Genomic DNA, 130253 nt, shown 5'->3' with positions numbered 1-130253 from the left:
TAAATAAAGAGAGGGAGAGAGAGAGAGAGAGAGAGAGAGAGAGAAATAAAGAGAGAAAAGTGAGACACAGAAAGTGTAAGTAAGATACCTAAGAGAGACGAAAAGAAAAAAAATAGAGAAAAAGAGAAATAAAAAGGAAAAACGTAAGAGAGAATATTAGATAGTAAGTAAGAGAAAGAAAAGGAAAATAATATAGATAAAAGAAAGAAAGAGGAGAAAGTTAGATATATAGAATGATGGAGATATAGATAGATATATAAACAGAAAGAGAGACAGCGAGTCGGAGAAATAATAGATAGATAGAAAAAAGAGAAATCAGAGAGAGAGAGAGAGAGAGAGAGAGAGAGAGGAATAAAAAGAGAAAGCAAGAGGGATAAAAGAGATGGAAAGAGAAGAGAAAGAAAGATAAAAGTGCGAAAGTTCGAAACACAAAGTACAAAAAAATAGCGAGAGAGAAAAAAAGAAAACGTGATACAAAGGAGAAAAGTCAGAGAAAATATTAGATAAAAAGTAAGAGAGAGAGAGAGAGAGAGAGAGATTAAGTGAGGGTTAGAAAGAGAGGTAGGGTGATTGAGTGAGTGATTGAGTGAGTGAGTGAGTGAGTGAGTGAGAGAGTGAGAGAGAGAGAGAGAGAGAGAGAGAGAGAATGTCGAGTGTGTTATTGTTAAATAATAATAACAGGATTATTTAACATCGCAGATCCACCAAGGATCACTCTATGTCCTGTGAACCACCTCCCCCATAAGTAGATCTTGTAATGAGCCGGTCACCACAAGACATTTTCCATTGACTAGCTACAAGTATGTTAAATCAAGAAAGAAATATGTCTTACCTAATACCTAGTAAGAAATTTTTAACGATACCGAGTACACCCAGCTCAAATTGTTATGTAAGGTCAGCTGACTTAAGTGAAAAGTAGTCGACAGTTAGACGAAGTAATGTGCAGGGAAGTGATAGAGATTCAAAAATAACTCATGCAGGTTATGCAACGAGGAGGAAGAAACTGCCCCCACATTATTTTCACCACTCAATTGAAATATGACCTAGGTTAACAAGATGACCCAGGAAAAAGAATTGCAAATAAATTGTCACTCTATTTCTTAAAAGAAGACCCGAATCAATTGAACCGAACTAAGGAAGTAGAAAAAGTGCAGAAAGCTGCAATGATTGGGAAATACCAAAACCCCCCGATTTCCTATATCATCATCATCAGGCAATTTAAATTAATATGCGTTGATCTGAAAGAACTATAAAATGGAAAATTTGCGATCTTGGAATCTGGACATTTTTACTTATTTCAAATGTTTCTGTCCTAAACATCACTTTCGTGAAAAAAGTTTTACTTTTTAAATTGATTTATTTGCTTCCAAATTTGGCAGTAGCTTTTATAAATATGAATATTGTTATTTACATACTTTTATGTCTTGATGAACACACCCCATGGCGGAAATGTCAGGAGTGATTCATTGACTCCTATTTACGACAAACTCATCACTGCCTTTATCCGTAATCGACGACTTCATTAAAGATTTTGTTTTCCTAATATCCTCCGTATTTAGCCAATTTAAATTGACCATTGTTTGCTAAATATTATAACACAGAGGGTGTTTTGCACATCCTCTATGCTAATTGGTCTCTTTGAATATATACACAATTTTACTGTTGTCGTTTTGTTGTATTTCGTATAATTTATTCAATTAAAACTGTTGTGAAATAAAACTTTATCTCGATGACGATAAAACCTGGTCACGCCCAACGGAATAAAAATATCCCCCAAGGACGAATTTATACGCTTCTCAAAATATCAAAAAAGCCTAAAACTTTCGAAAAAAATTAATTAGAAAAAGTAAGAAAGATATTTCTAACAACCGTTCAGTAGTATAATATTAAACTAAGATATGACTCTGATGGGCTCGAATCAGTACCTATATCGGCACGAGCTTAGTAGACCATTATAAGTTATAATTTCAATTAATTATTAGTTTTATCTAAGGCCTTGGTTGTGATGAAATAGCTAGTGTCACGAGCGGGATTCGAACCCACGACCTTCATCTCAATACGCCGCTACTCTAACTACTTGAGCTATCGTGACAATAAGTGGTTAGAGCAGCGGCTTATTGAGCCGAAGGACGTGGGTTCGAATCCCGCTCGTGACACTAACTTTTTCATCTCAACCAAGGCCTTAGCATTAATAATTAATTGAAATAATTAATATGTGGTCAATTATTACCACTAAATAAATATTGATTAATATACTATATAAGTTCATTAGAGTTCGTAGTCCGATTGACCGAATTACGTTTTTCAATTAATTAATCTTTATGTAAGGTACAAGTTGAGATAAAAAAAGTCAGTGCCACGAGCGGGATTCGAACCTACGACCCTCGGCTCAATACGCCGCTGCTCTACCACTTGAGCTATCGTGACTTCGATCCACTCGGACATCAACTTCCCACCTCAACCCCACCTTTTCAATTTTCCCACCTTTTTGCCAATTTTATCTCAACCAGTACCTTATTAATTAATTGAAAAACGTAATTCGGTCAATCGGACCACAAACTCAGACTTTTTTCAGAGCTATTAACGGTGATTTACCTGTAATTATTTCACATATTGCTTTAATTAAGTGAAACTTCTTGTGATCTCCTGTGATATTAGATAACCATCAATACAATTTTAAAAGTATTTACTTTATCTAGGTTTTATAAATTAACTTCCCCGAACAACTGTCAAAAAAGTCTTCCGTCACTATCAAGATACTGGAGATCTTGAACAAGAAGGCATGGATCAAGGATTTCACATCTGACTGGTGGTTTTATTGTTTGGAATGTACTCCGAAATCGATATTCTACGATTGTTGAGATCAAGAAACGACTTAGAGTTAGAAATGTTAATTTCAGTTGACGCACTGCAAGGGGAAGACTTTAAGAAGCTGGATTACGTGCGAGAAGGACTGCCACATGGTCCAGAACTTCTGACAATGCGTTTGGAAAGAAATCATATCAATTGGTCTGAGCAGGATTGCACTAAAACCTTGTTTTCGGATGAGTCAAAGTTTTGTATGAGGTGTTCTGACGGCCGATAGACGGTTTGGAGAAGAACAGGGGAGCGATATATCGTTGATATGGTGGTGATATGGTTTGGGCAAGAATTTTTATGGAAGGTGGCACAAACTTTATCTTCGTCGAGGGTTTCCTAAAAGCTGTACGAGTATTGAAGATGTGTCATCAAAAAAAATGTATTGCTTATATGCCCCTAACGACGGTTTTTATGCATGATAATGCAAGTCCCCACACTAGTTTGTTGATTATTTAGGACGGGCTTAAACAATAACAACTTTTTTTTGCTTCTCAGGGTATTTCTACACTTTCTACTTTTGCTTTTTAAATTAATTTCATATAAATTGTTATATAGATTTTTTCCCCTACAACTACTAATACTAGTTCACTTGTAATATTTAATGTAAGTCACTTTTCATGTCTGTCTAGCAAAAAAATATTGTATAACTAATAATATTTTTTCCTTTGGTTCTGTGTAATGTTGACTTTTGTGTAAAATATAATGTTTACTTTTCTAAAGAAAAAATCCAAATCCTCTACGTTAAATTCACGTTCAACATTTATGTAATGGTCATTTTATGCAACGAGTATTATAATACATCTGATCCGATAATATTCCTTTTTATTAACTGGCGTTCGTCATTATCGCTATCATAGAATAATTCCGATGACATGAAAATTGAAGTGATTTAGAAATAAAGTCAGCATTCATCGGTAAAACATGTTGAGCGGTTAGGGATGTAATGGCAATCAATCTTAAGTTTGTTGGATGGTCGAGGGACTTTTACGGCGGTCATGACATCCCCTGGTCAAACAGGATAAAACACCGTCTTCCTTTCCAAAAACAAAGTTATATGCAAGGATGCAATTAGTAAATCCTTCCTGGTTGCGCTACGTGCTATACGGACGAGTAAGACACCTTTCGAATGCGTATGTAATATTTACACTTTCTTCCTATATGGCATATGATGTTAAATCAATGCATGGACGTAGCGGCGCCGTTCGTTAGCCAGGTTGAATTCATCAGTACAATTTGATCGCACTCCATGACTTTACCATTATATTCAGTTATTTTCAGTTGTGCGATTTAAAACGTATACTGTGTAAAACAATAATTTTATAAAACAAATAGTATATTTTAAACCCATTTCGCTCTGTCTCTCTCACTCTCTCTCTCTCTCTCTCTCTCTCTCTCTCTCTCTCTCTCTCTCTCTCTCTCTATCTTTCTATTTATCTCCATATGTGTCGATTTTTCAATCTCTTCTCGTTTTCTATCTAATCTATTTATCTATGTTGGTTCTTTTTCCCTCACATNTAAAACAATAATTTTATAAAACAAATAGTATATTTTAAATCTCTCTCTCTCTCTCTCTCTCTCTCTCTCTCTCACTCTTTCTCTCTATCTATCTATCTATCTATCTTTATCTATCTATCTTTCTATTTATCTCCATATGTGTCGATTTTTCAATCTCTTCTCGTTTTCTATCTAATCTATTTATCTATGTTGGTTCTTTTTCCCTCACATTCCCTCTTTCTCCCCCCCCCCTCTCTCTCTCTCTCTCTCCCTGTCCATCTCTCTCTCTCTTTCTTTTTCTCTTTCTCTCTCTATCTCTCTTTCTCTCAAACATTTTTACCTTGCCATTTTTCTCTTGTTTGTACAGCCAATTGTGCTGTTTTTTCATAAAAATATTCTGCTTATCGTGTAATTTGTCTTATAATTAGTCTGACATATTTCATGTTTTCATTTTTCTTTTAAGTTTTTTAAGCTTTTTTTTAGTTTTAAGTTTTTTAAGTTTTTCCTTTCATATGTTTTCCCTTTTTTATTTTATTTTAAGAACCAAATTCAATTGTATGCACAGTGACCCCAGGGCAATACCTTTATTCATCACGCTTAGCTGGCTATATATTGCTATTTATCCATCGATCTCTCTGTTCACTATATCTTTATCTCTTCCCCTCTTTCCTTCAAAATACCTATCACTGTATTAACTGTAGTTTGATATTACTATTTACACATCTTGCTTTTCATATATCTGTCTATCACGTAATCTAATTTCTCTCTCACACACTCTCCCTTTCTATCCCTCTCTCATTCCCTCCATCTATCTATCTAGTCAGCTAGCTGTATCTAGCTGTCTATCCATCCTGTTTCTATAGCTATCTATCCATCGATCCCTCTCTCTCTTCACTTTATCTTTATCCCTCCATCCCCTTTCGTACAAAATACCTCTTGCGTTTGATATTTGTCTATTCTACCCACATCATATTCTCTCTCTCTCTCTCTCTCTCTCTCTCTCTCTCTCTCTCTCTCTCTCTTTCTCTCTTTCTCATGTTTAGGTAGAAGAAATTCAAGAAATCAAAGTTGTTTACATCCTCTGTCAAAGATTCAGTAGTTTCCGTTGTAGAAACTCCAATGTTTTGAATTATCCATTGGTCAGAGCCTTTTTTTCCCGTTCAGGTTAGGAGCATGCGTAAAGTGTGTTTGTGTATTTGTGAGCGAGACAGAAAAAGAGGTAGAACACGAATAGCTGAGTATGCTGATTAGAAGAGAAAAATAGAAACGAAGGTTTGTCCTCTTTTGTGACCAACATTAAACATTAGTATTTAATTTATTTAGAAATCGTGAGATGCGGTCTGGTGTGATGTAGGATTAAGAAAAACATTTTCTTTATCGTGCCAACGTTTCGATCTTTACTGAGATCATTAACGGTCACTAATCACCACACATTAGTATTTAAAATAAAAACAGTTGAATAAACGGCTAAATGTTCTCAACTATATAAATTACTCAAAAATGAATAGGGATATTTGTAACATATTCTTATCCTATTAATTTTCTTTAATATTTGATTCGTTATTTATTTTATATCTTATTCGTGTGACCTCGATGGCTCATTCTCACAATAATATTGGGAACTTCTGGTTCATGATGTCTTTCCATGGTTAAAGGGAATACAACTGGATTAAAATGGAGAAAAGGCGTTTGTTTACAAGCTGAGTAATCTTCATGTTTACTATTCTAAAGTAAACCCCTTATTAAAATTGAGGATTAACATTTGTTCGTTTTTGGTTTGTATTTTCTATTCTGTTTTATCCAACTAACAAGAATATATCGGCTAAGTTAATTAAAATTAATAGAATAAGAATAAATTACAAATATCCCTATTCACTTTTGAGATTTTATTTTATGAAAAGTTTTTGAGAATTATATCCTTCTAGTTGTATCAACGTTTTTTATGTTAAAATCAAACTGTTCGGTTTTGAATTATTCTTGCCCTGGCGAGACAAGGTGTAGGTTGAACATCTGGTTTTCTACCTATTTATGACATTGATAGAGCGGTTATAAGATGTCAACTAAATGAAATATAAATATATTTTTATTATATTTCTAATACCTCGATAATAAATTGTTTTTAAATGTACGTGTTAGTTTTAAACCATGTATTATTCCTTGAAGGCTGCTTGATTTCTGATGTATGAATGTAAAGAAAATATATATAAAACCAATTTATTTTAGTTCACTCCGTACGAGTAAGAGAGGCGAATGTATGAATTATAAATTTTAATTTATTTCAATATTTTACGAAAAGTTTTCAAGTTGTTCAATTGTAAGTTTTTGTTTTGAGACACGATTTATTTTGCTGGATGCCAATTTTTCTCATGTTGTTATATTTAAAATGCATTGACAAGATTACGAAAAGCCAATTATTTTGGTCCATATTTGTGTTAAACAAATATAATTTGTTTTTTATTAATAATGTCAAAAATATTGGACTTTATACTTGGATCTTTCTTATAAACTTCGAGTATTATTATTATAAGTGGGAAGTTTATGGGCGTCGAACAGCTGAGGTCATCGCCGGCCCTTTGCGTGTTTTCCTTCTTTTCTTTTTTTTCGCGCATTTTTTGTTTTAAACTGCAGCCATTTGAGCGTCTCGATCTGGTTACTGACTCTCTGATTTCAAATATATACTACGTTGATATTCTAGAATGCTAGTGTCTCGTTTGTACCTCAGGTTGTCAAATAAAAATAGAAACAAAACATACAATACATATATATACATCACCACAAACATAGATGTCTGGTTACATTCACTCCCCCAGAGTACTCGATATTCCTCGGGGCGGGGTTATAACCCGTTCCTTTCACGCTAATAAATTACATCTACTCTCCAGACGTCATACATTCACCCAAGAATACTCGATATTCCTCGGGGCGGGGTTATAAGTAAACTGTTCCTTTCACGCTAATAAATTACATTTACTCTCCAGACGTCATACACTCACCCAAGAATACTTGATATTCTTCGGGGCGGGATTATAAGCAACCCGTTCCTTTCACGCTAATAAATTACATTCATTACAATAAATTAACACAAACACAACACTTGATAGAAACATAGAGGTCTGGTCACATTCACTCCCCCAGAGTACTCGATATTCCTCGGGGCGGGGTTGGACCCTCTCCACTCTCTCTAATAACTTACTTTAACTCTCCAGACGTCACACACTCACCCCAGAGTACTCGATATTCCTCAGGGCGGGGTTAAATCACCCCTTCCTTTCATACTAATAAATTACATTCATTCCAATAAATTAACATAAAGTCAAACACAGACACAACACAAACACATAAAACTATATGCAATTAAAAATCCCTATAGCCCTGAGGTACCGGAACAGCGATCTGTGCTCGCTGCCGTGCCTCAAGACTACGCGCAGGTCCTATGATATGCTATATATGATATGATATGATATGATATGATATGCTATGTATATTGTATATATACATCAAGCCTTCTGCACTTGAAGAGGCCATACTCGCACTCAACAGCCTATTATAAAGGTACATTAAAACAGAGCCCAGCGTGGAAGAAGTCGCGGGTAAAAGTAGTATCTTATATGGTTAGAAAGGGTGCAAATTTTGAATCTAGTTTTTATGACCTGACAATCATTTTTAGCAATGAATATAATTTCAATTAATTAATCTTTATCTAAGGTATTGGTTGAGATAAAAAAGTCAGTGTCACGAGCGGGATTCGAACCCACGACCTTCGGCTAAATACGCCGCTGCTCTACACATGAACTATCGTGACTTCACGATCGTGAAATAAGTGATTTGATCAAACGGCCGACGAAATCTAATGTATGGAATGAATATAATCTGTAACGATTTAAATGAATACTTCATTAAGTGTTCATTTGAGGTTTATTTTGTATGATTAAACCTTCACGGTCAGATATAATATGACATTGTCCTTCATCATGGCAACACTTAAAGCTTTTAAAACTGTTATAGAAAAAAGAAAATGATTGCGACAATAACTATCCCGAACAATGCTACTATTTTAAGAGGGGGTCGTTTATGCTAGGAAGTAGAAGGGTTTGCATAAATTACATCCAGGGAATACATTAAGAACGCTCTTGCTTGCGTGTTCAAAGAGCTCGTTATTTGCAGTGCAAATATTTACGCCGACTCGAAATTCAAATGATTAAAAATGGCTAATTTAGTTGAAAAAAAGAGGCGATGCAGTCTAGCCCAAGGTAGCGAAGTGGCCGCTTGGATAATATATGCCTCCGATTTGTATTCAAGAGGACGGTCGCTTCGGAAGACGGGGAAGCTGTGAGGAAAAGTCCTCTCGCCTGATGGTGAATGTGGAAGACCCCTGCCTCCGGTAGTACGCATCCAAGGAATAGCAAAACAGAACGCGTCATCTCTGTAGATGAAGATTTGCATATACGATTATTGGCGAAATCTCGCCCGAGTCGTCCTTGTCGTGAAGATTGCCGAAAATCCGCGGATGTTATACCAAGACCCTAGGTGAAGGTTCTAAAGTAACGATTTTGCTCATACCTCTCAAGGACGAGAAGCTCAATCAACTATAAATAAACATTTTTTTCACAAACCAAAATTTATTTATTTTTTTAATTGACTCCAGTAATTTAAATTACGTGCTAAATATTATATGTTTAAACCTGATTTCCAATTAAGTAATCAAATCAGGTTTACACTAATAACTCATTAGCCCGTAATTTGTTATTTCATAAAACAAATAGGATTCTTGAACACCATATAAAAATACTTTATTTCCCAAAAGTTCTTTAAGGATTTTGGCTTAATTTAAAACTTACAGATGATCAGATTGGCAAAAAATAAGCAAGTACATAGTTGAGACTGATTGTTTCTGCATTCTGTGATGAACCCAACGTTTATCATGTTTAAAAAAAAAACATTTTGCTTGAAAGGTCATGTTTTGTTGAAAAATGTCAAATGTGTGACTTGTGCATTTCCTGAGCAATCCAGAAAAGAAAAAATAAGAGAAAGGGTGGGAGAGAGTTGGTGTCCGAGTGGATCGAAGTCACGATAGCTCAAGTGGTAGAGGAGCGGCGTATTAGCCGAAGGTCGTGGGTTCGAATCCCGCTCGTGACACTGGCTTTTTTATCTCAACCAATACCTTACATAAAAATTAATTAATTGAAAAAAGTTATTTGGTCAATCTGACGACGAACTGGATTTAACTAGAAAAGAAACTTGGGTCAAATATACACAGCATGGGTTACTTTTCGCTTCAGTGGAAACATTTAGGCAATCGCCAACTCAGTTACGAATCACATCTTTATTTGATACCTAGCTAATTAAAAATGAATCTTGTGAACGAATTTTGTACTGATTTTCTTATTTTTTCATTAAATTTTCAGCAATTCCAAAAGAGCAAAGAATATATTCTGTGTATTTTACGTTAACGCGGAGGGTTTTTGTTTTTCTTTCTTTTTTATTTGGACTTAATACTCAAAAGACCCGAATATGCTGAGAAATAGATGGACAGTGTCAACCCTAAAAGGCAGTAAAATGCGAGCCTTCATGTTCCAAGAAAAAGTGGAAGAAGAGGTGTCCGCAAGGTGGAATACTTTCGCCTCTGCAGTGAAATGTGCTGTGGAGGACCTCATAAAAGCAAACTAAATGAATCCGGAATCTATGCACAACTCTATGCAGATGACATTGTTATACTAGCCAGGAGAAAATTCGCCTCAACATTAAAAGAGCTCTAAACATATGGATCCAAAAATCACAAAAGAAAGAAAATTGGATAAACTCTAGAAACGCTAGACGAAGTAAACTTATGCTAAAACAAACCTTACCAAGACTGGCAAACTCACTGCTACATTGAGAGGGCTAAACTCAGAGGAGTGATAGGACTATTTAGCGGCCACTGGCAAACAAAACGTCTACAAAACATAGGTATATTCGATGATGAACCCATTTGTAGATTGGAAGAGGAACTGCGGACAGGAGGATTAGGAAGAAACTGCCACCTATATGATCTTCGAATGTGAAGCAACCGCTCAATGGAGACAACCCGGGATACGAAGCATACTCAGAGAAAAAATTGTAGCAAGGACAGTCAATGACTTAGTTCAACCAAGAAGGCTGCAGTGCGTGGAGAACATAAACTCCATTTCCTAGTTCATCATCAACATCCTACCTACATTTCATATTATTATTTTAGTTTATTATAAATTTATCTTAATAAAATGAAAGCTCATTAAACAACTATTATGCACAAACTTCATAGAGACATTAATATTCAGAACAGCTTGAGTTTTTAATCGTTCATTAGCAGGCATTAACAAATTTTTCCAATATCACTTATCAGATTTGGATCCGATGTTAACTATCTAAGAAAGTTAGAAGAGAAACAATTTTGGATTGAAAATCACAAACGTAGATTCTAGAATATCGTACATATGTTCTTAAGCATAAGACACTATTTTTGACGTCATTTTCCCCAGAGCCAAAAGAATTTTTGAACAGGTTCCCTGAGTGGTTTGAATCGTTTAAAAGACAGGTAAAATAAACAAAAACCTTTTTTTCAGGAGTCAGTTAACAGGACTCTGCCGAGCAATGCAAACTATGCGAAATAGATGGCTTTCCATTACAAAGGGTAAGAAGCCCCTCCGACTTAAAGAATCTTCAAAAAATGACAATAAAATACTTTTAAATGTTGGGTATTTTTAAATCAAACTTTCTTATTTTTATAGTAATATAATGACTGTTTAATCGCATTGAATCAGAAATAAACATAAAATGTGTACATTTATATATATAAATAATTAAATTCACTAATTTAGTGGTCCGCTTGACCAATAATATTATATTAATTAAGGTTTTTAGTTGAGATAAAAAAGTCAATGGCACGAGCGGGATTCGAACCCACGATCTTCGACTTGATACGCCGCTGCTCTACCACTTGAGCTTTCATGACCTCGATCCACTCGGACACCAACTTCCCATCTCAACCGCACCTTTTGAATTTTCCCTCCTTTTTGCCATTTTTCAAATGTCGTGTAATCGGATTGGATTCTCGACGACAAATGAAATGGCCACGGAGAGCTTTAGTGAAGTATACTTCATTCCAAATCATTAAATTCACTAATGTGTAGAGATTAGTGACCGTTAATCGATAATTATTCAGATATCGTGAGATGCTGTCGGATGTGATGTAGGTTTCAGAAAAACATTTTCTTTATCGTGCCAACGTTTCGATCTTTTATTGAGCCCTGAAGATGATCTCAATAAAAGATCGAAACGTTGGCACGATAAAGAAATGTTTTTCTGAAACCTACATGACACCCGACCGCATCTCACGATATCTGAATAACTAAATTCACTAATTTCGTGGTCCGCTTGACCAATTAATATATTATAATTAATTAGGGTTTTTGGCAAAAACCTTTAAAAAATGGCAAAAAGGAGGGAAAACTCAAAAGGTGCGGTTGAGATGGGAAGTTGGTGTCCAAGTGAAACGAGGTCACGATAGCTCAAGTGGTAGAGCAGCGGCGTATCAAGCCGAAGATCGTGGGTTCGAATCCCGCTCGTGCCATTGACTTATTTATCTCAACTAAAAACCTTAATTAATTATAATATATAAATAACATAAAACGTAACGGATGGTTAGTGGCCGAGTGGATCGAAGTCACGATAGCTCAAGTGGTAGAGCAGCGGCGTATCCAGTCGAAGGTCGTGGGTTCGAATCCCGCTCATGAAACTGTCTTTTTTATCTCAACTAAAAACCTTAATTAATTGAAAGATATTAATTGGTTAAGCGGATCACGAAAGCGAGTGAATAAAACGTAATTTTTCATTTATTTTTTATTTAGGCCAAATTATTTAATTGAAATTAGTTAGTTTAATTGACACCTACACTGTAATTTCCTTAAAGTAAAAATTCCTCCTCCTTGTTCATGTGAATATTGTAATTATTTTTAATCTGATGACAGAATTTCTAGCTTCCTAAGTGTTCAATGATAAGCATTTCCTACCGACATTATTTAAATATGACGTCAGGAAAGTAGTAAAAGTCCTTCGTTAAATTTTCCGCAAATTACATCACTATTGACAGAAAGATATCCAAAATAGTTAAGCATTATAAATTACAGTATTACACAACTTAAAATTAACACCTTGAGTGTGCATGCTATTCAAACTCGTACCATCATGGATGCTGTTCCAGAAAGCACAGAAGTTAAGTTTACCTAATGATTTAAGTTCAAATTTTTTTTACCTAATGATTTAAGTTCAAATTTTTAAAAGTTATTACAAGAGACGATTTTTCCCTATTTTGAATATTTGCACAGTTTATAAAACCTGGATGTTTATCAGGATGAAAAAATCTTTGCGTTTCCGCGATTCTAATTTATCCGATAAATTAGACCATGTTATCTTATTGAAGTTGTTGCCATGATTTTAGCCTTTTTATTATAGTGCCTTAACACTTTATGCCTTACAAGGCGATGCAATTTTCCTTTTACAAAGGACGATTTTAAACAACCCTAAAGGATTGCAGAGATGGGTGGACGCACGTGGGAGGTACGGCGTCGGGGTTCACCAAATCCGGCAAACCGGTCGTATCCGAGTCTCCATTTTAAACTATTCCGGGCTATCTACGGTGAGTTCAACACGGATTTATAGTAGGCATAACAAATTCAAAAGAATCCAACACCGGCAAGTCTACGTTTTAATACATTGCGGGGAGGGTGAAAGGAAAACAACCAATGCGATCGAAGTTCGAAAGGGCTTCGCAAGCTTGTTAAGTCCCGATTGACTCCTGAGGTCAATTATTGAACTAGAACAAAATAAATTGACTCCGAACAATAATGACGAAACGATGTTTCAAGGGTGCTCATTACAGCTTTCACTTGTAGATTTTTTATCTTTTTTCCGCTCACGAACTTATCGTATAAATCATTAATAATTACGACATTTTGTAGCGATTTTGTCTAGTAGCTTAGGTTTTTATTATGCGATTGCCTATTTAAACAAAAACGTCAACCATCTTTGATATTTAAGTATACACTATTTGCAGACATTCACAAAAGTGCGGAATTTTGGTCAGTATACGTCTTGTCGTGTATACATTTTGATCCGCCCACTTTTTGTAGTTTCTGTATAGATAGATCTTAAATAGATGAGAGAAATAAACAAATTGATAGGTTGCATATAAATAGAACTCAAGCACTGTCGATAGGTAGCCCACGGAGGATCTGACTCGTAAGAGGGGTTCATCCTCACTAGATTAAAAATAGACCAACCGAGTCTGCTCAGGAGACACCGCTAGCGATGCCTTGCCCCTCGGCTGACGTACCAGGACATAGGAACCCCGCAATGCCTCGGTGAAGAACCGGCAACCAACGCCCCCGAAAACACCCGCGGCCAAGAGGTTGCCGGAAGCGCACATCCGGAGTCGTGGTAGTGGATATTCTGATGGCACCAATATTGCCTTGTCCCATTCACTCCCCAGAGTACTCCGTATCCCTCGGGGCGGGGTTAAATCTCCCATTCACGCTAATAAATTACTGAAAGTCTCCAGACAACACTACCTCTCTAGACATAATCACATTTAAAAACTCTTATAGCCCTAAGACAGTGAAACTATGATCCGAACCCAGTGCCGTGGAAGTCAGCATGAACTCCGTGGCTCATCCTCCAGGCTTGCTGCATTGTTACATAGGCCCAATGATTAATCTTTCGGTACATAATGGGCAGCGATGCGATCAGTTTCACGCCAGCAAGTTCCCCATGTGTAAGCCTAGTATGACCTATGCGTAACCTGGTAAGTATGAACCTTTCTTTTCCGACCCGATCTTGTGGACAACGGACTTTATCTGCTGTAATTTGAGAAAGGTCTGTGCCCAATGATTTGACCATTTATCTTTTACGTTATTATTCATTAATCTTACCTGCTGGGTTAGCAGAACGAGGTGGTCTGTGCGCTGATGCGGTATGCTTCTCCATACCCGGCTAACTCCATAAAATTATAATAGTTTCTACTTCTTTCAGATTACATAAAGAGAAAATTTTGGGGGCTTCAATCAAATGGTTTAAGTTTAATTGAAGTGATTCTAATCTAGGTGTTACAATCAGTTTTACGTTGTTTTTTTTTTTGTTGTTTTTTTGCGTGCATAATAGTTTGTAATTTTGTGAGGTAAGTTATGAGTTTCTTAACTCATAATTTATCTCACAAAATCACCAATAATTTAAAACACTTTTAAAAGGACCAAGACTCCTCAAAGTGCGTTTGTCAGCCAAGATAAGACAGACTTACGCACACGCATTAGCCCGAACATGTCGAAAAGCGTCTGAGCGAGGATAGGCCAAATTTTCATTCATTACCACACATACTACAAATCAGACAATATTCTTATTTAGATTCAACACTTTCTGTCAACATTAAACAATAAAAGTTCTAAGTTTTAATCGTATAACCACCATGACAAAAAAGGTTTCCAGACTGTTTTCTGTTCTTCCAAAGATAATTCACAGAGGATTGCAAACAGCGAGAAAAGGAAGAACTGGTCATTGTCAATTCCATTGCTACCTACATAATTCTCTAACTAGAAAATAGATTCTGAAGGTCTGGCAACAACATCAGGGAGAATAGGCAGATGACCATGGATTAGCATACTACTAAAATTATAGATTATCCTTTGGATAGAAGAAAAACTAATTTGCATTGGATGACTTGTCTCACAAATCGAAAAACAAAAATGTTTTAAACTTTTCAGTTAAAAAAAAGGTCTTGCTTTTATGTTAAGTTCACACTATTTTAATTTTACTTTCTTTTTAACACTTTTCACCCGTAACAAAAATATTTGGTCATAATCAATAAACCTAGGTCAACATTAGACCTTAATTGCTAGGAAATAAAATCAGAAAGTAATAAAAACTAAATTGGATGACTTATTACTTAATTACTCATATACTATTGAGTATATGAGTAATTAAGAATAACTTGATCAAAAATCATAAAAATTGGTTTCATCCAATTTAGTTTTTATTACTTCCTGATTTTATTTTATAGCAATTAAGGTCTAATGTTTAATGTCAAATTATACAAAATTTGGGTCACAGGCGAGATTCGAACCCACGACCTTCTGCTAAATCGGATGACTTAAGTGTTATTTTTATGTATATGATGTCTTCGTGTCATGAATAATTATGGTTTATAACAAATTACTTATTCTTTATAAAGGTCTTACAGTTTTATAATTAAGTGTATCTCAACATGAAATCGCATGGTTGGAGTTCTATAAATTGAGAGCTACAATAAATTTTACAATTTTCAAAAGCAAAAACAAGGCGAGGCTAAGGGCGTTAAACCACTGATTTTAATTAAACCACTTTTGGTGATACTAGAGTGAAACATATTAGACAAGTGTCCGAGCGTTCTTGCCAATTGTCCCTAGGGGACGAGAGGAAAAATATTTTAACTAATTTACATATATTTACATATAAGGTCACAAACTAGGTCTTTTAAAATCTACGATACCCATAACTATGGCTAGCTGCCAAGTACAATTTCAAATAGTGACCGAGCGACTTAGAAAAGTAAGTTAAAATATTATTATTTATCAAGAAACAAGTTTATATTCGTTTTCTACACCCCAGAAAGTTTCAATACTAATCTTTGGCCAAAACAAAACAGAATTAAAGAATTTAAGTACTGAGTTTTGATATTGACCAGGTACCATGGTAACCAACGCTCTCTTTGTCCTATTGCTAGCCTCTCTGTACCTTAGGGCCTGGCCAAATGTGGAAAAGATAAAACAAATAACAAACACAAATACACAGAAGCAAGATAAAAGCATAGTCTCATAATAGCATTCACACTACTCTGGGGTAATTGGTAATTCACATATTCCTGAAGTAAATGGGTTTAAACCCTACCATTCAAGCTAATAAATTACATTCGCACATTCATTCGCTCTACCCCCAGTCTTCGATATCCCTCGGGGTAATTGGGGATAAACCCTACCATTCACGCTAATAAATTACATTCGCATTCACTCTATTCCTAGAGTCCTCGATATTCCTCAGGTAAAACCAGTATGCAAATGAAACTTTTTTGGACAATGATTTCATCATATCAGGTGTTTCTGAATAGTTTTTCAGGAGTTTTCACAAGTCGAATTCGTTATAATAGCAAATTTTATTACCGGAATCAACGAGGACCCTAATTTAGATTAATTTATTGAGAGATGAAACACTTTATAAACTTTATATTACTATGTAAGTAAATTTTTACACTCATGTATAAAGTAACCAACTTCATTTCTAGGTTAGTTTTTGAATTTTCTTTTCTTGGTTCTCCGTGTTGGCCCATCATCCTTGCAGACTCGCTTCAGCATCCAACAGTTGTCTGCCATCATGCTCGAATTCCAGTTTCCCTGGTATCTCCTTTCCATTTCTCTTATATCCTGGTGGATTCTTTCACCATGCTCCTCGCTGAAGTCACCAAGATTCTCGGGGAAATAGTCTACGTGTGAGTGTAGAAAATATACTTTCAAGCTCATATTGCATCCTAGTTCTTGAAAGCCCTTCAGCATATTGCTCACCATAATTTTGAAATCTGGATGTTTAAAATTGGCCAAAAAGTTTTCAACGACTAGTTCAAATCCATTTCATGCGATTTTTTTTCATAGACATAGTTTTTATAAAGCCTTAGTCCCGGTTCATCTTCATATTTTCGTCTCTTTGTGATGCACCGAGTGGGCCAGAGGTATGGATGCATATTTATTTCCATTGTGGAGTAACATTGCTTTGAGACTTCTCTTGGAGCTATCAATGAAAAGTCTCCAGTCAGAGGGATCATGTTTGGCTTCAAAAAACCGCAGTAAATCATTGACATTATTACAAAAGACGAAATTTTTCTCCTGTGAAAATAAGGGTTTCAGTTCTTTTTCTCTATGCCTGTACCATTCCAAGCTAACACCAGTTTCCAACAGATTTTTATTTTTGAGTCTGGACCCAAGAAGTTCAGCTGACTGTTTTGGTAAATATAAATCCCGTAAGGTCATTCAGTTCACTTTGAGTAAAACGCTGAGGAGCTCGATCATCTTCAGGAACGAATTCTGGGTCATGAAAGTGGCTGGTTGTAGGGGCACCAAATTCTTCAGATGTTACCTCCTCAAGAACCAAATGAGGACGAGGAACTGGCAATTCCTCACTATCTGTAACTGGTCTTATGGTATGTTTGGGTACTCAAGCCCTTTTGCTTTTGGCGGAGTGTCTCTCAACGCGAGTCAAGCAAAAATAGCAGTCGCCTAAGTGATTGGTTGGTTCTCTCCAAACCGTAGGTATCGTAAAAGGCAATGATTTTTTCTTACCTTTCAGCCACAGTCGGAGTGCCTCCACACAAGTCCTGCATACGGTATGAGGGGGCCCAGTATGATTTGTGAGAAAACTGTACGTCCTATCAAAGAACTGAGTTCATTTCTGAAATCAGCGTGTAAAATTGATGGAAAAAACATCCCTCTTTCTAGTAATAGAAAATCATGTAAACCTGTGTAATTGGGGATAAACCCTACCATTCACGCTAATAAATTACATTCGCACATTCACTCACTCTACCCCCAGAGTCTTCGATATTCCTCGGGGAATTGGGGTAATTCCTACCGCTCACGCTAATAAATTACATTCGCACATTCATTTTCTGTAATCCCAGAGTATTTTTTTGTTCCTCGGGGTATCCCTTGACAATGCATTGAAACAAACAAGTTTACATTAAAAGCTAAGCTTAAAAGTAAAATGTAATGTGAAAATAATTGCAGATATAGGATTAATATTAGTTAATCTATCCTGATTAATTAGTTATATTTATATGAGGAGGGCTTTCCCTCTTTCCCAATTTATTTTGGTGGGTACCTAGATCAGTCCGAAAATTTACAATTGAATTATTCTTAGTCCGAATTTTTCTATATCGATTATCTCAACTTTTTAAAATACTCGGAGTGTGTTTTATTGTAGTTTCCCTTTCATGTTCATTCTAAATTAGAAACTTATACCAATAATAGAGGATCAGTGACAGATACAATATTAAATATTTGCATTTTTCTATGTCTCACGTCCATTGTCATGATAACAGATGCTAAAAAATGTCTTACGTCTGTAAGCAGTAAAAAGATGTATGCAGAGTTGAAAGGCAAACTAAAAAAAGGGATAATGGGACCAACATGATATACTCAATAAAAAAATTGTTTTTTGTTAAGAATTCCATACAGACGAACTATGAGAGTTGCGGTTGGGCATAATAACTGCTAATCTGTAGAAGTGGCCTTTGCCCCCTTAGAAATAAATCGACTGCATTTTGTACGTGCAGCAAATTATTTTAAAAAAATTCTAATTCATAAAGTACAGAATAAAATATTTAACATTTTACTTTCTAACCAGATTTTACAAGTAATTAGGTATATTTATAATCACAAAATTTTATGTTGAAACAGGCCATTTTGACAGATTCCAGCAAGGGAATTTTTATTCTTCCTATTTAGTAAATTTGATATAGACAAAGGCGATAAAGAATCTCCCTAAGAGGGTGTAGGTGTTCTTGGAACGATGACCTCACCGGCAGGGGTCTGCAAACGTAACAAAACCAAAAACGGACCTTTTGATTGCGACACGATCTGTCCGAAACGTGGGCTTTTTCAAACGACATAACGGAAACTTCTAAACGTCTTGTAAATATCTTCTGGTTTCACAATTCACGTAATTACAAAGATTTTAAACATATTCGTTCATTTTTCGAAACCTGGGGGGGGCTTTTTTTTAACTGTCATCGTCTAGATTATTCTTCCATTATGCCACACCTTCCGTCATGCTCACTCTGATTGTGTTTTATATTAAGCGGTCTAACGTATCATTTGCAATAAATAAATGGCTGGTTTTAATCGGTTTCAACTATTACTCCAAGAGAAATATTCAACTAGGAGATTATAGCTAAATATAGAATAGAAAAAGAAAATGTTCAAAAAAACCTTCTGAGGCAGATTAAAAACTACTTAGTTTGCATAATAATTTTTATTATTAAATTAATACATATTTGTTTAGTGGTCATATTAATCATTCCAATTAATTATTCTTTCATCTAAGGTTTTTGATTGAGATGAAATATTAGTGTCACGAAAGGGATTCGAACCATGACCTTCGGCTCAATAGGCCGTTACTCTAACCACTTGAGCTATCGTGATTTCGACCCCTTGGACACCAACTTCCCATTTCATCCTACAACCGTCCGAATTTTCCCTTTTTTTGTCATTTTTCAAATGTCGTGTAATCAGGATTCCATTCTCAGCGACTTATTAAGTGGCAACGAGGAGCTATTAGTGAAATAATTACTTATTTTAATTATTATTAATTAATCCATATTTGTTTAGTAGTCACAATTGACCATATTAATTATTCCGATTAATTATTCTTTACATCGAAGGTTTTTGGTTGAGATGAAAAATTAGTATCGCGAGCGGGATTCGAACCCACGATCTTAGACTAAATAATTACTCTTTAAAAATGGCCAAAAAGAGGGAAAATTCGAACTGTTCTAGGTTGAGATGGGAGGTTGGTGTCCGAGGGGATAGAAGTCACTATAGCTCAAGTGATAAGAGCAGCTGCTTATTGAGCCGAAGGTCTCGGTTCGAATCCCGCTCGTGACACTAATTTTTCATCTCAACCAAAACCTTAGATGAAAAGAATAATTTATTGGAATAAATAATTTTTATGTCAATTTTAAAAGGAAAACATAGGCCATTTTATTTTCAAATTTATTTACCTATAAACTAGCTGATAAACTAAGTTAGTTAAGTACGTAACAAATAAATTATAAAATCTTACATACAATAAATAAAATATTGGAAACATACAAAATTTATATACAAACGTAGTATTACGTAAAATATATAAAGTGGGACATTAATTTACAATATTATCAAACTTTTTTAAATGTTTTAAACGTTTTACCTTTACTTATTTTTTAAACTTATTTTTCAATTTGCAAGACTAGCGTTTCAATAAATCTATATTCAGTATAATGGCAAATTATGAGTTTTGTATTTCGGGACATTGATACTTATATAGAAAAGTAGTTCAGGACTTGAAATCAAGTTATTTATATTTATATTTAGCCGTCTATTGACCAAATTGCTTCTTTCTATTAATTAATCTTTTTATGTAAGGTTTTTTGATTGAAATGAAAAAGTTAGCGTCACGAGGGGGATTCGAACCCACGACTTCGTTAGCGTCACGATAGCTCAAATGGCGTATTGAGTCAAAGGTCGTGAGTTCGAATCCCGCTCGTGACGCTAACTTTTTCATTTCAACCAAAAAACTTTACATAAAAATATTATTGAATAATTTGTTAGAAAACACCGTCAAACCGAGTACTTTTTGCCTCTAGAGTGTCAACGTTCAGAACAGATATAATGAGATTATAGTTGTAATCAAAATTGTGGTTCAAAAACCAGTTACAGTATATTAAAAAAACGGTGTCGGACCGTTTTGATAGTGTTGATTTGAGAGGAGCAGTGAGAAGACCAGACACAACAAGAAAATTCAAGTATTTTTCGAACGAAACCTGTAAAGTATAGTTTCTATATTTTTACAATTGAAATTGAAAATTTTGAATAGCGAATTAATAACCCAAGTGTTTTTAGTGCTTTAGAATAAATTTTATCTGAAAGATAATTCATTGTCGGAGTGAATTCCTAAATCTTTAATTAAATCAACTTCAGTAAAAGTTTCATTATTTATACGGTAAAAGTTAAGTTATTAAGTCAGTAGATCTGGTAATTCTAGAAAAGGAAATATGACTGCATTTAAAGATATTAAGAGAAAGATTATTCAAAAGCAGCATGTGTGAAGGAAAGTAATGTTTTCTTGAAGTATGAATATATCAGATCTAACTCTAGTGAAAGTAAACAAAAATGTTTAATTATTAGCAAAATCTTCGCAGCAGCCTCAAGATGAAAATTTCACTTTCAAATCCCTTAAAAACGTTAATATCCCATTTAAACTCGGTTCAGGGATTAGGTTAGAGTTAAATATAGAAGGAAAACAAAGTCGGAAGGTCGTCTGTATTTCTGTATATTCTCTAATTTATTCTTTATCTTGCACAATCTGACCCTGGCATCATCACCGGACTGTATTCAATCTATAATTGATTGCGCCATCACTTTTTACCTCTTTTATTCGTTCCGGAACCCACTTCGGCAAGTCGTGTACATTTAATGTTTTTAATGTTAAAACACATCGTAATGGCTTAAACGCGCCGTGACACGCTGTTTATCTCTTTAACGCGCCGTAACATACAATGACTTTCAATTTCTTATTATGACACTTATTTACTTTTATGGCACATTAGATTTCTTGTGTAATAAATATTAATCCACATCATTTATTATTGGTAGTATTTTTCACAAGACATAATTTGTAACAGATCAGTATCGGTTAAACTACATAAATTAAATTCAAATCTTTGAACCACTCATGAAGAACTATGCCCCGAGATTTTAACGATTGATGGGAATTTTTAATTTTATTGTTGACTGTTTCCGCATTTCTTTGTATAATATTCCTGGTTTTTTCTCCAATTAACGTTATTCCTACTTAAGAGACTATTTACAACAAGTCAGACTAGTTTATATTAAATGGAATGATTCTGCTTTTTCTGAGTTTGTTGAACTCACCACATTTTTAAACAGTAATTGTTCAGTTGTCAACGTTGAATTTTTGTCTTGTATAATTTTTAATTTCAAAATTTTAGTGGAAAAAACTTTTGACGGGTCTTTTTATAATACGGTTGACAATAAAGTTAAACTATTCTACAATCTTACAACAATAAAACAATTTATTAATCAAAGTTTTACGGTTTGCAACAGCAGAGTTCATATCAACTCCGGCCCTCTGCGCGTTTTTAATACTTTTTCTTATCTTACACCATATTTTTCAGCCTTCAGCCATTTCAGCGTCTCGATCTGTTCTGAAGTTAGTCCTCGCTCCTTTTGTAAGAAAATTAAGTCGTTATCCTAAAATGCTAGCCTCTCAGTACGGTAGTGCTTCAGGTTGGTGGTACAATTCTGGTGTGGGTACAATTCAGGTGGGTGGTACAATGTGGTTAAGGCTGGGGGACAAAGAAAGGTGTACCTCGTGTCCTCGTCCACGTCGCTCTCTTACTCCAGGTTCCTTCATTGTTCCCTGTGACCCCCCACCCTTGGCTACAAGGGGGGTGTCCGGGCTAATATGGTGTAACCTGAGGGCGTGCTGCTCTCTAAAGCACAAAGAGTACTCGTGTCGGCCTCTGGTCGGAATGGGGCGGCGGGTGCCTTACCAGAGGCACAGGAGGGTTAGGGTACCAGATCCTGTCTGCATAGACGGGGAGGGTGCATAACCAACTGTATTACGGGGTAACAGAAATGTTCCAAGGTTCAGCCCTGTTACACAGGGAGTGGACTCGTAGTGGTTCGTGGTGACGCCCCTGGCGGGAACTTAGAGAAGAGGCTGTCTTCTGTCTGTGACCTTCGCACGAAACTTGCGTATGACCATCGTTATACACCCGGCCTCACGGGATACGGCGGATCGGACGGCAGCGTATAAGCGTTGAGAACGCTATGATTACGCTGAAAAGTCCCTCTAATAAATATATAAAGCACTAGTGAGTAGTGGCGGATGGGAATGGGTAGTGAATCGGTTGCTCCTATTCGAGTATGCTTTGCACGTAGGTGTAGGCTGAGCTCGATTGGAGGCTTTTACAGTAGAAGGCCTCCTCTAGGGGGTGGTTAGCAATTCCACTTTAAACAAAACCGCGGCCGGAGCGGATCCGGTAGTTTGTACTCTGGGGGAAGCCCCAATACTCTGGGAGATAGACTGGCCTTCTCCATCTAGGGATCGCGCGGGAGACCAGGGTGATGTATTTCGGCTTAGGTAGCCCTTTGCGCACGGCATACGGTTCGATGCTTAATTAATGCGGACTCAACTAGTCGGAATGGGCAAGCGGGGAGCGAGGTTCTCTTGGCCCCTCGGGGCTGAGCTGCCTCTACACCAACGCTGCGGCAGTAACACACTTCTGTCGTATGCGGAGGAGCGTCAGCTCTCATCTTGAGCATCAAAACGTCCGATAAGTCCGAATAGGCTAGGTGCAGACGTTAAAGATTCTCATTTTCCTTTTTAAGACAACCGAGTGTACGGGAAAGCTAAATAAAGTACTACAGGTTGTCAACTGCAGAATATATTAGACATACAATACATCACCACAACATACAAGTCTGGTCATATTCACTCCCCCAGAGCACGCGATATTCCTCGAGGCGGGGTCGAAATCACTCCATTCTCGCTAATAATTTACGTTTTCCTCTCCTGACGTCACCCACTCATCTCAGAGTACTCTATATTCCTCGGAGCGGAATTAAACAACCCCCTCACTTTCACGTTAATAAATTACATCCATTATATTTAGTGGTCTATTGACCAAATTACTTCTTTCAATGAATTTTTTACGTCAAGTTTTGGTTGAAATGAAAAAGTTAGTGTCACGAGCGGGATTCGAACGCACGACCTTCGGCTCAAGACGCCGCTACTATAACCACTTGAGCTATCGAGACTTCGATCCACTCGGACACAAAAAATAACAATAATAATAATAATAATGGCAAAAAGGAGGGAAAATTCGAAAGGCTGTAGGTTGAGATGGGGAGTTGGTGTCCGATTGGATGGAAGTCACGATATCTCATGTGGTTAGAGCAGCGGCGTATTGAGCCGAAGGGGTGGGTTCGAATCCCGCTCTTGGCACTAACTTTTTCATTTCAACCAAAACCATACGTAAAAAAATTAATTGATAAATTACATTCAGTGCTATAAATTAACATAAACGCATTATCCGATACAAAGAAGTTTGGTCACATTCACTCCCTAAAAAAATAAAAATAAACCAAACGAAAAGGTATGAATATTTTTCGTGCTTTATGCAATGTTTATTAAAAGGTCTTTTTCCTTTCTAAGTTCTTTCAAATTACAAAAGGGAATGGAATCATCAATTTTAAAGAAACTATCTGAATGATACTTCGTCGAAAAATATAAAACTCGTGCCCAAATGCATTAGCCAAATATGCCCTAGGAGCCGATAAAAAGGTTTTTTAGGTAATTTACATATACGGTCACGCATTAAATATTTCAAAATCAACGATACTATGGCTAGCTGCGTAATAAAATTTTTACGTTGTGACCAAATGACGTAGAAAAGTAGGTTAAAAGCTAGAAACAAAGCTGATATTCGTTTTCTGTATTAAAAATACAAATGTTTCTGGAAATAAAAAATCAAGATTTTTTTCAAATCTTTCCACACAGTTCTTATGTTTCTTTCAAAGATACAAAAGTTTTATTGTGTTAAGTAAACAAAATACAAGTTTTATCATTACATTCGTCACGAATAGTACAAATTAATTCATTTTTATCCCGTTGTTAATCATGAAAAAAAAAATCCTCAAAGACATAAAAAGCATTAACAGTGAGGAATTTTGTTACTTTCAGTTTAAATCTTTTCAGTTAACAGTTTGACATCTGGTAGATTATTAAAAAATTGTATAGCCCGATATTTACAAGAGTTTTCACATCTTTCAAGATTCAGCCATTCAGGAACTATTTTAATACAGTTTCTCGTATAGTGTTTATGTACAGAATTTTTTTTTAAAGAGTCACTTTCTTTATAATAATGCACTACACATTGTAATATATATAAGCAGGGCAAAGTCATAATGTTTAATTTAGTAAAAGTTTCTCTGCAACATCCCCCATACTTTAAATCCCCAAAAATTCTTAAAGCTTTACGTTGTTTTTTGAAGATTAGTTTGGCATGACTAGAGTGACCCCAGAACATTAAGGCATAGTCAATTTACGATTGGAAACAAGAAGAATAAACATTAATTAAAACCCTTTGAGATTCATTACATTTGAGACTTTTCAGTAAAAATAATGTGTGGTGTTTAGTAACCGGTAGTCAATGATTATTCGGAGATCGTGAGATGCGGTCTGGTGTGAAGTGGGTTTTGGAAAAACATTTTCTTTATCGTGCCAACGTTTAGATCTTTATTGAGATCATCTTCAGAGCACTCTCAACACGACAGGCAAGAATGACTCATCTACACGGAAAACAAACACTTTGAGCACTGAAGATGATCTCAATAAAGATCGAAACGTTGGCACGATAAAGAAAATGTTTTTCTAAAACTTACGTCACACCAGACCGCATCTCACGATCTCCAAATAGTAAAAATGATTTACTAAGTTATTTGCTACAAATTGACAATGTGCATCCCAAGTGGGATGTAAATGTATAACAACACCCAAGTGTTTTATCGGTTGATTGTTTAGACTGTTTCTTTTATTAGCAGTGTTTAGAATCACAACCAAATATAATCAACCGATTAAAATGAAGAAAAGGCTGACCTGATCATTGTCAATTCGATCGTTATCTGAACAATTATCTAACTAGAAAATGGATTCTGAAGGTTGGCAAAAACATCAGTGAGAACAGGCAGATGAGATTGGATTATCATACTGCGCAAAATTATAGATTATCCTTTGGATAGAAGAAAAACTAATTTGCATTGGATGACTTGTCTCACAAATCGAAAAACAAAAATGTTTTAAACTTTTCAGTTAAAAAAAAGGTCTTGCTTTTATGTTAAGTTCACACTATTTTAATTTTACTTTCTTTTTAACACTTTTCACCCGTAACAAAAATATTTGGTCATAATCAATAAACCTAGGTCAACATTAGACCTTAATTGCTAGGAAATAAAATCAGAAAGTAATAAAAACTAAATTGGATGACTTATTACTTAATTACTCATATACTATTGAGTATATGAGTAATTAAGAATAACTTGATCAAAAATCATAAAAATTGGTGTCATCCAATTTAGTTTTTATTACTTCCTGATTTTATTTTATAGCAATTAAGGTCTAATGTTTAATGTCTAATTATACAAAATTTGGGTCACAGGCGAGATTCGAACCCACGACCTTCTGCTAAATCGGATGACTTAAATGTTATTTTTATGTATATGATGTCTTCGTGTCATGAATAATTATGGTTTATAACAAATTACTTATTCTTTATAGATAGGAGAAAAAACGAATTTGCATTGGATGACTTCTCTTACAAATCGATTTTTTTTTTAAATCTACGTAGAAAAGTAGTATAAAATATTATTTTTTCAGGTATAAAAGAAGTTGATATTCGTTTTCTGTACTAAGAATAATTTTTAGAAAAATGAAATAATCATAAATTTTCGCAGATTGTGCGGGGCCCTGTACTTCGCCTCCTCTTGTGAAATAAGGATAAATATGAAATCAATAAAAAGAGAAACAAATATACATAGATATGAAATCCATCATATTCCGTGGCCTGATTGATCAAATAACTTCTTTTAATTAATTAAGTAAGTTATTATGAGAAGTTGTTTGGTCAATCGGACCACGAAATATAATGGATTTAATAAGTAAAACGAAGTTTATCTTCATTAAGAGCTCTCCGTGGCCATTTCATTTGTCGCCGAGAATCGAATAGATTACACATTTGAAAATTGGCAAAAACGAGGGAAAAGGTTGAGGTAGGTTAAGATGGGAACTTAGTGTCCGAATGGATCGAAGTCATGATAGCTCAAGTGGTAAAGCAGCGGCGTATTGAGCCGAAAGTCGTGGGTTCGAATCCCGCTCGTGGCACTAATTTTTCATCTCAACCAAAAATCTTAGATGGTAAGAATAACTAATTGGAATAATTGATATGGTCAATTGTGACTACTAAACAAATGTGGATTAATCTAATAATAATAATTAAAATAAGCAATTTTCTCACTAAGTGAAGTTTATCTTCACTAAGAGCTCCTCGTGGCCACTTCATAAGTCACTGAAAATGGAATCCTGATTACACGACATTTGAAAAATGGCAAAAAAGAGGGAAAATTCGAACGATTGTAGGTTGAGATGGGAGTCGGTGCCCGAGTGGATCGAAGTCATGACAGCTCAAGTGGTTAGAGCAGTGGCGTATTGAGCCGAAGGTCGTGGGTTCGAATCCCGCTCGCTACACCAGCTTTTTCATTTCCACTAATACCTTACATAAAGATTAATTAAGAAGATATTTGGTCAATCGTACCACGAAATACAAGGATTTAATAAGTAAAACCAAGTATATCAGGGATAAGATAGAGCGGTACGGATGGAAAAATTAGTAAAAAGATCATTAAGGATCGAAATAATACTGATTAGATCGGTAAATCTTAAGAATAAAAGAGCAAGAGGGAAATGTAGCATGAGCACTTCCTAATCATTTGCAATAATGTTCTCTCAAATATAATAATTAATAATAAAATCATTCCCACAAGACTGGTGATTGTTAATCAATGATATTATGATTTAATTTTTATTTCTTTTTGTTAAAGTTAAAATTTAAACCATTTCTTTAACTACAATATGTGATCATTTTTTGGAGGGAAATATTTTCTTGTATTACTGGGTTTTCTAAGGGCAAGCAGTGCTGTAGTTGAGCCAGTTATTTATGATTAATAACTCGTCAGAAAATTTACTGCAGCAAAACGAAAGTGAAAATATTACTTTGTATCCTTATGAATAGAAACCGTCGGGGCCTTTTGACCCACACGGGTAGATAAAAGTTCCATTTTGATATGATAGACAAACTCTATGAAATTCCTGCTATTTTGTACGTTGTGAAAGTTTATTAACTAAATATTTAATTACAATGCCTTATTAACTAATAATATTTTAACTAAACTAATTTTGTTTTTAAAATAGACTTTATGATTTTTACCGATAAATATCAGCCTTAATTCTATATCAATTTGTTGGTTACATCATTGATTACAAAACTTAGCTGTACTTAGCTTTAGTACGAAAAGGAATTGCATTTTTCCAGGAATATCATCAGGATATTTTGTGCAATGTGAAAAAAAGGAAAGGCCAAGAAAGTTATGAGATTTTTTATTTCATTTAACAAGTTGTTAAAGTTTATTACCATAAAGATGATAAAATTTTAATGATAAACATTCAGCAGAATATGCGTGAAGCATAATCAAACTGTGCAACAGGTGGTGACCTAGCCTCGGATAAAACGCTACGAGGCTTGCAATAATTTGACAATTTCCGATATTGATATTGGACAAATGAGGAAAAATTTATTCACCCTAGTGCATAATGTCGCCTAATAAAAAAACAATGTGAAAAACACGCAGTTTGGTCTGCCTTTCTTTATTCTTTTGGTCTGGCACATTTCGGATTCTCGATGTCTTCAGTTGATAAAAATGTTTGCAAAGGAGTTTGGGAATACTATATCGATCGTAACAAGTTAGGAAAGATATTTTGACATCCCATCCCAAAAACCAAACAGCAAGAACTGGCAGACGATCAAAATGGCCAAATAACAGGTTGATCACGTAGCTGAATTCAAGTGGAAATCTCAAAATGTTGAAATGTCAATGTCTTTGAGCAAAAGTTCTGTAAGTCATAAAAAATTAATGCCCAATTAAATATGATCGATAATAAAACCAAACAACCATTGCTAATTATTATCCTTTCCAAATATCAACTCTAGTTGAACAATAAAAAAAAAGTATATTTAAAAAATACGATTGGTCAAATCATTTTTATCTTAATTACTGAAGATGGCGGGAAACCGAAAGTGTGACATACCAGAACAGCGAAAAATGGTAGGCAATAATTTCAGATTCATTACTCCGCAGACCTCAAAAAAAATCTCAAATGTGTAAAAGAACACTTTTTTTAGAATATATTTTGAACAAAAGTTTTGGAGTCATAAAAAACTGATAACTATTAAAATGATAAACAACAAACAACCAATATTGATTGTTTTCCTTTCAGAATTTTCATAGCGAATGGAAGTTAGACCAAATAACAAATTAAATGATAAAATAAACCTAACAGAAGAAATCAAGAAAAGAAATTTGTGGTCTGAACCACTGACACTTCTGGCATACAAAAATAGCTAAAAATAGTGTCATACTTTTCATCAATCTATAGAACTCAAAGGGAAACCACACATTGTGGGGAAACAATGTTTTTTTAACGTATTCCTTGGCCATTTTCCGGCCATAAATATAGCCAACAACAAATGATAGTGAAATTATCAATGATAAACAAACACCCAGAATTAATTTGTGTGCTAATACTAATGGAATTATATCTGGAACAACTAAAATTATAAAAAACACGACTAACCAGTTTTGCTACTTAAACATTTAGTTGTTTCAAATTTCATGGCAATACTAGTACGAGACCTTTCTCTATTTTTCGAATGAAATCGAGTTTTGCTTTTCAAAATGAAAAATCTTAAATAAAGCGTTAAAGTCTAATGTGAAGTTTAATCATTTTACAAAGGAGTGGCGGAAAGTGTGTTGAATGTTGAGAATTTATTTTTCGCTGGTGAACCGGCATTGGTCACTTGTTGGGTCCGTCTTCCCACGCGGGATTGTTGAACTGGGCCATCTTCAGAGAGGGAACGTTCATCATTATTACTACGACAATTATTTATACGTATCTATCTATTTATTTACCTAATATATCTATTTGTGAATCTATCCATCTATGTATATAGGGTGTCAGGCTTCTCACGTTACAAACTTTGCCCGTGAATTTCACATCTCAAAGAATTTTCGTATGAACGATGGTCTGATTCTCGACACTTTCGCAGATATTCAAGATTTTATTTGGTTTCTTGTTTTATTTTCTCAACTATCTACGGTTTTCGTAATAATTCTACTCGTATCTGTTGAACTATTCATTTTTTGGGAAATAAATTTTGCCAAAGACAAAAAATTGAATTACTAGATTAACCCCATTCCCCCTTTTCACAGCGTCACCACTTTCTCCCATTTAGCATAATTTCTGCCTTTTGGTTCGGTGTAATTAATGAAAAGGATATACCGGTAGAAAGGTTAAACGAAGAAGTGTTTTTTTTTTTTTTTTTTTTTTTTTTTTTAGATAAGATTAAGATTTAGTGTTCGGTTTTTAACAAAAATTAAACTGAAAGTTCTAGAAGGGTGTTTTATTTAAAAAAATTTAATGCTCTTTTCATTTTTTTTTTCCACGAAAATCGTGGATAGTTGAAAAGATATAAAACTTCGAATATATGCGAAAGGGCTGAGAATTGGACCGTCGTTCATACGAACTTTTTTGTCACCCTGAAGGTGAGAAATTCACGAGCAAAGTTTGTGTCGTGAGCAGCCTGATATCCCGTATATTTACTGTGTGTATATGTGTATATTGTGCGTTTTATATATATATATATATATATATATAACTTATATATATAACTACAAGTTATATATATATAACTTATGATTTTTCCTTCTTGAAGGTGGGATAATAGGTTATCTCAAAAAAACCACAACCAGTTTTTATTCACAACGTTCGGATTTATTTTAATCCTTCCTCAGATGAGTTAACGCCTATACACAGAACAAATATTTCTTACATTTTTAAATTAACTATGATAATCATGTTGATCTAAAAATGTAAGAAATATCTGTTCTGTGTATAGGCATTAACGCACCTGAGGAAGGATTAAAATAAATCCGAAACGTGTGGATAAAAACTGTTTATGGTTTTTTTGCGATGACCTATTATCCCACTTTCAAGAAGGAAAATCATAAGTTAAACTGTTGAGGTCGAAATATAATAAAACACAAATAAATATATATATATACATTAATTCAATAAACCCGGGAGAGAAGACGAACCCAATAAGTCACCCAATGCCGGTTCAGCAAGTGTTCACCGACTCGCAGACCAACACCTATCATCAACTCAATTTATTTTTGTTATTTAGTTAGTTTATTTATTTGTGAAATCTCAAACCCCTGGACTAACGAGTTGTATTTATTTCCAGAGCGAAGTTAAGATATCAAGAGATAACTTTCATAGATGCAGATTACAGTTCTTAAACAATCTTCTGCCGATTCGTAGGTTAACATCCGGGTATTATTTGTTACACGTCGGTTATCCCAAACTTTTAAAATTGCCCCATTGTGCGTTTTAATTGAAGACAGTTGTAACGATTTATTGAATGCTGGAGATGCAGGATCGATCGTGGAAGTGGCCTTGTGGGACCTTGGAGCCCCTCCCACCCAGGGTAACCGGCCTAGGATCAACAACCGAGAGGTCTTCTTCGGCCGGCGAGAAACAATTTGCCACGATCGGCTCTTCCTTATCAGCCTGGGCCACTTACAACAACGGTACCGAAATCGAACCACAATAGCCATCATGCCGCTCGAATGTCCACGGACGGAGCACAACCCCTGGGGCAATGAACCGGTAACAAACCGATTTTCATAGGAAAATAAGCGCCCTGCCTTCCCGGAGTTCATTATTTCTGACTGAATCCAACCTTGGGCGATATTTCATCTCCGTCTATGCGAATGCTTAATTTAGCCGTGATTGCAGGGTGACGTCCTCATTGTGCTATATTGGCACAAGGGTCAAAGATGACCCTTCAATCGATATTCTACTTGAAGTTTCAACTTGTTTTATTCTCATTTTATAACTTACTATAATTAGCACATGAGGTTTGAATCCAAGTACCTGACAATTTGCAATAAAAACCCCACTTTTTGTTTCCGAACCAAATACTTCGTTAAATAAGCGTAAGTAATAAATCAAACCCTTCCAAATAACGTTACATCAAAGCATCAAAACCTGCTGTGCATCCTTAACATAAATTAAAGAACCGAGGCAGTACATTGGACGGTAGAAAAATCATATAAATATTAAAATCTTCAATCACATTTTGGAAGTATTTGTATCTGGTAACTCAAACGCGTTGGGTGAATTTATAATTTAAAATGAAAAGTATAAGTACACTTGGGTTAAAAACTAACTCATGGGAAATAACTACAATCGATGTATGATCTCAATTCAATCCTTCATTCTAGGTTATTCGGAGATCGTGAGATGCGGTCTGGTGTGACGTAGGTTTTAGAAAAACATTTTCTTTATCGTGCCAACGTTGCGATCTTTATTGAGATCATCTTCAGAGCTCAAAATATTTGTTTTCCGTGTAGATGTGCCATTCTTGTGTGTCGTGTTGAGAGTAACAGAGAGTGTGTGACCTTCATTCTAGGCCAAAAAACAAATTTCACTGCGTTGAATCATTTTTGCTTTTAATGTCTTCCTAAGCCAAGTCTTAAATCTAAGTATCAGGGATCAATGTTTACCATTCAATTTCAAATGGTAATAAAGAAATGGAAAATGAAAAATAACAAAATAATAGTTAAGAAGAGAGAGAGAGAGACAGACAGAGAGCGAGAGAGAGAGAGAGAGAGAGAGAGAGAGAGAGAGGCAGATTGATGGATACATGAATACATTAGACTGATGGATAAATGGATAGCTAGAAGGATAGATAAAGAGATAAATAAAAGAATAGATAAATAAAATAAATAAACAGATAGGCTGAGAGAGAAAGAAGAGAGTGCTGAGGAAGAGATAGTTATGGAGGTAAGGACTATTGATAGATAGAAAAATAGATTGAGAGAGTGAGAGAGAGCGAGGCAGAGAGAGAAAGAGAGAGCGAGTGAGAGGGGTGGGTAGATAGATACATTAGACTGATGGATAACTAGATAGCTTGAAGGATAGATATATAGATAGATAGGTAAATAGGTAAATAAATAAATAGATAGAGATAGAGAGAAAGGAGAGAGTAGTGAGGAAGAGATAATTATGGGCATAGAGACTATGAAGGGTATTGATTAGTATATGGTTTATTGGACTGGAGTAGCGGAGAAAGAATAGGAGGAAAAGAGAAGAGAAGTGAAGAGCAGAAAGGTACCATAATTTCCATTATTATCTATTTTTATGGTATTTAATGTATAATTAAAAAGCCATATTAATCCATGTCGCAATTTTCAGGATATATGAGTTCAGGAATACAATATAAAATTTTCAAAATGTAAACTCCTTATGAATTGGCTAATAGGATTTTTTTTTTACTTTTTATTTATTGCTGTTATCTGTTTTGACTTGACAATTGCTAGTGAACAAAGCAAAACCACCTTCAATAGAAAAAAGACTTTTTCTCGTCTCATCTCTGCTGATGAAGAATCTGTCATCTAACATGCTAATAAAATGTTTAATGATTTTTAATTATAATTTCAATCAGAGGGCTATGGTAGAAAGGCTGGACGTTAACATAGAGCAAAAACAATAGCGCCCCTAGTATGCTCCCTTGTGGCACAACATTCTTCGTGGGAACTGACTAGGCGGACCATTGTCAAGTTTATTATCCACTGTAGGCTGTTTGCCCTGCAGATATGAGCCAGACGACATTCTGAAGCTTGATCATCGTCAATTATCCTGGTTTGTTCTCTCGAAAGATTTTCGGAATTTTACTATCTTAAGTGGAGGTCTGTCTGCCCGTTTCTCTGTCTTTATCTGTTTCTTTCCCCCTCTCTCGCTCTCGCTCTCTCATCTTTATTCTTCCGTGCTGCTGATGAATTTTGCCTTTGGTTTATCGATTGTTTGTCTCAATCTATTATAATGATTAGTTCGCTTTCATTTAATGTTATGTAGTGTTCCTAATGGACTAACCCTGTGTGTGTGTAAATTGTTTTTCTAAACGGAGGAAGTGGAATAAAAAAATCACTGAATTGTTAACAAGGCACTCTCAACACGACACGCAAGAATGGCACAATTACACAGACGACAAACACTTTGAGCCCTGAAGATGATCTCGATAAAGATCGAAACGTTGGCACGATAAAGAAAATGTTTTTCTGAAACCTACATCACACCAGACCGCATCTCACGATTTCTGAATAATTGTTAACAAGATTAAAAAACATTTATCTAAAACAAAACTCCAGTATGTCAGTTACCATGAATAATAATGGGAATGTCTCAAGGGAGCATACTAGGCCCACAATTGTTTCTGTTATACCTACGTTAGTGCTCCCGATTGTTTTATAACTAACTAATATGACATAATTTTGTATTTTTAATTGGTTCGAGCTCTCCCTATACTGTTTTACGTGCTAAAATATGATAGAGCAAGACAGTTCTTTGCTATTAACAAACTTAACTTGGACAATTGTTAATTGTGGACCACCTCTCTTTGAGAGTTTTGGGTGTTAGTAGAACTTATTGTTAGCCTTCGTTTTGGCAATATCTTCTCTAGTGCTTGAAAAGAATAATGCGTGTTTTAGGCCTAAAAGACTGAAACCAGTTACCAAAATCCTAGATTATTAGATATTATGTCCTTTTTTTGTGGCACCTGCTTCATATATGGCATTGGATTCTAGGGCAGTGATGTTAATTTTGTTTCATTTTTTTTTTTTTTCAGAGCATTCAGAAATTCCAGGGTCAACTGTGGGAATCGAACCGGAAGAGTCTAACACGCTACCCACTCGGCTACCACGGTACTAGTACACCCAACTACTTTAAACTTTGGCGGTTTTTCAAAAGGTTCAAAAGGCAAACCCAAATTTATAGTTATATTCAATTAATCCAAGACGGAATAACGGGGCGGGGCTAAATGAGAACACAGTTCATTAACGACGAAAATCACCACATCAGTCAGACCTTGCCTAGACAGGGTTGACCAAGATTTAAAAAATTTTAACGATTATGTGAAATGATGAGTGAGAATTAGCTGAACGAGTTGTGACATATGGCTTTCTGCACTTTACATGGCCTGTAATTAATCATTTATTTAATTAAAACTAGAAGGAATTACAAATTAATGTTAATCTTATGTTTTCACTATTTTATTGAAATTAGTTGGATCAATCAGCAGAATATAAGGGCATAGGATAAATTATATCAATCTATTTATTAACAATTTCTAAAAAGAGTAATTCTTTCAAGCAAAACAAGCTAGAAACTTTGAAAGTTTTTTGGATCTTTAATGACGTAAATAACACCATCGTAGTGTTAATTTTACATAAAAACTGCTGTAATGAAACATAGCGTTATCTCAACGGTAGTGAAGTAGTTCTGTAATACCTAGTGAAAAAGAAATAACTGTTACTGATCTGTTTGATTCATGGCCAAGTAACTCGTCTTTGCTGACAGTCCATTCCCTCACAATAGGCATGCTGTGCAGTTGTGCATTTCCAAGGAATAATGAGCCGGTCCGAGCTAACTGCCGGCCTTTGTTCTTCTCTCGACGTCAGATAAGGCCAATTGCGAAAACAATGGGTATGAAAATCAACTAACTGTAGGCAGTGTAAATCATGTTGTGTAATTTGTTTATCATCGTTCCGACCCCGGAGCACTCCCCATTACTGTTTCCGTTAATCCAGAATCAATCAAACCATGAGAAAGAAGGGACTTTGCTGCGAGGTCGTTTTTCAAATTTGTCCTTTCCAATTTGTAAACAGTTGTCAGTGCTTCAATCGCCCTTCATCATCTTCTTTCTTCTATTCGCGATATGTCGATTTTACGAAGGTGATTGTGGTACTTCCCTGGGTGGTCTGGGTGTCGATGATCCCTGGCACCTGTAACCGCGAGAAAAGGCGGACCATTGGGAATAAACCACTTCAAAAGATACTCATTGATAAAACTTTAATACACACACACTCTCTCACCTTCTCTCACTCTCCCTCACACCCTCTCTCTCTCTCACTCCCCATCACCACCTCTATTATAAAATATTAACAAAATATTGTAATTCCAAAAAGTAAAACTAATAAGTGTAAAAATTTAAGTTGTAAAAGGATATCTACCATACTTTATGTAAAACAGACAATATAAAGTTGTTGTTTTTTTGTTGTTTTTTTTGTGTTGTAAATTTTTGTCCACGTTGGATGCAAGAAATGTCCAGGTGATCTAATTCTGCGTGGTTAAATAAAGCCAGATCAATCTCCCTCTCCTCTCTCTCTCTCTCTCTCTCTCTCTCTCTCTCTCTCTCTCTCTCTCTCTCTCTCTCNCTCTCTCGCTCTCTCTCTCTCTTCCACTCTCTCTCAATCAATCAAGTTTTGCTTTCTTAGGTCAATTTAATTTTAGAATAATTAAACTACTTGCACATGTAAGAAATCAATAAAATTAATGAAACGTCTAGTAATTTTTAAGTTGAGTGTTGCCATTCTATTTAATGGCATATATTGATAAATGATATGTTAATAAAGGTAGCCAATAAAAAAAAAGTTTTTAAACCAGAACCATTTATTAAATGCAAGCGCATGTTCGTATTTTAAGATCAGAGCAGCTTTATTCGATAATTAGCAACAACAAAAAAAATCCTGACGTGGCTTAACTGTATAATCCACGTCGTCCTTTTTATCCTTTTAAGCCTGCAGGACGGCCCCTCGCAAGAGCATAACGGAGCGTAATGAATCGGCAAGAATGGGGAAAAAACTCAATACAGTAAAGTTTGTTCGAAAAATAATTTGTAGACGTGTGGATGGTTGAAAAGTTTCCTCGTTGTCAGAGTTTCTATTGTAATGTTTTGATAAAATGTAACATCGTCATTAAAGAAGAACTGCAGTGAAAATCTCAAAGATGCCTCTCAGAATGCGGAACACGTATTTCTTATGGTCGCTGACATGCTCGAGGACGACCTTCCTGTCGGGTACCGCGCCCCTTCCAACGGAATCAGGGTGTGAATTGTTCTTTTGAAGTTATTGTTATTATAATAGCGATAGAATAAATATCCACGGATTGTATTGGCGATAATAACTGTTTAAGATTTATATATAAATTAAAGTATGGCAATCGATTAATAAATATTATTTTTAAGTTTGGAACTCCGCAAACTCCCCAAAATAACAAATTTTGCCCATCGAATGGCGAATTATGAAAGCAAGTGTGTTTTTAGAGGGGCTTTCGCTTATCGGAGGCAAACGTCCTCTCCTGTCCGACGTAACCCTTCCGGGCCAACATCTATATAAAATTCTACATAATTGGTTCAATCATCTGCTGTTTGTTTCGGTCCTTTTTATGTGGATACTGGGACATAGTGGTATTCGTAGTGAAGGCATTACAGCCAAATTAACCTTCACGGAAGGCATTCGGATTCCTGAGGAATGCTTGATGATGATTAGGGATGGTTAGGGAATGTTAGGAAGCGAGGGTTTTGTATTCCCCGAGGACTGCAGCCTTCTGGTTTATTGTACATTTTCTATTCCTTTAGTTCAGTTCTATTGACTCGATCTTTCTCTTAAGACTCAAGTCATTGACATTGCTGAAATTCTTTTCCCGGATTTTCTTGATACCCTAGATGTCTCCATTGAGCGGTTGATTCTCATTCGACATTATGGGTAGCAGGTCCTTCCTTCTCATAGCATAACCTACAAATGTGGCCATCATTGAATATATCTATGTTGTGTAGGTGTTTTCTCAGTTGCTAATGACCGGTTTATATCCCTAACACTCCCCTGAGTTTTATCCTGTCTAACTATAGCAATGAGTTTTATAGTTTTGGTTATGGTTCTTTAATCATGAATCTGATACATTTTCCCGGATTTTCTTGGTAACCTAGATAATGTTTCCATTGAGCGGTTGATTCGCATTCGACATTATGGGTTGCAGGTCCTTCCTTCTCATTGCATAACCTACAAATGTGGCCTTCATTGAATATATCTATGTTGTGTAGGTGTTTTCTCAGTTGCTAATGACCGGTTTATATCCCTAACACTCCCCCTGAGGTTTATCCTTTCTAACTATAGCAATGTGTTTTATAGTTTTGGTTATGGTTCTTTAATCATGAGTCTGACACATTTGTAGTTCTCCCACTTCCTTAGACTTCATCTCATATGTCAAAAATAAGATCTGGGGAAACTGGAAACATGGCGTAACAGCAATAAATTAAGAGAGAAGTTAAACAATGGACCTTAACTGTTTGAACGTTTCATAAAAAGAAAATTTCTTGGCACGTCTAAGAATAGGACATTGTAGGCTTGGAATTCATCGTTCATCAGGAGCAATATCACTTATTTTTTATATTAAATTGCAATCCTAAAGACTGTTTGGTTTTAAATGCTAAATGTTCTTCACTTCTGATGAACACAGTATTTCCATGAGCAGTATTTGTAGGAGGAATTTCTTTTACAGATGATTATGAAATACTGAATATTTTCTGAATTATCATTGATATTTTATTAACATCTTATAAGTGATTTCAGCACCTATGAAACTTTTCATTTCAATCTGTTGCTCAACTGACAGAATGTATAAATTCAAATCTTACTAAATTGCCGGTAATTAACCGGCTTAAAACTCATGAGGGGGCAAGATCATTAAAGTAATTGTAAGGACGTGTCTATACTTTTTTTTCGACTAAATAGACGTGATGGTGTTGAAAAAATAGGATACTAGGAAGGACGTGTTATTTTTCGAGCTCAAACCCGTCCAGGGGGACAAAAATCCCCTAGGAGCCTTATTAAGGATGTGAGGACGAAGGATTGTATGACGTGATTTGTAAATTAATTATTCCTCTTGAACACGTCATTCATTGTTCATCATGAAGTCATCCAAACGGGCGTTTGCCGTATTTAGCAAAGCTGTTTCCACCCGCTTATCGGTGATTGTTTTAATAAATAAAAAAATCAGAAATGTTTAAAAAAAGGTTAAGACTATCAGCTTTGTTCATTAAGATCATTTCTTACATAAAACAACAACTCATGCAATTTCATTTCACGTTAATATACGAATGTGTCGAAATAATATTAGTACCATGCACACGATGCTATCAAGGTTGATGAAATGACCCATGAAATACCAACAGCACAAGGTTCGGCACGAAGATGATTGCTCCTTCGAAAAAATTCGGCGTGTGAACAATTATTGAAATGATTTAATCCTAAGTGTTGATAATCTACACAGTGATTGGCAATTGATCATTTGGGATTTTGAAAGGGTTATTTGACTTCGATCCACTTACACTCATGGACAAAATTAACGCACCGTCCTTACATTTCGATGTATTTAGGTTCATTCATATTTTTCATAACAAAAAAATAGGTTTGATTGTAAAAAGAAGACGTTTAAAACTCAATTATCCACAATTTTTTCGAAATGAAAAATTTGTGTCTCAGGCGGGATTCGAACCCACGACTTTCGGGGATAGTACTCAGTCCCGCTAATATAGTAAATCGTTAATAAAAAGTGTGTCTATACGAAGCCGCGATTTGCTTACAATTGGAATAAAAATCGGGGAATCGAAATGAGATGTTTGTGGGTAATCGCAGTCACGGTAACTCGAGTGGTAGAGCAGCGGCGTATTTAGCCGAAAGTCGTTGGTTCGAATCCCGCCTGTGACACAAATTTTTCATTACGAAAAAATTGTACATAATTAATTGACTATTTATATAATTAAGTAAAAGCTGATGAAATAATTAAAAATTAACATTCAAAACGACAATTTAATTTTAAAGAGAAAGAAAAAACAGTTATTGAGTAAATAAAAAAAAATAGAAAATAGAACCTCCAATGAAATTGTCTCGCCACCATGTAAAATTGCTGCTGGAGTCCCACAAGGTTCGGTTCTATGGCCAACCTTGTTCAATATGTGTAGAGATTAGTGACCGTTAATCGATAATTATTCAGATATCGTGAGATGCGGTCTGATGTGATGTAGGTTTCAGAAAGACATTTTCTTTACCGTGCCACGTTTCGATCTTTATTGGGATCATCTTCAGGGCCTGGGATTTACAAGCATTGTTTACATTTAACAAATACATTTAGGCTGTGGAAAAGTGAATTTATACAATGCAAAATATAGAAAGAAATATAGAGATACAAAATATAGAGTAGAAATACTTTGATTGAATATAGAATATATTTTGCATTGTATAAATTCTCTTTTACACATCCTAAATGTATTTGTTAAATGTAAACAATGTTTGTAAATACCAGGCCCTGAAGATGATCTCAATAAAGATCGAAACATTGGCACGATAAAGAAAATGTCTTTCTGAAACCTACATCACACCAGACCGCATCTCACGATATCTGAATAATTTTTCTTGTTCAATATATTTATGCACTTCCTAGGCTAGACTGGGAAACAGCTATGCATGTTGATGGCATAGCAATACACTGTTTATCGTGGAGGTTAAGTGCTAGTACTAACAAATTGAACCGAAACCTCCATAGGATCGTTAGGAAACTCAGGTTAAACACAACAAAAACTGAGACAATTCTATTCACAAAAAGACATCCTATACATAGGGAATTTATAAGAATCGGTGACTCAAATGTTCCTTGGCGCAATAGTGTTCAATACCTTGCTTTACACCTCGAAAACAAACTTTACTTTGGTATCAACTCTCGTATAAAGTCATTATTTCGTGGTCCTATTGATCAAATGACATTTTTCAATTAATAAATCTGTATGTAAGGCATTGGTTGAGATAAAAAGTCAGTGTCACGAGCGGGACGCTAAATACGCCGCTGCTCTACCACTTGAGCTATCGTGACTTCGATCCACTCGGACTCTAACCTCCCATCCCAACCCAACCTTCGAATTTTCCCTCCTTTTTGCCATTTTTTCAAATGCCGTGTAATCTGTTTGATTCTCGGTGACAAATGAAATGGCCACGGAGAGCTTTAGCGAAGATATACTTCATTAAACATTAAATTCATCAGATTTCGTGGTCAGATTGACCAAATAACATTCTTCAATTTATTAATCTTTATGTAAGGTCTTGGTTGAGATAAAAAAAAGTCTGTGTCACGAGCGGGAATGATAATTATGTATTAAATAAATAAGCAAATAAACAATAAAATAGAAAATTCAAAAACGTACAAAATATTTTTTGTCCGCTTTAATACTGAGTAATTTCCACATGGCACGAATCACGACCGTTAACCGCCCTTGGAAAAGTTTTCTGGTAAAATCCTGAAGAATTCTTTACTATTCATCAAATACAGCCGTTTCCAACTCTTCTAGGGTTTGCCAACGTACTCGTCGCTTAAGTTGGTCCCAAATGTGTTCGATTCGAATCTGGACTTCGAACTGGCCACACCAAGCAATCAATTCCAACCACATTCAAGTAGTCATCCACAATACGTGCTCTAAGGGGCCTGGCATTATCCTATAGTAGCAAGAATCTTTCACCAATGTGGGTGAACTTCCTGGATTGTTATTCATCTAGTGAATTCACCCAGCGTGTGGTCATTTCTCTAACCAGTTGTTAGTGCTGCTTTGGAGCTAGGCGATGTGCGGTTCCGGTTCAAAGGGTATAAGGGCTGGTCCTGCTTTTGCCAGTTCGTCAGCCGGTTCGTCGCCTTCAATCCCCTCGTATCCGGGTACTCACGTCAGAGATACCTGGCTACCTTTTCCCAGAAGCTAGAGATATGTTAGATTTTCCCAGACCAACTTTCAATTCAATTTAAAGGTGGAAGAACTTAAAACCTTCAGAGCTGTAAGGATGACTGAGAATAAGTATATATCGCAACTTTTAATCCTTTTAAGTATTTCTTGTGCCCAGAGTAGTATTACATGAATCTAGCTTGGAAAATTTATCGTGTGGATAATCGTATAATGGTTAATCGCAGGACAACTACATACCAATGTAGATTAAATATTATATCGTGAAAATCTCAAGTATCATTGGTCATTCTCAATTTTAAAAATTGGCGTCATTTAAGGAAGAAATTTTTCTTTAAACTTGGCTCAACTGTTTTTTGTTTAAACGCGTTTTTTTAATCTTTTTAGCATTATCTGGGCATTTTCTTGAATAATTTGGATGTTACCATGTTTTAGTCTGTCTATCCAAACTGGGTTGGCCTGTCAGGCGCGTTTCGGCGTTTTGCCATCTTCGGTGTTGTTTCTATGCCCCACAAAGACAAAACGCGTCCGATAGTCCAACGCAGCGAAGGCCAATTTGTTCCTAGACGACCAAATTACAGGCACCGCAGATTCTTGAGTTTAAAATCCAGTAAACATCTAAATCTTATAATTTTCACTAAAATTCACGCATTTTTTTATTTAAAACAAATTTGCCAGGATTTACTTAAACATTTCCATTGTCTCTTTTGTTATAATAATTTTACTAGATTTAATAATCAGAAATGGTAGCACTTTACCTCGACATCAATTCTTGGTAGTAGCGGCATGTTCCAACAATTAAGTATTCAAATACATACAATACTTTGTCCTAATTGCTAATTTATTTAAATAACACCATTAATTTGTCTCGATTATAATAGAAAATTAGATTCTTAAAAGGCTGTTAGATTATTTAAAATATCACCACAGTCGTTTTCTAAACATTGGAAGCTATCTGTTGGTGTTATTGTAAATCAACTTTCAGACCTTACGTGAAGAAAAATAAATACAAAATCTCATATCATTTACACAAATACATTGATTTTATATACTCCAACTGGCTGTTTTATGTTCAACATTGTAATTATGTTTTTAATTAATTTAATAAACATCGTTAATTGGCTTAGAAGGTTTAAAGTTTAGGATTGTGTTACATGAGAGAAATTTATTTTCATATTGTATGGTCTACATTTTTTTTTATTTAGACGTCTGATTGAAAGAAACCCAAGAAGTGCTATGTGACTTAATATGTGATTTATTTTGGATGTTTTGAGCACATAGTCCTGTCCTCAGCAGTCCTAACACATTAATACATTAAAAAAAGTAGATAATTTAATCACTTTATATAATTGTGTATATGTAACAACATTTATCCCTGCAATTAAAATAATTCAACTGACTGGCTTTAGTCACTTTTCTTAAATTTAACAAACCCAATGGGTCATCCCCAGACACGAACCTCTGTTCGACAGATAATTTGATATAAATTTTAACTGGGGTTATGAACCTGTAATTTTGATCTATCATTTTAGACAGGCCCAACACTGAAGATTACATTTGAAGAGAGTCTTCGGTGCAGTTTGGAGGAGGTGGTATAAATGGAGGATGAAATGGACTCTATATTGTTGAAGGGAACCTCACAGAAGTACATTATGTTCAAGAAATTATCAAGGAATACTTCCCTCAATCCCTCAAACCAGGGATCAAATTGACAGGAATTTTCGATTTTAGGATGACAATGCTCTCATATTGGCTGAACGCCCCATTGCCCATTGTCTCCAGGCCTCAATCTCATTGAGCATGTGAGATGCTTTGCAAAGAAAGCTTTTTGATCACCATCCGCAGCCAGTTGACCTGCAACAACAGCGTGCAGCTTTGCAAGATCTAAGGAGTGAAATTCCTTATGATTTAGTGAAAACCTTATTAACAGTTTGTCAAACAGGTGCAAAGTGGTTTTAGCTAACAGAGGACATCATAATGATTGTTTTGCTTCTGCTCAGTAGTTGATCTTTGGACAAAAAACAGCAAGGTGGTCGTACAAGGATGACCCTCAAACTTCATCAAAATTACAATTAATTAAGGTTTTTAGTTGAGATAAAAAAGTCAATGGCACGAGCGGGATTCGAACCCACGATCTTCAGCTAGATACACCGCTATTAATTGGTCAAACGGACCACGAAATTAGTGAATTTAATGATTTAAAATGAAATATACTTCACTACAGCTCTCCGTGGCCATTTCATTTGTCATCGAGAATCCAATCCGATTACACGACATTTGAAAAATGGCAAAAATGAGGGAAAATTTAAAGGTGGGGTTGAGATGGGAAGTTGGTGTCCGAGTGGATCGAGGTCACGATAGCTCAAGTGGTAGAGCAGCGGCGTATCTAGCCGAAGATCGTGGGTTCGAATCCCGCTCATGCCATTGACTTTTTTATCTCAACTAAAAACCTTAATTAATTGTAATATATTAATTGGTCAAGTGGACCACAAAATTAGTGAACTTCATCAGAATGTTACACAAAACTGTTTGCGATGCAAGTTTTATCATACGGTAGCTCTCAAGTTGTTTTCTATAATCTGAAATGAATATAAATGCTGATGATCAGTAAAAAGGATTTTTTTTTTATAAGCGCAAGTAATGTTGTAGACCAATGATGCTGTTTTAGGTTATTTTCATGTTAAACTAACTTTCTGGTAAAATCAATTCATCAATTAAGAAAAAAAAAAGTGTCAATGGCCATTTTTCCATTTGTTTAAATGTAGCAGTTATTATTGCAAATTTTGCTGTCCAGTAAAAGTTCTACAGCGCAAGAATAATTCCATACTAAAGAAATTTGCACTACAAAAAAGTGATAGAATAAACACTATGTGAAAATTTATCTGAATTGGCTTTAAAATAGAAGATGTTTGAACCTTAATTGCTTATTACAATTACAATATTACTACTGAAGGCTCTTATTGTAGTATTACATTGAAACTTTTTTTTTTTCAAAAGAAGAAGTTTTATTAAGTTCCAACAACAGGACAAAGCTCTTTTAATTATTGAATGAGAAAACTTTTAAAATTTGATTGTCACGAGGTTTCACTAGAAAATCTGACAACATTGTACAGGATAAGTGTAAATTATGTTGAATATATATTTATATTCAATAAATTATTTTATAATATGTACTTCAAATATGAACAAAGTGTTTTATTATTATTCGTAAAATCTATTCAGGCCTTCTCAATATCCAGAATTATACCTACCTGGAAATTTATAAACATTACGATGAAGACTGTGAGATGATGAACTTGGTCTACCAATACTCACTGATTTTGTCTATCAAACCTGGAGAAGTTCAAACTATATTATTGTATATTTATGAAAACTTCCATGAAAGGATTTGAACTTAAATGTAATCTATCAATTAAGTAAGGTTTTTAGTTGAGATAAAAAAAGTCAGTGTCACGAGCGGGATTCGAACCCACGACCTTTGGCTAGATATGCCGCTGCTCTACCACTTGAGCTATCGTGACTTCCACACAGACACAAAATTCCCATCTCAACCCCACCTTTTTGAATTTTCCCTCCTTTTTGCCATTTTTCAATCGATGTGTGGATCAAAGTCACAATAGCTCAAGTGGTAGAGTAGCGGCGTATCTAGCCAAAGGTCGTGGGTTCGAATCCCACTCGTGACACTGACTTTTTTATTTCAACTAAAAACCTTAATTAATTGAAAGATATTAATTGGTCAAGCGGACCACGAAACTAGTGAACTTAAATGTAACGCTGAGTAGAAGAAAAATAGAACAATTTTCCAAATTTGATTCTTATATTTGTTTATTTTATTGATAATAATAATAAATGAGTAGGAGATAAAGCCAGGAGTAAATTTAAATAAAATATCAAATAGGTCATTTTTCCTTCCATATTTTGTGAGCAAACAATTTTTGTTCCATGTTTAATTATTTTGTTAATTACCAAAAAACATGTAGAATTTGATCGTTACTTAACATTTTGGTCTGCCTATCCATGCTGTTTTGGTTTTCCCACCCAGCAAAGATAGACAGCCAAAATGTTAAGTAACAACCAAAAGGTTCATCGGCAGACCTCAGGAAAAAATTGCAAGAAAGACCATATTATTATTACATTTTAAGAATGTATATTTTTAATTTGTTGTTGTATGAAACTGTTCCTTTAGTTATAATTGCTCACATTATATTTTACAAGTTTATTTATTCACATACAGTTTGTTTAGGTTAACCGATAAAATGTACATTTGGACAAAATGTTACATTTCTTGTCTCAATTAATGATTTTCCTTCTTCCTTGATCCTTCCATTCACATATTACCTCATCCTAAAAGATTTTTTTTTAAATATTGATTTTAGCCTTCATTTCATTTTATTACAGCACTGCTCAATCATAAAACAGCCCAATGTAGACTCATGTTAGGTGAAAACATTAAATCTATTTAGTTTTTTATGAAGTGAAAAATAAATGACAACGTGAGATGCCACGCATTTGTTTATTTAAAAATTCCAAGTTTTTTTAAATTATTTTGTTTAATTCTTAATAAATTTAGGTAATTATTAAGTTTTATAAATTTAAGTATATATTTTGGACAATAAATTTTACATCTTTATAAAAATGCTTTATCATGCCTTGAAATTGTATAAGCAGAGTAAATGGTTCAATGTAGGAGATCCATAAGTACATTTTTATGTAAGAACATGAATAAAATTTATTGTCAGTACAAAATAAAATACTATATTGAATGAAATATGTTCATATATTATATTTAATAGTTACACATTCATACTTTCCATTCATAAGCTTCTTCTGTTTTTTCCCTTTTTTTATTAATCAAATTTCCAAAGTTATGATGAGAATATGTCACATAATTTTTTTTAAACTAAAAATACTTATTACATTGTAATACTTTCTTTTGGAAACTTCCATTTACAAACTAAAGGTGTCATTTTGCCATTTTTGCAACATGTAGCATAATTGATTAATACTAGATAAATTAAAATACTTCATTCATAAATAAAATAATTTGTAAATATTTAATACATAAATTGGTTTGCTTAAAAATTAAATTACAAGTTGCATAGAACATCATTTTTTTCTTTTAGCAACGTTGTATTACACTAATATCATAAATGTATAATTTTGATTAATACTGCCTTTTTAATAACTAAATATTAAACATTGATTTATTATCACATTACTTTGTATACCCTTTTTTTGCTAATAATTTTCTTATTAATTGATTTTTAGTTTTATTTTCTATTTCTTCCTAATACCAATTAAAAATATTTGCGTTCATTTAAAATAATTTAATTCCACAAAGTATTTACAAATAACCATTATATTTTTGGTATAAATATTTTTTTTTTAAAATTTAAGTACATTAATTAAGACCTATGGTTTGATTTCCAATATGATGTAATTCATTCTTTTTGTAATTATCAGTTGGTTAATTTTAAAAAGACAACGAAGACAGTCAAGATCGTAAAGTAGGGTGATGACCTGCTTGCTGAATTTTCCAGCTTATCAGTTCCAGGATCTCTGAAACAAAACAAAAAAGACAACGGTGCACTCTGTTATCTTGAACCACCCAAACGTATAATATTTCAAAACAATTGGCAAAGACGACACAAAGCGGTTGAAGAGTGAATTTAGCAAAAGAAGGATAAGGCTTTAGAAGAGGTCAAAGGAAAAAAGCGATAGCACAAACAGTGACATAGACAAAACTAATTTATTTACGTAAATAAATAGTACATGAAAGAATGAAGAAAAACGTATACTATGAGAGAGAAAAAATTACAGTGTGCCAATGACGCCGCATGCGATTCTTGATCCCGCATGTCCTGTTGTTAGACTGTCAGGATGTTGTCCTTTGCCAAGATCATCAGGATCAGAATGAAGAACAACTCCACGTCCAATGATGCAGTTCGGGCCTACAAGGCTTGCAACATGGTCCGAAAGTGTGAAGGCAGCAACTCCATGTTCGTTCGCATCAATGTTACCCAAATCTCCAACATGCCTCTCTTCATCGGTGGGTCCACCATGATGTTTCTAAACAAAAAAATTCAATAACAACACAAAAAACTAAAATAGTTTTATTTACTCTAATTTAGTTTCAATTTAATTACTTGCACTATTAATAGAAACTAAACTAAATAATTAGTTATGTTTTATTAAACAGAACAAGATTTTACATCCATTATATTTAGTGGTCTATTGACCAAATTACTTCTTTCAATTAATTAATCTTTTTACATAAGGTTTTGGTGGAAATAAAAATGTTAGTGCCTCGAGCAGGATTCGAACCCATGACCTTCAGCTAAATACACCGCTGCTCTACCACTTGAGCTATCATGACAACAATTTTATTTTATTTTTTAAATTGTAAAGTCCCGCTATTGACACACACAATTTTTAAGTCACATTAGCTCAAGTGGTTAGAACGACGGGGCAAAGGCCAGGAGGTTGTGGGTTTGAGTGACACTAATTTTCCTTCTCTACCACACTTTACATAAAAATTATAAATCCATTTAAATATTTACTCTGGTACGACCAGTCGCATACTAGGACCAACTGCAACATATAGATTTTTTTTTTAAATATACATGCTGGCATTGCTTGATTCTTTTACCACTATATTTTCATTTAGCACAAGCTTTAGATTAATTATGTTTTAATGAGATGATTTTGAATTTATTTTCTTTTTAAGTGGTAAATATGATTTATTAATTATTATTAGCCAGAAGAGTTCATGTAACAAAGTTTTTTGTTTAAAAAAAAAATTATATATACATTTCTCTGTTTATGTGTGGATAAATTTTATATAGTTACATTGTAAGGGTTGAAGTGTCCACCAGTTGAGGCACAGCCACTGCTTAGGTCTCCCTTTTCATGGATGTGGAATCCATGGGTGCTTTTTGGTTTCAGCCCTTCGACAACGCCGGAGATAAGCAGGATACTGCCAGATTGCGTGAAGGTGATGTTTCCAGACACATTCGGCCCCACAAGCTTGGCAACTGCCCTGTGCTCCTGAAAAAGCGAATAATTCAATGTTTAAAAATTGTTAAGAAAGAGAATATCATTAAACACAATCCAATTATCCTAATATTTTTAGAGCTGATGGAAAAATTCTTTGGACAATGTTGGTATAAAATATGATGAACAAAACAAACAGTTTATAGTCTGATGGTGTGTTATGTTAACTGTCAAAAATTACAGCATCCTCTGTTTTTGTTTTTTGTTTGGTTTCACCAAGTTTCAAAAATTACCAGTAACACTGAAGCTGTTCTTATATATGAATTTTTTTTTTAAAGATTTTTGATTTGATAGTGATATTTGTTGAACCTCCCAGTGATTGAAGTTGTTATTACATCAACACGATGAGTGTGATCGGCTCCAACCTAGGAGGCCGATATCAAGTAGTGAGGTTGACACTGGGCCACCCGATGCTTTAGTCTTCTGTAAGGTGATGATTCGGAATGAATTATTTTCTAGCATGATTGGGCTAGATGAGTAACAAGAGGAACATTTAGATCCATACGGACGGTGTGACTGGAAATATAGAAACATGTGTTGTTCATGTCAAGTAAATTTTTCTTTTGTTTGTCCATGTAAGTTTAGATCATCTGCCACAGAGTCTTTTTAATATGCTACACCTTATGATACAGTCTACACACTTGTGTTCTATATGGGTATTTCACATCAATTGTTTCTCCAGGAAGAGTAAGAGGTATTGTACATGCTTCACAACAGGGATGGGAACATTGTTCAAGTACGCTGGTGGGAGCATTTTCTTGTAATATATGTGAATATTATGTAAATATGTTGATTTAGTTTTATTAACATTGATTCCATACTGTCGGAGTTGGGATTTGAGGATATGCAAGTGATTTTGGAGATTAAAAGAAGCTGCCATGTAATCTGAGAAATGATAGTGTTAGGTTGTGTAGGTAGGTTGTAGGTATATATAAAGCAGAGGAGTTAGGACGCTGCCCTGTGAGATACCTGATAGAATTGAATAGAAAGGAGATAATGAAGTTTTGTGGGACATGTGTCATGACCATTAAGATGGGATCTTAGTATAGATATATATACAGATTCTTTTAGGTTAATTACATGGTTGGTAGTCTGTGTTTGTTTTCTGAAAAAAATTGACAAGCGTGAAAGGTATGTAGTACAAGAGTATCAATGGCAGAATATCAAGAACCCCAAAAATTGTTGTAGGTGTGATTGTAAGTGTAAAGGGTGATAGAGGAACATTTGGGGGGCTGAAATCACTCAATAGCATAACTTTAGTGGTGGTACATATGAGACCAATGTCTGACAACGTACAAGAACAGGAAAGTACAATAAGCCATAAGGCTGCGGTGCTTGGAGAACAGAAATTCCCACTTCCTAGTGTCCAACAGCATCAGAACCACCAAATCACCAATCGGGTGTTTGTTGCAGGAAGCCTTGAGAAGTCAAATCAGAGACATAATAATAATAATCTTTATTCGTGGCTTTAGCCATTTTACATCACATACACATAACATGCAATACATTGTTTATGTTGGAGCAACACTCAAAGCGGGTGTAATTTTATTTTTAAAGTTTTGTAATTTATTACAGAATAGATTAACCTCTACTGAATTCATGAGCCTACATGCTATAAGGATAATAGGTGCTGAGAGTAGATAGTATTACAGAAAGGGATAGAAAATAGATTTTTCTAGTTAATTTCAAAGGAACATTTTAATAAACTCGTTGCAGAAGCTCAGGGCTTTCTATAATAAAATTTAACAATTTATATAAAAGTATAACATCATAAATATCTCTTCTTATTTTAAGGGGGGGAGGGTAATTTCCAACACAGCTCTTAGTTCATCATAATTTATATGGTCTAAGTTTAAGTGTAATTTATAGGCTAAAAATCTTAAAAACCTATTTTGAACTTTTTCAAGTTTATTGATGTAAGACAACTTGGGGACCAAACTGGAGAATTGAACTCAAGAATAGAGCGAATAATTGAAAAGTATAGAGTTTTTTTACAATTTGTATTAAATTCACGAGTTTCGTGGTATAGTGACCAATTAATATCTTACAATTAATTAAGGTTTTTAGTCAAGATAAAAAAGTCAGTGTCACGAGCGGGATTCGAACCCACGACCTTCGGCTAAATATGCCGCTGCTCTACCACTTGAGCTATCGTGACCTCCATCCACTTGGACACTAACTTCCCATCTCAACCCCACTTTTTTATCCCAACTAAAAACCTTAATTAATTCTAACAATTTGTATTGTTGAAATCCTTGGACTTTCTTTTTATAAATCCTAGCAGTTTTACAGCTTTATTTACAATAGCATTTATATGATCAATAAAAGATAGAGTTACATGTAAGGAATTGAGCTTAGAAAAATCGAAATCAATAAAATTACTTTTAAAAAACTCTCTTAGACTGTCAGTTTTCATCTGTTTATAAATAATGGGCTGATATCCAGGCTAAATTGCCAATACAAGATTATAATTATTTGTTGTTGATTAATGCAATGTTCCGATTTTCGTCATTTTTAATACTGACAGAATTTCAACATCAAGTAGATTAGAGTGTATTTATTGCCTCCAATTAAGGCTCAAACAATTACTTAACAAACCAAATATATTATTCAAAAAATAAATAAAGATTATAATTGATCTAGAGCAATTGGGGAACTTTGAATGATAATAATTAAATTTAATTTATTCTTAGTTTATGCAGATGTAAAAAAAATATGATTTCATGATTGTATAATGAGTGGTGATTAGTGACCGTTAATCGATAATTATTCAGAAATCGTGAGATGCGGTCTGGTGAGATGTAGGTTTCAGAAAAACATTTTCTTTTTCGTGCCAACGTTTCGATCTTTAATGAGATCATCTTCAGGACCTGGGATTTACAAACATTGTTTACATTTAACAAATACTTCTTCTTGCCATTCTTGCGAATCCAACGCATATAAACATAAAACAGCAATATCTCACTGGCACTCTCAACACGACACGCAAGAATGGCACAATTACACAGAAGACAAACATTTTGAGTGAGTAGAAATACTTTGATTGAATATAAAAAATATATTTTGCATTGTATAAATTCACTTTTCCACATCCTAAATGTATTTGTTAAATGTAAACAATGTTTGTAAATCCTAGGCCCTGAAGATGATCTCAATAAAGATCGAAACGTTGGCACGATTAAGAAAATGTTTTTCTGAAACCTACATCACACCAGACCGCATCTCACGATTTCTGAATAATTGTATAATGAGTTAAAATTAAGTTGGATTGTTAGACGGTGGTTTATTTATTTTTAATTTTTACTTGTGCAAGAGTGAACACAAAGTGGCATCTAGGGCGTTCGTAGCTCTTCAGCAAAGAGTAATTACTAAACGTAGTAAAACGTGGATGGGATTCCACAAAGAGCTTGTAACTTTCTGAGGTCATAGCTCTGCAAGGAGCTTCTTTGGGTGGAGAGGTGATCACAATAAAAAAAAGGAGAAGAATAAAAAAAGGAAAAAAGCCGCCGGGCCTCGGCATGGTAAATGAGAGGGCGCGATCTGTTACAAGGCTCAGGTTGGCGCTTGTTAATAGTTTATTAACTAGGCAGCCCGGCCTTGGCTCCTTTTCCCGGCTCGTTTCTAATTTTAATTACATCGGTTAAAAGTACGTCAATCACGGGATTTGTCAGCGACAATTATCAACAACAGGATTTGAAATATAAAACGATGGAAACTCGTCTAGGCATGCAAATGAAATCCGCTGCTAATGATGAGACGATAATGATTCCGGCCCACTATAATTTAGCCCTTTTCCTACCACTTAAACACCAACTGGTATAGGGGAAACAGAAATTATTAAAGAAGCAAGGAAGGTGTTAATATTTGGATGTATTCGCTTTCGGATTCACAGCTGCTTAAAAACCCATCATCGACAAAAAGAGTATAGTAGATAACTATGCAAACAGGTTGTTGACTTTTCCATATTTTTAAAAGATAAATATATTTTATTTCCATCATACATATGTCTAGAATCTATACTAGAATGTAGAATTTCTGAATTTTAATTTCGATTAATTTTATTAGTCGTATATCGCTGAGTTGAACAGGCAGTTTCGCCAGAAGGTTGATTTTTTCCTCCAATAAAAGGTGGACGACTTTTTTAATATTACACTCTAGCTAATAAGTAATCTTTCCATGATGAAATAATATAATAAAATATAAGGTGCGTGGGTAGCCGCAACGGTTTTGGCGTTGAAACGGCGCTCGTCAATGTAAGGTAAAGGTCCCGGGTTCGAAACCAGCGGCCCTGCATTCGAACCTGCTATACTTACAAATGGGCGTTTTAATAGAAATGATAAATGATGGAGTGAGTGTGGTGTTCAATCCTTTTCAAAAAGATAGTTCCTACTCACAGTAAGTTGCTTTGCAACGATCAGGATTTCGAGCCTTTTAGCTCATCATCAGGTTGAAGGACTTCTACAACCTGATGATGAGCTAAAAGGCTCGAAATCCGGATCATTGCAAAGCAACTTACTGTGAGTAGGAACTATCTTTTTGAAAAGGAATGGGCTTTTTTTCAAAAACACCGGCATCCTGAGGGTTTATATGACCTCTGCTGTTGCGAACTCTCGTAAAATATATAATAAAATAAAACATTTACGCATAAAATAATTGTTTTGTCGTTTAGTTCTTCATTTTTTGTAACGTCACCTTAATAAATCATATAGTTTGACACGTTTGAGTCGTCTTGCTCGGTGTTCAATGTCTAACAGGTTTCTTCTACATTGACTTGACCATGGTGGGCTTTACAGAACTTAAAATATTGTCCACTTCTGTTTCCATCGAAAGTCTTCATTTCCGACATACCTAGTGCATTTTCTGTGCATTTCAGTTCGCTAAGCTCAAGCCGTTGTATGACGGTATGTTTTGTACGGTTGATCTTACAAGCACAGAACTAGAGCCGGATGCCATAAGTCCCTATGGTCTTGAGGACATATTGATAAAGTAAGATCTTACTTTCGAAGGGTATTGGGTAGTTCTTTCCCATCAATCACATGTTTCGGAATTTGATGTTGACCACTTGACTCTTTTTTTGACGTGCGTTTTCAATCGTAACTTCGCATGTACCTCGATGGCGTACGGGATTTCAAGATTGTAGTGGTGGTCTGGTATATACTGAAATTTCCGGTTGGTGATATTCATGTACCGTTTTTTCTTCTTTCCTCTTTTCGTTTTCAGCATTGGTGCCGACCGCCTTAATTTCCGACCATTAGCAAATGTTACCGTGGTATTTTATTTGTTCTCTGGTATGTCGCTAGTGAAGAGCACGAATAGGCTAGGCCCAAATAAACTGCCCTGTGCGAAAGGGTCTTTTTGCTTAATTTGGAAATACTAGCAAGTACCAAGGCTTGAGTGGAAATCAGTAGTGTAGTGGAGAACAAGACTAGTTTTTTTTCTTGTCCTCCACTTTTCGCACCAGTCTTCATCAATCTCAAAGTTTTCTTCGGTGTTGGAGGTCACTTGAATAGGATTCGGTTTAGAAGAAAGAAATGTGAGAAAGTGCTAATGAATTGCATTGTAACAATGGAAAACTTAGGAGTATAATTAGTATAAAGAATGGGGTAAAGAACGTCCCCTTGAGAGACGTCGGCCTGTACAGGTTTCTACCTGGATACACTTACTCTGAAGCAGTAAGATAGGATTCAAGGATAGTTTAACTGGTGGGTAAAAATCGTTTAGGTGTATAGAAGGTGCCTGAGTGCCAGGCCCTGAAAACCTCGGCACCGTCCAGGAATGCACCCAAGTTCTTTGATCTCTATAGCGGGGAAAAGTGTCAACTACTCTTAAAATTTTTGGATCGTGGAATGATAGGGCATAAGCTAGATTGGTGAGGAGAAATGATTTTAAGTGATTTTTTGATGGGCTATCTTATTAAAGGGAGTGTTTTGAGGAGCACAAGAAAAAAAGTAACTTGCTCTCAAAAGTGTTTAATTTTTTAATTTTTTTTTAATTTACCACGCCCGTAGGAATAACCCAATTTTTTAAAACGATGACTAAGAATCAATTGTGCAATTTGGCGAAAATACATGTCAATGACCATAAATGGTGTTTTTCTCAACGTACTGTTTTATATTTTGGCATTTTACGTCTTGTTCTCCTCAGCTTATGTAATAGACATTCAGAAAAAATTAGAATTTGCATGCAGCTAAGTGTAAAAGTAAGTCCATAATGTTTAAAACTTATTTGAGATGAATTGCCTTTTATGCGTGCACGGTTCGGCCACAATTTACACAAGTTTACCCTCATAAATCGTTCAGGAGACTTGGGGTGGCGGAAAAAAGTTGAGCACGACTTTCGCCAAAGTTTCACGTTTCAACATTTCACGTGGCATGTTTGCCGTAAAAAAAATATTGTCTGGAAATCGAAAAAATTAACCACGTTAACTCGTAAAACCGGTCCAGCTTCTTTCAAAAGCTGATTATACTTCAGCTCTTAGTCTAATGAATCAGTTAAGAAATGCATCGCCCCGATTAAAACACAAAAATAAACTACTTTTAGGCCTTAAAAAAATATTATAGACTGAATGTTGGCGAATAAAATCGAAAGTAGACTATACTAAAGTTATTCCTGATGGCTGAAAAATCATTAATTACAATCTGAAACTGTTAGGGCCAAATTGTTTTAACCTATTGTTTTGTTGTTTTTTTTTTAAACTGAATTATGGCAATAAATTATTAAAAGATTAAACGAATTGACAGTATGTGGTGACAAAAATATTAAATTGCAGGAGATTATATCATACATGTGTGACAGAGTGTGTTTACAACACACCAATACGGTGGTGAAAGGAGGTTTTAATAAATTCATTCAAAAATAATGTAAGTGAATTTTGGCTTTTATTCATACTTTAATGCTTGATGATCCGTTGGGGTGAATTTCTATCCTAAGTCAAATTTTCATCCTGTCCGGGTAGGAGTCCCCGAGGGAGTGTTCTGGGTCCGATCCTTTTCTTAATTAACTGATGACATCCTTAATGCCTCAATACTTTGCTGTTCACATTTACAGGTGACACTACAATCCTGTCCTCTCACAAAGATCCTGTCATTGCCTTCCTTGAGCCTTAGCTAAAGAAGTGTAGTGTAATGCCTAAATTCCAGTAGTTTAACTTTACATTCCTCTACCCAGAACAAACTACTTTCTGTGACTGACGAAATGGATCAAATTTTTGCAGTACTTTCACTAAGGTGCGGTACCTCGGACTGTACATCGACAAACGCCTGACGTGGAAACCACGCACAGTCTGAAACGTCAGGAGGTTATGACACTATATTCAGTTCTTGCACGACTTCTTGACAAACGTTCTAATTTATCTCTCAAAAATAAACGGCTGCTTTACAACACCATAGTTAAGCCGATATGTACTTACGGACAGGAAGTGTGGGGTTCAGCCAAACATTCCAACATCCACCGCATTCAAACTGCCCAGTCCTTAATACTACAAAAATACTAGATGCTACATTTTATGTATCGAATCTATCTACACATACAGACTTACATATCCCTAGTTCAAGATAAAATCCGTTCCAATTACCGCAAAGCCCACAAAACCCTCCCAACTACCCTAAATCAGCGCATTAGAAACCTCCTATACCGACGAATCCCCTCTCAAACCCACCCCGCCGAATCCGAGACAATGGCCGCGAGATTCCCTCGATGATGCTGACGATAGTGAAAGTGATAATGACATATATATATCCCGTTTCCGCAAATTTCATAAAAACATCCAAAATCAGCGTAGAAAATATTTTTGTTAATTCTACTCCTAAGTAATATCTTAGCAACAATGAAGTTGCAATTGAACTGAAATAAAATTATAAAAGCGTGTGATCTATCGTTAAGCATAGGGGATTTGATCAATTTCGTGAATATGTCTATACATCGACAAACGTCTCATGTCGAATTCAGTCCATTGCACTTAAACGACAAGGACGATACAAAATATTCTCTCGACTATTAGACAGACGATCCCTTAACAATAAAAGTCCGATGTGCAACATTCGTTGCCAATCTTGCTCAAGGTCCTGAGAAGGACATGAAGATCTTTTAAGACCGCACTAGCCCTAGAGCCATATCGGTCCCCCGTGCGAGCACGGGATCGTTTTTCAAGGAGGGAGGCAACACGCTTCCGTCTACGGTGGGGTGTGCAATACGTAACGAAAAAGGCTCTTCCCCGCTTGGCCCTTCTGCAGGGCTGGGTCTGAAGACCGCCCGGCCAGCGTAGCTGCCGAAGCTACTCCCGATCGATAGAGAAGGCAGCTCTATCGAAACCCCGAGTTGAGGAGCGCCCCTAGCGTAGGGACTTCCGACAGACAGGCCGGCACAGGTTTTTATTGAAGTGAAATGCTAACCACCGTCCAGGAGGGACTGCGCACCTCTTGGGCTTCTCTCAAGGAGCCTCACCACGAACCACTACGAGTCCGACCTCAATTGCAAGCAGTACGCCCGTAGTTCAGTAATTCTCGCTTGTAGGACTCGCATGCTGCTGTCCGCGAAGTGTAACTGATCTCACACCCAACGGTTAATTGTAGCAAATCACTCTGCAGAAATTCGCCAAACCGTCTACTGATGTGCTACAGCAGAGGTTATATCAACCCTCGGGGTGCCTGTGTTTTTTAAAAAAAAGCCCATTTGTAGGTATGTCGGGTTCAAATTCATGGTCACTGGATTCGAACCCGGGACCCTTACCTTACAGTGATGAGCGCCGTGTCAACGTCTAAACCGTTAGGCCATGACTTACTGTATGGGAATGTATAGGAGGTCAGTCAAAGCATTCAAATCCATTACTTTGTCAAATTTTGCATGTTCACGTCAATATAAGTTTTAATCTATCTTGGACTTGGAACAAGCAAAAACCTAGACATTTGAACTGTTATAAAATCGGCAAATCAGAACAAATCCTACCTTTTTGCTTTGCAATCTCAACATGAGACCTATGATAAATATAAACATTTACGACAAAATAGCACGTTTACTGAGATGAGAGGATAAAATTACCAATCCGTCGTGAGAGAAATGATACGTTTTCCCCGGATGAAATATGCATGAGTAGGAGCGGTGGATCCTCGTCAAAGGGCAGTGCATGACTCAAACGGTTATGAAACGAAATAGGAAAATTGCCGGCGAACCCAGATTCTCACCTTTTATCGTCCAGTTGAACGTTGACGAGCTCTATTCTGACCGTCTTCGCTCAGCCGATTCATTTGACCTTATAATACAATTTGACATTGATAAAAATTGCCAATAAAAAAACTATAAATAAATACGTAACGTCAAATTATCGTTAAACGGAGGGGAAAATTCCTGTATACGATCGTCAAAAAATCGTTAAACACTGCTCAAATATTTTCAGAAATTCTGCAGAACTAAATCTAGTTTGAAGATAAAGTTGAGGTTATTAAAAACTTAATTGTTTGCCCGGTATGCAATCAAAACTATTTCCTTTGATAATCATTTTATTTTTCAAATAAGGCCATGTTTGACTGTCGAGGCATTTTATTTTTCAAATAAGGCCGGCACCACGAGTATATCTTTCTCACATTTGGAAAAATCTGCACTTTCTACTGATAAAGTCATTCTAATTGGCTACTCATCGGACCTTACGGTTTTTGTTGCATTTCTCTTTGTATCCCTCCACATGTGGTAAACTGAAGTATTTGACCATTTACATACACATTTATACTAATAAACCCAGTTTCCTAATATTACAGCTGAAGTGGTGGTCGGTAAGATGGTTCTAACCTTGCCGACCTCCTTCCATTCTCGCGAATAAATACATTCGAACGGTATGTACAAATTCCACTCGTCCATAAAACTAATCCTAATGTTTTTTTGACGGGCCTGTGGAGTACTCGATATTCCTCGACAGCCACGTCCATTCACACATAACCTCTCACGCTAATAAATACGATCATACTAGAAAGGACGGAGCATCTCGGTAGTATTACTACAACCAAGACGCTGTCGACCCTTCCCACAATCATACTACAAATGTATTATCACTAACCTAACTCGGTGGGCCTGTGAGTTACTCGATATTCAGTCACAGCCGCACCCATGCATGGTAAACCACTCACGCTAATAAATACGTTCGTACAATACAATGGGGGGTGAACCACATGTGGGGGTTATATGCGGCTGTAAGCATTTAGTGATTTTAAATATGTCATAAATCGATTATGGTCGCTGTTATGCCTTAGAATTTTTGAGATATCGGAAGGTAGGTCGCACCGCTCTCTGTGTAGCATTCTTCTAGGATATTCTTCACTATCACAACTGCACCACACAGAGGACATACTCAGGGTCTCTTTCTAATTAAGAGGTGGCCATGTGCCAGCCTCGTGTGGCCTATCCTTAATCGTGTGAGGTGTGATGATAATCCTGTCTCTCTTTGCCATTTTTTCCGGGACCCAGGGTTTTGTTTTCGGTTTCACTGCTTTCAACTTTTCGGTCATATTATCCCAGCGGATTTGCCATTCACTCCAACTTAACGTTTTCTTTGCGTTTTTGATGTCTGCTGGGCTGATCGGAAAATCCGGGTCATGCGGCATTTTAGTGGTTTCTTTTGCCGCTCTGTCGGCCTCTTCGTTTCCTTTTAGGCCGACATGACCCGGGATCCAAAGATCCAAAGAAAAACGACCTCACGTTCCGCCTCGTATAATTCCCTTATGAGCTGATAGATGTTTTTTACTAAAGGGTCCGTGGAGAATTTGTTCCGTGTAGCCGAGATTGCGCTGAGTGAGTCTGTGCATATTAAATTTTGATCTTGGCAGTTTAACAATCTGACTCAGGGCCAACGATATTGCGGTTAGTTCTGCGGTGAAGATGCTGGCCGTGCTCGGGAGGGGAGTTTTTTTTGCAATTATCTCCCATAAATATAGCACAGCCAACACCCTTTTCAGTTTTGGATACATCAGTATATATGAATTTGCCTTCATTGTATTCCTCCCTTAAGGAGAGGAATGATATTTTGTAGATAGAGAGAGTACGAAGGAGTATCTTCTTTTTTCCACACCGCCAGACGATCTGAACTGTTATTATTTCGAACGGTATCGTTATCCTACATGCTCCATACTAAATATATAATTAATCGAATAATTACAAAAAGCATTCTTTTTTACGATTAATTAATCTTTATGTAAGGTATTGGTTAAAATGAAAAGCCAGTGTCACGAGCGGGATTCGAACCCACGACCTTCGGATAAATGCACCGCTGCTCTACCACTTGACCTATCGTGACTTCGATCCACTCGGACACCAACTTCCCTCTCAATGTACAACCGTTCGAATTTTCGAGTTGGTGTCCGAGTGGATCGAAGTCACTATAGCTCAAGTGGTAGAGCAGCGGCGTATTTAGCCTAAGGCCGTGGGTTCGAATCCCGCTCGTGGCATTTTCATTTCGACCAATCCCTTACATAAAGTTTAATTAATTGAAAGAAGTTATTTGGTCAATCGGACCACGAAATATAATTGATTCTTTTTTATTGTTACAAATATATATAGCATAGCAGATGAGCTTTAAATAACAAGTATTTGAGAGAAAACTGTGAACAAATTTTATCCACTTATCTATCTTATTACAAAATATGTTAAAACCAATCGAATATACAAACATATTGCTGAACACTCTAGGTCTACTATGTTTCCCACAAATAAATCCTCCAAAAGAATAGAATTTTATAGTTCACCGATTCTGTCTTCAGGCCTGTTTGATGTACGAAATGTCTGCTTCAGTTAATTTGCCCTCATCTTCCAAGCCACTAATGAGCCGTCGTTTTTAAGCTCGTTTGGAATTCTACGACGAGGCAGGCCTTTGATTCGTCTCATTCCATTATGAAAATGTTGAAACCGTGCGTTCAATTATTACGTTCTCACCGTAAATTCTATGCCTGAAATCGAACTTGTTTAGCAAGCAATTACTCAAATGAATTTTATCTTTTTCCATGTCATACGCGTCGAGGTTTTTTCTACACTGACTTTTGTGATTTGCGATCATCTTAACAATCTCATTCAATATAGTTCTCTCCACTCAAGAGCCAACTCGCCTAGCAGATAACAAAGGATCGTCTTTATAACAGTGTAAGTTGAAATTTGAAAAACCTGTACACACATCCAATAAAATAACATGATTTTTCCTTCTTGAAGGTAGGATAATAGATCATCTCTTGTCCTTTTTTATTATTAGATGTTACGTTACACGTTATTAAGATAATTAGGAAAAACATTGTTTCTTCTACATTTTATCAAGAATTCTTTCTTGAGTTGGGCGTTTAATAACTTATTATTTAGTGAAGATCATTTCTTAAAACTTGACATTACTTGTGTTCTGTGTTCCTCAGCGATATGTCTGTAGAACATACCTCCTCCCCGATGGGCAGTACTGGCATGTCCGTTTATATCGCCCATGATTAGAGTAACGATGTTTTCTTACATTTCGACCTCAACAGTTTTGATTTTTCTTCTTGAAGGTGGGTCATCTCTGATGAATCACTATTGAAACCGGAAGCAATAAACTGTTTAGTTTTCATCTTTGTTTTGTTAATTTCAATTTTTAAACATAAAAATGCCATTTAGTGCTGAGGATGTTGTGCGTGGTGTGGCATTTATTGATGATGGACGTTCCATCAGGTATGCGGCTATTGCCATCAGAATTCCCTACGAAACATTGCAAGACGTCAGATGTTTTCGCAAAACTGGGTCTTACCATAGAAGGCCCGGTACTGGACGCCTAGGGTAACAGAACCACAAGATGACCGTTTTTTGACTTTGAGAATTTTGCAAAACTGGCATCTTAGTGTTGTTCAAGCGATTCATGAGCTCCGGGAAGTTCGAAACATCCAAATTTCTGAAAACACTGCTCGAAGAAGATTAAGTCAGTATGTACTATGGCTTTTCGCTCCGTAAGAGGACCAGAATTTACTAGAAAACACAGAGTTGCATAGCTCTCATTTGCTCGAGAACACAGCCATTGATCTTTAGACTGTTGGTCTGCTGTACTTTTTACAGAAGAGTGTAGATTTGTTATACGATCTCCTGATGGGCGTGAAAGAGTGTGTAGAAGGAGAAATGAAAGGTACAAAGCCTGTAATTTTTCCCAGAGAAAACCTATTCAACGTAGCTCAGTGATGGTGTGGGCGGGAATTTCAATGGGAAGTCGCCCAGAGTGGTTTGTTGTTCGTGGAGGGTCTTCGACGGCCACTCGCTTTGTGGGTGAAATTTTGGAACATCATGCATTGCCTATCCTCGATGAAATCAGCGACAATTCGATTCCAATGCACGATAATGCCTGTCCACATGTTGCTCTATTACATTTTGTTCCCTTCTTCTCGGGAAAAAATTAATAAAGCTTAAATAGTGGCGGGACGAACCGAGAAGAGAAGCGCGAGAAGCAGGAAGCAATTCGCGGCCTGCAAGATCCTGATCGGGAGGGCACTGGGTCCGAGATTGGAACAAAAAAGCAACGAGGGTCAGTTCGATATAGACGTTCCGAGGAAGAGGTGGTCTCCGCGAGGAAAGAAAATATTCTTTAAAAAAGTGTATGTGTTTGTGTGGCTTGTGATCCTAGTCGTGCTGATCGGAGAGTTCCTACGAAGAGAAAGGGGCTGATCCCGGCAAGTGAAGAGTGTTCCCGTGAGTTGGTTCATTTCCAATTTCTTATCAGGCCTGATAATTCCGGACTAGAGACATTAGCTATATGTTTCGACCGTAAAACTACTTCGACCGCTCGCATCACAAACTACATTCAACAGCATACATCAGGTAAGACCCTGGCCAGCCCGTTCTCCAGACTTGAACCCCATCGAACATTTATGGAACCCCAAGGGACGAATAAGAGCACGTCCATCTCTTCCTGATGCACTCCACGATCTTGAAAGGTCTCTTCGTGAAGAATTGGCTAACCTCCAAGTCTCCAGCAAAGAGACATTTCCAGTCTGGTAGAAAGTATGTCGAGGCGCCTTCGAAATGTAATTAAGGCAAGAGGAGGAAATAGGCGATATTGAAATGTTAATTACAAATTTAAAACAAATTTTATCTGTCAGTCTTTTTTCCTTAGCAATTTACATTTTTATGTATTTTTTAGACAAGGACTCAGTTATTAAACGTTAAAAAACGTGAAACTTCGATTAATATATAAAAATATATATAATGAAGTTGTATTACAAGTGGCAGAATTTATTGAAGCAACGACAAAGGCGTACAGAAAATGCTGATTCCATTGGATTTACTCAAAACTGTATTTATGGGGAAAACGATTTAAAATACCAATTTCTCTTGGGAAACCACTGGTTTCATCTAAGCTGACGTGCCTGGCATTGGAAAGACGAGTGTTATTAGGATCAAATTGAAACTGGAGATTTGAGGGACACCAGGGGCCGATTGAATAGCCAGCCTCTCGTCTCTTCGCAGTTCATGAGGCCATCGAATATAATTTAAATTAGCCCCTGGAATTTCTCATCCATCCCATTCTGGATATCGAATAAGCATATGAAAATAATGAAAGTTGCAGAAGATAAGCGAGTGCTCTGTAAATTAGTGGAGAAAAGAGTGTAAGTTATTTTATATGTATTATTGTGAAATTTATGTTTGTTGGTTAACTATGCTCACCCGCCTGTTGTTTAGCTAACACATAATGGATATAAACATATACGATGAAATTATTACAATTTAACCTTGATTGATTCTTGTTTGGATGCCTTTAGTTACCTTCCCATACTGACCCTTTACAATTTACTAATTTTGTCAAAACTTTACTGCAGGTTTTTACTTCTATCTATCGGCGTAGACATTTTCCTAACAGTGCAATTTTTTTTTCGGACAATTGGCTTTGGGGATACCATCTACACTACTGACATACCCACACATCCAAACACACAAATCACAATCTACGCGGACGATACCGCAATCTTATCAACACACTCAAATCCTATCCTAGCAACAGAAGCACTCCAACAACACCTGAACCTTATTAACTTAATTATTGTTAACTGGTGCAATCTGTGGCGGATCAGGATAAACGGACAAAAAAGCCAACAAGTTACATTTACGCGCAAACGACAAACCTGTCAACCAGTGCACATTTTCAACAAAATAATACCACCATCGAACCAAGTTCGCTATCTTGGGCTTTATTTAGATAGTAGACTTACTGAAACCCACATACTCGATTAAAACGGCAAGAACTTAACAAAAGATATGGACTACTCCGACACCTTCTTGGACCAAAATCAAAACTAAGCATACATAACAAACTAACCGCCTACAAAACAAATCAGACCTGTTTGGACCTACGGAGTCGAGCTTCGGGGCTCGGCCAAATCATCAAATATCCAACAAATTCAGTCTTTTCAATCTAAAGTTCTCCGCCGTATCCTCAATGCTCCCTTCCATGTCACAAATCAAACGATCCATAAAGATCTTAAAATCCCTTTCGTCAAACATCTTATCCAATCACGCTTCTTCACTTTTCACTCACTCTCCCTCCACCCTAACTCACTAGCCCTAACTCTTTCCTCAACATCTCACCCTTACAATCCTCCACGCCGTTTAAAACGACGATGGCCTCGTGACCTTCTATCTAACCAACCGAATTAACTTTAACTCCCTCCCAATTAAATAAAAGTTGGTTTCTCTCCTTACTGCCTCCTGGTCTGACAGGTCTGTCAGATTTGTTTATAACTAACTATTTGTTCAATGTATATTATGTACAGATAGCAATAAATAAAATAAACATCTTTAAAAAAAAACAATTGGCTTTACATATGGCCTATGAATTAATATAAATTAGCCAGTAGCTCACTTTCGACTTTGTTCAGAAATCTCGAGTGATGTGTTTTACGGAATTAATTCGGATTTGTTATACATTTTAAATAACAGTTCGGACAGGGATGTGTTTATTGTTCAAAGGTGTACAATATCGACTGAAGCGACGGTTAAAATACCGAAGATGACGAGGACCATGCGAGCACTGAGACCGACGGACGAATTCAATGAGAAAAGATTTATGTAAGGATAAGCGAGTGTGTAAAGCTGGAGATTATAGCCTTCCTTGAATAATCCACCAGTGTTCACACCGAAGAGATAGCCGTCGCAGATGAAACCCGAGCCGGAATCACCAGGAGCCATGCTGTCCTTCTTAGGGTCCACGGCCAGTGCACAAACTTCGCCGTCAAGCTTCTTGTCCGTTTTGTATAAGAGGGTACTTTGGCAATATTTGTCGTCTTTCGGTTGCACTTCTATCACTCTTATGTCGTAACCCGATTTCATTGAATAGACGCCTTCGTCACCCATCTGTGCTCCGAAACCCATGGCAGTGCATGTTCTACCGCTTTTGACGTAATCTACCCAGCGTTGGCGGAAATCTTCCGGATCGCCGGTCGGAAGCGAACCAGCTTTGACACGATCGGACTCGATAAACGGTTTGTCCAATGTCCCAACGGCAAAATCGTGATAGGAAGTCTTGTCCCTCTTGTTCTTGAATTCGGGGTGCATTTGGTAATCTACGATACCTCTCTGTTGAAAATACGGGTCGTCGGTTTTATAACAATTCACCACTCCGGCTACCATGTATTGCTTGGATATGTCCAAACGCACTCCTTTATAAATAAAGCAATGACCGGCGGTAATGAATCGTTTCATGGATATCAGGGCGCCCCCGCATCTGTACGCGCCGTACATGCAAAGCTGATAAGGAAATTCGCCCGGCTGGGCCAATCGGCCCCCTATTATTTTCGCATGATCCGCCCAAATTATTTTGCTCGCCAAAAGTAACCAGATTAGATAATATAACACCAAGTGAATACGATACATTTAGAATTTGAGAAGAATAAGGAAAACTAATTTTTCAAATAAAACCCATCACATGTTTTTGTCTTTTTTTCGTGTTTTCTAATATACCGATAAGTCGTGGTTTTGTGCCTATGGATGTTTATGTGAATTAGTGGCGGCTGTTCAAAACTTGAAAACGTATTTTTAATATCACTGTTGGGCTAATTTACTACTTACATAGCATTTCCAAGTATATTTCAGTCTTTCACTAGTCAAGTGTAACCTTTCACAAATCAAACGTTGCCTAACACGCATGTTTTTTTTGCATCGACCGTAGCCACACGAAAACGGTTATATAATTTTATATCTATTGACTTATCTCATACATACATATTCCTATATATATTTTTTATTTATACCTTTTTTTTTGCCAAAATCCAAAGATCAAATCAAATTTATGACTAGGAGAAGGACTCTCCAAGAATTCTTAATTATAGTTATTTTTTGGTTGGTCATTCTTCAGGGATATTTCACCGTGACCCTGTAGCAATTGTAGACTGGACTTCTGCTCATTATACCCGCACACTCAGCGTAGGTAAGTCTGCTATGTCCAATTCTCAGTCGCGCCAAAACAATTCCTTCGAGCCTCGATTCGCGCCTTGAAGATCACCAAGGGCCGACGTTCGGTTTTATATCCCTTAATTTATTATCTCATACTTCTCTCCATTCTTCCTGCCTTTGTTTAGCGTGGGAAATAAAATCTGTGTATGTATTTAACTAGAATCTCATCATCAGTGGCCAGTTTTGCACCACTATTTGCTTTTTCATTAACTACAATGCGTTCATGTCCTGGAACCCACACAAAAACTACCTTTAAACCAGAGGGTGTGAAACGTTGCACGCTTAGAGGTTTGCAAAGAGACTTGGTCGTTTATTGTCAAAAGGACCAACACGAGTGTGAGCAGACTATTAGCAAATTGCCTTTTTAAAAAAACTACCATTTTCTTAAGGTTGGAAATATTATTGTAAAGTAGAAGTAAGGAAAGATTTCTGAATTTTATAAAGAAATAAATTCCAGGCAAGAAGAATCCACCAGAATAGGGAATTGTTGTTATTAAAACATATGGATATATTTACCACTACTTTAATACTATTTTCACAAAACATTTGGAGCAACATATTCCGATTGGGACTCCCAAAATATGATCAACAGACCAGGCAGAACGGGACACTTGTCGACGGACATGCGGCGCCATCTTCAGTGAGGATCTGTGTCATTTTGTCCGAGTATGGCTTATATGTCGTTGGGTCCGTCGGTTGTCGCTAGAAGCATTTTGAAGTAGGTCATGGTGATCATTGGATGGTCGTGATGTAGGTTATTTCCATTGTCGGTTATTATTTCGACGCAAACGTTCAGAAGAAAACATCAAAACCAACACAACCGAAAACCTAACAACCCACAAACAATAGGGCGATGAAGTTCCTCCAGAATATTTATCAACAACTGGGGGATCTTGTGATACTAGTGGCCTTAGAAAGCTTAAAGGTCTATAAAAAGATTTTTAAGCACGTTCAATTTTGTCAGTCATTTTGAAATAAAATGATTAAATATTTCTTATGCCAAGTCCAACTGTCACTAGGTAAAAATCTGATAAAAAAGACGTTTTTAATCAGATAATCAGATCCATTTGGACAGTCATTTTGAATTAAAATGATTAAAGATTTTTCATACCAAGTCCAACTGTCACTAGGTAAAAATCTGATAAAAAAGAAGTTTTTAATCAGATAATAAGATCCATTTGGACAGTCATTTTGAATTAAAATGATGAAAGATTTCTTGTGGCAAGTCCAACTGTCACTAGGTAAAAATCTGATAAAAAAGATGTTTTTAATCAGATAATCAGATCCATTTGGACAGTCATTTTGAATTAAAATGATGAAAGATTTCTTGTGGCAAGTCCAACTGTCACTGGGTAAACGTCTGATTAAAAAACGTCTTATTAATTAGGGCCAATTGGATTGTCATTTTGAATTAAAATGATTAAAGATTTTTTTATACCAAGTCCAACTGTCACTAGGTAAAAATCTGATAAAAAACGTTTTTAATCAGATAATCAGATACATTTGGACAGTCATTTTGAATTAAAATGATGAAAGATTTCTTGTGACAAGTCCAACTGCCACTAGATAAAAATGTGATTTTAAAAAAAGATGCTTTAAGACAGAAAGGGAGTTAACTTATTTAAATTATTAGAATTCTTTAAGAAAATTATTAAAAATCGTTACTACCAACACAGAACAGGTTATTGTTGCATTAAAATTTTCAGTTATTCAACCAATGCGAATGTAATCTTGTTAAATATGCATCATTTTACCACAGTCGTGTATCGCTACGTTAAAAACACTCCTTAACGCAATTTTTCTTGAAATCTTGACAAATGAGACGCTTAAGTTACACAAAAAAACTCGAAAAACTCGTTTTTTTGAGCCAATTATCGCTACATTAAAATATTCAGATATTCAACGGGTACGATAATCACTTTGAAATACACTATGCTACAAGAGCTAAGCTAAAACCTGCCAAACAAGGTGTTTATCAACTGGCCTGTATGGACAAAAATTGTTTCAAAATTAATTTTAACAGAGCCTTGGTGTGTTACAAATATCAAAATATGATTTTTAAGTCTGAAAGTAAAAATTTGTATTATAGACACATGAATAAAAAATTCAAAAGTTTTTACCAGAGATTGGTGATTTGACGTGTAGGATAAGCTCGCCTGAAGTATTGACTTTTCACGGATCACCCTGTTAAGAATGTACTCACGCTTGACAAAGTTTTTTCATAAATATTTGTAAATTTAACCGAATTCGTCAAAAAACAGGTTTAAACCAAATTTGATTATAAATGCGATGTTAAGTTCAGAACAAATCTATAATCTTATTTTTTGTCAAATGAGCCAAATGATTCTTATAAGGGAATGAAAATTATTACTTTTGTCATAATAAAGAGATAATTTTAACAGTTCAGCGGATTTTTATGGCACACTAGCTTTTAATGTGCTTTGCGTGCAGTTCAAGTGACTGTTTCATGATTCGATTCAACCTTACATCCTGCTACTGTGACTTAGTCGAACTTTTTTTTTTCTTAATTTTATTGTTATAAGTTCTATAAGTTTTTGCGTTGTAAAATAATTATTCTTTTCAATTAATTATTCTTTTTATGTAAGCTTTTGGCTGAGATAAAAAAGTCAGTGTCTCGAGCGGGATTCGAACCCACGACCTTCGGCTAGAGAGGATCGAAGTCACGTTAAGTGGTAGAGCAGCCGAAGGTCGTGGGTTGTAATCCCGCTCGTGACATTGACTTTTTTATCTCAACCAAAACCTTATATAAAAAGAATAATTAATTTAAAGAAGTAATTATTCAGAAATCGTGAGATGCGGTCTGGTGTGATGTAGGTTTCAGAAAATTTTTTCTTTATCATGCCAACGTTTCGATTTTTACTGAGATCATCTTCAGGGCCTGGGATTTACAAACATTGTTTACAATTAACAATACATTTAGGATGTGGAAAAGTGAATATATACAATGCAATATATATTTTTTAATTTTTTATATAAACATAAAACAGCAAAATCTCACTGGCACACTCAAAACGACACGCAAGAATGGCACAATTACACAGAAGACAAACACTTTGAGTGAGTAGAAATACTTTGTTTGAATATAAAATATATTTTGCATTGTATAAATTCACTTTTCCACATCCTAAATGTATTTGTTATGTATGTATTTGTTGTTGTATTTGTAATTGTAAACAATGTTTGTAAATCCCAGGACTTGAAGATGATCTCAATAAAGATCGAAACGTTGGCACGATAAAGAAAATGCTTTTCTGAAACCTACATCACACCAGACCGCATCTCACGATTTCTGAATAATTATCGATTAACGGTCACTAATCACCACACATTTCTACACGTGTGAAGTAAATTGGTCAATTGACCACTAAAACATAAATGGATTAATACAATTATCTACGCTTTTTCTGTATTTTAATTTTAATAATTAAAGAATTAATCGTTTTTTAAATATGATTTTTTTTGGATTTACTAGATTAAAAACAGAAATAATCGTTTGTGACTCTGGTTTAATTTTTTTTTTAATAATTGTTGAATCCCATTTGTTCTTAATATTAATTGATTAGGCCTGATTGAGCAATTCGCTTTAGGTTTCAAAATAATTACATTTTCTTTATTATTCATGTTTAATTTTTAAGGATTGAACAATTTTTACAGAGATAAATTTCAGCACGGTCGTCCTTGTAATTGTAAATTGAACTGACTTGCAAGTTCTATCTGTGAGAAAGTGCAGTGGACGGCTAATCATCCAGCCTGGAATTTACAAATCGTCCAGCCTAATCGTTAAAAAGATTAAAATCGAATGGAAAATTTTTACACTCTAAATCGACCTCAAAAATTCCACTCTAAGAATTTCAGTAGGGAAATTTAGGAAAAAATAATCAATTAGTTTTAAGATCCTCCAGGGCTAAGTCATTGTGACTTACAGTGTGCTTATACTGGGTAGAGTTTAATTGACTAATTTTAATCCTTAGACTAGTTCACTTTTAAAACAAAGTTTAAAGCTTGATGTGTTTTATTAGTAATTTTTACACTATTAACTCCATTATATTAAATGGTCTATTGACCAAATTACTTCTTTCAATTAATTAATCTTATATGTAAGGTTTTGGTTAAAATGAAAAAGTTAGTGACACGAGCGGGATTCGAACCCACGACCTTCGGCTAAATACGACGCTCCTCTACCACTCACGATAGCTCAAGTGGTAGAGTAACGGCATATTTAGCCGAAGGTCGTGGGTTCGAATCCCGCTCGTGGCACTAACTTTTTCATTTCACCCAAAACCTTGCATAAAAAGATTAATTAATTGAAAGATTAATATTACCATTAACCTTGTAAATATATGTTTATCATCGATATCAATCTAAATATACACATTGTATAGAACACAAACAACATTATTAATAGTAATTCAAAAATCCTGAATATATTACTTTTTACGTAATCTATTTTAAGAAACTTTTACAAAATAATCTGATCTGCATTGCCTCAAGGAGAGCGACCTGTCGCTTTGGTTATTTCTAGAAATGTAAACATCAACACGGTCCGCTTAATTTCGCAGTTTGTCACCAATGTTATCATAAACGATCGTTATCTTTTTCGTCCGCATTTTTGAACAACGTGAATTAATTGTTGTTCAAGTTTAATCAATAAATGTGATAGCAGTTTGTCTTTTGGAAGGCTAAAATTATTATTGACCTAATATCTAAAAATCTTTGTCATTTTTTTTTCATTATAATCAAGTTTTCATATTTAAAATAATAGAGGAAAAACAGAGGTAAAAGCGATACCATTGGGAATATCCATTAAGCATCTGAAGAAAATAGGTTATGTATTACAGATACATGTTGTTTCCAATTTGTCGAACCAAATTTATACATTTTCATTTTAATATTAGCTGTTTAAGTAAAAGAAGTTGACCCAAAAATGTTTAGAACCATTACAGCATTCCTCTTAGAATTATCTAGAAAAATAGAATGAAGACTTTTTAAAACTGTTGAGAAAGAGTTTCTCTCCTATCGGCCAACTGTTCTTCCCCATTATCTAGCATTGAAATTCCCGGAATTTCTCAGACCAATCACTCCACACGTGATTGACTTTATAAAGTGAAATTATTTGAAGTCCAAACCCGTTGTCTTTTAAATGTCGCAAAGCAGTGACAAAAATAAAGAACATTTAAAGAAATATGAACTTTAATGCGTTGTTTTATTCAAACCAACAAATTTCTATCAGTCTAAAGTGTGCATATATATGTTTCAATTTGTGCGAACTGTTGGGATGGACTTCATTGCAGTGCTCAAGGTCAGTGGTATGTGACCAGGGGTGGATCCATCTCTGTAAGTGGATGGACCGGTTCGGATAATTGAGAAATACCGGGTGATCCGCCAACCGCGACAATCTATCTTTATTTTTTGACACTCGGAAAAAAATGAAATCGATTTTCCACAGAGAAAAACCTTACTTCTATTGTTGTGGTCGGACATTTTTTCCATTAGATGTATGTATTACAACCATGGGCCATTAACAAAAATTAACAAAAGGTAATTTAATGTGTAAACAATAAAACAATGAAACGAATGTGGAAATCTGATGTACGGCTACTGAACTTTCGCCATCCGTTTTTTACAAATTCGTTTGTGTACGCGATATACACCATCGTTCTGGTCATAATTACTGAGAATAAAACAATCTATGTAATAAAACAAGTATTCATTTATCAATTCCTCAATCAATCAAAATTAATTTTATTTTTATGAACGGAAGTATAAACAAGCAAAACGGCCGTAACAGTAATGACAGCTTGATACAATTGATTGAAATCAATCAATATATATTTATTTATTTAGAAATCGTGAGATGCGGTCGGGTGTGATGTCAGAAAAACATTTTCTTTATCGTGCCAACGTTTCGATCTTTATTGAGATCATCTTCAGGGCCTGGGATTTACAAACATTGTTTACATNACACATACATTCTCTTTCTCTCTGAATCACACTTTAATTTTCATAACTTTTATGGTATTTTTTAGGTTGTTGGCTTGTATTTGAATTTATTGTGATATTTTTTAGTATGATGTTTTGTTCGTTTTCCTTTAATTGTTTAGACACATTTTGCACGCGATTATTTGAATGTACGTAGCCTAATCGTTTTAATATAAGATCTTTCGTTGTTTAGAACGGTTTCATCATTTTTAAATATTTTATTTTGCAAATTGTAACACACGTTGTATGCAAGAGAGATCTAGGAGAACATCATATCATCTTTCTAACTATCTCTCTCTCTCTCTCTCTCTCTCTCTCTCTCTCTTTTATCTCTTTCACTCTCTCAATCCCCCTTAATATTTAGCCCACCTATTTTTCCATTTTGTGAGAAAAAAGCGACAACGTGCGAACTTGACTACGTCCATGTTTTATCCAGGAATTCACCAGGATTATTTCGTTGCTGTGATTAAAAAAGCAGTGACTATAGTTTATTTATTTATTCGATTAATACAATTTATTGTCAATGTAATGTAGACCTTTTCACAGGTTTTATTCGAATTATTGGTCTAGCCTCGACCTTGCAGCAAGGACGCAATAGATTACTCAACGATCTATACAAAACAAGAGATTTTTGTTTTTAACTGGCATTAGAAGCCCCTCCGTTTTGCACAACAAGTAGTTAAATAAACAAACTTCTTCCAATAATTTTTAGATCATGATTAAATCCCTATAAAACTCTTTTGTGGGAACCAACATTGTCCGAACTTATACATTTACACTCTCATACCGTCACAAACAAAAACCATGTGTAAATGTGAAATAAACGATGTAATAGTTATCTAACTCAATTTAGTTCATGTTGGGTTCAATATGACAAAACTTTGTGTAGATAATCGAAAAACAAGTAAACAGTGAGGGGGGAGCTACTAATTTCTTCGTGTAAAACTTGAATGTTTTAAACTATTATGTACTTTCTCTGGAAACGTTGACAAATCTACTTTGCTGCATATTTATATGTTGTGTAAAAGAAAGCTAAAAAAATTTTGAGATTAATTTTGAAAAATGTGATTATGGAACAAACCTTCCGCGAGTCCTCTATGCTCTCTCGACAACAAAGGAAGCTAAATTGATTATATGCTAATCCTAAAAACATGATAATAAAACGCACTTCACTCATTCTTGTTAATTTTAGGTGCGTGACCGATTTCATGCCTTCATAAATGTGTTCCGTCATGGTAATTTTAATTAAGTCATTTGAAATATTTTATATTCATGTTGGGCGATTATTGATTAATTTTTGTCTATAACCGTACAAGGAACTTATATAATTTAGTCGTAACTGGCTATAGTTTCTTAGCAAAATTAATCTACCGCACAATTCTTGTTTTATCTTTTATCTCTAGACATTTCCTTAGTCAGTAATGATCTCTTACCTCGTCATACGGGGCCGATGTCGCCGGTCGGACAGAGACGAACGAAAAGTACACAACTGAGATGAATAAGGCGGCTTTCATTTTGTCAGACTGAGCGGGAGCGATCGCCACATACCAGTTTTATACGTGCTCCCCACCACATTGAACAGTAAATAATAATAATCCTGTGTAAACGACGGGTAAACGCCACGAGAGAAAGACGATAGTGAAAAAGATAAGGAGGCGAACAGCTCGCAGAACGCAACTATTAAAGGTTACACCCATCAAATAAATGGCGAGGATTATGCTGGAGATGTTATCGTCCTTTATTTAATTTTAATGCACATCAGACGAAATTCTTCTGTAATATCTTCAAAAAAGCCTACAACCTTAACCAGTTCTTAGTACACATAAATAACAAACGATATGTAACTGATCAAGAAGAACAAAATTTGAAATTAGTTCGAATTTCTTTTTTAACCCAACGGAACCTGATGACCTGGGAAGATTCATACTGTTTTTAAACACTTGTGAGTATGTACATGTATTTTAGTCACGTGGCTTGGTGAGTCACTGGAAGAATTTTCATTCATGTCACAATTTGTGTTGGGAATAATATTTACAAGTAAAAACATCCAGAGTACCTCAAATCAACAGAAGTTGTTAACAACAGGAGGTTCACTTTTGTGTGCTGTTAAATGACTTCGTATGAAGGGAATTAAATTACGGAAACTTCATGCACATTTTTCAAGTCTCTCAGGTGAATCACCCTTGTTAGTGCTCTTTATTAGGACGAAATTGTTATTTAATAAATTTGTTATTTTGAGTAATGCGATTTATGATTCTCAAATACAAGTGCAACAAACGCCAGGCAGTTCAAGGCGGTGATGAGTGATTCCGGCCCTAAAGGGAGAAAATGACCCAGAAAAGGAGTTTACGAAATAAACTGTTTCATCAGCATGCTAATTGTAAAATGCAATATCTCTTAAGAAATGTAATGTTTCAGTTCCCAGATTTTAATTATCTAAACTTTATTTAAGTGTCTTATAAACAGCTCAAAATGAATAGGTACACATTGCCAATTTTGTAGTATTTACTTTCCCTAGCATTTTTATTTTATTTTTATTATAAATTTATAAGAAATTATTATATTTTTACCGAAGGAAAATTTAATTTAAGGGATTTTGAAAAATAACAAAATAAAAGTTTTTAATTCCTTAATTTTGTCTACGCAATAATTATTTTTGGTCAATGGCTCGAGCGGGATTCGAACCCAGATCTTCGGCTTGATACGCGCTGCTCTACCACTTGAGCTATCGTGACCTCGATCCACTCGGACACCAACTTCCTATCTCAACCCCACCTTTTGAGTTTTCCCTCGTGCCATTGTCTTTTTCATCTCTACTAAAAACCTTAATTAATTATAATAAATTAATTGGTCAAGCGGACCACGAAATTAGTGAATTTAATGAATAATTACTGTGTATAATTTTCTTATTTTCTGTTAGCTAAAATCTCTATGCACCTGCTAGACATATGTTAATAATGTTGTCACTAATTCATAAGGAATTTCACTCCGTGGATGTTACAACGCTGCACTCGGTAGTTGCAGGTAAACTAGCTGTGGATGGTGATCGAAAAGCCTGTCTGCAACGCATCCCACACGTGCTCAATGGGATTGAGGTCTGAAGACAATGCGGAAGATGCAGATGGGAAATTCCCACGTTTTCTAAACATTGATGAACAACTCATCCTCTTTGAGGTTTGGCATTGTCATCTAGAAATCGAAAATCCGTGCCAATGAGATCCCTGGTTTGAGGGATGTATTCCTCGATAATTTCTTGGATATAACAGACTGCGGTGCGGTTGCTTTCAGCAGAATGGAGTCAAGTTCATCCTCCAGTGTAAATCCCAGCCCCTACACCCCCTCTTCTAAATTGCACTGAAGGGAGCACAAACTGGGACACTGCACGCATCTCCTGTTCTTGGTAGACTCTTCGGCGCATGCTATCAATACAGACGGAAACGCGACTCATCAGTAAACATATCGTCATCATCATCAAAATGGGTGTTCCCTTTTGGCGCTCGCTGTACCATATTCTGTAGCCTTGAGTGCTTGGCAAACATTCTAAATCAGTAGACGGTTTGGCAAATCTCTGAAAAGACCTTAGCCACAATTAACCGTCGGGTGTGAGATGAACTTCGCGGGCAGCATTATGCGAGTCCTATGTGTGAGAATTACTGAACTACGGGCGCAAGCATGTTCCAAGCTTACTGCTTGCAATTGAGGTCGGACTCGTAGTGGTACGTTGTGAGGCTCCTTGAGAGAAGCCCAGGGGGTACATTGTATCCTCTGGACGGTGGTTATCATTCCACTTAAATAAAAACCGGTGCCGGCCCCTCTGAACCTACGCTAGGGTCGCTCCTCCACTCGGGGTTTCGATAGAGCTACCTTCTCTATCGATCGGGAGTAGCTTCGGCTCGACGCTGGCCGGGCGGTCTGCAGACCCAGCCCTGCAGAAGGGCCAAGAGGGTAATCTACGGTATTGCACACCCCACCGTAGACGGAAGCGTGTCGCCTCCCTTCTTGAGAAACGATCCCGTGCTTGCATAGACCGATATGGCCCTAAGGCTAGGCGCGGGCTTAATATATCCTCACGTTCTTCTCAGGATGTCGAGCAAGACTGGGAAAGAATGTACCATATTCTCCTGAGTTACTGGTGGCGGGCTGTTGTTGCAGGTCGTCTCAAAAGGGCATACGATGTGAGGCCAACTTCCCACAAACGATTAGGAAATATTTGTGTTGATAAAGGTCTTGCCAAAACATCTTGTACTTCATTTAGGATCTGGCGGGCACTACGGAAATCGTTCCGTCTTGCAGCATTGACAATATTTCTGTCCTCCTTTGAGTCGTAATGCGCTGAGATGGCACTTCCAGCCTCTCGGAATCGGTCTAAAGGTGGCCATTCACGATCGCTCTAAGCAGGCCAAACGGAGCGACGCCGTTCCAAAAACCACGTCAATGGCAAAACTGAACTGGAGTGCCCGGCTGTGCCGAATATTCGACCGGTCCAAACTCCATCGCGCCACTCCAAATATCTACGGCGCGACGACGGCATGGAGCGTTCTTGAATGGGAAAACCTGGCGTGAACAGTGAAATATTGGAGCGCTGGCCTGGTCGTGAATGGGAGAACCCTCGTTTTTTTGGCGCAGTCTCCGTATTTCTGTCACTGAGCAAACATCTCCGTCGTACATTCTCAAAAAGTCAAAAACGTTTATTCTTTATAGGTAATGACATCCAATCGAGATTTTATTGTTGAGGTGATTGAATTGTATGAAAGTTTACTATGTTTACGGAAAGTTATGGACAATGATTACCACGATATTAATAAAAGAAATTGGGTCCGCAACCAGTTGGTCGACTTTTTCAAAACAAAGGATACAAATGCAATGAGAGATGCGGTATTGATAACCCCTAACAATGATCAAAAATCGTAGTAGAGTACTTAAGTTCTTTTTAGTTCATCCCTATAGCGAGAAATCGTAATGTTTTCATGTAGTGATGATTTCTCTCATGACTGTCTTTTGTTTTCTAATCAAGGGGGTAGGTAACCAGCTGGAGTAAATATAAATAAGACGTTAATCTTTTTTTGTAAGGTTTTGGTTGAAATGAAAAAATAGTGTCACGGGGGGATTCGAATCCACGACATTCGGCTAAATACGCCGCTGCGCTAACCACTTTAGCTATACTGACTTCGATAGTTCGATCCACTCGGGCACCAACTCCCCATCTCAACCTGCAACCTTTCGAATTTTCTCTCTTTTTGCCATTTTTTGGTGTCGGAGAGGATCGAAGTCACGATAGCTCAAGTGGTAGAGCAGCGGCGTATTTAGCCGAAGGCCATGGATTCAGATCCCGCTCGTGGCACTAGCTTTTTCATTTCAACCAAAACCTTACAAAAAAGATTAAATAATTGAAAGAAGTAATTTGGTCAATAGAACACTAAATATAATGAATAAATAAGACGTTTCATCCATCCTTAAATAGTTCCTCCAATCAGCGGGTTCAAGGGAAAGTTCTTTCATCAAATTGATGTGGGTATTACGGCTTCTGTTCAGGAGCCACTTCTTACACCATTTTCTCTTCGATTTTTTGCTTTTAATATGTAAATAAACAGAAGAGTAGCACAAGAGATCGTCATCCATTTTGAGAAGGTAATTCACTGGTTGACGTTCGGAGCGACTGGCTGTGGAGCGGTCGTGAATGCCCCTCAAATTTCAGGCACTCCAAATGGAGCTGTACGGCTTGGCGCGGTTCCATTTGGAGTGATCGTGAATGGCCACCTTAAAGCCCGGGCGATCACGCTCTGAAAAACGCCAACTGCCTCCGCAATATCCACTCGCTGGTGTTTAGCAGATTGGTTAAACAATGACAAATGAAGATAAATGAAAGCAAATGCTTCCATGTCTCATTTACACTCCGAAGCAAATCTCCTTTCACAATTCACTGGAAGAACCTCCAAATCCGACTGCGTTTGTTAACTTGAGTCCCACCCAGATTCACGTTATACGACTGCAACAACAAGACCTAAACAGAAGCTACGGTTTAAATTATAAATCAATCAAATCAATTATAAATACTCGGTATTATATCTCAAATGCTGCCATACATAACGACCTTAAAAATCCATTCATCCAAAAATTAATTCCACACAAATTTACCAAGTTCAATAAACTCTCCCATCACCCAAATGTTCTTCCTCAAGCCTTGTCTAATAGAACCCATCCCTACAATAAAGTGTCTCAAGAGGAAATGGCATCGTGACTTCCTTTCTGAGGAATAGGTTGTGACGTGTTGTGGAAGAATAATATATGAAAGAAAATATAGTTGTACATGTATATGTCTAGGTATCCGCAAATTATAGAGAGAAAGAGAAAGATAGATGGCAAGAGAGGGAGAGAGAGAGAGAGTGAGAGAGTAAATATATAATATTATTTACACTTGTCATCTTTTCTAACCTTTGCTACATTGTACGAATAGGCAGATAAAAATTGTATATCTTAATTTCTGAGTAATTTGTTAACAAGGCTTATTATTAACAAACAACAAACATTGTTATCGACCTATGCAACCCAGATAGATTGATAAATTGCAATGCAATTAATTAATCCATTAGTCTAACTATTTATTAGATAACATGACCTTTAGTAAAATAACATCAAAAACGTGACTACTATTCATATCTTGTGATAATGCAATATAAGCTAATATTTGTTTCAAAAAGCTACGAAATTCGATATTGAAGAACCAACGTAAACGTAAATATTTTTCTTGTGGGCGTTCATTTTATCTTAAATAATAATATATTTATATCGGTAAGTTGTTATTCAAGGTTTTTAGATGGCCCGGCTGAATTTCTCTTGAACCAATGACGCTATGAAAAAATACCTGTTTAATTCCCTAATTTCGTGGTCCGCTTGATCAATTAATATATCACACTTAATTTTTAAAAGGAGGGAAAATTCAAAAGGTGCGGTTGAGATGGGAAGTTGGTGTCCGAGTGGATCGAGGTCACGATAGCTCAAGTGGTAGAGTAGCGGCATATCAAGCCGAAAATCGTGGGTTCGAATCCCGCTCGTGCCATTGACTTTTTTATCTCAACTAAAAACCTCAATTACCTGTTTAATATTTTTTATTCTAGTTTCAAATTTTACGTCTTTTTCGAGAACAATTATACAGGGTATTTCAGGCCCAGTTCAACTTCAAAATTTACGCCCTATACTTACTGACACATCATTTGAAACGATTTCTTACGTTGAAAACAATGGTGCAATCGGATTTTAAATTGGTACACAAATGGCAATGTTATGACAAAAAGTTTAGGGAAAAAAACAATCGTTTCGTTTGCGACATTTGATCACATTTCAGTTCGAACTGCCTGTCTTCGTAAAGAAGCAAAAATTCTTTTTAACTACGCTTCAATGGTGCTCAGAGCGATAGAGTCAGGGGAGATGGATTGACAAGCATTTTCTATCTTTTGCCGCAGTTCTTCAACTGAGGTTGCTGGGTTATGTTTAGCGTAGACACTGTTTTTTAAATGGCCCCACAGAAAATAGTGAAGTGGAGTTAAATCGGGTGGCCAAGGAGGCCAACAGATCGGGCCATGAAGTCCATCCACCTATCCTGGAAGTGACGATTCAAATAACGTCCCTCCTGCAAATAATTGTGTGCGGGCATCCATCAAGATGTAGAATCATTCTTTGTCGTTGTTGCAGAGGAACATAATCTGGAACATAATAAAACAGTGTTGGTAAGACCTCCCTCAAAAATTGTGAAACTGAGCACCATTTAAATTATTTTCGTACAAATAAGGCCCAATTAATTTATTTCCGAGAAGTCCACACCAAACGTTGATATTGTGAACCACCTCATGATGAGTAGAGTATGAAATTCTCGGATTTTCCTCTGCCATGTTCGAAAAAGCATCGGTTTAGTATGCTATTAGAAGTGAACTTGGATTTATCAGTCCATACGATCTACGAAGAATGTTTTTTTCATTCTCCCAAATCGACATTTTTGCAAGAACGTTAGACGACGCCTGTCTTAGTCAGAGTCCAGAAGTCCCTGGGCAAGATGAGAGCGATACGACTTGAAACTGTAAGCCGGGAGTACGTCTTTAATTTTATTTTTTGAAAAACCTAAAACCCTTGCAACATTTCGGAGAGAGGAATTCGGATTTTGGCGAACTCCAGTAAAATATTCAGCGCCTCGTCGAAATTACGCTGCCGGTTTCTTGGTGATGGAACATCATCTGATCCGTATCTCCTCATCTTGTGTACAACACGAATAAACGTTTTGTGGTGTACTTTGGGGCGATCAGGAAATTTCTGGAAGTACTCGCGCAGTTTCACCACTATCAATAGAGCAGTTGAACATATCAACTCGCTGTTTATAGGAAATATGTGCTCTTCCGTTCTTTTTGAATGGAATACTGAATGTAACGAATAGATAATATCATAAAATTTATTTACTTCCAGGAATTAAGATTTGCTCTCATAATGAGACTTTGACAGATAATTACAGAATGTAATCAATAAAGGCAATTATTGTTTACGTTGGTGAAGAAGCAAATTATTGGAATTAACACCGAAACAAACAAAATGCGTTTTTAGAACTTTTTGCCATAACCGCTAAAATGCTCTGAGCACCGCTGAGAGTGGTTAAAAAGAGCAAATCTTTGCATCTTTAAGCGAGGCAGGCAGTTTGATCTGAAATGTGTTTAATAAATAGCAAACAGGGGGCGTCGGTGGCCGCAACTGTTTAGGCATTGACACGGCGCTCATCACTGTAAGGTGAAGGTCCCGGGTTCGAATCCAGCGGCCCTGCATTCGAACCCGACATACTTACAAATGGCACCCCGAGGTTGATATGGCCTCCGCTGTTGCGAACCCTCATTTAAAAAAATAAATAAACAAATATTGGGTTGTCCGGAAAATAATGCAGGATTTTGGTATTAAACAAAAAAAAAAGAAACTAGTTACTTTAAAGCAATGTTCTTTAATCAAAATAATTTCCCATACTCTCAATACATTTCTCCCAACGTGTTGGTAACTTATTAATTCCGTCTGAGTAGAATTCAGAATTTTTAGAATTGATAAAGTCAATAAATGCATTTTCCAGTTCCGTTTGATTTTTGAATATTATGTGTTGTAAGTAGTGGTCCAGGTGTCTAAAAAAATGGTAGTCAGTAGGCGAGAGGTCCGGAGAGTAGGGTGGGTGAGGCAAAGTTTCATAGCCAAGCTCCAATAATTTTTGTGACGTTACACGTGACACATGTGGTCGAGCGTTGTCATGCAACAAAATGGGCCCTTTCCGATTGACCAAAGAGGGCTTCATTACTGCCAATTTCTGATGCATGGTATTAATTTGGTTACAGTATGATTCAGCATTGATGGTTTCGCCAGGATTTAAGAAGCTGTAGTGTATTAAACCAAATGAAGCCCACCATACCGTAACCATTACCTTTTTTTGATGAGTTGGGGGCTTTGGAAAATGTATTGGAGCTTCTCCTTTGTCGAGCCACTGTCCAGAACGTCTAGTGTTATCGTAGAGAATCCACTTTTCGTCACATGTAACAATTCTGGCCAGAAATGGGTCATTTTTGTTTCGACAAAGAAGTGATGCACAAACATCAAAGCGCTGATTTTTTTGGCGATCGTTTAATGAGTGTGGAACCCAATTTTCGAGTTTTTTACTTTGTCGTTTTACTGACTTTGAGTTGCTCTGCAAGTTCTCGAACAGTTGTTTTGGGGTTTTCTTCCACCACTGATCGCAGAACATCATCATTAAGAGAGGAAGGCCTTCCACGACCTTCTTCATCTTCAAGGCTGAAATCTCCCTCCCGAAATTTTTTAAACCACCTTTGCACAGTGCACTCATTAACACAACCCTCGCCCCAGACTTGGTTAATGTTTCTAGCCGTTTGGGCTCCGCTTCGGCCGAGTTTAAACTCGTAAAAGAAAATCGTACGAAATTCTCGCTTTGACATTATAAGGATGACTGAATTATTTCCAAGTAGCGGAATGCTACAGAGGTAAACAAACAATATCATTTGGAAGAGGATTAATAAGTGTTGACATTCATACAAATGAGTAATCCTGTAAACGTAAACAGAATATTTTATATAGATTTTTTTTAATGAAAACTTAAAATCCTGCATTATTTTCCGGACAACCCAATAAATAAATAGCGAACCAAATGTCTGTTTTTTTGTGTGTTTTTTCAAATTTTTGCCAAGACTTTGTCATCTTTTGACCAATTTAAAATCCGATTGCACCATCGTTTTCAGTGTAAAAATCCTTTTAACTGATGTGTCAGGATGTATAGGGTCTTATTTGAAATTTTGAAGTTGAACTTGGCCCGAGGTACCCTATATAATTTTTCTCCAAAAAAGGTAAAAGATTGAAACTAGACTAAAAAATATTAAATACGTATTTTTTGTTATTTTTTAATAGCGTCAATGGTTCAAGAGAAATTCAACCTGGCCAAAATGTCACCCTGTATATATTTTGGTCATGACGTTTACCACCCAAAGATTTCTTTCCGAATCAACAAGGTTGCTGGTGTTAATTTCTAACTAGTTTGCTTCTTTTTTGTGGATTATACTTGTGGATCTTCACAATCAAAAAGATGGCCAGTTAAAATAGTTATATATCAACATTCAACATTGGGAACGATAAATAAATTCCACATTGATGATATTGACCATTAGGAAAAAATTAATCGTATTAAAAAAATGTCAATTTTGAAAACGGATGTTTACAATTTGAAGATTAATTGAGGGGAAGTTGCTAGTCGTATCACCTCGATTGCCAAGGCTTACCAGCAGAGGTATAATAAGCCGTTTTCACGGCCACACGTGAAACGATTAGTTCTCAAAAAATATCAGACTAGATCAAACATGCTTCCATATATCTTTCACTTTATATATATTCTTTATCACACACATACACATATGAAAAAGGAAGATTAGCTAATACAGGCTGTAAGTATGCTTATCTTGCCTGACAAGGTTAGGTCACATTTACTCGTAGTATTTTTCATCAGACTTGTTNCTCTCACACACACACACACACACACACACACACATAAGAAAAAGGAAGATTAGCTAATACAGGCTGTAAGTATGTAAAAATGTAGCTTATGTTGCCTGACAAGGTTAGGTCACATTTACTCGTAGTTTTTTTCATCAGGCTTGTTAGACATTTCGCCATTTTAAATAATGGTTTGCATTTGGCGTTTGTCCATTTTGTAGAACAACTGTGCACTCAAGTTAAGTCTAAAACACAATTATGTTGGGTGTCTATATACCAAAGCTATCTCTCACTCTCTCTCTCTCTCTCTCTCTCTCTCTCTCTCTCTCTCTCATCACACACACATACAAACACAATTTTCACGGTTTTATTCACGATATTAAACGTTGTTTGATGACTACAAATAAAAGTATGAATGTAGAAAGCGAGTGAGTACTCTATACGTTCTTGTTGGGCTTTTCATGCCCATTATGCTCGTGTGGTCGTTGAAAGTGAAGGGGTTGGCTGAATGGTAGTTAACTGGATGAATGAGTCTGCTCTGAGGGGAAGAAAGAGTGCTAATCAAAAAAAACATTTCATTCGCAATCCTCCCCGTTTAACAATGGAGAACAGATGGCCAATTTTGAATAGGGTTAATCGTCGAAAAAGCACGGGTTTTTTTCTTCAGTGCTAGAAAAACAAAAGCTCTCTTTTAATTTTGCATTTAGAATCATTTTTTTCTAAAATTTTTGAACATTTTCTATGCAATTTTTGTCAAACATTAAGACCAATACCTGTTTATATCATAACAAATTTATGTATAGAAGATGAGTAATAAAAATTACCTCTTACATTATACAATGTATAAGAAATATATAAAAAAATATATTTGCTTTTTTATTGTAAACGGTCTAAAGTTTAATTTTAAAGCAGGTCAAAGTGCCATTTGGTCGATGTCAAACACTCTTGAGAGACAAAAGAGACTACTTTCAAGTCTAAACAAATTTAATCAACATAATTTGACACATAATTTTTTGAAAATAGTTCAAACAATCTAAAATTCCATGGTTTTATCGTTTCTTATAAGAGTTGCACAGAAAAATGCAAACTGATAATACTCAACTTTTTATGAGATATTTATCGTTTTCCTCGATCCCCTTCCATAAAATTAATTAAGACTAATATTTTGTACATTGTTTTAGCTCAACTTAAGAAGTAAAAAATTGTCATTCTGACGCAAGGTCGCATATTTCTATGGTGACACGTCAAAATTATTGCGCTTGGGGTGGGACGTGCTACCTCATCCTCAGCATTACAGCATTACACAGACAGCGCCTTCAAATCACCATCTGTTTCGATCAATTTCAAAATTGTTTTGACAAAATAGAAGATGGAAGAGGATAATGTTTCATTTATAAAATTAAGCGTAAAACAAAATATTAGGACAACAGCATACAAAAGGCATGATTAATGTTTTCTTCTGCCATAATTAACAATGGCCAACGTTTCTTTAAAAAATAAGTTACCAGCAGAAGAGTAATAAAGAAATACGGGTAAAATAAGGCTTTTTGGTTTGTAGGTAGATAAAACAGTAGGAGTAGTGCTCCGTTATAGATGGAATTCAGCCAGACTCAAACATTCCACTACAAAATAAAACACAACTTCCTTTCCTGTACCTTGAGTAGCAAATGCTCACTTATCACTGGAGTTCTTTTTTCTTCAAAATTAAACCATCTTAGTTTATTTTTGTGTAATGAACAGCAGTTATCCTTATGTCGGACTCTTTGCTGAGTGCACCAGTTCCTAGGGACATGGGAGTGTCACATCAAGGACTGGTTTTGATAGGTGCTGATCTAAGCGGTTCATCGTTTTATAAATGTAGTGATAAAGTTGAATTACAGTTCTAAGAAGATCATAGAACCTAGGAGTCGTGATCAGAAGTGGAAATTCAAAAACTTTCTTGATAGAAAAATCTCTTTTCCTCCTCGTAAAAGTTTTGAAATCCTCACACTTGAAGGTTGAAGGTTAACAGGATTCGATCTTTTCGACCAAACACCTGTGACCAATATTGGTATATTGTGCAATGTCCATTATTATTATTATGACCTCTTATTCAAGGCGTCAAGCACGAATTGGTCTTACTCCATTGAAGCCATAAATCTTTTGCTGATTGTGGTACTAGATCAAATATAAAATTGTGCCAAATGGCATTGATGCTCTTTTTGGCACTAGACGTTTCCTTGATGTGTTTCGTCTTTGACATCGTGAAAGTTAGGAGGACACCATCACTATGCGGCTATCAGTCTACCAACTTTGTTGAACAAAATTTTTGATTTGGCAACAATATTTTCATAATTATTACTTACTTTTGTTTTCTTCTTTTGTGGCTCTCAATTTTATTTAAATTGAGATTCATGTTTGGTTGAAGTTTGTAGTTTTTTATTTGATGTTTGATTGGGAGGGCCTTTTATAACTCCTGAGAACTCCTCAGCAAATTTGGGGAAAAATTTTATCGTTTGGAACGTGAAATAAAGAATGTAAGCAAAATCACTGCAAACTTGAATAAATAAGAAATCTCTCATAATTATGCTTTTTCGTGTATACTAAAATCAAGCGCTTTATCTAAGCTCTATATTTTTTTGAAGAAAATAATAGTACATATAAAACCAACATTTTTTAAATAAACTCAAAAATCGTTGAAATCTCCGCACACCTACATGCTTTGGCGGCAAAAAAGAAGCGAGTTTCTGATTAATTTACCTTTTTTAATTTAATGGCCATCGTGTACGATTCAGGCCATCCGTAAAATTGGTTACTGGAGCGATTAGTCTTGGTGACGTCAATACTAATCCTTGGGGATGATCTATTAAGTTGAGGAGAGCAAGGTTCTCCACACCTCGTAACCCAATTTGGCAAGGACTCCAATTTTTCAATTTGCCGTTTATTCCAAGAACGATGTGGAAATGAGGCGAAAACAATTCATGATCATTTAAAGGCAATCATGGATTTTGTACTTTACCCTTGTGATCCTATAAACAGCCGGAGCGATGATACAGAAAATTTAGGAAAATCTTGTAAAACGGCAAACCAAACCAGCTTTTTTCGTTTGTACATATTTTTATAGATCTTTTTTTGATTATGCTACAAACATTTTCATTCCTCATGGCTTTCTTTTCGCTCGGATTGTCGACGATTCGCTCCAGTAACTTCCTCTTAAGTCCTCCCACCGCACCAAGATCGACTGGCAATGTTACGTTCCACCGGGACGGTTGATACCTTAAAAAACACTGCGCTCGTTTCCTATCAACAATCTAAGCGATAAACAAAAAATAAACAATTTTGATCTGCCTATTCTCACGGGGTTGGTCTGTCAGACACGTTTCGGCCTCTTGCCATCTTCGGGGTGTCACAGGACTAATACTCACGATAAAATAAAAACACTTAAAATCCTAACACTTTCTAGTAAGTAAAATTTCTATTGTTATAATTTAATACAAGAAAATAACTATTTTTCGAAAATATTTGAAAAAAGGCCAATTTTGCAAAGGTATATATAAATAGTAGACAAAGAAAGAAAAAATAAGTAGCTACATAGAAAATAACAAAATGTTATGAATTTGCCAAATTTCAGGTGTATTTGTGTATGTATTAAATATAATTTAATTTAATATAAAAATGCCTTCTGCATTATCATTCATTGAAGTATTTTTATAATCAAACTTTTGTTTCAATTATGATGGCCTGCAAAAATCAATGGTAGAATTGGTTGACTTAATATACAGGGTGTCCTTTTTAGATGGCCCGGCTGAATTTCTTTTGACTCAAAGACACTTTTAAAAAATACGTTTTAATATTTCAAATTTTTACCTTTTTTTGGAGAAAAATTTTACAGTGCACCTTAGGCCCAGTTCGACTTCAAAATTTCAAAAACGATCCTGTACATCCTGACACATCATTTTAAAGGATTTATTATGCTGAAAAACAATGGTGCAATCGGATTTTTTTAACAAAGTTGTGGCAAAAAGAAACCGACAGCGTTATTTCGACTGAATATTTTACTGGAGTTCCCGAAAATCCGAATCCCTCTCTCCGAAATGTTGGAAGGGTTTTAGGATTTAAAAAAATAAAATTAGTTATGTACTCCGGACTTACAGTTATAAGCAGTAATGCTCTTATCTTGTCCAAGGACTTCGGAACTCTGATTATGACAGGCGACTAACGTTCCTTGCACAAAGGTCGTTTTGGGAGGATGAAAAATACATTCTTTCGTAGATCATATGGACTGATGAATCCAAGTTCACCTCTAATAGCATACTAAACCTTTGGAATTTTCGAACATGGCCAGAGGAAAATCCGAGGAACTCTCGTCATCTTCAGGTGGTTTATAATATCAACATTTGGTGTAGACTTCTCGGAAATAAATTAATTGGGCCTTATTTCCATGAAAATAATTTAAATAGTGCTCAGTTTCTTTTTTGAGGGAGGTTTTACCAATACTGTTAGATGATGTTCCTCTGCACCAACGGCAAAGAATGATTCTCCAGCATGATGGTTGCCTCGCACACAATTCTTTGTAGGTGAGACGTTATTTGAATCGTCACTTCCTGGATAGGTGGATAGGACCCATGGCCCGATCTGTCGGCCTCATGGGTCATCCGTCATTTAACTCGACTTGACTATTTTCTGTGGGCCATTTAAAAAACAGTGCCTAGACCAATCATAACCCAGCAACCTCAGTTGAAGACCTGCGGCAAAGGATAGAAAATGCTTGTCAATCCATCTCCCCTGACTCTAGTGTTCTGAGCACCGCTGAAGAGTGGTTAAAAAGAGCCAAGCTTTGCACCAGGCAGGCAGTTCGAACATGAAATGTGATCAATTGCGAACCAAATGTCTGTTTTTTTCAACCTTTTGCCATAACTTTGTCATTTTTTACAATTAAAATGATGTGTCAGGATTTATAGTGTCGTATTTGAAATTTTGAAGTTGAACTGGGCCTGAAGTACCCTGTATAATTGTTCTCCAAAAAAAGGAAAAAATTTGAAACTAGTCTAAAAAAATTTAACACGTATTGTATGTTATTTTGATAGCCCCTGTATAGAAAAAGATTTCTATAGAAAAACGAAAATGTGAGTCAATTCATTAAAAACTCATAATTCATTTTCTAATTGTAGAAAAAAATTATTTATGTATTGTTTATTATTCTAATCAAAACCATAAACAATTATAGCACAGCACTACACAAAGCAACATCGTCCATAATACACAACACATCATCAACACAATCACACAAAGACAAACCAATATTCATGACCTTTCCATTCGACCACACATTGCCACACAAATCAGTACATATCTCTCCTCATAATCTTAAAAGCTACAAAACAGTGCATACACTTTTTTTCAAAATCAAAGACCAAGACCAACAGCTTAGAAATCCGATGTAATTTATAAAATTAGTTGAAAAAACTTTCCAGCTACATACATTGGAATTACATCGCAAGATCTGGAAAATCGGAAAAAAATCGGAAAGCATTGGCCATACACCATTTTGGAAAACAACTCTATTTTCTAGAAATGGTTTACTTTAACAGAGACATACACAGCATTGATTACAGAACTCGGCCGTAGCTACGGCAACGTAATAAAGTAATAAACTATTAAACTTTATTTTTATATTTCCCTTTCCTTCGTTATCGTCCAGTATAATTAAATATTAATCCAGTATAATTTCCTTTCCAATATTGAATAAACCCCGAATCCCCATTCTCGAGTTGTTTTGAGTCAAATATAACCGCCTATGTTCAAAGAAAATTTCTCAGATTTACCCCGTTCCTCACCCGTCACAATCATATAATTTAAAAACAGCAGAATTCAAATTCACGTTTCACAATAATTTCACAGAAAACCAATATGACACCACAAGAATAGCTCCACGCTTTATGTGAGTATGAATACTTGGTTAAAAATTTATACTTACATCCGTATTGTATTTTTCCAATCAACATATGTTTTGTAGGCCACCCAGGCCCTGAAGATGACCCGAGGTCGAAACGTCGGTAAAAAAAATGAAAAAGGTGTTTTTCTAAAATAATAACCGCTCCTCACCAATTCAACAAATTATTGAACACTTGAATACACACTTCTCACAATTATTTTATTCATATTTCATCATAAACTAACAACAGCTAAGACAATTGAATATTGTAGTAGTTAAAATTAACGTAATTAATATTGATATTATTTGAAAGTCTATAAAAATTAAAAAAGATTAATGTTAAGGTTTAAACATTAAGTTTTTATTTTAAAAATCTCTATTTCATTATAACAATATAAACAATATTATTGCAAATTTTCAATTCGTGAAGCCCATGTTTAAGCAGCTACTGCAATCTACTGGCTAACGAACTCAATGAAATAAGAACGGAACTTCCTGAACTTTCCAGACTGTGAGAATTCAACTTTTAATAAAAGTTGATTTATTGGTGTTTTAATCATAAATTAACAATCATAATGGAATCGGGGGACAGAAAACCCAATAGAGATCCTTCTTATTCCTATGTTACATTAAAAATGTATGATTTAAAGTCTAATTTTGTATTAGTAAAGTAAAGTAATTCCTGCCACACGGAAGAGATTTAATGTCTAAGTATCAACTGGGTGTCTCAAATAAGGGGCCAAACCATTTTACAATTTTTTTTTCATAATATGATCAATTGAAAAATGATGTGCTATGCTGGGATGCAAACCTAGAACTGCTAACTTGACAAATGCAAGTTTGCCATCCTAACCACTTGGCATCATCATCTCCTATACGATTCAGATATTTTCAGGATTGTTCAGTAGTTGAAAGAACTTCCTAGATAAATAGAAAAACTGAATGAAACTAATTTTTTGGTTGGCACAACAAAAAAAGTGTCTAAAAAAATTGAATCTTTATCAAATGTCTAAACTTAAAAATCAGAATCCTGTAAAGATGTGTTTTCTTAGTGATCAATTATTGTCCTGAGGCAATAATATACATCCGCAGTCAATTTCTTTTATCTTATTTTAGCTCATAAAATATACTGCGAGGCAAAAATGTGGCCACCCTTAATATTTTGAATCATCTCTTAGACAATCCTCCAGTAATTATCTTACAACAATGTTTGGCCCATTTTAAAGGATTAGAGGTAAATAAAACACGGATGAAATCTTCCTCTTATGTTTAAAACCGGATTTTGTAAATAAATCTTTCAATAGTCAATCGCTTCTTTGTTGGTTTTTCTGTGAATCTTCTTTCTAACATTCTGGTGGTTGGATATTTTAAGTTTTGGTTTCAAATGTTTTGGGTGATGGTTATAGTCCTCCATTGATTAGAATTTGGTATGTTTTAAAGGATTTGAGGTAAATAAAACACAGAGAAAATCTCCCACTTGTGTTTCCATTGGATTTTTTAAGTAATCTTTGAGTAGTCAATCTTTTCTTTGTTGGTTTTTCTGTAAAGCTTCTATCTAACATTCCGGTGATTTGGTTTTTTTAAGTTGTAACATTTTTAAATTTCAAATTTGTTCAAGTGATGGTTGAAGTGATACAGTTTCAGCCAGAATCATAGCCTAGTTGGAAGATGGAAAAAGTCATTCCCAGAACAACTGCCGGGTCTTCTTTCGCTGTCAAGATACTGGAGGTTACTCAAGAAGGCATGGATCAGGTCGACACCACATCACTCTCAGAGAGTTGATTGTTTTGTTTCGAAGGTACACCATAATCGACATTCCACCGCTGTAGAAATCAAGCAACGACTTCAACAACCATCCCTAACCTTAACATCAGTTTACACACTGTAAAGCGAAGATTTTCAGAAGGTGAATTGCATATGAGAAGATCTGCCACTGGTCCACAACTTCTGACAAAACACAGAACAGCTAGGTTAGGTTTTGCAAGAAATCACTTGATCACTTGAAATCAATTGAGCAAGATTAGACGAAAATTTTGTTTTTAAATGAGTCAAGGTTTTGTTTGATGTCTTCTGATGGCCAAAAGAAGGGTTTGGAATAGACCAGAAGAGCGTATATCCCCGCAACTTTCTGAACCTTAAAAAGCTATTGGAGGTGGTAGTGTTGTGGTGTGGATAAGCAGTTCTATGGAAGGCTGTATAAACTTGATCTTCATCAAGGATTCCCGAACAGATCTGCGATACATTGAAGATGTGTTATCAGAAGTTGTTCCTTATAAGCCATTAATTTCTGACGGTTTTATTTGTATGCATGACTTGCAAGTCCCCACAGTTAGGATCATTGGTCACTACTTGGTACGAGCATCTATTCAATGTTAAGAGTGGCCATCATGTAGTCCCAAATCAGTGTAAATTTTTAGTAAATTCTTGGATGTTGGTCGGACCATGTTTAGCACTACAATATTCATAGTACCAAAAATGTATATCATTGACAAACTTATCATACTGTTTAACAGGCTTTTATTTACAAAATAAAATTTTACAAGATATTTTATTCAAAAATCTATCATAATCATTCTTCCCTTGTGCTTTCTGGTTGTGCTGGGGGCGGTGGTGGCCGGTAAGGTGGAGGCGGCATTGCCCAGGCGATCACACCACAGGCGACACGTCCTCCGGCGTTACCGGTTCTCAGGCTTTCCTTGTCCCCGCCACGGCCGAAATCATCCTTGTTCTGGTGCACAACAAGACCACGACCGACGATGGAGTGTGGACCCCCTAGGGATATAAGGTGGTCTGACTCTTGGATCTTAGCGACTCCGTCTTCCCCGGCCATGATGTTGCCCAGATCACCGACATGCCTGTACGGATCAGCCGGTCCTCCGTGGTTAACCTGGAAATACGGACAATTTCTAGAAAATTTTAACTGCGCACGTTATGAAAATAGTTGTACAAGTCTTGAAAATTATATCTGCGTGAAAATATACTTCCATGACTTAAATAAATAACATAGTTACAAACTATAGAATCGTTGCAATAATGATTTGAACAAGCGTTTACAAACCATGGTAAAAGAAAAGAAAATTGCTCTTAATTTCACGGCTGAGCAATTACGCTAAACCATCATGACTCGGAATTCTTGCAAAACTGATGAACTGTACGCCCTTTGATGTAGGGGTAATACACCAATCACTAAACGTAGTATCTGTCATGTTTTGATTGTATTAGTGACAACCTCTGGCTCTCATTTTAAACATACATTGGCAAAAAAGGCATACTAGCCGATTCAGACCAGTTGCATCACAAAGCAATACATAAGGCATCATACCACCCACCCTTTTCATTTATACTTGCAACTTTCCACATCTTCTCGTTACTTCCGTTATCCCGTACGCATTGCATAATCCTCTGGAAGTAAATCAACCATGCAAACACTCACGTCATTTGCGTAAAATGGGTAAACGCTGTAGAATAAAAGAGAACAAATCTGCAGAAATTACGCCAAGTCGGTTTCGAAACTATTGCGCAATTGTGAAGTGAAGGGAAGAATATGGGGCACATCACAGAGAGCACGTCCTCTTCATTCTCGGCGAGTCATGTACAAGGTTCAAAAACAACCGAACTCACGGTGAACATTTGTCAACATTGGATTACATTTTTGTAATTTTTAATAAAGGACTTACGAATAAGGGGTTGTAGTGAGCCCCCATCGATTTGCATCCTTCCATCGTGTCTCCGAATTCGTAAACGTGTAAACCGTGAGCTCCAGAAGACAGTCCTGTAACATTTCCTGACATCAGGACTGCTCCGCCGACAGTTTGAATGAACATGACACGTCCTGTAAAAGATATAAAAAAATAAATATATTTTATTCATTTAATAAATACAGCATAATATCAGACAGTCATGAAAGAGTGGGCATTTGACCAAATGGGCAATCAACCAGGGAAAAATGTCTTGATTTAAAAGTCCATCTACTGGGTTTTACGAAAAAAAATGAAAAATAAGGTTAAAGAACACTGACAGGGCAGGTACACGAGTTCCAGCAAGGGATCATTCTTTACAAAACTAGAGTCGGTTTCCCCAACGATGACTTGACTCCGTAATAACCAAATAAGTAAGACATCTACAGAATATATAATTAATCGAATAATTACAAAAAACATTCTTTTTGACGATTAATTAATCTTTGGGTAAGGTATTGGTTAAAACGAAAAGCAGTGTAACGAGCGGGATTCGAACCCACGACCTTCGGACCACCAACTTCCCTCTCAACGTACAATCGTTCGAATTTTCGAGGTGGGGAGTTGGTGTCCGAGTGGATCGAAGTCACTACAGCTCAAGTGGTAGAGCAGCGGCGTATTTAGCCGAAGGTCCCATGTTCGAATCCCGTATGACACTGACTTTTTTATCTCAACCAAAACCTTAATTAAAGATTAATTAATTAAAATTAAGGATTGTCCCTATGTGGAAATATTCGGAGAGGGAAAGTTTAGAATATTAAGCTGTACACAAGAAAGGAAAAGCTTGTTTGACAACATAGGCAGGATTCTGGAGCAGACTTAAAATTATAAGGTATGTTGCAAACCAACAGCAATGATGTTTTTGTAACTTACAGACAAGTTTGCAGGTACTATACAATACAAACGGCCCTGTGTAGTGTAGACGTGTGAGACATTTGACAATTTTTCAAACCAACGTTCCACATTTCTTTGATTGTCCATATTTATGTTGACTAATGATGCAGCATAGCACTTCACCCTCTTCCTTCGAATTTAAACTCCAAGAAAATGAATTTTATTCTCAATTTTGGTTGCTCATGTAGAATAACCCTTCTGACACTCCGAGCTGAATCATACCAACGTCAACGTAATTTTTTTTATTGATATTCCGTGGTGAGTTTGTAGATCTTTGTGTGTACCATCTGAACTTAATACAATTTTTATTAACGATATAAAACACTTCTTCAAATACTCTTTGGTCTTAGCAGGGTTTGCAGATGACACTGCGATTATACGAGGCTCATACCGAAATATCTTTAAACAAAAATTAATTTAAAAAACTGTTTCAAATTCTTCAAAAAGAAGATAATTAGGCCAAGTAGCAAAACTATTTTGTTTTCTACGCGTAGATCCATAATAAATCATTACATAAAGGTTGGTTGCGATCCTAAAGTCGGCCAGGTTTAAATACCCTGGTATTTACTTGGACGATAATAATAAATTTTTGCTTCCATGTCGAGAAAAAATGCTCAACCGCTCTAGCATCAATAAATAACATTTTCCCCATTCTCAACTGGAGGTCAAAAACTTATTTACATGTCTATGTCTATTCACATAACCTTCAAATAGTCCTCAATAAGCTTAAAGGATAGTAGGAAAGTATCCGGGTGGACTACATTGATTGACTACATACATAAAGCAAAAAAAGTAAGTTTAAAAAATAAATAGATAAATGGGCAAATAGAAAGTAGCATAATAGAAGGAAGTTGTTGGATGTAAATTAACTAGTTTATGTATTCATTTAATATTTATTTGTAATTACTTTGTACATTTATATTATTTTATATTTATTGTGAAATTGTTATTGCTGTTTATTGCGTAGATTTCTTATTAAATTATTATATATTTATATAATTACTTTATGTAATCTGCGCTTAGTTGCAGGCATTTAAGGAAAAAACATTTTATCATGCTTTAAATGCGTAATAAGTTAAGGAAATGAATTATGCATTTTAAATAGTTGAAATTAAGTTGTACAGTATGTGGGTTCAGTAATAAGTAAATGTACAAAAAGCCTAAAGGTCCACCTCAGCTGACGGAAGAGAAGTCCAGGCTTAAGTGCTATAAGATATCGATGTGTGTTCCTGTTACACTTAAGATAAAATGATCTTAAACTGTGAGTTGTAAATGGAACTTCCTGATTTTATGAAATATTCGAGTACCTATGTTGTAATGTTGATTTTTATTACTACTGTATGTAATTTCAGAGTCAAGTTTACAAACTATCAAATCAACTTATATATGGGGCTCGTTGGCAGCAACGGTTTAGGCGTTACTTGGAGTTCATCATTGTAAGGTAAAGGTCCGGGGTTCGAAACCTGCGGCTCTGCATTCGAACCCAACATACTTACAAATGTTTTTTTTGTTTTTTTTTTTTTCAAAAACACCAGCACTCTGAGGGTTGATATGACCTTGCTGTTGCAAACCCTTATAAAAAAAATTTTATACATATATTTTGCTTCTAAAAAAGGTATTCGTTAGGCAAAGTTAGTCCATGAGACACGTGATTTTGAATAGGCTATTTATTTCACATCTACGTTACGGGCTGTTTCTTTTTCTATCTGGCCATCATCAGAAAAACCTTTACAAGTACAGTCATTTAGTTTACAGTATAAAATTAGTAATTAATTTTATTTACAGTATTATTTTTATTTTATGGTTAAAAACATCAATATCAATTATCTAGCTGTCTCGCTTATCGTAGGTAATTGATATTGATTTAACATAAAATAAAAATAATGTAAAAGAAATGAATTACTAATGATTTATGATGTAAACTAAATGACTGTACCTCTTCTAAAAGTTTCCTGATGATGGGCAGAAAAACAGCCCGAAATATAGTTGTGAAATAAATAACCTACATCAAAATCATGTGTTTCTTGGAGTAACCCTGACAAAAGAATACCATTCTTAAAAAAATAAAAATATATAAAAATAATGTATACACCTGGAATCCTACAAAAAAATAAGATTAAAAAAATCAAAAATGTTTGTAAGATCTAAAAACCTCCGTATTATGAGAAAAAATATTTATGATATGCTCTAACTCATAAAGTTTATAAAACAAAGTATTTCATGAAAATAAATTAGGGTCAAAATTCGTTTAAAGCTAAACAAAAATAAAAATATCTCGAGCTCATAATTTTCACCCAAAACCAGTGCTTTTTCTTCCAACGCCAATCATTTTGTACTTCATCATTAAATATTAAAATATTATTGAATTAACTATATTAATTAGTCAGATATGCTCTATATACAAACATTTATGATGAAGTTTCAAGGCTATTTTCCTTTTAATTTAAGCTAGTCTGAACACTAAGCAGAACACCATTGAGATATGAAGTTTTCATAATTTCCTAAATTAATTATTGAATTTTTTCATAATTCATCAAAAAATCCAAGTAAACATAAGTCCGGATTTAAAACAGTATATATGACCTACAATACGAAATGCATCAAAGAACAGTCTAATATAGTACGGCTTCGTCAAGCCTCGCTTGTACAATCCATCCTTAAAATTCTTTCTTCAAAAGGAGCGACACGGCGGATTTCACGGTGTTTAATCCCTTATTACTATAAATCACGGACTTGGAAATAGGCCCGGCGATGGTCCTTGAGACGAGTCACTCTCCTGGAGAAGGATTTAAGGATTTAATGATAATTAAGTCAATTATGAATGACTTACCCTTAACCCCGTCGCTGCCTTCAACATCTCCGTAGCCGCGTAGTTCCGCGACCGCGGTCAACGGTGGCACAGGCTGAAAAAATAAACGTCTATTAAACCAACAATCCACCTATAATTATATTTTTTTAACTCTCTTCAACATTAGAATTTTTATCTGGCAAACCATTGGCATGTACAAAACAAAAGAATTTTTCAATAAGATGAATTTATTATTGAAACGAAGCTAAATCACGAGTTTACTTTAAAAATTTCTTAATTCAGTAACGATCTTAAAGATAAAATTGACATTTTTCATGATACAATACAATACAATACAATACACAATACTTTATTACAATTGATACAGAGAAAATAGAAATACTGATACAAAGTATAATAAGCATGGCTAATAGCCGTCTGCTGAGTTTACTGCTTAAAAGCTTACAAATACAGGAATATTAAAACAAAAACAAAAAACTCGAAGAGAAAATTAACATATAGCAGGTGTATGAAACATAATAGATGGAAGTATGAGAAAAAAAGAAGGAAACAAAAAGAATTAAATCAGAACAAATTACCTATTGAGAACTGATAGAGTGTTAAAAAACAAAGCAGTAAAAGTAAAAGTATATGTACAGGGACTACAATCATTGCATATCTGAAAGCCACTCGTATCTCACTCTCCAGGCGTGCCGAGCAAAGGAAATTAACGGTAAAGGGGATACTTTGTTAGAAAGATATTCCAGTATTTCAACTCTGGAGATGACTGTCTTACCCAAGTAAGATACCCGCAATTCTGAGAGAAGAGAGCAGACTCCCAAAAAATGATATGAATCTTCCCTGGCGAGGCTGTTACAAAGTGGACAAGTTTCATCTTGAGGATCATTCAAAACCCAGGGTTTGAATTTCAAGTATAACAATTCTCCTCTTAGTTTGACATTTTTCATGATGTCACACGCTAAAAAGATGAAATTGTTGTGGTCAATTGGTAAAATTCGACTAAGTATTTAAATGAAATATTTCAATCCTATCCTGTATAAATCGCTCAAAAACATTTCTTTTCCAGGTTCTTAAAATATACATTTTTATATCTTCATGAAAACCCACGACATGTTCTTCTTTGTAAGATTTAAATGGCTAAGAAGATTTTTTCTTCACAGATAGGAAATATTCACTAGAAAATCTATTTACCTTATCTAAAATTCGCTAAATTAATACTGAATAAACACAATTTTTATGTTTTTTTCTAACTTTATGCCAATATCGAGTTCACCCCTGATAGAAGTGGACTCAGTAGGTATCCATGGTTTATTTTAACGGACAGGAAACCACCACAAGAAGTAAATACTTCTAAAATATCTTTTTTCTTACAATTCAGTAAATTTTTATTAGATCCAATCAATATCATACAAATTAAAATATCCTAAGTACACTTTTAAGCAATATCAAATTAGTCAAAATCAAACTTTTCTATGAAAAATACACATTCTAAAATCCAAAGATTAATTAAAGTCTATTTCCTTATAAACAAAAAAAGGTCTTTGTTCTTGAGTCCTAAAAAATACATTTTGATATCTAAATCACTATATAAATTTACTTTTTGACATTACTACGCATTATTGCATTACAAGGAACTTTCAGGGGGTTAAACTTTTTTACTTTTTGTCCCACTATCGGCGGTAAAATCTTTAACTGTAAACTACCTATTGAAAGCAAATGGCATGTTGCTCCCAGAGTTCCGTTATTCGCTGTAATTTTGTAAAATACGACCCTGACGCTGAGAAATTAAAAGTTAACCCTCTCTTTAAGGTGCAAGGTGACCGAGAAGTCGTCCTTCGAACCGAAGGGGTGTGACGCTAGAATTGTAAAAAAAAATATACAATCCAGATTATTATTAAAAGTACAGGAAACCAATTAGACTGCAGGTTCAAATTTAATACCTTTGTTCTTATCAAATTTTAAGTGGGTGAGAAATCTTATTGTTTTTAGGATTCAGGTTTATTCGTGGTAACGCGCACACGGTAACTTATATATAAAGTAAACTTTTCAATAAGCGAAATGGTCAAAAAATGCTTACAAGAAACGAAGTTTCACATTCTGCTCCTTTTGATACAAGATCGTTCGTTTGGCTTGGCATATTATAAATTCCATCCACAAATCATTTCAAATTCCTGGGGTAGTTTATTATTTCTGTGGTTGAAGTAAAAAGAAACATTCGGAAAATAGCTTAAAATTTAAAATTTTCCACCAAAATCGAATAGTGGATACAATTTCCCACCAGTATGCTTTTCTGGTTCTCTCAATATGAGCATAGTTTCTTGATGAGGTTTGTTATTTTTCAGCAGACTTAACTATTCCCATAAACATTTACAATATTAACTCTAATTTCAATGAGTAAGACTCTAATTTCATATGACACAAATGAGTAAGAGAAATTTACAGTAAAAGGAAAATAAAAATTTAAGGGGCATAATAGGAATAAAATGAGAGATAGATAGAAATAGATAGAAATCCCGTGAGTGAGAGTGAGAAAAGAACAAATAAGGGCATAGTTAGTAGACCGAAGTGAAAATAGAGCGATGAAAGAGAGACGAATGAGAAATTGAGAATGCGAGAACGGATAGAGAAATAGATAGATACAAAGAGACATAGAAAGAGAAGAAGAGAAAAAGAGGGGGAGAGAACGAAGCTGATAGGAATAGAAATGTAGATAGATCGATAATAAAGAAATGGATGATGGTTACACATAGAGAAATAAATAGATAAATAGGTAAATAGATTGATAGATCGATTGGTAGATAGGTATATAAATACAGAAAGAGAGAGAGAGAGAGAGAGGGAGAGAGAGGGAGAGAGAGAGAGAGACAGACAGATGGACAGACAGACAGACAGACAGATAGATAATGATGAAGTATTTTATTTTTCCATGCAAAGTTAGGGCTCTTTATTAACATGAGATAGACAGACAGACAGGTAGAAACAGGGGGAGAGACAGAGAGAAAGAGAAAGAGAGAGAGAGAGAGAGAGAGAGAGAGAGAGAGAGAGTTAGATAGAAATGGATGGACCAGTCAAAGATGAGGTATAGAAAGATGCAGAAAGAGCTAAATAAATAGATAGATAAATAGATGGGGGAAGAGCGAGAGAGAGAGAGGGGGGAGAGAGAGTGAGGGCGAGAGAGTGAGATGAGGGAGAGGAAGGAAATGAAAGTGTTATCACTTGGCAAATCGAGAAAAATGCGATTAACAGCGAAGAGATATAAAATAGTGAAGGAGAAAAGGAGAGTGTGAGTAAGAAAACAGCAAAAACGTTTGCGATATGGAAGATAAATAGGCAAAAAAATTATTGAGGTTACTAGAAAAAAACAAATAGAATTCGATAAAGATAGAGATAGTGTGAGAATGAGGGATGAGAAAAAGAGGGAGAGAGAGAGAATAAGAGAGGGAGAGATTGTGTGCAAGTTTACGAACTCTCTGGATCATGGTATGGCCTTGAAGAAGAAAGTAAATTCACCGGTTACTGTCAAGATTTCGACCTATTTTAAGGTCTTCATCAGAGCAAAACAAAGTTAAATATGCCTACAGATTGACATGTTCAAGTTTTTAAAGGCGATTTTAAATATGTCAATACAGTCACAACTAAATTTGCTTTTTTCTCCAGGACCATACCTTGACCCAGAGTGTTCGAAAGTGGAAAAGTGGTCGATACTTCTAATACTTCTAACAGTAAGTACGTTTACACAAAAAACGAACATTGAACTTGAAATTATAATTCCGATTTCTAATTTCGTATATCGTATATTTCCAACAGTTTCGTGACATTTTCCATAAATGTTTCTATGTAAATGAGCCAAAATAAATATTAATTGTTATCAACTTTATACACTAATATACAGATCACAGTTTTGGCTAAATAAACAATTTACATAACATGAATCTTGACCACATCTGAAATAAATATAAAATAAAAATATAATAAAAATACTATGTATAATTTTTGAATTAGTAAATTTAGATGTAACAATTAACGGTTAAATTATGAATATAAAAGTGGAGTAATTAAAACACAATTGTATGAAAAGAATTTACAATTAATAAAAATCACATTCACAAGAAGACTGTATACTGATTAAGGTTTTAAAATTTTCCAGTTTTTAAGCAGTTCTTTTACAAATGCATGAAATGTTTAACAGTTTGAAACAGAATGGATCAAATTGCTATTTCAATGCAAGAAGATTTACATTTTCTTTTTCTTTTTTCCTAGTTTTTTTATTCAAGTTAGATATATATTTTTTTAAATATTTGGCTTCTTGTAAATTGAACTTACCGAAAGATGATACGGAAGGTTGACTGTGTATATAGCAGGGTAAATCCCGGCGAAAGGGAAAGCACCTCGTTTTATCTTCGCCGCGGACGCGAAGACGACAAGACCCAGGAATGGTAAAAGCTGCATCTCGGCCTCACAAAGACTGGACGCAGGAAGAATGGATAGCTTTATATATGTACTGCCTACCACCCCCTCCAACGCCTCCAGAAATGCAATCAACTCAAGGTAAAACAAAATTTTCCTCCGGTTTTTCATGCCCTTACAAATAAACGTTGGGGACGAAAACGGCGACGGAACGAATCGGACGATTTAAATCGATCGGATGGATGGCTGAGGACGATCCAATTTTTATGGGGATGAGGCGTGGAAATTGTTGTGCTTGAAATCTTTAAAAGGTGAATTAGTTTATTTTATAAACGTAAGTGAATCATGGATTTTTTTATCCACTCCAGCCGCAGGGATTTTGGCTAAATTTTTCAATACGTAAAACCGTGATTTTTGCTTTTCAAACACAGATAAATAACTGTTTAGTTATCTAGATTTCTACCTTCTCATTACCTTTCCTGATAACCATTTATAATGAATACATTTATTTTCTACAGATATTAATTTCTAGCTGCTATCCATCTAGTATCTAGTCGTGATTGGCTAGGTATTTTACTATTTAATCATAGTTCGGTAGATTACCTACAGTTCTTAAATATCCATTGATCTAGTCATCGAATTCGTCTAACTATATATTGATCTAGTTTTCTATTTACCCAATTATCTAGTTGGTTGGATATGTTATACAAAGGCATACGTATGATATATAGTTTTTGCTATCTCAAAAGTTATATATCCTTACATTTATCTATTTATGACTGTCTATTGTGACTTCTCGTCGAGCTACTCTGAACTGGAGCGTCTCGGCAAAACGGTGGTGGTTGCCTGGGTCCCCTGGCCTGGAGGGTAATGGAAAAAGGAGGACGAGACGGCTCAGACCGGGACATCCCAACCTCCAATGTAACCACCACGATACGGCCATCTCATATTAAAAATGCAATAAAAATGTGATCAAAAGGGAATGGCAGCATCAGTGGGTCGGATCGACAGAGAAGCAGTTACGTATCAAGAGCACGGTCAGTAGTTGGCCCCCTACAGAGTAAAAAATAAAACCGGAGAAAAAGGAGCATCCTCACGGATTAAGAATAGGCCATTCGAGATTGACACACGAACACTGCTTTTGCCCAAAAAGTATATGGTATGTGTATGTAGAAATTGTTCGGTGTGTCCTTCTTGATTGAAGGGTGTCATTTTTTGGTTCCGTATAGAGAGCGTGAGGTGGCCCTCAGAGGATTTGACTCGTAGAACCTGACCCGATTAAGGATAGTCCTTGTGAGGTTGACCCGCGGACACTAACATTTGGGCCAAAGTTGCCCGGCATGCAGAGAATGGTTGCTGGATATGTCCTACCTAATTAAAAAATGCTTTTCCTTGGCCCCTCACAGTGAGCGCGTAGGAATGCCACCTGGTATGAGAATTGTTCTTAGCACGGCAACGAGCATTTTACTTCCCTGTACCGATTTATGAAGGAAACTGTTTTATTGTGTATAGTACTTTGTAAATATTTCGTTTTGTGAATATTGAGAGTATATATTAGCGTGAATGTTCAATACCACATCGACTCTCCATTAGATTAGTTACATAGTATATGTAAAGTTTAATTGAGGAATATTTAGTACTCCACTACCCTACTTGAGTGAAATATGTGTTATGAAAGTGAGTGTATCGTGTTTGAAAAACTGCATGTGTGGGGGTTGAAATGACCTAGCTATTGACGGCCCCTGAAGCTTAACTTTTCCTGAGGAAATCATAAGCTCACTTCAGCACATATGTGCATGTATGTATAGAATTGGCCTGTATAAATTAGAAATCCGTAATCAATATTAACCCAACCAGCTAAAAAATGTAAGTAATATTCTATTTATCTAACTATCTAGTTAGCTATTCAATTGTTTCACTATCTACAGATTTATCCATCTACTTAATCGATTATGTATCATTAGTAGCGATTGCACCGCTCAGATTTTTTAATACAAAATTATCTACTTACCTGTTTCTAGTTATTTATTTTATTCACTGGTTTATTTAACGTCTGAATAATGTTTGTTTAACGTTAATTATTTTAAATAATCAATTTTTTAAAATTCACTTAAGTTTAGTATTATGAAATGTCAATCGAGCTTTTATCATTTAACCTATTTTCAATAATTTTCTAATTTCTGTTTTTATAGATATAATATTTCTCTAACCATGTGATGGGTGTACTCATTGAAACCGCAACAAAGAGTACAAAAACAAGAACATAGCTTTCTTGTCATATACCAGGCAGCCATCGGAGTATTAAGCTCAAACAACATTAGCTCAAAGATGGTTCTTTATTGCAAAACTAAATTAGAACAAGTATGCAAATGAAGGTACTCTCTGCTGCAACCCAGAACATGAAGGAGTAGAGGGATTTACATTATCAAAAAGTATCTTAAACAAGAAGACAGGACGAAAATAAGGATTGAACTCAAACAATCCAAGAACGGATCCTAGGAGCAACAGAATGTTTCAAAGGAAGCAAGAAAAACTTCGAATGAGGATTTTTAACACGACACTGCGGACTGAATGCATTTAAAGAATAATGATTCAGCAAGGAAGTAAAAGAGATACATTTACTAACACAACAATCTGAGGAGCTACTTGTCCGCAGGTGGAAGTGCTTTGGGATGTACAACATAACCGTAGAAGAAATTCAACCACTGTAACCGGGACGACTGATAAAATTTTCTTGATGTACTCACCAGTGTGCTATAGGTACAGAATCATACAATAGTTCTCAAAGGGCGCAGAATATTACTCATCCTGAAACAGCTTCAACCTTTGTTTCTACTTGTAACTACGTGTTGTTAGTTTGTAGGCAAATGTGCTCTAATTGTAATTCTAATAATCTATAATATCCCCCTTAAACTCCTTGAATCATATTTATCGGACAGAACTCTTGTCACAAAGGCCGGAACAGTTTACAGTTCTTTCGCGTTGAATCGGGAGTAGCACAAGGTACATTCTTAGCCCCAATTTTGTTTCTTTTATACATTAATAATTCTGTGCAAATTAAATTCTCTGGAAAAATATTTAGTTATGCAGATAAAACTTGTATCATTTTCTTAGGTGATAATGTAATTAATTTAACTAAAACTATAACTAATGATATGAAAACGATTTATTTTTGGTTAAACTCAAACTTTCTACTTTTAAATACAAATACAATATAATGTATTACTTTTATTTATTTAGAAATAGTGAGATGCGGTCTGGTGTGATGTAGGTTTCAGAAAAATGTGTAATGTATTCACTTTTCATTGAAAAAGAAAATAGATACTAATAATTTAAAATTGCTTTTCATACGTGTGATGATAATGGTATGTGTCCTTTCTTCCCCTTTTGCTTACAGTGTTAGATATCTTAGTGTGATATTGGATTAGAATTTGAGATTTAAATTACATATTGATTCTTTGGTTTCCCGTCTGAGAAATCCCTTTTATTAATTTAGAATTTTACGCAGTATACCACTAGTATACCTCCAATAACGTTCCCATCCCAATTGCGAACCATGCACGATACCTCGGACTCTACCTAGACAAACGACTGACGTGAAACCCCCATAAACGACTTCAGCGCACAGACTGTAACATACGATTTTCATGCTTAAACGACTACTCGACAGGCGATCAAAACTCAAGCAAAAGAAAACTTTACATTGCCCTCCTGGCCACCTTGGACATACGGACTTGAACTTTGCGGGACTGCTAAGCGTTCCAACCTCAATCGAATCCAATCCAAAATCCTCAGAACAATAGTCAACGCTCCTTTCTATGTGTCCAATCACATAGAATGCCAATCCATACTGTTCCATTTTAAACTACCCCATCATCCGGATCCTTTCGTCAAAAACCTGTCATCCACCACATTATCTAATAATCCCAACAGAAGACTGAAGCGTCGGTAGCCACGCGACAACCTTAACACTTGACATCGGTCTCCTAGGACGGAGTCCATCTCGCTCATCGTAATTTTTTTTTGGCCGGCTAACTACCAGGGTCATCGCCGGCGCCCCACATATATAGCCTTCTTACATTTATCTTCTTAGCTATCTTATGTGTACATTCTTTTCTGAGTCCTCTTATGCCCTAACTAAACGACTGTTGCCTTCCGATTCACCTAATTCACCTAATAGGAGATTCGTTATCTTTTTTGTTGTTACTCTCCCACACGTGATAAATTAGAATTCATAGATATAATATTTATACACATTTTCATAATTCACATTCATACTATTTTACTAGCGTACACTACAATTAAATTGGAGGTCGGAAGATTATCGTGATCTTGCGGCCTCCTTTCTTTCACACTAATAAATACATTCAAACGGTATTTACAAATTTCACTCATACACTAAACTATCCTAATCTAAATTGTTTGACGGGCCTGTGGAGTACTCGATATTCCTCGACAGCCATGTCCTTTCACGCAGCGCACTCACGCTAATAAATACATTCATTCTGGACAGGCGACTACACTTCGGAAGTATAGTACTAACGAAATGCCAATGACCCGTCCCTCACTTCATACTACTGTTATTATTGTTTATATGTAAATATTATATGTTTTACTTGTTGCGTCGAAGATTGCAGTTGTAAAAAAAAATAATAATAATAAAATTAAAACGCAACTTTATGAAAATTGAACTCTTAAGGGCAATATATTTTTCTCTTGCACAATCCATAATAGTCTATGGTATTGTTTTCTGGGGATGTACTAATAAATTCTACACTAAGATTCTGGAGGTAAATATAAACTCACATCTTAAAATTATTTTACGTAAACCGTATAGATATAATACGAAAAAATTATACAGTGAATTTAAAATAATGAATCTATACCAAATCTTTCCTAAATGTTCATGTTTGTATATATAAAAATAATCTAGTAACTAGTTACATCAGTGAATATAACACAAGACACAATTCATTGGCTAACTCACATTTTTACAACGTGCAATATTATATTTTTTATTAAATATGGCATTTCGTTTTTTTTATAAAGATAGGATATTTTTACGAGGGTTTGCAACAGAGGTCATATAAACCCACAGGATGGCGGTGTTTTTGAGAAAAGCCCAATTTGTAAGTATGTCGGGTTCGAATGCGGGGCCGCTAGATTCGAACCCTGGACCTTTACCTTACAGTGATGAGCGCCGTGTCAACGCCTAAACCGTTGCGGCCACCGACGACCCAAGAGAAGATTATTATTCAAAATTTCAAAAACTACAAAGATGGCAAAAAATTTACAATTTCAAAAATTTTAAATTGTAGTTAAGGTATTTTAACTCCAAGATTTAATTTTTTTGCTACAAGTTTATTCTGTATGATGTTTGTTTTTCATTCTGTAAAGATATATTCTGTTTATTTCTCTGATGATCTCCATAATCTCCTGCTGTCTAGTACAAGCTTTGCTTTTTGACAGCAGGCAGGGGATATACTAAATTATTTTTTTACGGCCGGCTAGATGCCTGGGCTATTGCCGGCACCTCGCATTTCTTTTCCACCTCACGTTTAAAGAAAAAAATTTTTTTTACAAATATAAGATAGCTCTCCAGTAGGAAGTCTGGCGATCTTTCTGGTAACGTTTCTGGGACATTATTTCTATATTTTGAGCCTCTCCACTCGTGGTGAAAAGGATCTGACTTTCCCATACCCAAACATTCAATCACTACCTAGCCTAACGTGCGGGTTTCAGTGTACTAGATATTCCGCTGAAAACCCGCCCTCATTCACGCTAATAAATACATTCATACTTTATATACAGTTAAAATTTACATTTGCACAATGAGCCTAAAGTAATAACCTAGATTGGTCGGTTTATGGTGTACTTGATATTCCACCACAGACCCACCCACGCATACACTACTATCACACTAATAAATACATTCACTCAAGCGGTAACCACTCATTCTATATGTACAGCTAAAAAGAATAAGGAGCCATTGGCGCATTTAATTTTTTTTGTTATATATAAGTGGGAAGTTTATGGGCTGACAAACAGCTGAGGTCATCGCCGGTCCTCTGCGTGTTTTCCATCTTTTCCTTTTCTTTCGCGCATATTTTGTTTTAAACTGCAGCCATTTGAGCGTCTCGATCTGGTTACTGACTCTCTGATTTCAGATATATACTACGTTGATATTCTAGAATGATAGTCTCGTTTGTACCCAGGTTGTCAAATACAGAATAAAAACAAGACACAATACATATATATACATCACCACAAACATAGATGTCTGGTCACATACATTCCCCCAGAGTACTCGATATTCCTCGGGGCGGGGTTATAAGCAACCCCTTCCTTTCACGCTAATAAATTACTTTTACTCTCCAGACGTCATACACTCAGATATTCCTCGGGGCGGGGTTATAAGCAACCCCTTCCTTTCAAGCTAATAAATTACATTCATTCCGATAAGTTAACACAAAACACAACACTCGATAGAAACATAGAGGTCTGGTAACTTTCACTCCCCCAGAGTATTCGATATTCCTCGGGGCGGGGTTGAACCTCTCCACTATCGCTAATAATTTACTTTTACTCTCCAGAATCACACACTCACCCCCGAGTACTCGATATTCCTCGGGGCGGGGTTAAACCTTTCATGCTAATAAATTACATTCATTCCAATAAATTAACTTAAAGTCAAACACAAACACATAAAACTATGTACATTTAAAAATCCCTATAGCCCTGAGGTACCGGAACAGCGATCTGTGCCCGCTGCCGTGCCTCAAGACTACGCACAGGTCCGATGATATGCCAAAATATTGTCTATATGTTACATCAAGCCTTCTTGATACTCTTGAAGAGGTGCTCGACCGTTATTCTATCCTTCATAACGGGCACCTACGCGGTCGCTTTCCGTCCAGAAGGTGCCCGTGCGTTATTCTTGTATGAGCTATGCGTAGTCTTGTTAGTATGGCCTTTTCCCTTTTCGAACCGTTCTCCGTGGACCAGGGACTTCTTTCTTAACCTTCCACAGTTTGGCAGGGTTAATTCTATTTCTTCGAACCCAGCGGTTTTCCCATTTTTTTCTGAGTTTGAAATTAGTAGTTTTAGGTCCGCTGGGCGTATAGGTTGGGAAGCGCCGTGGGGCCTTCCAGCGGCTCCTGTCTGCTTCTTCGTTCCCGGCTATCCTATGTGGCCGGGAACCCATGCCAACACGACCTTCTTCCCAACTGCATCGATCCCTTTTACCTATTCTTTTATCTTGTTTATTAAAGGGTCCACGGAGGCTCTTCTCCTGAGCTTCTGGACCGCACTGAGCGAATCGGTACATAACAAAAAAGAGTTTTTTGTTATAAATTTATATGTAATGTACATTCTTGCAAATAAAGATTTATTATTATTATTATTGTTATTATTGAAAACGTGTTAGCAATCTTAGTGTTACTTTTTCTTAAAATATTTTTGTTTATTCCACACCTTCAGTCGTAAATTTGATCCAAATCAAAAATTTCAAACAATTTTACCGACTCAGAAAAGATTATGCTTCTGTGAAATCTTTCATATAAATAGTGCTAAATCCTTGAAAGAAATGTGGAGATAAATTATACTCTTGGAAACCGAAGTAAGTTACAGTACTGTAAAAACAAACCGGTCATTTGAAAGTCCTGGAAAGCATTAAATAGTCCGTTCCTTTAATTGCATTTAAAATGGTAAACACCTTGTCTGCTTTTTGAAGGTGAAATGGTTTTTTAATGGCGTTACAAAAGGATTGCGTGCCGGTTCTGTCATCATGGCGAGGGACATCCTGAGTCGAGTACTTTTGTTTGGTTCACGTCAATTTCTCCTGTTTGCATTACAATTATTGCTAAGTATTAAATAAATTATATGACAGTTGAAGGTAACTTGGAATTGAAACGTAGAAAATATATTTGAAACTGGCTGATAATTTACTTTCATATAAAGCGTTCATGAATAAACAATTCTGGTCGGACTAAACAAAAACAAAAATGTTGTATTTCTTAAAACCTCAGCCAAATATAACTAGTATATTATATCCGAAATCACATCTTCCAACGGTGTGGACAATTTTCCAGCAAGCGACTGATATCCTTTCCACTTAAAATAGATAGTGTCTGATTGAGAAAATTCTTCATAAACAAATTTGGAATGGGATTTATTAATGCCTCAATGAAAATTTTTTTTATTGCGTATTGCAATAAAATAGTCAATTCACATTCACCAGTACTCGCCGCGTCAGTAGGACTGTGACATATGTAACCACTTTTAGAAAACTTCCGCCGAAAAAAATCTATGTAGAATTTTAAAAAATGTTCTCTAAATATATGCGTTGGTGGAAGGAAAATTACATGTGTTTTTATGATGCTTCATAGCAAAAGTTACGATTCCACGCAGAATAAGAAAAGGCGGGGGCGTCGGTGGCCGCAACTATTTAGGCGTTGACACGGCGCTCATCACTGTAAAGTAAAGGTCCCGGGTTCGAATCCAGCGGTCCTGCATTCGAACCCGACATACTTACAAATGAGCTTTTCTTTTTTCAAAAACACCGGCACCCTGAGTCTTTCTGAAACTATTATTCGAACTATTAATTTAAACTAATATTCGATTTTTTTTTTAATCAAAATTGTACGGAAGGAATTGTGAATTTGCCGTCTAAAAAAGCAAATCGGGGTGTTTTCTTGAAAAAGGTGAAATTATATGAAATTCAAAAATACTTTCCTGGTATTGCATTACTGAAAGTACGAAGTCACTGCTTTATTATTTTTTCAATATTAGAATGTTCAGACTCCACAAAATTTGAAAACAAGGATGCGATATTTTATCTAAAACTTGATTTTGTTTTTAATATCATTATTTTTCGTTTTTCAAATTCAATAAAACCGTGCAAATAATAGGTAAAATAAGATAACGATACTGATTAATTACAGTGGATTAATCAAACCTTATTTTTTCATCTTTTGTATTGTACGAAGAAACTTATTGCTGTTCAAAAAAACATTTTGCATCATAAATACAATAAAACTACGAGGATTATTTTCTATTTTTCGATAGATAATCACTGCAATGTAAGATATTACAAATCTGGTCATCTCATACGTTTTCATAATTTGTACATAGTTTCTTTACTGGTAGCATGTACCTTTCCTGTAAACTATTCCTAAAATCAATTATATTTTTCTAATCTAAAAACCTGTTCATTTGTAGGTTGGTATATGAACTCTCTCCAAAAAGTAGTCGCACATCTTCTGACGAACACTGAGTGAAAGATGATTTTTTTCGTCTATGTATATTGGTAACCAAGGACGCTGGCGTCATTTCATCTTCCTCTTTTTCTCAGCCTTCGCGGAGCGTGCCATCAGCTTAGCTATTAATAACTATAATTTAATTAAGAAATGTCTGTAGTGTTTCTCCACGCTTTCTGGCGGTGGTTTGATATGTAAATTTTCACATGCCAATACGGTTTATAGCGATTTTCTAGTCAATAAATCCAGTACAAGAATTGCAATCTAAAATATATATTCGTTACTCAAAATTTGTTTAGCTTTTAAAAATAAAATATTTACAACTTGTTTGTTTATGACCCGTAATTACAGAATTGCCGAGAGGAACCTACTTTTTTTAAGGACGATCAGCAGAAATGAAGGACGATTGTATCACTTTTTACACGATGTGTGATAGGTCTGTGAGGTGATTTGATCGTTTCTGTCCATCCTGGCTTATACTCGTTCGTTTCATCCTTCGTTTTAAAAAAATAAATAGCGATCAATTTTGTCTTAACATAGTTAATGATGATGATAATGATTATTTGGAGATTGTGAGACGTAGGTTTTAAAAAAACATTTTCTTTCACACTTCATTTACGTTTCGACCTTTATTTAGATCATCTTCAGGGCCTGGGATTTATAAACATTGTTTAAATTTTAAAAATACATGTAGGATGTGGAAAAAAATGAATTTATACAATGCTAGAAATTTTAGATTCAATCAAAGTATTTGTACTCACTCAAAGTGCTTGTTTTCTGTGTAGATGTGTCATTCTTGTGTGTCGTGTTGAAAGTGCAAGTGAAATATTGATGTTTTATGTTTACATATGTTGGATTGAAGGAGTGGGGCAGGAAGTCGGGAGATAAAAATATATTTTTATATGAGGAATCTCTTTAATGATGATAATGTTGATTAAAGGAGAATAGTAAGTGCGGGATTTTGTTCCACAAGCACTACAGCCTTCTTGTAAAGGCTTCTTGTACTTTTCTAGTTCCTAGAGTAGTTAGTCGACTCTTTCCTTCTCCTAAGAAGGATTAGATCATTGACTGTCATTGCTACAATTCCTTTCACTGGGTTTTCTTTGTCCCAGCTTATTTCTCCACTGAGTAGTCGCGTCGCATTCGAAGAAGATATATGTCGCTTTTTTCCTCCTCGTGGCATAACCTAAAAATGGGTTCATCATTGCATATTCCCATGTTGTGCATATGTTATATCAGGTGCCAGTGACAGGTCATATCACTCCTATGAGTGTCCCTGTCTAACTGTAGCAGTGAGTATGCCATTCTTGGTGAGGGTTGTTTCAGCATATACTTACTGTGTATAACACCTCTGGACTCTCTACTTCTCCTTTTGCCTTGTTTTGGATCCATTCTATGAAGGAGGATTCTGTGTTCCACCGGCCAGTGTGTCTGTTTTTCGTTAACCCAAATTCCCTTGTGTCTGGTTCTGTCATCAGCGTGTTTTCTCAGGTTTTGGTGGATTTGTATGAATTCCTCAGGTACGGCGGGGTGGTGGAAAGAGTAAATAAACAAAAAGGATTTGTATGAATTCACTGACTAGTTGTGTTATGATTTTTTACACGCTAATACTTTAATAGCCACTTGGCTATCTAATCTTATGAAGATCTTTTGTCAGTGTAACATCTTTTAAGATTTTCTAAGAGACGAACATTCATGACATGTATTTCAGCTTGAAAGACCGAGGTGTACTTCCCTAATGAGTTTGATTGTTCATGTTTTGGATTGAAACGCCTGATCCGGTTCTTTCATTTGTTTTGGAGCTATCTGTGTACCATATCATTGTATCTGATGTTCTCCTGAATTCTTCTCCTTTGTAGTCTGTCCTACAGCCTCTGTTTTATTTGCAAAATATCACAAAGAAAAAATTCCATCTTAATTCCATTCTAATTACACTAATAATGTTAATGGAAGACCGTATTTTGTTTAATTACTTTAAAAAAAAAAAACTTTAAATTGTGAGATTTCTCCGTTTTGTCTGCAGAGTGATGAACCGGAAAATTTGGGCGTTACCGATCGTTTTGGTCTGTCTATCTTCACTGGGTTGTTCTGTCGACTACCAGACGCGTTTCGGCATTCCGTCGTCTTCAGTGTGTCTGGGTAATTTCTACGAAATCAAGGATCTTTTATAAAGTGGTGTCCCTCGAGGGGTGGGGTACGTGTGTCAACGTTATCTTTGTCGGTGTCTTTAGTGGATTTGATCTGGGTTTTTTTTTTACCTTCGGTCTTTTTAATTTGTATAGTGCTTTGATAGGTGGTATTATGTGAACTGTTGTTAATTTGTGTACTTATGACATATTTGGTACATATGAAATATATACAAGTTGTCAAGCATGTTCAATTTTGTTCAACGTGTAGTTTCATGCTTGAAGTTTTGTGTGATTTTCTACGAAGTATTTGGGTTTTTCTTCATTTCCCCTCAACGATCTTTTTTATGTATTTCATTTTTTTGCCAGATTTCTGATGTATTTATCTCCGCATTCGCATATTATCGCTATTTTTGTCAAGTGGATTGGTTTTATCAATGTTTTGCCTTAGTAGTTTTATTCAGAAATCGTGAGATGCGGTCTGGTGTGATGTAGGTTTCAGAAAAACATTTTCTTTATCGTGCCAACGTTCCGATCTTTATTGAGATCATCTTCAGGGTTCAAAGTGTTTGTCTTTTGTGTAATTGTGCCATTCTTGCGTGTCGTATTGAGAGTACCACGCCTTTTGTCTTATTGTTTCATTTCACTCCAAAAGATCTGACATTGGTTTTATTAACTCAGGGGTTACACATGGGCCCACCTTAGGTCCTCTTCAATTTTCCATGTACATCAATATTTATTCTGCTTTTACTCCCCCTTTCACAAAAATACCAAATTTTACATTATTCTCACATAAAAATAATTTAAATGGAAATTACTCAACCGGTACAATTTTTTTCAGGTGGGTGTCAGGGTGCTGCCAGAGCAGTTAGAGCTGACGGCTGTGATCAAGATGTTTACATATTTAAATTATTTTTATTACCATAATGAAATCATTGTGGACGGCTGCAAAATCATTTTTCCTATCTATTTCAACTAGCTAGTGTTGAAATACAAATATAAATAAATAATATTCTATTGCACTATTTGTTCCTTTAATTTTCAATCAAATATTTCCTACTTCTTCCTCCTACAACAACCAAAATCAAGCTTTTGGTATTTACTTGCTCAGATGAGCCAACATCCTTCAAAAAGTTTTTAAAAAATCAAAATATTTATAATTAATATGTACAATTTTCTATCTTTTAAACAGCTTATTTATTTATTTTATTTATTTTTTTTTTAGATTTCATCTAGTAATCTGCAAGTGACGTACACTTAGTTTAGTCATATCTGATCATTTTAGTCTATCACACATTTCCTATTCTAGCCACCTTTAATGATTTGAATTATAAATTCTTTTCATGTATGTATTTCATAGGTATTAAAATAAATACCAAAATGTGTCTGACATTTTGACAGATAAGGGGATACATAAATACATAAAAATACACATAAATATAAAAATAAATACAAATACATAAATATAGCAAGGGTAAACAGACCAAAATTATGAGATCACATTACAAATTCTATTTTTGTTTCTTACGAAACAGTAGCAATATCAGCCCTTGACCACTGATGTGCCGTGACTCCCACTTCCTTTAGGAAAGTTCATTGAAACACTCTTCTTTTTTCTTCTTGTTCTTTTTTTGGTTGCATTTTGTTCTTATTATGTTATCTGGAGAATAGTGTTTGAAAAAATTAATTCTGTACAACATGGAATATTGGTTTATTTATTTATTTATTCATCCACTATTTCTTATTTTTGTTTCTTATATAATAGTAAAATCAGTCCTTGATTACTGATTCGTCATGGTGATCCAACTTCCTTGAGTGGAGTTTAATGTAAATAAGAAATGTCAATTTTGCAATCAGGTATGTGAGTTGAAAAATGTATCACTATTATATTGACATAAGGGTTTTTTACTGTTTAACTTCAAGTTGTAATTGAGGTTCATCAAAAACCTTAGAAAAATGGAAAATGGATTACTAAAAAATATGGGTCTTTCCAACATGTTTGGCACTTGAAAAATAAATTTATTAAGTTTTACAAGATTAGTTCCTTGAAGTCTGCCTTTCTCTCAGCCTTGCTGATAGGAAATTTTTTAAATAAAGTTAAATATGCTATAGAAAACAAGTTTTCTAAATGTTAAATTGTGATTTAAAAATAAAAAATCTTTAAAATAATAATTTTATTAAACATAAATTGAATAATCGAGCAATATCTTGAACTCGTTTCATATTTCTGTAAACAAATACAAAATGTATTTCCAATGTATTAAATTGTTACATTTTAAAATGTTGTTTTACCACATTTGATAATAAAAATTAATAACATAGTCCATAAAACAATAACAATAAACTTATGAGCTAATATAAATAACAAACATTAAGTTATATCACATAGGAAGTAAAGTATGTAAGTGGCAAAAGTTCCACACTTATTTAATAAAAAACGTAAAAAGCTGTTTCTGGATGACATGGATTTTTTATACAAGAAAAAATTAAGAATCAAGATCATCATAAAAATCATGATAATTTTAATTTGAGACAAAATCCCAGCATAATTTAGTTTAAAATGCTTGAATTTGATTTACTATTAAAGCTTTTAATTTCAAATTTAACTAACATTTGTTTTGTCTGTCTAAAATTTTATTTACGCATGTGTATGCAAAATCGTTAAACTCTGTAATCACAAGTTCACAATCAAGTTGACTAATTCACCATGAATGCTACATTACAATTTAAAAAATTTTAGCCTTTGTTGGTTATTTCTAGCTTATTGCTTGGAATAATTGGAATTAATGAAAAAAAGAAAATATCACAAGTTTATTTATTCTGTAATTAAAAAAAAAAACTTTTATGACTATAGTCGTGCGATATTATTTAACAAGATACCCTATCATTTTTATCACTTTTGGTATCTAAGATTATTACAGATGAATGAAATCAGTCTTTATTTCTAATTAATAAATTATCTTACTAGATCTGAAGAGATAGTATGTTACCATTGGCGTCCATTGCGACGAGGGATGTCGTGTTTGAAGTTGTTCTTGGTAAAATAAGATGTTTGTGAGGCGACTTGCTCCCCAGTTCCCAACTTTTTAAAACTGCCCCACAAGAAGCTCTCAACTGAACCACCTTCAACCCATTTTCACTAGTCAAGACATTCCTAAATCGTAAAAAATGTATTATTCGGAAATAAATTGTTTATTTGTAACATTTTTACCTTAAACTATCAAAACGCATATCTAATTCAACATCGGTGTCATTGTTGAACCATTTATGGTGGGCGAGAAGTGTAGCACATGACTTTGTTAGATGGGTCATATCATCTTCTTTTTGGTTTTTCTTACTCCTCGTCTGTGATTTCACTAAGGTGCTAGGACCCAACTGCACAGATAGGCACGGCATTAAGGCTATTTCATCATTTTTATGTTGATTACTGCTCATGGTAAAAACTCTTCCGATATGATCGAATCCGCGTGACATGATGCCAGTAGGAGAATGGCCCAGGTTAAACATATGGCCAATCTCATGGCATACAGAACCAAAACTTGTGCTATAACATCCACCATATGTTCCCCTACAAAATTGCAATTAAATTTTATTATTAATAAAAAAGGATTTTTATAAGCGTAGTTTTGTACTGATATCAATTCATAATTTTAATCTAATGAGAATCTGGTTTTAATCTTTTCACTTTAAAATATGACCAAGGATATATATTTTAAACTTTTTTGCTATAGTTCAAGTCTTTTAACAATTTACATAATTAATTAGACAATGTTGAAATGTTTTAAAATGAGGTTTTCAAACCTAAAGCAACTATTGTCGAGCAGTGAGGGTCCTATTTTTTCTTTACTTGTGAAGCAGTCAACAACATTAGCTAAATCAGTCGGCCAAGTGTGAAGGCAGGCTGAGCCGAGAAGAGCCAGGCCGCCTCCTCCGAGTGCAGGATCTCCCGAAACCGAGCTGCCATCCCAGTACGTACAAGACAGAAACACGAGGTACTTCCTGTGTTCATCGCCCAACTCTGAACACATCAGCTCCCTCCCGAAGTACTCCCAGAGCTTCTGCTCATCCCACTTTCTCGCATCATCGACACTGAGGTCACTTCTGAACACATGGCATTCTGGTACTCCATCATACAGGTCGGTCTCCAACTGGAAACTCTTCCGGCCGAAACCTTGCTCATGCAGCTTCTCAGCGAAGACGCACTGGACCAGGTTGAGCCCTAAAGCGATTCTTTTACAAGCGTTCTCAATGCTGTTATCACATCCAGGTGGTGCCTGGAACCGTCCGTCATGCCCTTTGCAGACTATATACACCGGACAAATGCACAACTTGGTCTCGTTGTATTTCAAATTTATGTCAAGCTGCTTTCGGGCAGTTTTATACTCTAATATAATCCTATTGGAGCCTTGCTTCAATTTAGCTAGACACTTGAAGCTGCCATGCACTACAGGCCATTCACCTTCTGCATTATCATTTCTGCAGAGCAACTTACATCCCTCCTCACAATTCAAAGTCTGACCTTTACACGCTATAGCTCCTTTAATTAAAATTATATTGTGATTTACCGTCTCGTTATCATCCCAATCATGAATTTTAATCTCCATTATTTTCAAGACTGATGAACTGCCCAAAAGAGATGTCCAATTGCCTCATATCAAAGACAAAAAACGTTACTTAGGGCTTTTCTCGGCATTGTTCGTTAAACTACAACTTTTCATGTCACTATAAACATTTTTGAATAATAATATTAAAGATCCGGAGTAAAACTCTGGAAAATCAAATGTCAAACTCTCATATCTATTATCATTTATCAAAATTGTGTGCTATTCGGATTTCAGACTGGTCGAGAAGGAGAATCGAGAATCCTATTGACCGACATACATAGAACCAATCGCAAAGAATGGCGGTATATTTCAAATTTAAATAAAAAGTTGTCAAGTGACAGACCATTTTATACAGTTTGTTCACGACTATACCTCAAATGTTTTAGGTAATCTTAAGCCAGATAAGTTCTAGGTCAAAACCATCTCACTTGTCTTTCACTAAGCTTTTTTTTTTACTTAGATACTGTTTCCAGTCATATCAGCAATGATGATACTGCCTGCAGAACTGAGGAATTTGTTTTCCCATCTTTTGTTTGTACAATACAAAGCCCACATTTTGTACTTTTCTCTCACCTCATCTTGTTCTCCTTCAGCAGCCCTAGTAGTATGGTATAGTAGAAAAGGATACTAGGAACCGAGGTTTGTACTTCCCAGGCACTGCAGCCTCCTGGCCTATTGTACCATCCTAGTTCCTTAGTTCAGTGCAATAGACTCAACCCTTCTCCTTAGAAGTATCAGGTTGACTGTTGCTGCTGCAATTTGATTCCCTAAGTTTTTTCTGTATGTTAGGTTAAACCTCCATTGAGCTGTTGCTTCGCATTCGAAGATGATATGAGTGGCTGTTTCCTCCTCCTCATTACATAATCTGCAAATGGGATCATCGCAGTATATACCCATGTTGTGTAGATGACCGGTTAATAGTCCTACCACTCCTCTGAGTTTGGCCCTCTCCAATTGCAGCAATGTTTTTGCCAGTCTCGGTGAGGGTTGTTTCATCATAAGTTTACTATGTCTAGCACCGCTAGAGTTTATCCACTTTTCCTTTTGTTTTGCTTGGATCCATTCTGCGATGGAGGATTCTATACTTGTTTTTGTTATCCCAAGAATAGGTTCAAGGCCTATGTACAGCCTTGCAGATCCTCCTCTGGCCAGTCTGTCTGCTTTCTCGTTACCCAAAATTCCCCTGTGCCCTGGCACCCAAGATATCATCAGGTTGTTGTGTTTTCCCAGGTTTTGGAGATTTTGGATTCATTCACTGTCTAGTTTTGATGTGATTCTTTTACATGCTAATGCTTTAATGGCTGCTTGGCTATGTGATCTTATGAGGATATTTTTGTCAGTGGAACCTCTTTTAAGATTTTCCAGGGCACAAGCATTGATGGCATGTATTTTTGCTTGAAAGACCGAAGTGTATTTCCCTAGCCCTAGTAGTAGTTTTATCCAAGAAATCTAAACACACCCTTGCTAGTGACCACCCTATTCTTCCATTACTACCTAAGCATTTTAGATTTCATTTATACAAATATCTATAAAACTAAATATATTATTTCTTAATTCCCATGCTCTTATATCCCCTTTTCAATCTGGCTTCCAAAAATAGTTATGAGACAGTCTTTCTCAAAATCTCACATATCTGCCCAGTATTGTTACAGTTCTATTTGATTTTGTACAATGGATTCAGCTCATAAATCATAATTTGCTTATTTAGGAAGTGATGCATCTTTTTGGTTTTTGCTCTATTGCTATTTGCTACTAATCTCCTTCTGTGTGACAAAACTCTTGAGTTAAGGCTTCAAATTCTATCCCCTCTTCTCTCTCAATTTCAGCTGGTGTACCCCAAGGCTCTGTTCTTGGATCTTTACTATTTTCCGTATTTCTAAATAATCTTCCAATAATTCTTAATTTCTCCCACTTTCATCTGATAGTCTCTTAGGACAGAAGTATACAAATCCAACAAAGAGCCATCGCTTGGAGTCGATTGGAAAAGGAATTAGGCTCATAGGACACTTTATTTTTTTTTTTTTCAAGAAAAAAAGCAAAAAAATCGAAAAAATTTGTATTGTCTTTTTTCGATGTAAATCGACCTGCTGAGTCAACTGGAAAAGGAATTAGGCTCATAGGACATTTTTTCAAGAAAAAAAGCAAAAAAATCGAAAAAATTTGTATTGTCTTTTTTCGATGTAAATCGACCTGCTGAGTCAACTGGAAAAGGAATTAGGCTCATAGGACACACACACATACACATATACATTTTTTTTTTTTTCAAGAAAAACGCAAAAAAACCCAAAAAATCCTTAGGTATAAACTCCAAGTAGCAGAAATAATCCTGAGCAGATATAGCCTGGAACAAGGAAAATAACGGAACATGCCCTGTTTTGGTTCGGAGGCCTTCACAGGCTGATTCCTCTGGGAGAGGCCTGAAGTATACATACGGGAGCCCTTAACGAAGCCTTGGGATTTGTTAAAAAACTTATCGACAAGCTCTTAAATAATGGAGGTTGCACAATAGACCAATATTTGTCGGTAAAGTCATAAAGTTCAAACTCCAAACTGTAGAGATAGTCAATTTTTTCCCCAGTTGTGATTGATTTGCTTCCAGAACCAATGTTGTTTTATCACTTTATTCAATTTTAACCTTTATTGTTCAGGAGCATTCGAGACGATCTATAAATATATTTAGCTCAGTACATTTTTTGACACACATACTCACTAATGCTTTTAAAGCATTTACCCATATTTTTATCCAATGGTCATATTATTTTTATTGAAAGTTACTGAAATTACAATAGGCAATAAATTGAACACATTTTTTAAAGGCTCAAAGCTTTTTTTTTTTATTAAACAAATAATTTAAATGTTATTAAATCACAAACAAAATGGCAACAGATCAAATGTATCATTATATTTACACATTTAGTTTTCGTTTAGTACTTATATAATTAAAAAAAAAAAGGAATGAAATTTGGGGACTAGTAATACAATATATACAAATAAAAAAGGCAAGGAATCAATATTGAGATTATTTAGCAAAAGAGAGTGTATAGGATTTAATTCTTATATTTAATTTATCTAGGAATAGCCTCAAACACATCAAGTAGATGTTTGATGTTCTTGATATGACTGCTTAGTTTGTATATTGGAGCCATTGATTTTGACATTTCTTCACACTTTGCCATCAGTTGGTACATCGCCTTTATGTTTGTATCAACAGCATCACAAGCTTTACATACGACGTCTCTGTAAGATTCAAGGCAGTCGACAGTCAGAGCGGATATACTGTGAAGAGTTTCCGCCAGTGCTTCTGTAAGTGAATCAACAGAAGCGGCCAAAACCGAAGCCTCCAGCTCGAGCTCTTCGAGCAGTTTCGCCTCGCCTGTAGTCTGCCTATTCCAGTAAAAATCGGTGGCAGTCGTCGGGCTCGATAGTTTTATCTTCTCTTCTAAATTACCGGCGATGAACGAAATCATTTCACCGTTTCTAGTGATCGTCCCGTCTAATTGTTTTAAGAACTCCTCCGGCTTCGAAACGTTCTTAGATGATTCGGGGAGTTTGAGGACCTGTGGCCTTTCGAGCGGAAGCTCCTCACACCTCTCCAAGTCATCGTCAGGGCCGTCGCAAATCTCCGAATATGATGCTGTCATTTCATCCATTGTTACTATACAAATAAAATTTTAACATGTAAGTTGCAAAATAATGTAAACAATAAAGTCACATAAAAAAAATATATCTGGGTTTCACTTAATTTAACATAACACAAAATAATTAATACATGTTATTAAAATGTAACTGCATTTTAGGACAATTATATGACTCAATTCTATTTATTTTTTTTTTTTTCTCCTGGCTGTTTTCTTAGTGTAGGGTTGTAGAAATTTAAATTTATTCTCATTGTAGCGCTTCAAACCTTTGACCAGCTTCCTCTTCAACATCATGTGGGAGATCTTTTACAAACTCAGACAGTCAGAGCTTCAATGAGAATAAATTTATATGCCATATGAGTTCAATAATTACATCCCTACACTGAAAAATTAAATAAAAAATTTCCAAAATAATTTTAAAAAAATTAAGTGTCACCCTGGAGTGCATTCATACAGAATATTATTTTTTGTTGATTTATTTTTATTTTGTGGTGATTAGTGATCGTTAATCGATAATTATTCAGAAATCGTGCAGACTGCATCTCACGATTTCTGAATATTTATTTTTATTTTTTAATATAACTTTTTTTTCAAATGCATAACCAAACTAAAAATACTATTTAGTATGAACAAACTCGCAGAATAGTTGTAAAAGTTATTATGAACATGTAGTGCTTCACCTCTTATATATAATTTCTTTTGGGCAAACTTCCTGTTATTAAAGTTGTGCTTCGCATGAATTCAAAACCATTGTTGTTTTTAGACAAAAAACAAATTTTTATATTATTGAGCAAATACAACAATGGGATTGAATCCAATTACGCAAACAGAACTGGCGTTTTTTATATTTATAGTTCCACTCCTAAAAACACATTATTTTCTATATAAAAAAAATGTTGGAAAAAATTATTAAATATTAAATAGATATCTCGATATAATTGGCATCAGCCTTTAATATCATAATTATATATTGAAAACATCAGGGATGTGGTCAAATTGAAATAAAATAAAAACAATCAGTCCCTTCGCCAAGTTTTCAGGAATATATCGATCAGAGGACTTTGAAACTATTATTAACTATTCACAAGGTTAACATGGTTAACAAGGTGAACATCTACTTAAAAAATTGTCAAGTTCAAAAACAGTCAGTATTGTAAGTAGATGTTTAGAATACAATAGTTACACAGATGATGGGGCAGGCGGTAGGAAATTAGATAACATTCTGTCAAATCAGATGCAAAATCCCCTAAGTATTGTAGGAAGATGATGTGCTAAAATGATTTTAGGCATTAACCCTAAGAAAACGTGTCCCATAACCTTTTGAAGAAGAAGAACCCACTATAAAAAATGAAGACTTAACTTTCTTAAGAGTTATATTTATAGTTCCAACATGTTCTTCACCTCTTGGTTCTGAAAACCAAAGGCTCAAATGGAGAAAATACATAGGCAATATTGTACATAAAGCCAAACCCTACTAAGAATTGGATAGAGATTATGCAGTTAAAACTGGGGAATAAACCCCAGGATAGCAACTGGTTATACACCTCAATGGTCAGACGTCTGATCGCCAGGCCAAAAGGTGGCCAAAAAACATTAAACAGTGGCAATACTTACCTGTAGAAATGATGAATGGTGGAGTGAGTGCAGTATTCAATCCTTTTTAAAAAGATAGTTCCTACTCACAGTAAGTTGTTTTCAACGATCCGGATTTCAAACTTTTAGCTCATCATCAGGTTGAAGGAGTTTTACAACTGATGAGGAGCTAAAAGCTCGAAATCTGCATCATTGAAAACAACTTACTGTGAGTAGGAACTATCTTTAAAAATAAAAATAAAAACTTACCTGCCTCATTACAGCAATGGAAACCACACTTGACATACCACCTTACATATTATGTACAAAATGTTGTGGCTGTTGAGAATGCCAACAGAATCCTTAAATACAAGGCAATAAAGCCAGAGCTAAGAAGGAGTCACCACAAAATTCTAGAGAAAATTAAATAAAGATAATAAGATGGCTAACATATAAAGATGGATTTTGGTCCTGATAAAATGAGAGAAACTCTCAATTTTGACCGATTTTCCAAGTGGTCATAGATGGACCATTGGAAGAAAGGTAGCCCCAAGGAAGGGGCCCTAATAATGGTACACATATAGATCACAGATGGAACAGGGAGTAGATGTATGGGAGAGAGAAAAACTCAAGCACTGGGCAAAACTGGACAAGTATGAGGCAAGTTAAGAGAACCTTACAAAAACTACTCTCTCTCAGTAGGCAGAATTTGATAAAAATTATAGGTCTCTGTACCAGCCACTGCCCTCTTACTATCATCTAAGGAAGATAGGCTGAGCAGAGAAAGAACATGCTGACTCTACCAGGATGAACCATTGGCACATTTCTTTGTGGATGTGAAGGATTAGCAGTTACGGTACAGCCACTTCGATAAGACAATTCTCACACCAAAAGAGGTATGTGACAAGGAACTGAGGAAAGAGCTAAGGTTTATAAAATAAAAAAAATTTTGATATTTGTTAACCTTGTGAATTATTAATAATAGTTTTCAATTAATTAAGGTTTTGGTTGAGATAAAAAAGTCAGTGTCACGAGCGGGATTCGAACCCACGACTTCGGCTAAATATGCCGCTGCTCTACCACTTGAGCTATCGTGACTTCGATCCACTCAGACCCCAACTTCCCATCTCAACCCCACCTTTTGAATTTTCCCTCCTTTTTGCCATATTTCAAAACTTTTTTTTTATCTCAACTAAAACCTTAATTAATTAAAAAGAATTTATTTGGTCAAGCAGACCACGAAACCTAATAAAATGTAATAAGCTAAATGAAGAATACTTCATTAAAGTTCTCCGTGGCCATTTCATTTGTTGCCGAGAATCAAATATATTACACGACATTTGAAAAATGGCAAAAAGGAAGGAAAATTCAAAAGGTGGGGTTGAGATGGAAGGTTGGTGTCCATGTGGATTGAAGTCACGATAGCTCAAGTGGTAGAGCAGCAGCGTATTTAGCCGAAGGTCGTGGGTTTGAATCCCGCTCGTGACAATGACTTTTTTTTCTCGACCAAAACCTTAATTAATTGAAAAGAATTTATTTAGTCAAGCAGACCCCGAAACCTAATAAAATTAATAATAGTTTCAAATTCCTCTGATAAATTCATTCCTGGAAAGCTTGACAAAGGAACTGAGTTTTTCTTTTCTTTCAAAATGCCTTATCCCTGATTTTTTAATTTAAAAAAAATTAAATAGTTAAGGATTTAATTAAAAATACATATGACTCAATGATGATGAAATGTGGGATATCAAACTCCCCACACAAAATTATTGTTTATATAATGTTCACACTTGATAATCATCATGAATTTCATCACAATGTGTCATTTATTTTTCATTCAATTTATATTTGAAAAATAGTCGCAATCTGCTCGAACTGAGAAAACGATTAATTAGGCAAATATAATCAATAAACAATATTTCCATGTTGATGTTAAATACTGCATCAGTATAGCTTATTAAAATTAATAACCGATTGTTCTACTATTCATTTAATTAGTATATTGTTTAGATTTCTTGACCTTATTCTTTCTTTGACCATGGCACATTTCTTTTTGTCTAAAGCCTTGAGCTTTATTCACGACAGATTTCATTTTTTTTTTTTTTTTTTTTAAATTATTGCTACTGGTTTATTCTGACCACTTTTTGGTTTTCTATAAATAAAAATCAAACAGATAAAATGACATAGCTAATGTGCAGAAAAATAAGTAAAGGTTATTTAGGATTTTAACTATTTAAGATTTAAAAGTTTTTGAATGAAAAATGTTAATAAAGAAGTTTTGTTATAAAAATTTTAAACAAGAATATCTGTTTAAAGTGTTAAACTACATAATTGAACTGGAATAAAGTTAAAAGCCCAGAAAAAGCATTCATAAAAATACGTTCGCAGAAACAAAAACCAATTATGGAATTATATGCAGCAACAAGCTCCTTACCTCTCTAAAAACAAAAAGAAAAAATAATATCACAAATAATCCAAGCCCCGAAGCCCAAAGAGCTGCTTAAATTAGTGCTTTTCGCATGGTTTCTAACTTAACTAGAAAAAAACAAAGCCATTCATGTAAATTGCTACCAAGGCCGTCATCGGTTCAACGCATGGGCTGAGAATCTTCCACCGTGTTAGTTCCAGCACCAGAGAGGTGTACCTTGTGCCTTGTGTGAAACATGTAAGCTCGAACCTCTTCATCTGCTCTAATGACACTATCATCGGATAGGTCTGAATCTCGCCTCAACCTGCCGTATGAATCTTCGTACTGGAGCTTCCTTCTCATAACTATGCTCTTCCCTCTCTGGTGTTTATTACTTTCAATATTGTGTGGCTTGACAATATTAACTTTCGATCTTGGAAGGTCGGGTTTTCTCACTTCGCCCTTGTCCTTTGAAAGCTCTTTGACTAATTTCGCTGATTTCAAGTGTTCTTTTGATAAGGAAAACTGTCTGTTTGTTGATAAAGAGGCTTTTGAACTTCTGATCAATGTTTTCGTTTCAGAGCTTCTCTTTGTTCCTAAAAATAATAAGAAAAGTTATAATACAAATAAATTTATTAATTACTTTATTAAAGAAAAAAACTACCTGTTGATTGTGAAGAAGCTGTTGTATTGGAAGTAACATTGGTTGTACTGACTGTGTCAGTTAATTTTGGTGAATTTTTAATTGGAACGATACAATGTCCAACCCATCCGTTGCTTACTTTTTCAAAACTTCTTAACGGCTCTCTCGGTTTCTTCCCTCTTAACTCATTTGCCTTTTCAGTTGTATTTTTTATTAATTTCTGCAGTTTATGACTTCCGTTTGTAACTTCAGTTTTTACTTTGATCTTTTTTACAGGCTCTGTTTGTTTAGGGGTGACACTCCTCGAATAAGGCTTGATGGGTTTGATTGGAACAACTTCCTTTTTTACCACTTCTTTAGGCTTTAAGGTATTTTTTCTTGGCACTTTCTCCAATGGTTTGTTAGCAGTCCTGACAGGTCTAACGGGCTCTTTTGTATTCACACTTATTTTGGTAATTGAAGTCCTAGGCTTCGGCTTCGGGGCTTTTTCTTTATCCTCTATTTGTTTAACAACTTGTTTTTCTACACCTTGAACCACTTTGTTCGCGTACAAAGGCTCGACAGATTTCGCTCGTTCGTTTGTTAATGTGTGCTCTTCCTTTTCATTGGTCAATGTCTCAGTCATGTTGACATGAGTTATAGATTTTGACTCATTTTCTGTATCTTTACCCAACTTTATATTAAAAGATGACTGTTGCTGTGACGGTGGTTTTGGTTTACTCATTATTTGTCTTTGCTTCAACTGAAACTCGTGCTGTAAACTGTTCTGAATCAATTTGTTTAATTTAGGGCTAACATTTCCTAAATAGCTAATTGAATTCTTTTGTTTGTGAGGCTGTTCTTCATTCTGTTCAAATACTTTAAGCTCAGGAGAAACAGAGGAAACATTTTCTACAGGGCAAAAACTGTTGATTTGAACCTCTTTTGGTTCCAAATGCCCTTTTCCTACAATGATTTTTTCATTAGTTAAATTTGTAACTGATGTTGACAAAAGAGGACTCGGTTCTCTGATCACTGGAAAAACATGCTCGGTTACTTTGAAATTGTCTTCTTTCTCTCGTTCTGAACCTCGTTCCTCATCACCGAAATACAATTTGGGTAAATCGCTGTTCTTTTTATTTACATTCCTTGACCGTTTCTTCCTCCTCAAGATTTGCGTAGGAGGCGGTTTTTCATCAGTTTCAACAATATTGATCTTTCCCGAATCAGGAGCAAAATGAACTTCTGTTTTGCAAAAGCCAACTTTTTTAACTTTCTTTTCTCCCTTTTCATTGGAAGATATTCTCTCTAAAGTACTGACTGCATCAGCTACTTTTCCTTTGCTTATACCGGTCACACGGAAATTAGAATCTTCATCGTCAATCAAGACCAAATTACCCTTGCCAAGTGTGACGACTGAAGTTTTTTTAATTGGACTAGTTTTTTCAGGATTAGGTATTTCAACTTCAATCTTTTTCTCAGGTTTTGGCTCTTCATCGACCACTTCAATTATTTCCACGCTTGATGGGGGTGCAGGATTTTCTTCCTCCGGGTACTCGATCAAAACCTCGTTTTCAGTCTCAGGCCTCATTGGCCTGGAAGGCATCCTGAGAAGAAGAGAATCAAGGTCAACATTTCCTGAGCAAGACCTAGTTATTGATCTAGAAGCTCTCCCGTACGATGTGACTTTTCTTGTTCCACTCTTCGTATTGGCATCCGGAACATCCCTTACAACCATCCATGCTCCTTCTTCCCTGCACTCTATCTGCTGTCTGACTTTAGTGACTCTTGTCATTGTTTTCAGTTCAGCAATCTCTGCCTCCATGTCCCCAAAAGGCGAAAACGGATCTGACTGCGGAAGCCAATCGTCTCGGAGAGCACTCAACATTTTCAAATGCATCTGTTTTTGTTTTATTATTTATTATTATTATTACTTTTCAGATTATTAAATCATTGCATTAAGAAACAGCCTCAAAAACCACCAGTCATTTCTAAAGATATACAATTTCATTCTCCATCATATTAATGTTGTCAAATTAATTTTCAAAATACTGAACAAAATAAATAAAAACCTTGTCATAATCATCCTGCAATGTATGCATCCATTTTCTTCTTTCTGTATCTAAAATCAAGAAGATTTGACATTAATTAATATGGGATTTTTCTTTTTTTTTAATTTCCTCCACAGGATAATGACAAAATTTAAACTATGGGTTAAATAAATGTACTTGTTTAAGAAAATTGATTAAATTATGTACATACTCTTCAATTCCTAATCTAATAGTCAAAAATATAATATTCTTAATTTATTTCTTTTAAAAATCTCATTTACTTGTAATACATGTCAAAAATAATGACACAACAATATAATTTGACTTCAAGTGTGAACAGATAATTTAAAATGACATTTTGTGTGTTTAATTGGTCAAGCGGACCACGAAATTAGTGAATTTTGTGAAATAGTGAACATTATTTCCTCTTAACTACCTGGAGACATATGGACAAGTCTAACATGTAAAGATGATGGATTCCCTGTTTTAAGGAAATTGATAGCAAAGTTAAAACTTTTAGGCCAGAACAAAGTCTTTTGGTATGATATCTGACATTAAAAAAACACACAAAAAAGGTTAATATTGCATAAAATGTGAATAGACAATAATGTTAGGGTGTGACAGAAAAGCCTGTTGGAATCCAACATTAACAATTATTCAGAAATCGTGAGATGCGGTCTGGTGTGACGTAGGTTTAGAGAAACATTTTCTTTATCGGGCCAACGTTTCCATCTTTATTGAGATCATCTCAGGGCTCAAAGTGTTTGTTTTCTGTGTAGATGTGTCATTATTGTGTGTCGTGTTGAGAGTGCCACTGAGCCCTGAAGATGATCTCAATAAAGATCAAAACATTGGCACGATAAAGAAAATGTTTTTCTAAAACCTACATCACACCAGACCACATCTCACAATCTCCAAATAATTAACTAACAGTCACTAAACACCACACACCTTAACAGTTGTAAAATTGCATCACAATTGGGAACATATAAGATGATGGTATGTCAAAAATGTTTTTTTAGAGAACATCCGTCTTCCCCTATACATCCGTCACAAACCTAAGGAATTAGGTAAAATACCTGACATTACCACAGATAGCCAAACAGAGAGTTTAGGTGGGATACCTGATCATATAAAGTTTAAATCCAAAGTTAACAATTAGGATATTTATAATATGAAAGTTGAAGCATATACCAAGACAATATGTCATTGTTTGTTGAGAATCCATTACAAAAATGCGGCATTTAGGTAGGATACTTGACATTACTGATTGTCAAACCTGACAGTTTAGGTGTAATACCAAACATTTCATGCGTTAAATCCGAGTGTAACACTTAAAAAATATACATCACAATTTGGAACTTATAGGAAGAAAAGATGCCAAAAATATTGTTAGGGAGCATCCATCACAAAATTAACGCGTCTAAATGGAACACCTGACATTATATAGCTTAAATCCAAAGTTAAAATTTAGGATATTTACAACATTTGAGCATCTGACAAGACAATTTTTTATTGTAGGCAGCATTGACCTGTGATGTAAAACATTGGCATTTAGGTGGAATACCTGACTTGCAAAAGATAGCCAAACCTGACAATTTAGATGGGACATCTGACATTACCAAATGCCAACTCTGAGCATATAACAAAACAATATGTCATTTTTGTTGAGCATCCAACACAAAACATTTAGGTGGAATACCTGACATTATCGATTACCAAACCTGACAGTTTAGATTCAAAACCTGACGATATGCCTGAATTCCAAGGTTAACAGTTAAAAAATATACATCGCCATTTGGAACATATATTTCAAAAATATTGTTTTAGAAAATATCAATCACAAAACTGTGGCATTTAGGTGGCCACTTGCCAATGAGACAGTTTAGGTGAAATACCTGATAATATATGCCTTAAATACAAGGTTAACAGTTAAAAAATATACAACACAATTTGGAACATATAAGATGACAAGATGGTTCCTACTCATATTAAGTTGTTTCGCAACAATCCGGATTTTGACTTCAATCGTGAGATGCGGTCTGGTGTGATGTAGGTTTCAGAAAAACATTTTCTTTATCGTGCCAACGTTTCGATCTTTAATGAGATCATCTTCAGGGCTCAAAGTGTTTGTCTTCTGTGTAATTGTGCCATTCTTGCGTGTCGTGTTGAGAGTGCCACTGAGCCCTGAAGATGATCTCAATAAAGATCAAAACGCTGGCATGATAAAGAAAATGTTTTTCTGAAACCAGACCGCAACTCACGATTTCTGAATAATTATCGATTAACGGTCACTAATCACCACACACTTTTTTAAAAAGGATTGAACTCCACACACACCCCATCATTTATAATTTCTATATAAGATGACAAGATGTCAAAAATATTGTTAGAGAGCATCCATCACAAAACTGGCATTTAAGTGGGATAGCTGACATTACTGATTGCCAAACCTGACAGTTTAGATTGGAATCCTGACAATATATACCTTAAATCCAAGGATAACAGTTAAAAAATATGCATCATAATTTGTTACATATAAGATGATGATATTTCAAAAAATTGTTTTAGAGAATATCTATCACAACGTTAAAAATTAGGATATTTAAAACATGGAACTTAGAGCATAGGGGACCGCGGTAGCTGAGTGGTTAGCATGAGAGACTCTCACGCCGCGGTCGTGGGTTCGATTCCCACCGTCACCTCTGGCCCTTTTTTCACAATAACCCCCCCCCCCAAATTTGAACACACACATATATTATATAGCTTAAATACAAAGTTAACAATTAGGATATTTACATGCAACTTGGAGCTTATAAGAAGACAGTTTAGGTGTGATGCCTGAAAATATATACCTTAAATCCAAGGTTAAAGTTAAAAAATATACATCACAATTTGGAAGATGTCAAAAATATTGTTAGAGAGCATCGATCACAAAACTACGGCATTTACGTGGTATACCTGACATTACAACAGATAGCCAAACCTGACAGTTTAGGAGGGATAGCTAACACTAAATAGTTTAAATTTACAATTGGGGTAACCACGACATGAAACTTG

General features: G+C 35.4%; 6 protein-coding genes across 10 annotated transcripts; all 6 read right to left on the bottom strand.

The window, feature by feature from the left end:
• Nucleotides 1-46437: 46437 nt before the first annotated feature.
• Nucleotides 46438-73690, bottom strand: LOC106669936 (superoxide dismutase [Cu-Zn] 2-like). Its single transcript, XM_014399827.2, has 4 exons — nt 73585-73690; nt 48524-48721; nt 47493-47743; nt 46438-47233 (listed from the first exon to the last, which is right to left on the bottom strand). The coding sequence occupies exons 1-4, from the start codon at nt 73663-73665 to the stop codon at nt 47134-47136; spliced, it is 630 nt and encodes a 209-aa protein (XP_014255313.1). The 5' UTR covers nt 73666-73690; the 3' UTR covers nt 46438-47133.
• LOC106669933 (submandibular glandular kallikrein-9-like) lies at nt 64535-65883 on the bottom strand. Its single transcript, XM_014399823.2, has one exon. The coding sequence runs from the start codon at nt 65570-65572 to the stop codon at nt 64664-64666; it is 909 nt and encodes a 302-aa protein (XP_014255309.1). The 5' UTR covers nt 65573-65883; the 3' UTR covers nt 64535-64663.
• A 17884-nt stretch (nt 73691-91574) lies between the features above and the next one.
• Nucleotides 91575-110204, bottom strand: LOC106669934 (superoxide dismutase [Cu-Zn]-like). Of its 2 annotated transcripts, none has more exons than XM_014399826.2 (4): nt 110125-110204; nt 96534-96606; nt 92750-92904; nt 91575-91959 (listed from the first exon to the last, which is right to left on the bottom strand). In XM_014399826.2, exons 3-4 carry the CDS (start codon nt 92894-92896, stop codon nt 91642-91644), a joined length of 465 nt encoding a protein of 154 aa, XP_014255312.1. In that variant the 5' UTR covers nt 92897-92904; nt 96534-96606; nt 110125-110204; the 3' UTR covers nt 91575-91641. The 2 variants fall into 2 exon arrangements, with proteins under 2 accessions (XP_014255312.1, XP_014255310.1); XM_014399824.2 differs by lacking the exon at nt 110125-110204 and adding an exon at nt 100836-100996.
• Nucleotides 110205-114461: 4257 nt separating this feature from the next.
• LOC106669959 (putative zinc metalloproteinase C607.06c) lies at nt 114462-117142 on the bottom strand. Its single transcript, XM_014399885.2, has 3 exons — nt 116104-117142; nt 115514-115870; nt 114462-115456 (listed from the first exon to the last, which is right to left on the bottom strand). Exons 1-3 carry the CDS (start codon nt 116904-116906, stop codon nt 115267-115269), a joined length of 1350 nt encoding a protein of 449 aa, XP_014255371.1. The 5' UTR covers nt 116907-117142; the 3' UTR covers nt 114462-115266.
• A 2829-nt stretch (nt 117143-119971) lies between these two features.
• LOC106669905 (BLOC-1-related complex subunit 6) lies at nt 119972-120556 on the bottom strand. The gene has a single exon (XM_014399757.1). It carries the CDS (start codon nt 120554-120556, stop codon nt 119972-119974), a length of 585 nt encoding a protein of 194 aa, XP_014255243.1.
• Nucleotides 120474-127208, bottom strand: LOC106669931 (triadin-like). 4 transcript variants are annotated; one of them, XM_014399819.1, is made up of 3 exons: nt 125185-127208; nt 124758-125116; nt 120474-120561 (listed from the first exon to the last, which is right to left on the bottom strand). In XM_014399819.1, the coding sequence occupies exons 1-3, from the start codon at nt 127040-127042 to the stop codon at nt 120559-120561; spliced, it is 2220 nt and encodes a 739-aa protein (XP_014255305.1). In that variant the 5' UTR covers nt 127043-127208; the 3' UTR covers nt 120474-120558. The 4 variants fall into 4 exon arrangements, with proteins under 4 accessions (XP_014255305.1, XP_014255306.1, XP_014255304.1 ...); XM_014399820.2 differs by having other exon boundaries at nt 120475-120561; nt 124791-125116; XM_014399818.1 differs by lacking the exon at nt 120474-120561 and adding an exon at nt 121225-121406.
• Nucleotides 127209-130253: the final 3045 nt, after the last annotated feature.

This window comes from Cimex lectularius, unplaced genomic scaffold (genome assembly GCF_000648675.2).
Source record: "Cimex lectularius strain Harlan isolate CLEC.00 unplaced genomic scaffold, Clec_2.1 scaffold20, whole genome shotgun sequence".
Classification (NCBI taxonomy): Eukaryota; Metazoa; Arthropoda; class Insecta; order Hemiptera; family Cimicidae; genus Cimex; species Cimex lectularius.
This window is presented reverse-complemented; position numbering and strand designations above follow the sequence as displayed.

Coding starts and splice junctions, on each gene's coding strand:
- LOC106669905 (XM_014399757.1), bottom strand. CDS start 120,556: ATGGATGAAATGACAGCATCATATTCGGAGATTTGCGACGGCCCTGAC.
- LOC106669959 (XM_014399885.2), bottom strand. CDS start 116,906: ATGGAGATTAAAATTCATGATTGGGATGATAACGAGACGGTAAATCAC. Junction 115,871..116,103: donor CTCGACAATAGTTGCTTTAG/GTTTGAAAACCT, acceptor GCAATTTTGTAG/GGGAACATATGGTGGATGTT. Junction 115,457..115,513: donor ATGCGTTTTGATAGTTTAAG/GTAAAAATGTTA, acceptor TTTACGATTTAG/GAATGTCTTGACTAGTGAAA.
- LOC106669933 (XM_014399823.2), bottom strand. CDS start 65,572: ATGTATCGTATTCACTTGGTGTTATATTATCTAATCTGGTTACTTTTG.
- LOC106669934 (XM_014399824.2), bottom strand. CDS start 100,961: ATGCAGCTTTTACCATTCCTGGGTCTTGTCGTCTTCGCGTCCGCGGCG. Junction 96,607..100,835: donor ACCTTCCGTATCATCTTTCG/GTAAGTTCAATT, acceptor TTATTTTTTCAG/CCTGTGCCACCGTTGACCGC. Junction 91,960..92,749: donor CTCACTACAACCCCTTATTC/GTAAGTCCTTTA, acceptor CCGTATTTCCAG/GTTAACCACGGAGGACCGGC.
- LOC106669931 (XM_014399818.1), bottom strand. CDS start 127,042: ATGCATTTGAAAATGTTGAGTGCTCTCCGAGACGATTGGCTTCCGCAG. Junction 125,117..125,184: donor AGCTTCTTCACAATCAACAG/GTAGTTTTTTTC, acceptor TATTATTTTTAG/GAACAAAGAGAAGCTCTGAA. Junction 121,407..124,757: donor TGTTTCACACAAGGCACAAG/GTACACCTCTCT, acceptor ATGTGTTTTTAG/GAGTGGAACTATAAATATAA.
- LOC106669936 (XM_014399827.2), bottom strand. CDS start 73,665: ATGAAAGCCGCCTTATTCATCTCAGTTGTGTACTTTTCGTTCGTCTCT. Junction 48,722..73,584: donor CATCGGCCCCGTATGACGAG/GTAAGAGATCAT, acceptor TCGCTTTTTCAG/GAGCACAGGGCAGTTGCCAA. Junction 47,234..47,492: donor TGCGGCGTCATTGGCACACT/GTAATTTTTTCT, acceptor GTTTTGTTTCAG/AGATCCTGGAACTGATAAGC.